This window comes from Bidens hawaiensis, unplaced genomic scaffold (assembly GCF_021521415.1).
Source record: "Bidens hawaiensis isolate Kalapana, Puna unplaced genomic scaffold, B.hawaiensis_p1.1 tig00000458_1, whole genome shotgun sequence".
NCBI classification, from domain to species: Eukaryota; Viridiplantae; Streptophyta; class Magnoliopsida; order Asterales; family Asteraceae; genus Bidens; species Bidens hawaiensis.
The window spans coordinates 4,186,822-4,309,997 of NW_027491030.1; the positions used below are offsets into that span (position 1 = coordinate 4,186,822).

Consider the following 123,176-nt stretch of genomic DNA (forward strand, 5'->3'; position numbering starts at 1 on the left):
AAAGGGGATAGCGGCGCAGCTTGTTGCTCGCTTACCCATTATCCAGATGTAGTTCGATTTGTGTTATATATAAAAGGATTAATAAGATGGTTTTGTCAAAATATATATATATATACACACACATATTGACAATTCTATACCAAATGCAATCTTCAAAGATACTAATAACAACTCTCACCAAACCTATTCAATATGCATACATTAACAATAAAAGTTAAGAAGCAACCCACATGCATTACTTAATATTTTAACAATGAAAATGAAATGACACAATACAACCCATGTCACTAGGACATATCCATTAATGTTACTAAAAATACGCTATTAGTGTTTATCTCAACCAAGACGACATCATTTTCAATGTTATGTCATACCAACTAACCCACGAGTTCTAATTTAATGTATGTTCATACGAGTGACGTGTCACTACTACTTATGCATAAAAGACTTCATGACCGCTAATAAGTAATAGCATCCTCATTGACTTTCGAACTACATTCTATCATTGAGACCTAATCTTTAGTATCCAAATCATGATTTAATGTCACATTTTGACAAGATTTTCAGCAAACGTCAAACACTGTTTTTTAAAAACAGATTATCTGATTATTTAATTAAAACGCTTATGAGCCTTAACTTTTAGGTGAACTACTTAAAATTGATTTTATTTATTTTTCATTTTAACAACAATTTCAAGATTTTTCTATGATAAATACACGAAAGTTTGTATTATACAGGATTTAAACCCTCGACTTTTTGACTAAATGACTGCATCACTTGACTAACGTGATATTCCTTTAAACACCCTTAAAATTAATTATCTAGATGCCCAAAACACCATCTCATACACTCAAGGTGTGTTTGGGATTCCTTATTTATCTTCACCTAATGACTTATGAAGGACTGTTTATCTATAAGGCTAAAAAATGTGTTTTGAATAAGTTGGGATATGATAACTTATCTCCTTATATGTTTAGACTTTAGAATACTCATTCCACCCTTCCACACCACCCAAACACTTTTTAAAAACAACTTATTCACTTATATAATATGTCATTTTTGGCCATTATAGAACAATAAGTTTAACCAAACACTTTTTAAAAAATAACTTATCAACTTATGTTAATCCAAACACCTTTTTTGAAACTCCTTATTAGAAATTCATAAGTCCTTTTCTACTTATCACAAAAAGTTATTTTCAACTTAAAATGAAATCCAAACACACTCTCAATCTAGCATGATTGTGATCAATTATCCAAAACATAAATACAAACTACATCTTCATTATAAAAATATAATAATAACAATAATAATAATAATAAGTAAAACCCTAACAATATAATAATTTAATAATACCCACCTCACCACATAATCAAATTACCCAATGAAAACCCCCCTAAAAACCAATCGAAAAATCACAAGATTTTAAGGGTTTAAAGATGACAGCCAAAGCAATTACAAGTCTTTGGAGTAAAAGAACAAAAGCCAAAGGGCCTATTAGGGATATTGCAATTGATTGCATAGCAACAAGGTGAAGGTACACAATATCCTTTACCGGAGCAACAAGTACACAGTGAACATATCTTGAAACTGCCCAGTTTCCGCCGAGTATCATTTAACACCAAACCCATCATCATACCCACTTTCTCCGGCACCATTGTCTCCGGCACCGCCGTGCCGCCGCCGGTGAAGTTTTCCGGCGAAACCCCCAATTCAATCACCTTCAAATTAAAACATAATAATAATAATAATAATAATAATAATAGTAATAATAATGGGATGTGATTGGTACCGTACTGGAAACGAGTAAAAAGTAAAAACATTTAGTGTACCCGTTATTTTAGGGTATTGATTGGTATTGGTACCGGTATGACTATAAAATCCGGAAACCGAAAATATAAATAAAAAATAAAAAATATGAATACCGGTACCTTACTGAAAAATACTAATATAAAAAACGAGTGAAACGAATACCTTATCGATTTTTTTGGTTCGGGGGCGATTGGTATCGGTTGAAAATACCGAAACCGAATGGTACTGATACCGAACACTTGAAAAAAAATGAATATCGGTACCGATACTGTACCGAAAAATATGGATACAAGAAATGAGCCATTTTTTGGTTCGGATGTGATTGGTACCGTACCGAAAACGAGTAAAAAGTAAAAGCATTTACTGTACCAGTTTTTTAGGGTATTGATTGGTACTGGTACTGTGTAGATACGACTAAAAAATACGGAAACCGAAAACATGTGAAATAAATTAAAAAGATGAATACCGGTACCTTACTGAAAAACACTGATACCAAAAACGAGTAAAACGAATACCCTATCGATTTTATGGTTCGGTGGCGGTTTAAAATACCGAAATCAAATAGTACCGATACTGAACACTTGAAAAAATGAATATCGGTAACGGTACTGTACCGAAAAATACCGATACTGAAAACTAGTAAAGCCATTTACCGTATCGATTTTTTTTCAATTCGTACCGGTACCATTGAAAAACCCTAAACTGAATGGTACCGATACTGAAAAGTTGAAAAAACATCATACCCGGTACCGTACCGAAAAATACCAATAGTGAAAACGAGTAAAACCATTACCAAACACCGTATCAATTTTTTCGGTTTGGTACAAGTACTATTGAAAATACCAAAACCGATACCGAAAACATAGAAAAACGAGTATTGGTACCAATATCAATTGTGTTCAGTCAACACAATTCGGTACGGTACTGATATGATACATGCATTTGGTCAAAAATGTTCATTCCTATATCCCTATTAATCGAATAGTAGGTACTTACATCGGATGACTGGACTCCAGCGAGGAGAATGCAGATTGTGTAAAGAACTCCTCCATAAACAAGCATTTTTTTGATGGTTTGGATTGGTGTGAATTGTTGAGGGTGGGTGAATTATTAATATTATTATTATGGTTTGTGGGTTTGAATGCATCTAAGACATTTGTGAAATTTGTAGGAGTTGATGAAGATGAATGAATGTAGATGGATAGGTGTACTTTCCGTGGCATAAATGGTAGTGTGGGTGAATGCAATAATTTCAACACACCTTATTTTCTTATTATTAATGCCTTACTTACATTTTATAATAATTTATTAAATAATAATTCATATATACTACTATAGTCTAAAGTACCACACTAGTAACAAAATGTAATATAGTTTACTACTATAATAATTTATATACTACTATAATCTATATTTATAGAATTAATATACTATAATTTATATTGACACATTGTGTATGTTAAATTTGTACTTAAAAAAATTCTTGTAATTCCCTTTGAAATGGCAAAAACAAACTAACCAAGTGATGTTATTTGTACATATAATTTTCATTATAAGATGAGTAGCATGATTTGTTTTTAGATTGTCGTGTTCGTGTAATGCAACTAAAGTTAAAAGGCTTAGATTTTGTAAATCTAGTCAATGGTCATTTAGATAATTTGTTTGCATAAAGAGGGCAATTAAGTGCTTTTAGGTTTTTATTTATTAGTGTATTACGTTCCAACAAGTAATATAAGAAAAAAAAAGTTATATGATAATATGAGCATTACACTAGAATTTTATTAGTGTAATTATATTCCAATAGAAAGTATAAGAAAAAAAGTTATATGAACACTAGAATATCGATGCTCGGTTCATATAATCTCAATTTGTTTGATTGTAGGCTTATTTCGTTTCATATAATCTTGATTTGTTTGATTGTAGGCTCATTTCAAGTATTTGTAGTCATAACTCATTTCAAGTATTTGTAGTCATAAACTCCTTGGAATGGTGGAGGCTTCTTTTTCATATCCTCTTTCTTTGGCCCAAGGTGAAGAAAATAAGCTTTCACTTTGTCGTTACCTTTGCTCTTGTTGTCCGGTGATGCTTGTTCATGCTTCACAGCGTTTGCCTTATCCGCAACTAGCAAGAGGGTGCCCTTTTGGGCTATCCTATTATCCTCTTCAGAACGAAGACGGACCACAAGCTCATCCATAGTCATTTCCTTTCGCTTATACTTGAGGTAGTTCTTAAAATCAGCCCAACTAGGAGGCAACTTTTCAATCATGGCAGCCACTTGAAATGTCTCACAAAGGGTCATCCCCTCCGTGTGGATATCTTGCAATATAACTTGTAATTCTTGGACCTGGTTGGTCAAAGGCTTAGAATCGACTATTTTGTAGTCCAAGAAACGGGCCACAACAACTTTCTTTGTTCCGGCATGCTCTATATTGTATCTATGGTCTAAAGACTTCCATAATTCTTTAGCCGTCTTAATCGAGCAAAACGCGTCATACAACTCGTCCACTAGGCCATTCAACACGAAGTTGCGACACAAGAATTCTGAATGCTTCCACACATCTACCGCACTCAAAGCTTGAGTATCGGCCTCACCTTCCGCAAGTTGGGGAGGGGATTCAGTCAAAAACCTTGCGAGGTTCAGGGTAGTGAGGTAGAATAACATCTTTTGTTGCCACATTTTAAAGTGTGACCCTGAGAACTTCTTGGGTTTCTCTGCGTGATATGAAACGGCATTCGCTACCACCTGACTCACCATCAAGTTAGTTCCACTAGATGTTGCCATTTTTCTGAAAAGTTTATTAAAGTTAAATTCAGAAAATAATTATTTTTAGTCCCAACAGAATATCCATATCCTTTTTATTACAAAGTAATGGTAATCAAAGCTATTTTCAACCAAAGTACTTTAAAAAAGAAACTATACTAGGTGTACCCACGCTTCACAGCTTGGGCATGAAGTTGCGGGCATAGAATTCAACTGCATTAAGCCGGCTCTAACCTGACCCGATAATCTACAAATATGTACCTACGGATTGCAAGAACCCGAGAAAACCAATCCAAAACTGAAATAACCAAATTATCCAAAACTGAAAAAACCAAACCAAAACAAAACCGACAACTTGGTTTTATGATTTTGTCAAAACCAAACCGTTGGTTTTGCATGTAATAAAAACCAAACCAAACCAAATTTCTAGATTTTTAGTTTTTTATTTTAATTAATTTATTTGAATTTAATAAATATATAACTCAAAAACTTTAGCCAAATATATAACAGTCTATCAGTTAACAATTCACAAAATTATTAAACCTAAATTAATTATTTCCGTCTAACACTCTTTCTTTTCACCCTAAAATTTTCAAGCTCAATTGGTAAAACCGAAAAACCCACACCTACAAACATCAAATCGTAGCAATAGCACAACAAAGAACGACATAATGCACGAACCGCAACACTTTGAATCTAATTAAGCAAACAAACGCAAAGAACAGAACACTGAACACCCAATGCATGAATGCAGCAAGAAACAGTTACCTAACTTAGGCAATTAACCATAGAAGGAAATTGACGAACACGAACATGTATGATGATGTACATAAAAACATTAATTGACATGCAATCGAAGCTTAAAAGACACGCTATGAGGTGGCCTTCCACAACACAGACAGATGGCAGACGAACGCCACGCGTCACAACAGCTGGCAGGTTGAGAAATGTAAGTAACCATTAATTTGATAATAATAATAATAATAATAATAAGATATTTTTATTAACCAACAGATAAATCTTTTTTTTCCAATTTGTTATATTATTATATAATACAATTAAAAAGTTGGGGGTCGCAAAGTCATGATTAGGCAATTTTGCGATTCCTTGTTGGTATTTTTTTGGTTTGTTTTAGTTTTTTCGTAATAAACGTAACGAAAACCGATCGAATATCAATTTTGTTTTTTGTTTTGTTTTAGTTACGGTATCGTAACAAATGTAATGAAAACCAATCGAATGTCGATTTTGTTTGTTTTTCTTTTGTTTCAGTTCCGGTATCGTAACGAATGTATCATAAACCAACCGAATTTGCTTAGACTGTAGACTCACTGCTTTAACGCCTGGGATCAACAACAGTCGGGTTTTACCAACGTACAAGTTTTACCGGGTGATGACGTTATCCCATTGATCCACCTCAAATTTTATTATTTTTTTGTTATAGTTCCGGTACAATAACACATGCAACAGGAACCGATCGAATTCGCATCGACTCACCGTCTCAAAAACTTGCGACCAACAACGCTTGGGTTTTACTACTGCCCCAGCACTAGTTATTAAATAATACAGTGGTGGAGAATGAGGAGAATAACCCATATCAGAGGTTGAAGAATGAGGTTGAATGACGAGGGATAAGTTGACGTGACACAGACGTGTCGAATGAGGGGAAATGACTCAAATGAGCCACCCCTTAAGGCTATGCGATATGGTTAATTTATCATCATTTTTCACCATTTACCACATTAGTACCACATTAACTGTTTCTACATCAGTGAACTCCATCATTCAACCCATGTTATACATCATTATCCATTATTCTTCACCATTCCATTTTGGTTATATTATTTAAACCAAAAGTAACAAAAAAAAAAAGAAAGAGAGAAAAAGGGGGATTGGGCAATGACCGGTGCGTGAGAGTGGTCATTCCACTCACGTCACTAGTGATGAAGAGCGGGAAGGGGTGGCGTTTAGTGGCCTCATTTCCATCATATTTTGACCAAAACAGTTAAAAGTGTACTTAAAAAAAGTTGTCTTAACAAAATTGCTCATTTAGAGGGTTATTAAAACACAAATTGTTTGTATCTACAATTGGTGTTTTAGAATTTTTTTTCAAGGGAACTGTTCGTAAATAATAAATTACAATACAATTACGTTTGAAATAAATAAAATGGAAGATATGTAGAAGATAATAATGAATAAGAAATTGGTTGAAATTTGAGTCTCTCAAGAGAACTCGTTTATTTCCCATAGTATAATAATCGCAACAATTTGTGTTGTCGGGATGGATATAAAAAACATGAATTGTTACCTCAAGAAAACTAGATCAACAATTGCTAGAAGTTGAGATAAAGATGAGAGAGCTCAAGTTGGTGATTTTATTTGGTGTATCTTGGTATTAAGGTACCCTTAGTACACTTTTGAAACGTCTTTCAAGAATTTAACACAAAGATTAAACAAATTAAACAAAGAAATAAATAGTTTTAAACAAAATTTATTCTTGTTTAAATACTTGAGTTGAAGCTCAAAAGTTGTAACTCATTCAATATCATGCGCGGGTGGTCCCACGGATGGCGCCAATGAAGAAACACTAAGTGACCCCGGGCAGATTATGGGTAATCTGGGGGCTAAGTAATGTTTCCCTCGAAGGTTAGGTCCAGCAGAGTAAGTTGTACTTCAGGGAACCTGCAAAACAGACACCGTGAGCTCGTCACTGAGAAGGGGGGGGGGGTTCCTCCTTGTGACCACCCTCCGGCGTGAGAATCAGTCTATATTGCTCTTTAAATATAAAAGTATATGGATACTATTAGAGCAATTATCAAGTTATACGAGATAGTAGATGATGAAATGATAATACCATTTGCTGTCTTTTATAGCCGAAGGTGGGTTTCCAAGGGGTTTAGCCGGCCCAACACGCTACCAACTGTAACCTATGCACGTGCCCTACCTGTGAGTGGTGGATAGGTAGCGGCTGACACAGAGCAGGCGTGCCGTGCACTCTTCGTCTTCTACCAACTGCAGGCTAGGCACGTGGTCTGGCAGGAGTTGGTGGGCAGGCGGCGGCTATTGGTCACAGTGCTGTGGCGTGCTGTCTGCCACGCTGCTGTCAGTGAGCTGTCGCATTCTTGGTCAGATCTTTTGTCTTTACCTCGTCAGGTATCACGCAAAAGATCCTCCATCATACGGACTGGCCCATTTTGGCGGGAGTTTTCCCCCTCCCGCCTTTGCTCATTCTTTCAGGTGACACTGAATATTTGTAAGTGTTAAGCCTTATGCGTGTAGCTATGCTGTGCGGGTAGCCTTCCCTGATGGCTTGTATCCGCAACTGCGGGAACAGGCGGGTTACTTTACCATTGGGAGGCTTTTCCCTGCGTATGCAGCTTGCATACTGCGCGTAGGCTTCTCTGAGCATGGTGGGTCCTGCGGGAGTAGATGGTCTTTGCGCAGACATCCCTGTTCAAGGTGAGTCATGCGGGACCAACTGAGCCCTGCTGGGACCTACCTCTTCAACATGTAATACAATTAATTATTATTGCGTTACCCGAAGTAGCTGCACTTTATTCATTTTAAAAAATATACAAATAACAATTAAAATTCCTTCCTACATTACCAAATCATTTTAATGGTACAAGATTTTTATGCGTGCTGGTATGCTATTCTTTTTTTTTTCTTTTCCTACCAAACTGTGAATAATCAAATTATGGAAATAACAAATTTGCTAGAAAAAAAATAAGCAGACAAAGATATAAATTAGCAGTTAAAAAAATGATATAAATATAAGTTGGTTGTGGCTTAATGGTAGAGCACTCACTTTATAAGTGAGAGGTAGGGGGATCAAACCTCACTACCACCAACTTATATGGGAGATATGAGGGATGACTCTGGCTTGCCAGGGTTCGAGTCCTGATCTCACCCGGTTTTACCGGTTCCTCGATGTCGTGCCGTTTGGCGGGCGTGGGGGTCGGATTTTATCCGGTGAATCCCTCAACAGGTGGACCGCTAGGGGCTCCATCCGTCCGGACTAGTGGCCGGCTCGGGCTACCTTTAGCCAATGGGGGCCGCGTACAGGGTACCCGGCGTTACTTAGTTGGCCGTTCAAAAAAAAAGGATATAGATTAAATAGCTGATTTAATTTGATGTTGGTAGCATGGGTAAATGCAATAATGTCAAGTCATAAATAAGGATGACTAGCCTTTAGGCCTTTCCTTTAAATGAGCACCAAAAAATATACGTTAAGTTAATAAGTGTGTTCGTACTATTTTAGGGTTTATTATGTATTGAGTATCTTTCATGAAGTCAATCGGGTTACACTAAGTCGAGTCAGAATGGAACAAAACCAAAAACCAAATGAACCTAAACAAAAACAAACGTATCAAATATAATCTCACCTATAATAGAGCTTTTTGCAAAAGAGCAGACAGATGAACCATAACCAATATGTATCAAACAGTGAACATAAATCTCAGGTTCCTGTTTTGAAGTTCGTATCCAAAACATCGTTTTAAAGTAAAAGGCGAATCGACCGGTTCCAGATGATGCCACATAACTTGTTCCAACAATAGACTTTCAAGACAGTTTTATATTTACCCAAACAAGCAAATGATGACATAGAGGAGCACACAGAAACTAGTTAACTGACCCGACCCAAGAAACCGAACAACAACTAAACCGGTTTGGAACCAATTATATAAAAACCGATTAGGAATCGATAGAAACCGTAGGCTTATGACCGGTTTATCATTCTCATCTTGGGCATCGGTGCCAAACCAAACCGACCAAAAACATGCCTAAACCCATCCAAAAACCGATCATAACCCAATCAAGAAACCAATTTCAAACCGAACTAGTTTGTACGGAATCCAATTTTGACTTTTTGTTGACCAGCCCGAACCAGTTTTACTCTGGAACCGGTTTGTGCACCTCTACGATGGCATAACAAGCCAAAAAGAGGAATTCGAAGAATTTAAAGTCATTTATAGACCTTTAGTATAAGTTGAACCAAAACACTATTCATGTGATTGACATTGCCTGTATTTCTTAATTCTAAAGTGCACATTATTACTAAAACTTCGGTTAAATTCAATGACCCAACCCGGTAAAAATCAATCGAAAACTGAAACAAATTAAAAAAATCTTTGGATTCACTAAACTTTGCTTTGATGGGTCAAAACTATCCATTAAGATAATGTTTTACACATATTAATACAAAAAGAATACAATAATAAACTTAAAAAGAAGATAATATATATCAAACATTAATAAAGAACCTAACCGTTGTTAATTTGTTATAGAGGAGGGTAGAAATATGAAGATAACGAAAACCCAAGAAATAACAGTCCACCAACTGTTGCAACTGTCCCTTGTGATATTTTTGATGCCAACATACTTCCACCGACTACGGCTACTGACGTGCAGATCGTGTGACCTATTGTCGCCCCCACAGCAACCCCGACTGCGTTTTTATGTGTAGCTAACTGCAAATTAAAGGGTAAATTCGTCAAAATAATGGTGGTAATGTCGACCCGTTTAGTTAATGTTCGGTCGTTTTGGGTTGTGATATGTTATTGTAATAATAATATAGTCAGATAAATAAATATAGAAGAATATATATATATAAATATCTTACAGCAATTGTTGCAATCTGGCTTCGATCTCCCCACTCGGCTAAAAATGTCAAGATAAACGACTGCAAGCAATATACAATAAGAAAATAAATTAATCCAGTTATTAAATGTTAAGTTTAAAAATCTTGGCTTCGTTAACTTATGTGCACCTTAAATAAATTCATGTAACAATAAGAAGTAACTAAACAATAACAATAATGAACTTATGAACCATTGTATTAAGCGTACCTCCAAGAAAATGGGCGTACAGAACCTAGAAAAAAACCGACGCACAGCAGTTTTTCCTTGTCCGGATTCTAGTTTTTCTTCTACCTGTATACAGTTTGTTGTTAAGTTAATCAATATAAAGCAAAAATACATTTAGGTGATAAACTTAACATAGATATTTGACATTTTATGGGACTATATGTACATGAAACTTTGGCTTTGTTATATTATAATTATCTATTACAAACCTTATTCAACTAGAATAAACCTTGACAATGGCTTTCATAACACATAAGACCACTAAAATCCATTTAGAGACAAAAAAAATTGTATTTATGTACAATGTGATTTTATTTTAAGCATACACATGCAATGCGTGTGCACATCATATGATGTATTAAATCCCTAGGCTTGTAAACTTAATGAAATTGTTCTTTTATTTAAGTTTAGGGGTGTAATCATGAAAAAAGAGATTTAAGTTATAGAAGTTAAAATTTATATCATACAGAAATAAAGACAAGGGTTTAACGTGTTATATGAACAAAATCCATAAGGGGTATTTTCGCCAATTGTAATTGTAACATCCACTAACGGTATAATCTAATGTTTAGAGTGCAAAATAAATAAAGACTTACCTCTTCCATCTCCTTTTTCTGAGACGCTTTTGAATCTGATCTCCAAGCAATATAGAGCAAACGCAGCCCAAAAAATGCATAAAGAACTGCATTGACAAGCAAAAACTTAAATGTCTACCAATCTTTATATTTTATATGCAGTCTAAATACGAGAACCACAAGCAAAAAGTATGTACAGTTAAAAAGTATTTATGCATAATAATCAACACTTAAGCAAAAAAAGTCAACTACATGCCTGTAGCAGCACTGTTTGTGTGCTTCCTGGATATCAAATTTGGAACAATCCTACCGAGCCCTGTAGAAAGTATCTGCATACCAAGTTAATCATAACACATCTTTAATTATTTGAAAACAGACCAACTTTTGCAAAAACAAATGCTATTAAAACATGGTATATCTGTTTTTGTGTGTACCGTCATCACAAACAGTGCACTGAGGGCACCAGATAAAACAATTGACTTTGGATGACGCATTGCCATAAGAGCAGCTATAATGAAAGTCTCATCTCCAATCTACAAAAAAATCAATAAATGGAAAATTAGTTAGTTATTTTAGAAGACAAAGGCTCATAGAAGCAGAGCAATTAATCACCAAAAATAGATTCAACCAGAAGTCATGCATCCGGTCAGTTGTGTTGTCCCAAAACACTTCTAGTGCAAAAAAGTTGATTTTTCTATAAATCGCTGATCTGTCAAATATGATTTTATATTATTTCAATAACTACATATTTGTTTACTGAAGTGAGGTAGGAAGTTATATGTCATTATAAGCAAGCTTTGGGCTGCTTTTAACCCATTTGACTTGTTTTCTAATTAGCTAACTTTTAATTATACCCTTTGACCAGTTAGAACTTAGACGAGAGATAAAATATAACCCATATCTTGGCATTTGTAAGTAATGGGTCACAAAAATGCATGTCTTCGTTGTGCAGCAATAACTTATACAAGAAGTTGAGAATATGAGAAAACAGCACACACCTCGCTGACAAGGATCATTGAAAAACTAGCAAAGAATGCATCAAAGATTCCCAGACCAGGATCCAAATTTAGTACAACTTTTGGATCAATCTTGTCACCTATAACATTGTTTTTAAGTGTCTCCACGACAACCTGCACAATAGTAATATATACATTCAGATGAATTATACAAAATTAACAATAGCATGTTGTTCAATACTTCAAAAAACAACATAGATCGTTAATATATAAAAATCAAACACTATTAAAAATAGGGATCTGAAAGGTTAGAATTCTTAATCAAGCTACAAAAATCAGAAAACTTTCAACATAAGCGAATGGTCAGCCAAAGAAGTGAGTCTGTCAACTCATGCTTTCAGTTTTACCAAAAGGCTAACTGTGGGCCTATGGGCTACAAGGATCACAGAGTTTATGTTGCTAGAGTTACATGGCCACCCCACAAGCCTTGTCAATATTTTTAATATGAAACAGACCATGTTGTGTAATTTCAACACTGGGATGAAGAACTTTTTAGTGCATAGTGCACACTCTATCTAATGCATTTCTCATGGCTGCATTTTAAATCTAAAAATCCAGACCAAATAACAAGCCTATAAGCAGATGCCATCACAAAACAACACCTCCTACAACTTCAACTCAAGCTAAACGTCACTTCTAGATACCCAAATCCAAACGAAAAGAGTTCCAATTAGAGGTGCAAATGAGCCAAGCAGCTCGTGAGCTACTCGAGATTGGATCAACAGAGCCTAGCTTTCTCAAGCTGAGCCTTGTGTGTGAACTGTGAAGCTAATTTTGGACATCTATGCATTAATTTCAGATTTCACAGCCAAGCTCAAGCCGAGCTTAGGCTCGTTTAAAGTTTTTCTCACATTATATAAAAATAATTAAATTCATATAAATCAATTAATAAATAATCGACGAGCCAGGCTCAAACTTTCTAAGTTAACACTAGCCGAGCTTGAGCCTAGTCAAGCTCAGCCTCGGCCCGTTTACACCCCTAGTTCCAATGTATCAAAACTCTATCCGCAATCAATCAACATAACTATGACTAGATGCTGAATGTGTTGAGTAACTTGAGTTTACATTAACTAACTAAAAACTATCATCTCTATATAAGTTTAGCTTATTATCTCCTAGTAGTAGTCTAAATCAATCTCAATAATCATTCATTACATTAAAATTAAATACATAAATCAAATTAAACCAAAATATAAACCTAACTTAACTAAATATGCATTAATCAAATGAAATTTATGACTATGCTGTATATAGTTTACATTAACTGATTACTAAACTATCATCTCTATCCTAATAGCCTAAATCAATCTCAATAATCATTCATTACAATTAAATATAAAAATCAAATCAAATCATATCATATCAAATCAAATTAAAATAAAAAAAGCTAGGGTTTAGTAAACTGACTTTGCCACGTCGGCCTAGATCTATAACAGATCCGGTTGTTGAGTCTTCACCGTCATTCTTCTCACCTTCAACATCCTAAACAAAATAATCAATTGCTTCAAAATCCAACTCAAATCGCATATCAATTAACACACAATCGAGTGTACTGTGTGCATGTATGTACCTGTGCGTAAACGCGAGATGCAGTGAGGATAACGAAGAAGAGTAATATAATGAGAGAACGATTAGGACTCATGAGATCTGAGAGATTGAGATCTGCTGCAGATAGTATTGTAGCGAGAATTTGAAGATCTGATTGTATATATTAATTCAATTCACAGGCAGCCTCCGTGGAACGGAGAGTTGACCCTGTTGGATCTTATTGGGATTTTACTCACCTCATTTCATTCACTATTAATACATTTTAAACTGGGCATTACAAAAGGTGTACGGTTCTGGGCTAAAACTAGTGTCTAAGAACTCGTTGGTTGCTAGTCGGATGGTGTGATGAGAACTGGTGATTAATTCGATTGGAATTTCTATGTAAATTTTCAAATATAATATTTTGACCAATTTGAACAAACTGGAATGAATTAAGGATTAATTGGGATTTTTACAACACTAGCTAAAACTAGTGTGAGCAGTGTTATAAAAATCCTGACTATGCAACGATTACTCCCCGGTTAATCACCAGATTTCACCCCACTAATTAATTTTGAGCTAGTTAGCCAATTAGTCAGTCAATGGTCTAATTCGGTCAAATTCAGTATTAATCAGACTTAGTCGGCCTTTTCTGACGATATTCTTGCCAAAATCAGCAGTTTCCATAGAGATTCCAACTAATTTTTGGCAAAAATGTGTTTGTGTGTGTATAAAACTGACTGAAACTTATATATAAAAATGTGTGTGTGTGTAAAATTATACATTAAAGCTAGATCCGAGTAATCACTAATCTCCATCCCCACCACATGACTAGCGATTTCTCCAACACTGAGTGTGAGTAGAATTCACTAAACGCTACTCCGTTGGGGAGGTATGGACTAACGACTAATGAGGATTAATCGAATTGTAATTTATGCCTAATTTTTCAAGCATATCAAATAGCGTAATCTCATGGTACACCGACCCATATGGAGTAAACTCACAAGCCTTATCGATTTTCAAGGATTCATTATTCTATATCGGAACACCAACAATATATTTGTTTAGCAATTTATCTACTTAAATATTTTGATGGAAGTGGTTATATCCACTTTTATAATGTTTGTTTGAATTAGTAACATATTTGATGAAAGAGTGACACTTTATACATGCGGCAATCAAACATCTATTAAGAATGCGGTGATCCTCACAACTTGTTGGTATAATGGAATGCTAGGAACGCAACAATACTCAGTCATAAAAGGCATATTCCTAACCGCATTGTTAAAGGCGTCAAAGAGTACAAGGTTTTTTTTAATGGGTGAACATTGTGTGATTATGGTCTTTAGACTAGGACTCGTGTAAATTCCAATTTTCAGTTTCGTTCTTACTTTGGTGTTCTCGGGGCAAATGGGTGTAAATGAGCTGAACCCGAGCTCGATTAGGATTGAGCTTGGCTTGTTTCGACTTACGAGGACTCAAACTCGACTCGTCCTGAGCTATTTTTCTAAAGCTTGAGCTCGGCTTGTGGCTTGACTTTTTAAGTTCAAGCTCGGCCCATTTATTATACACGTTTTTAAAATATTTATATATATCTTTAGTAAAACCTTAAATGAGTGAGTAGTGTGAGATTAACACATAGATTAATACATAGAAGTCCAAAAGATGTAAAACCTAAAAATACACAAGGCTCGAGTTAGGGATCGATGACTAAATGAACTTTATACAAGGCTCGAGCTTTAAAAAACGTCGGCTTATTTCGAGTTTTTTTTTGTTAATCTAAAGTACAACCAATTTAATGAAATTTTCCTTATATTTCTTTTAAAGAAAAAAAGCAAGAGACTAGATGGAGAGTAGAGTGTGATTTAAAAAGAGTCACATGAACCTTTGTATAATCAACATAAAGTCAAAAGAGACCTTCCAAAATAAGTTGAAATGCAATATTTGTTCACTTTTAAAATTCAAAAAAGTTAATTTATATATAAAATCTACACATATGTTAATCATTTGTAGGTTGTATTATCTAAAATAACCTACACATTTCTATTTAATAAGCACATAATTTTAAAAATGTGAATTATTGCTCAAAAAACTAAAAGACTTAGGTTATTCTTTTTGTGCTTGCAATAATTCAGTGTTATGTAAGCCATTCATTTATCACTAAGTATTAAATGGAAAAGGTGTTTGTAAAAGATTAAATGATTTCTCTATCTAGTTAATTAGTTTATCTTGGATAAATGCACAAATAATGAATTTTTAGAGTTGTTGCTGTTGCATTTTTATATTTCTTGAGTTTATCACAATAATCTTTTCTGTAGATGTTTATTTGGAGGTTACTAGTAGTGAAAGCGGGTCAAACTCAGATAATACTAGTAGCGAAAGCGTGACAAACTCGAAGGTTACTAACTAGGGGGGGCTCAAATTTTCGGTATAAAACGGGTAAAGTTACACTACATATACAAATTTTCGGACGGAAAAAGGGTCGATTTACACTACTGGGCAAAAAAACAGGGGGGCCGGGGCCACCCCCAGCCCTAAGGAAGCTTCGCCCCTGTAGTCAGGTACTCAGGTACATGTTGGTTTATGGTCTGGCTTGAGACCGATCTATTTATGTTGGTTCGGTTTTAAGTACGCGTAACTTTTTTTTATTGTTTCTGTTTTTTCCTATGCTACCACTGTTAACTTTTGACTACTGTTTTATTGTTCTTTATTGGTAATCTACTAAAGTTTTGTACTCTTTGTTGACTAGTTTTTTACTGTTATTTTTAATGTTAACTGTGATCAGAAGTAGATTGGGCTAGACTATTACCCCGAACGGGTCTAGGTTAATAAACGGGCTGAAAACACTGTTAACCACATTGTACATAGATGAGAGATCTTGAGAAACAAAAGGGCCATTTATTGGTCGGTCTCAGTTTTGGCTTGTTTCAAACTGGACCGAACTGGAAACAAAAAAACTACTTATATAACCGAAGAATGGATCGAATTATACAGTTTGCTCCGGTTCCAGTTCGGGCCGGTTTGGATTGGTTTTTGCACATCCCTACATTTTTTTTGGATTTAACAAAAAGAGTTTTTGTTAGTAGATGTAACTAGAGGTGTAAAAAAACCAGAACCGGACCTGCTAACCCGGTTTATAACCCGACCCAGTTCAACAAAAAAAGTGATTTGTCACAACCCGGTTTGAACCCTACGGTTCGTAACCAGCTCGTTGTTTCGTTCCTAGAAACCGGTTTGGACCTGACCCAAAACGGAAAAAACATGTCAAAAAAACCGTTTTTATTTTTATTTTTTTATTATAAATCCCAAACTAGTTCCAACCCGATCCAAACCGGTTCGATAGGGCTGAACATTCGTGTCTCCAAACCGGTTTCCAACCCGATTCAGTTCGGGCCACATTGACCAACCCGGTTTGGGTTATAACTCGAACTGGTTTGGGTTTCTAAACCGTTTTGTACATGTCTAGACTCTAGATGTAACCGTATAAACGTGCCAAAACAGTTTGGGTTAATGGGTAGATGTGACAATATTGATTATGTAGCTTTAACCTAGAGTTGTATTGGATAAGTTTCTGGTCCATTTTGACCTATAATGAAATGATGAAATCTTATATAGCAGTTAAGGCCATCACTAAATGATATAAGTAAGCAATTAACACCCCTGAAAATATATTTGAATTAGAGTATTAGACATGATCAAGTGAATGTGTATAGTTCAGTTAAAATTAAGAGTAAACTGTAGTTTTCGTCCATATGATTTGTCCAAATCTGCGGTTTTAGTCCAATAGTTTCAAATTTGCAATCTTTGTCCATGTGGTTTCATTTCACTTGTAATTATACCTGAATTCATTAACCTTGTTAAGTCTGGTCGTTAAATTCATCAGCATGCTCCTCACGTGAGGGACATTTTTGTCCTCTTTCTCTCCAAATAAACCCCAGTCTTAATTCGCAAGCCCCCTCACGTGAGGGGCTAGGGTGTATTTGGAGAAAAAAGAACAAAACTGCCGGGTTTCACGACCAGACTTAACGGGGTTAATGAATTCATGTTTAATTGCGAGTGAAATGAAACAATAGGGACGAAAATCACAAATTTGAAACTATTAGACTAAAACCGCAGATTTGAACAAACCACATGGACGAAAACCGCAGTTTACTCTAAAAGTAATCTTAATGTAGTTTAGTTGGTTGTTAAGGGTGCTTAAAAGAGTCACTTTAATTGCAATTGAAGAATGTAAACAAGTACATAATATAATCCCCTTTAAAGTAAAGTACACCTAAAAATATTGTTGATTAAAGGATGAAAGCGATTAGTTACTTAATGCTAGGTTTCTTATGCAATTAACCAATTTAGTAATATGTGGCAGCTAAGAAATTACTTAATTGCAAGGACCTTCACCTTGAAGTCAAATAACTTCACTTGATGGAAAACAAAAGTCAACGAACTTTAGTATCATATTCAATTTCATTTATTTATTCTATAAAAAGGATTTTTGTATTAGTCTCAAGAGTCTTTGATAGCTCAAGCCAACAAGTTTAAATTATAGTTGATATTTAATATTTTAAGAAAACGAATAATGTTAAAATTATATTACTTATACTAGGTAATGTTAAGCGGGTAAATGTAAATAGATTATATTGTGCGGCGCGGTAATCAGCCCTAGAAACAGCTAAGAACCTGTCATCAGTGAGGGTTTGAATTTTTTTCACTTTTTTTTTTAATATATATTACATTTAAAGATGACGGATGGGTCCATTTTGTATGGATATACTGCTAGTGTACTTCCAATCTAGTTGTTGAGGTGAGCCATTAGAAGATTTCGTTTAAATAAAAGGGGATGTCTTGAGTTCAAGTCTCACTTGTGATAAAATAGTGGTTCTGGGTTGGGCCCGGGGTTTTCTCACCTATCACGGGTTTTCCTCTAAGAGTGGTTTTTGTTAGGACCGATGGGCGGACTGACGTATGAGCTTCCCTATGGGAATGAGCCAACCTAGCATCCACGGTTCCGTACTCGGAGAATGGAATTATTGGGTGGGTCGTTGCACCGCCAGTGATTAAAACTGTCGTTCCTGAAAACGTGCATGGGTTATTTTTTATAACCATAAAGCACATTCTTCAAAATAAATCATTTATAGGTCTTATGGTTAATCGGACATGTAACAAATTAGGGTAAGTAATAGGCTTACAATAGACAACGGTCGTTCTTTGAAACATTTTTGTATATATAAGACCCAATATTTAGTACTCGTATGGGGTACTTAAATACTAGGCGACGACTATGATATTACATGGATTTATGGTGTTAAAGCATTCGAAGCCCATTCCACATTCTCATCAATATAATTACACTATAAAATACTACATTTTTCTCTCATATTCAATTAATAAATATTTTTATATCTTTATCATTCAAAATACTACATTTTTCTCTCATATTCAATTAATTAGTATTTTTATACCTTTATCATTACAGTTTTTTCTCTCCTACACTCACAACCAATTCAACAAATATTAATAAATAATTATGGACAAACAAAGCTTCCCAAAATTTACAAAGTCACTACATTTTTTCCCTCCACTCTATAATTTACACTCACAACCACTAAAAACTCCATCATATAATTTACAAACTCTCATCACATAAATTTAGGGCATGCTCTTAGAGCATTCTCATCCAACCCCTTATTTTATGTGAGTAGTTTTCTTATAATTTAGAGAGTGATTAAGGTGTTATGAGTGAAACATTTTTATATTTTAAAAAACACAGTTATTTTTTTGTATATTTGAAAAATTACTTTTCATATCCTATAATTTTTTAATATATTTTGAAAGTGATTGTATATGAAAGAAAGAGAAAAGATAATGATAAAAGTATAAAAATATTATTTAATTAAAAATAAAGAGTGAGAAAATGATGATTTTAGTTAAAAAAATTCTTTTCACTTGAACTTAATATATAATGATCTTCCAATCAAAGAAAAAAAATTCAATTATAATAGAGAGGTATATAAGCGGGCAACAAGCTGCGCCGCCACCCTATTTTAATGACAAACCCGATCCTACAGAAAACAAAGTTATAGTTTTTTGGTATCGATAAGATACTGTGCACAACTCGTTGAACAATTTTAAGAAACGTAATACCTTCGGGGGCAAGGGAACCAAATGTATCAAAAGCAAAAGGGATGAAGCCGTGTTGATTCTCGACACTTACTTTTTCACGCTTAGCAATTTTTCTGATTCCGCATTTAACAGAGCCTAACTAACAACAAACCAGATATCCCTAAACTTAACAAAGGGATACTCCTGTAAAGTCAAATGACTCTTTATTTATACATAAAACGATTTAAATAACTTATTTTAACAAATTAGAGAGTAAACTAAAGTAAGTCGGACATCAATTCATAGTTTCATCCCAAAAAAATAATTTCTTTTGAACATCCCAAAAATAACAATTTCTCATAATAATAAAATAAAATAAAGTGCAGGAGAAAACGTGTATGTTTTATCTTTGGAAAGCGACAAGCAAGTAACTCGCGCGAGTTTTAGTTGGTGGCGCGCGTGCCAAAAAAGCAAATAATCTTTTTCTCTCTCTTTCTTTCTTTCTTTCTTTCACACAATAATAATTATTAATTATAAAAATAATAATAACAATAACAACAACAATATCCTTGGATTTTACCGTGAATTAATAAATTTGATCCCCCATTTGTATCATTTTTGATTGGGTTATGTAAATAAATGATTTAAGTTTATGTAAGGTTGTTAGTTTAAAGCTCGAGTTTATTTAAGTTTTCGTTCCATCATACATTACATCAGAGAATTATGTTTCTGTGATGACACAACAACAGTCAAGTGTCATCCGATGGTATTCAAGCGGGGTGGTCCTGGCACGACATCCCGATAGGTCCGGATTTATTTATTTAATATATATATATATTTGAAAAAAAATATGTATTCTTAATGTTTAAACTTTAAACCCAATTGCTATAATTTAAGGCCCAAAATTTTTTCACGATTCTTGAAGACGGTCATGGCGGTTTGGTTTCCCGGGGAACGCCTAAGCCAAACTCTGAAGCCGGCGTGGACCCGGTTAAGATACCATAATTTGACCAGAGTAGGGCAACGAAGCTCTCCAATTAGTCGTAGAGATGCACAACCAGTTTAAAACTCAAAACCAGTTTGGGTTGAAGCCAATTCAGATTAGTCAACAAAGTCAAAACCAGTTTTTGATCTGTTTTGGCTCGGATTGAAACCGGTTTCTTAAATAGGTTACTATCGGTTTTGTTTCACGTTTTGATTGGTTTTGGCCAGTTTCAGTTCGACTAACTGGTTTGGAACTGGTTTTGATGAAGAAAATTACAAATCGATTCCGAACCTACGGTTTCAATCGGTTCCGAATCATTTTCTATATCATCATTATTTCTGTTTAATTTTTGGATCGATTCAGTTAACAAGTTTACATCTCCACCGCTTGAGAGCGCGATGACCAAACACACTATTTCAAAAGATAAATAAAATAACAACAATAATAATAATATTTATTTATACTTTTTGGTTGGCTATTTCTTCTTCTTTTTCTTCTTGCTCACTCGTGTGTGGCGAGAACAGAACCTACCAGTAACAAACAAACAACCAACTCTCTCTCTCTCTCTCTCTCTCTCTCTCTCTCTCACACATTTCATCTTCATATATATATATATATATACACGCCTTGTAGTCTATAACTCTATCATCTTCCAAATTATTATTATTATTATTAATTATGTGTATCGTATTGCCGGAGATTAAGTTCCGGTGGTGCTGATGGATGACGTCATCAGCGTTGTTCCGGTGGTGGAGATAATATGGAGTTTGATAGCGGAATTCAGATGTCACGATCGCTTGTGACTGCTGCTGACGTGGCATCGTCTCTGTCTCCTCCGCCGTTAGATGAAGGTTGAATTTTATTATTATTATTATTATTATTATTATTGTTGTTGTTGTTGTTGTTGTTGTTGTTGTTGTTGTTGTTGCATATATATCTGTTTTGTGTGTAATTTAGTGATTAGATATTTAGATGTGGTGAATGTTTGATTACAGGAGTTGATTTTGACTTTTGTTTGTGAAGTTAGGGATTGTTTTGACTTTGTTTCCCCAAATTATATGTTTTAGATGATTGTGTTTAGGTGTTTAGTGGTTGCTGGTGTTTAGTGGTTGCTAATTAGGCGTAAACGGACCGAATCGAACAGCGCCTTGTTAATGTTCGTTTGTTAAGCGTTTATCGGACAAGCGAACGGTTCATGAACGCCTACCGAACGAAAAGTCATGTTCGAGTTCGTTGTTCAAGGAAATGAACTTGTTACTTTGTTAGTGAATGGTTTGGCTAACTGAGAATGGTCGATGTCAATGGTTCGGTTCGGCTACCAAATTTGCGTTGGTGTGCTTTTTTAACATTCATATTCATATATTAATTAATTTGTATATTAGTTAAGCACATAATACTAGTATATAATTTTGTTTCATAGTTTATAATTCTGCTTAATTATATATGATAAGATTAGAAAAGTCATTTACAAATATAAGAGACCTTTACGCCTTGTTCTTGAGTTTTTTAACCAAGGAAAGAAAAAGAAATGAGAGGGAAGGATAAGAAAGGGAAGAGAAGGGAATGAATTTTTTTTTTTTAATTAGGTGTGTTCTTGAGTTGGAAGGAAATTAGAGGAAAGGAAATGATAACTATGTTAAAAAATAGTTATCCTTAGTAATCATCCCATTTTTGGGAGGATAACTTATTGGGAAAATACATTAATTTAATCCCTCCTAACTCCTCCTACTCATTTCCTTTCCATCCTAAAAAAAACTCAAGAACACCCATTTTTTAACTATTCTTAGTTTTCCTTTCCTTTCCTTTCCCTCCTTTAAAAAAACTCAAGAACAGGGCGTTAATGAACAAACATAAACCAACGTTAACAAACATTAATAGGCGTAAACGAACACCTTATCGAACGTTCACGAACATGATTGAACGAACATGGCCTTTGTTTATGTTTGTTCATTTAGTTAATCGAACGATATTCCTTGTTCATGTTCATTCATTTTTTTTAAACGAACGAACATAAACAAACCTCCCGCCGAACGTTCGGTAAATATAAGAGACAATCTATGCCATAACAGGAATATGTAGAGATTTTAAAAATGTTGCTGCACAAGTAAAATTTATTATGTATTGAAATAACAATTTCATGCTCAGGATGCGTGTTTAGTTTGTCAAAATCAGTCAACAAACCTAGTTTACACCTGTGATCTTATTGCAGATGCATTATGGCAACTGAACTTGAGAGCAAGTGAAACAATGGAGCCCGGATCTTACCCTGTGCGTGAAGGAGAGCCGGACTGTTCATATTACATCAGAACAGGCCTTTGTAGGTTTGGGGCAACGTGTCGTTTTAATCATCCTCCTAACAGAAGTCTGGTAAAAACCGTTTCTGCAACTTAAATCACAGTATCTTTTTTCATTAACAAGTTAGAAAATGGTAATATTGTTTATATATCTGTAGATGACACGTTTCACAGTTTTGTTCATATAAAAACCTTTAGTGATAATAGTTTTAGTAATAATAAGTTTTTATGACTATTAAACGTAATAATAGTTCATGTTATCATTGGTTTTAGGCTATTGCAACTGCAAAAATGAGAGGAGAATACCCAGAGAGACCAGGACAAGCTGAATGCCAGGTATGTCTATATTATTCACTGGCTTCGGTTTGTATAGCATTTTTGGTATTTATACATGTCACTTCAGTATTAGACTATTGAATTAGTTTCATATATGCCCAACCGAAACTAAAACTATCATATATGCCCAACTTAAATGATATTTTACTTAATGATCATTCTACCTTTTTCCGTTATATTTGTATAAACACTATTTTTATTTGGATTTTTGATCGACATTGACAATAAGCGAGCGAACTAAACCGCCGTGTCTCCTCTTTTGTTCTCTCCTTGATAGATAATTGAACAATCGAATCTGTATGTTCGAATCACATAATCGAACCAGGTTTATCTAATATTTTTAGAAATCTATTGTTTATGGATAAAGTATGGTATATAAAAAAATTTGAATTTAAAGATACATATATGAAATTTTGAAGTTTTAGAAAAATAAGGGTAAAATGATCATTTATTAAGTTAATTTTAATGAATTGGTATATTTGAGACTTTAACTACCTTGTAAGGGCATATATGATATTATTAGTTTTGCATGGGGCCATGGGCACATATGATATTTTCCGAGTTTGTAGACTATAAAATTTCTTCTTTTTTTATTTGTTATTTATTTTTCTGGGTTCATCTCCAGTACTACTTAAAGACGGGTTCCTGCAAATTTGGAGCAACATGCAAATTTCATCATCCTCGAGACATGGCTGGGCGGGTTTCACTGAATGTTTTGGGTTATCCACTTCGCCCGGTTTGCATCACTTATTATTAATACTCGTATTACAAACTAGTTTTTGAAATTTTGGTTTTCTGAAATTATATTTGTAATGCTCTAATGCAGAATGAGCCCGAATGTCCTTATTATTTAAGAACCGGACAATGCGAATTTGGAAACACTTGTAAATTCCACCACTCTCAACCATCTAATATGATGGTCACATATAGTGGTTCTTCAGTTTATCCTACAGTACAGTCACCAACAAGTCCAGGTCAGCATTCATACCCGGGTGGAGTTTCAAATTGGTCCATGTCTAGAGCTTCCTTTGTTCCTAGTCCTCGCTGGCAAACCCCGTCAAATTATCCACAGATGATTCTACCGCAGGGTGTGATTTCAGTTCCAGGATGGAATGCTGCCTACAGAGTAAGATGGGTTTTAATTAGGGGCATAAACGAGCCAGAGTCGAGCTCTATATCCAAAGATCAAGATTGGCTTTTGAGAAAATTTTCCAGCTCGGGCGAGGCTTGGTTATTTAATAATTTTATCTGTCTATATAAAGTTATATTTTTATATAAATAACAAAATATATATTATTTAGTTACTTTTATCTTAATCATATATATAATAGGTATGTTGGTTTTAAATAATCCCGACTATCACTTTTTGGTCACTACCGGTCCCAACTAACGAAATGACTGGTGAGGGTCCCACCTTTTATCATTTTTTCTGCCAACGAACCCTGACTAACAAAATCCAAATGTTAGTTTTTGATGACATGGCATGCTTACGTGCCAAAAACTTGCTTATGTGGCATATACGTTGCGTGCTTATGTGGCAAATTGCACCACCACCACCACCACCACCATCGCGACATCGCACGACCCCCTCCCACCACAATGACCAAAAGAGGCGATCTATACTCGCCGGAAACAACAGGATCTGCGCACTAAAAAATGATTTGTTGGTTCCGGCGATTATAGATCTGCCTATTTTGGTTGCTCTGGTGGCAGGTGGTGGTGCGATGCCGCGATGGTAGTGGCGGTCATGGTGGTGGTGGCCGTGGTGGTGGCAGTGACTGCCATGGTGTGGGTGATGCAATCTTCAACATAAGCACACCACGCATATGCCACATAAACAAGTTTTGACACGCAAGCATGCCATGTCATAAAAAACTAACGACGTTAGGATTTCGTTAGATATGATTCATTGGTAGAAAAAATGATAAAAGGTGGGACCGTCACCAGCCATTTTGTTTGTTGAGACCGGCAGCGACTAAAAGGTGATAGTTGAGATTATTTAAAACCAATATACCTATATAATACACATACATATATATATATATATATATTATGTAATAAACATTTTAAATAAAGTTATTATATTAACTATACCTAACAGGCTCGTTTGAGGCTCACGAGCCTAGTCGAACTCGATTGTTAAACGAGCTTCATTTAGGCTCGAGCTCATTTAAGCTCGCTTGGTCACTTCTTTTCAGGGTTCTATGGGCTCGATTTCATCTTTAGAGAATCAACAGCAAGCAGTTGCAAACAGTCAAATATATGGAACTTCACAACTGAATGAATCAGCTAATGAAACATTAAGGGGAACATATTCTTCATATTATGCATTACCAAGGGAAAATGTATTCCCTGAAAGGCCAGGTCAGCCTGACTGTCAATTTTACATGAAAACCGGTGACTGTAAATTCGGTGCGGTTTGCAGATTTCATCACCCTAGAGAACGAGTGATTCCCGCACCTGATTGTGCTTTGAGTCCAATCGGCCTTCCTTTACGCCCGGTTAGTCATATTTATATAATTAGGGGAGGGTTCCAGTTCCAACGAAAGCCACTTTTAACTTGAAACCTCGTGAAAACCACTTTTAAATGCTAGTTTTTTTTAATCTTTATTTATTGATTCCTTTTGTATGTCATTAATCTTTAACAAAACCACAAAGAAATTAAAAAATATATATATGTAGATCGTGAAAATACATACATGTATCTTGCGAAATTACATATATGTATCTCATACGAGGTAAATATATGTATATTAAGAGTTGCATATATGTACTTTCGCGATCTGCGTACATTTTTTTAATTTCGTTTTTGTTTTGGTAAAGATTAATAACATATAAAAAGAATGAAAATATAAAAATTTTAAAAAAATAGTGTTCAAAAGGTAGTTTTCACGAGTTTACAAGTGGTTTTCTATTTTATAGTACCTTCAAATCTTTTATTCAAATTTATTCTCATTTTCAACAGGGAGAGCCTTTGTGTATATTCTATTCTCGTTACGGGATATGTAAATTCGGACTGAGTTGCAAGTTTGACCACCCAATGGGAGTCTTCACTTACAATTTCTCAACAGCTTCACCTCATGCTCATCTGTTAGCATCATCTTCAGGTAGTGGCCCACTAAACATAACATCAGCGGGGCCCGTTATGGGACCGATTACCCTATCAGAAAGAAGACAAACATCCTCCAGTGATAATAATAATAATAATAATAATAATAATAATAATAATAATAATAATGTTGACTCAGATGAATAATTATTTTCTAAAACCATTATGTGGTATTTAAACGGTTTACTGTAAACTTCATTTATGTTGTTAATGTACAGAATAAAGGTAACATATTCTTCTGGAATTCGATTCCATTTAAAGGCTCAAATTATTGAAAACTCTGTTTTGTAAGTTTTTCGTTTTCGAGTCAATGTTTGGTCAAACACTGTGTGGAGATGTTTCTGCAGGATTTGTGAAAGAAAAGCTGTAAATACATCAGCGGGACGGTTTTATATGGAGAAATATTTCTCGGTGATTACAGAACAGGTATTATAGTTTATAAATATATTAGATTATAGTTTATACATTTTATTTTGATAAATCTTGCTGTTGCAGATACTACTGATCGGTGGCGGCTCTGAAGAAGCGGGGGAGGGCGACGGCTCCCGGCCCAATCGCCTAGGTAGGCCAGAATTTAAAAAAAAAATGTATTCTTAATGTTTAAACCCACTTACCCAATTCATTTAAGCCCATTTTTATAAACAATTTTTTTTTTTCACAACCCAAATCAAACCCAATAAGCTCATTTAAAAATTTAATTGTTTAAACCCAATAAAGAAACTCTTTTACTTAAGGTTCATATTTTTTCTCGCATTCTGCCCAATTTTTTTAAAGATTTTAAGGAACGGCCCTTGCAACTTATGTCATTAAGTTAGACATACGCGGTTTGTCATATAAAGATCAAATTCATGTATCTTTCAAATGAATGAGGTATGATAATATAAACTATTGTATGTGTTTAAAACTAGAGGTGGCAAGACGAGTGGTTAATGGTTAGAGGGTTGGGTTGAAAGGTCACTTTTAGTATGGCTTGAAATGGCTCGAGTCGGGTTGGGCTGGGTTGACCCAGTGAATTTACTAGCCCACTTTGTAAATTGCATCAGATATGGCTACAAAAATAATGTTATTTCGTTAATTTCATAAGAAAATAATTTGCTTTCTAATGTGTTCGTGTGTAGGAAACAAGCCCATTAAAAAAAGACTAAACTAACATATTTACTATAGGGATTGCAATGGGTAGGGGAAAATACATTAATTATTATTTAATGTAATTTAACTTCCATTTACTATTTGATTAAAAACGAAAGTTGCATAACTAGAGTTCAAAGTTTCTTCAAATAAAAATAACGGATAATTTAAAATAAATGTGTGTTTTCGGTACAGTTATATTATTAAAAAGGATAGATCTATCTAATAAGAGAGAGGGAGAGATGAGAAAAAAAATTGTAAGAAAAGATACGTCAGATTATCTATGTGCTTATATTAAAAAAAGGAAACACAAAGTCTAATTGTATTTAAAATTTGTTGTAACAATCCATTTAAAAAGCTTATCTACAACAGAACACATGAGCATAGCTTTTGTAATTTCATAGTGATTAAGATGGCTCCTACAGATTCAAATCTTTGTACCATCCTATTAATTCACAAATTAAAGCAAGAACACAGTGACTACTCTTATAGGTTACAATACCCACTACTCAAATACTAGATACACTAGTCACGAACTACCTTGTACTGCACTTCTTAAAAGAAACAACTACTACTGTTATCAAATGGAAATTAAATGTATATGTCATCCACATTTTAGCATTTCCTTGTTGATCCTAGGAGATCATGATTCAACCATACTAAGGGCAAAACAATAGAAATTGGTATTTTCAATTAGGGTTTTACCAACGAATATTTACATTTGACCGGCCTATATGCCAATGTGTTCTAACCGACATGATGTTCCAAAAACAACCCAACCCTACGCTCTATCTAATCAGTTTTCTAGTTTACAATATTGACGTATTGAATCACAAATACATTGACGTATTGAATCACAAGTACATACTTTGACTCTACACTAACTTTCTAGTGGTTACAATTCTAACCTAAATTTGATTTCTTCACGCATGTCAAACTTGATCACACAATTAAGGTCAATAGTCCAGGCTGACGGTGCATATCAAGGAAAAGAAGAACGTATCATAAAACAGCAGCCGATGGCATCCAATTCCCAGCCACAACGACCATAAAACCCGCCAAACAAGCCAGCCTCCCAAGATTTTGAGAAACAACTACGTGTCTCATAACCAAAAGGACCATATTCCCTTGTGTTAGTCATAAAGCGCTCCGATGAGACTAGCTCTAGACCATAATATTTTCCGGTTGTTACGGATATCCCAGTTATTTCTTCACCATCATCAAAGTTAATCTATGAAAGTCAATAACACCCATGTTAAAATCATTTTCAAAATAATAATAATAATAGAAATAACAACAATAACAATAATAATAAATATAAAATATAAATTGACATAGCCAACGTGGGGGCTAACCCACTTGGTAGAGGCATATGCCTCTTAGAAGGAGGTCCACGTTCAAACCTAGGCAAAAGCGTGTAATATTGGTGGTAATAATGATAATTATTATTACCATATCACATGTAGGAAAGTTGCTATGAAGTAATTAACTTTATGTGGTGTTAACTGTTAACTGTTACTCTATAGCCGAAGCCCTTTTGATATTCTATATTACCATACAAATAGATAGTTAACTCAGTCAATAAGAGTTATTTACCTCAGAAACTCTGCCCTAGTTTTTGTCTCGGCTCCCACCATGTATTTGAGAAGATTGCAATTTACCGTCGAGATCTTTCTTCGTGAAAGAGATAGAATGAACCCAAGTGTGACTATCTATTGTTATCTTACTTAGCTTTTGATTTTTTTTAAGCATAAACGACCATACATCTCCACCCGAGCTTTATCCCCATAACCTGGTTCGTTTACCCTAGATTATTCGATGAAAATATAACGTCTATTAGATACTTAAAGGAAATGCTATACTTACAATCAAAGTTATAGCAGTTTGATGTTCCAAAGCGGCTTCTAGTTCTTTCACAACTATTTCCATCGTTGGACGATGTCTTCGATCCTTGTTCACGCAATCATAAGCAATTTTCAAGAATGTGTCACAAGAACGCGGCTACATGTTTCCTTGTAAATTGGCAAAGAAGATTCCTTCCGTATTTTTATCTTCATAATGACGTTGTAGCAAAAGAGGTAGAAATGTGCGCTTGTCACCATACCTCGGGATCACAGCGGGCCTCCCACATAAGACTTCACACATTACTACGCCGAATGCATACACATCAGATTCTTTTGTAAGTACACCAGTCTCTATATATTGTGGATCCACATATCCTAAAGTGCCAGCAACATTCGACACAAGAAAAGAGAACCACTCATTTCTAAGTCCTATTTTACACAATCCAAAATCTGAAATTTTTGCTTTCCAGTCCTCATCCAGCAAAATGTTAGATAGAGCTCTTGATGTCCCGGTGTATCACCCTGTGGCCCACACCCACATCATCATGAAGATACTTAAGTCCACGAGCCGCATCAAGACATATTCGAAGACGATGCTCCCATGTTAGGTTCGTATCGGCTAAATGCCTATCAAGGCTTCCATTAACCTCATACTTGTAGACAAGTATTTTTTCGTCGTCTTCGTCACAAAACCCAAGGAGAGAAACGATGTTCTTGTGTTTGTAACGAGCAAGCGTTACAATCTCCTTCAAGAACTCGCTTTGTCCTTGGCCGTGTGTTTTATCTAACCGCTTTACAGCAATAACAACGTCGGAGTAGGGAAGGTGGCCTTTGTACACCTTCCCAAATCCACCGTGTGCAAGGAAATTTTGGTCAGAAAAGTTGTTGGTGGCTAGTTCTTCGATTTTAGACATGATGTTTTTGAAATGGAAATTAAGTCAAACATGGAAGCTTCCTTTTCTTTTTCAAAAAGAATGTTTTTTTTTTTATTATTTTTAGTTAGTGACTTGGAAGTTTCCGTTTCACACGGACACGGTTGTACTTATTGGTATTTAGAGCATCTCTAGTGAGTTAAAGCATTGTAGGTGGATCATAGATTATTATGTGTATTGAAAACACGGACCCATGTATCTTTTTTAAGACAGAGGCCAACAACAACGTTTATATGCATGCAATAATTTAATGGAATCTTTTTTCAATTTTTTTAACTTAAATCTCCTATAAACTAGTAATATAAAAAGGAAAATTTCCAAACTAGCCCTTTTTTAATGAGAGGAATTAAAAATAGCTTCATTTTTGTTTAAAATCCGGAAATAGCCCTTCAAATCTTGTCTGTTGTGACACATTGGGAATCGATCCGAATCTCGTCAGCCCCGTCCAAATTTTAAGTAATCTCGTCTTTCCGGACCAAATTATAAAAAATTCGTCTGCTTCGTCCATTTCTAAGGAATTTTTTTTCCCTTTTCCTTAACATTATTTCTCACTCTGCTCACCTCTCTCTTTCAAATTTCTCTCTGTTATCTTCATCATCTTCCTTCATCATTTCCATCATCTTCCTTAAATAAAAATTTTCCATCATCATTTCCAATTTCCAATTTCTCTCTGTTGTCCAAAGCGGAAGCACAAAATAATAGACATAGGTCGAGATGAGGGAGGTACGCGTCTTTGGAACGACTACTTTGCTCTTATACCGGTGTACCCCTAACACATATTTAAACATCGATTTCGGATGAGTCGTACACTTTTTGTTAGAATTGTCAATGATGCGTCTTCCAGTTACCAATACTTTAAAGTGTTGTTTTTTCCAGGACTTGTTTTTTTATTATTTAATGATTTAATATATGTGAAATATAAAATAATTAACTATAAATGTTATAAATTGATTTAGATTAAATAAAGGGAAAAATAGGTGATGAGGTGACAGTTTAAAATACAAACTAGGTAATAACCACTGGAGAAGAAATATATATTTTTTGTAGATTGGTTTAAAATCTGATGTGGCATGCGGAGTTGACTCTTTGAAACAAAAATTGATGTTCACTATGAAGGGGCTTCAAATCCTTCTCCATAACGCTCTGATGTGGACCGTTTTAGTAGGCTTTTGTATTAAATTAAAATAAATTTATATATAAAATATGTAATATTTTAACAATTATGGCTCATGGGAGGGTGGGCTATGTGCAGTTGTACACCTTATGCATGGACCGGGCCAGCCCTGAGAATATGGATAACAATGAGTCAGGTTTAGGTATTCTCAAATCCATACTCGATTATCAAAGCTCATCCCAAACCCGTGTCGGGTTTGGGTATATACCCATTAGTTTATTAACAATACATGATGGATATACCCAACCCAAACCCGTTGGATATTTACTTGTTCACATGTCTTGCTATGGTTAGAGCATTCCTAGCCCATCCTCTAAAAAATTGTGAGGGAGATTTGTAAATTATAAGATATGGTTGAGAGTGAAGAGATCAAATAATTTATGAAGGATATCACATGTGGTTCATTAAGGCTCAAGGTCAAATGACACCAAAACTAAAAGAGGGAGAGTTCGTAAATTGAACACATTTTTTTTCTTTTAAGCGCTATTTTGATTTTATTCGCAAAAAGATTGAAACTAGTCCTCTCTTTTAGAATCGAATTTGAAGAAACACTAGTTCAACCCTAGGAGAGTTAACCTAATATCTCAGTCGGGGGTTATGTAATATGATCTCCACAAGTTGACACCGATCAAACCTACAAAACATAACACTGTGAGCTCATTACGAGAAGAGGAATAGGGTGTGGTGGTGGGTTTTAGGGGGGGGGGATGTCTTCTCGTAACCACCCTCCGACATGTCAAATCAGTACGAGTATTGAAAGAATAACTGTAAGAGTGAGAGAATGTGGATCCTTTAACCGTTAGTCTAAACATAGTATTTGTAGTATTCAATGGAACTTTCTATTCTTGTGGTGGAACATGTTTAAGATTTCTAATTGAATGTGACAGCTAGTGGATAGTGACGGCTATCACTTGAAGGTACATCGTTGGCGGTTTCCTGATAGGCCAATCGCGCACTTGTGGCCATTTTTCTACTAGTTCACTTATAGGAATCTGTCACTGTGATTGGCCTGGGAACTAGCCTTACGTACTATTTCTCTTCCGCAGGTGATAAGTCTTGCGCCCGCGGGGGGGCACCCACGTGCTTATTGTGACATGTTTGGGGACTGTTCCGCGGATGACAGGGTAAGGTCCGCAGGTGCCTAGCGTTGTCTCACGGACCTTGCCCGTGACTATATGAAAAAAAAATCTTAAATCTTTCATAGCATACGAAGTAAAATTGACAAGTGGTTTTATAAATCCAAGTATCCAACACACTAATGAACATCTTTTGAAAGTTCTTCATATACTACATGATTCATACTTCATGTTCATCAAAAAACAAGAAAACTAGTATTTATTTCCAATATATTGCTTTATAAAACACCTTACAAAATGCCAGTCTGATTACATCATCTTCTAAGACAACCACCAATCTGGTCCTCCAGGTTTCTTCACCAGAATCTGATTATACTCCGGTCTCGATGTCTGCAATACATTCATCAATCGAAACATTTTATTACAGTTGATTATTGAATTATGATAACTAAGGCATAAGTCATAATTTATAAGTTACAAAGTTGTAACTTATGACTTATACACTCACAAAGTTTAACCTTCCCAAACACCTTATAACTTACAAGTTAAAGTCATAAGGAAATAAAACAAGCAATCCCAAACACCCCCTAAAGGGTGTTCGGGAGCGAACATTAAAATCGTTTATCTGTTTGTTGCCTCTTGAAATAAATATAATTGAATAAATAACTTAATCAAATAAACATATTGGATAATAAATCTACAACACCCTCAAAACACAGTAAGAATATAAGCAGTTCTGATAAGCAATCCCAAACACCCTTTCTAATTCCATATGAACTAAAGGGGTGTTTCGATGTTCGCTTAGGAGCTAAAAACCTGATTTTAGCGACGTGAAATCGCATGAATCAGTTTCTAAGGTGTGGATAAACACATTCGGCTTTGGACATTGAGTTCTATACCAGCTGCACTGATGATTTACAGGTAAAATATATTTACTTATTTACGCGTTCTTTTAACCTGATTCCTGACTAAAAAGGATCTTATTTCTGTTTTCAAAAACCATCTCATTACTTTCACATAAATGTCAACTTTTTATAAAATTATATGCCGAGTTCAAAAAACATAAATTTGGTAAACACCCAAACACCATAACATCTGTGGGTTTCACTATAATAGGCAGCTAATAAACCTTTAAGGCTTTAACCAAATGATAACAACTACAGCTACACATATAACTTGTGAAAATCTACCAATAACTTGTTAAAAGTGAGGGCTCGGGATAAATAAGGTGTATAGATGCTGTGAGGCGCTTTCCGTGCGCCTCACCTAAGAGTTTAGGCGCATGCCCGAAAGGTTTTTGACAACATAGCCTAGAATAATCAGTTTGACATACAAAATTCTAAACTGCTTATTCAAAACAACTTATTTAGGCATAAACACTATTTTTCATCCAAACACACAAAAGTTTTTATCGGCTTTTAAAAATAGCAATAAGCAGATAAGTTGTTTTGATAAGCAAGCCCAAACAATATAAACATTCCATCTTTTGTATCTAGAATCAAAGAAGAGAAAGGCATCATTCATTGAAATACTAATTCAGTATATTACTTAATAAACACATGTAAATCTTACTTCACATATTCAAACATGGTAATCATATATCAACCTATAAATTGACCACCTTCTACACAAATTAACACTTTAAATGGCAAATTTTTTAGACCTAACTTATTATAAAATACCAAATAATTAGTTTTAACTAGGGTGTAAACTAGCCGAGATTGAGTAGTCTCGTTTCAAGCTCTTTCTCTAAAGCTCGAGGCCGGCTTGTTCATAACTTATTAATTAATTTACAAACATCGTTAATTTATAAATATTTGAAGAAAAACCTTAACGAGCCTAATGTCACAGACCAACTGTTTGATGATCGTTTTGCTATGTATGTGCTTGAACGCTCGGGTTTCCTAGCTAATCCCCCACTTCATCGGGCACGGATGCACCGCATGCATCATTGGTTGCGAACTGTTGCTGCTCGCCTAATCATAACAAGGCGGATTGGCTGGCACCGGGGCCTCAAAAGATGACCCCGTGGCATTAAGCTCGGCTTGAGCTCGTGTTCCGTACCTTAAACGAGCCAACGCTCAAATCAAGCTCATGCTCGATAACTAAACGAGCTTTACTTTTGGTCAAGCTCGGCTCGTCGATCCGATCTCGAGTAGCTCGTGAGCGGTTAGGCTCGAGCTCAAACTCAATAGCTAAAAAGCTTTATTTCAGTCCCGGCTTGGCTGAAACTTTTAATCGATCCGATCTCGAGTAGCTTGTGAGCATCTCCGCTCGTTTGCACCCCTAGGGTTAGTCACTAGCATGTCACTGTCAATAGCTGTTCACGAGTCGAACCAGATTCGAGCCAAGCTCGAAATTAAATGAGGCAGTTCAGCTAGGCTTGAGCTCGATTTTAAAGTTAAACGAGCCTACAATCGAGCAGAGCTTGTGTCGAGTTTGGCTCTGTTAAAAAATAACCACAACTCAACTGAGTCTGTTTTAAATCAAGTTCTTCGAGCTTTAATATTATATATTGTAGCATTATTATTATTATTATTATTATTTATTATTTTCCTCAAAACTTTAGCAATTAAATTATTAAAAATAAATAAAAAACCTAAAAAGCTATTAATCATAAAAAATTGAGGTATAAAATTAGAACGAAATAAAAAGAAACTTACGAGATCTTTGAACATGATGAAAGCAATGAGGAAGAAGAGAACGAATAATATCTCAAACTCAGCAAATCGAACGAATCGAAAGACTGAGTCAACGGCCCGAGTTAGAACCGAGTCGTCGTCTCGTCTTCTAACGGATCCTGATCGTTTCGCCATATGTGAATGTGATCTCTGAAGAATTTAGTTAATTATTGGATCGATTAATTGATTGCTTGGGGTAATTGATATGATATTGTGGATTATTTATTAATTTGGACCAAATGTTTGTAGAATTGAGATCAGTTTTGGGGGAAAAGAAGGTTCACAGGAAATGGTCTAGACTTGGACCAAAATAGGAGGGGTAAATTGGTAAATTACTGTTTTAACTTTTTTTTTTCTTTACGTTGTGTTTTAGGCCACCGTACTTCCTGAATTGGAGAATTCTGTTGCCCACTTGTTTCACTTTGGCTAGACAATGTTATTTTAGCTGGGTCCACTCTAGGTTCAGAGCCTGGCTTTGGCGAACCCCCCAGGAAACCATATTAGTCAGGGCGAAGCTTGGACTGAGGCACCGGGGGGGGGGGGGGGGGGGGCTCGAAATGTATACAAAATTTTCACAAACGAGGGGGGTGCGGGCTCAAATTTCCGGCCAAAAAAAGGCTAAATTTACACTACGTATAAAATTTTTCGACCGAAAACGGATAAATTTACACTGTTGCGCACAAAAACAGGGGGTCGGGGCCACCCGGGCCTCAATGAAACTTCGTTAATGTCGTTAGTTGTCACTTGATAATCGTTTTATTGCCACGATGCGTAACACACGGTAGGACGAAAACCCGGATGAACTCGAGATTCGAACCAATAACCTTGCATATGGCATAAGTGCATAACTCAAATCCTTAACACACATTTTATTTTTTAATTTCTTTTTATTTTAAAAAATATTTTATTTTATTTTTTGTTAATTTTTTTTTGTAATGACTCCTGATCTACTCATATTTCCACTGGTATACCTAGTGTGATTTAAACACTCAAATCTAAATGATGGAGCACCATTTATACACCTAGATATTATTGATTAGGTGAGAAAGACTAGATTTTTATACACGAGATATCATATTAACTTATATGTAATTGTGGCACATCTAGTATGACATATGTATGCTTGATGGAGAACCTCTTTCGAAAGGCATATGGATGCAACCTAGGTATAGTATTAAACACACCCCTTCAGATTCTTTGAATGCACTTGAAGTCACGAATTTCATCTTTCATTTTAATACGAGATATGATATAGTTTTTAAAAAATAATAATAATTAAAAATAGGAAAATTGGTTTTAAATAATCCCAACACGTAGGCATGCCACGTAAGCAACAGACTAACGGAGTTAACATCCGTTAGTCGTGGGTCCGTTATAAACAAATACCCTTTTAGTTGGTATCGCTATCAGACAAGTTTGAAGTTGTGACTGTTATTTACCAATAGGGCATAGTTGGGATTATTTAAAACCGATTTTCCTTAAAAATATAATAATATCTCAAGTCGTTTGGTGACGGATTTTCGCTTTATTTTCTCCTTCTAACTCCTCTTTATCAGCACTACATTAGCCTCTCTCTTTCACATATGGATGTTTTATAATGTTCATTACATGCAATGTAAGTTTTAAATTTACATAAAGTCCATAAAAGACTATCAATAATGAAGTCATAATTGAGAGGCTAAGAAATAATTTTTACAATTTAGATACATACTATAATTAAAGAGATAAAAGGGACACGGAAAAAAACTACTTAATGTGATTAAGTCACCTATATGTAGTTAGTAGGGAGTGACATGCTAGCTAATGAGATTAGATAAATCATAGTTTACGTTTGGCATATGACTCGGATAAAAACTGATAATTGGATGGTTTAACAAGACAGATTCACACATTATTGCATTATCGTTTTTTGAAAAAAAAAATATGTCATTTTTAAAAGATATACACATAACAATATCAAATGATTATATTAAACGACTAAATTTCTCGATTTTATAATATTATTTTTCTTAAAATAATAAAGCATATAAAAGTTACTTGAGTTTAAAAAAATTGGAACACAATGGTGTTTAAAGGGGTAAAAAAACCTAAATGTTGAATTAATTTGATCAAGCATGCAAAATATATTTTAGACAAAACTCACTTTGTATTTGTTCCGTACTATATAATACAAGACAACGATATATGTCACATATAAAGTCATAAAGACTAAGACAACATATCTAAACACTAAACTTATTTCATGTGTAACTAAAATTAATAATAAATATAACTTAATTACCGTTGAGCAATTAATTTAAGTGCATGGACCATGAAAACACTTTCAAATCCACAATCATTCTCTATGGTTTTGCTGGTGAAACACTCTTTGAGTTGTGGTGATGGCAGTGGCGTCCAATTTAAGTGTTTTGGCTCCTTTTATCTTACTTATTTTCTTATAATAGGAATACAAAGTGCCTCAAAAGGAAAGATTCAACATACACATAATATCATAACTTTCATTCCAAGTTTCACTAAATTTTTATACCTATTTTTCGATATTATTTATCATTGTGTTTCTTTAAAATAAGATTGGTTGAGAACGGAAAGATAGACCGTGACCATGGCCGGTCCTGGGAGGGACGGGTGGGCGACGGTTTCTAGCCCGATCTCATAGGGAGGCAAGTAATTTTAGAATATATAATCTGTGTATTTAGAGAATTAACAATTCCATAACTTAGTTTTAAGCCCATTTTAAAAAAGAAAAATAGAATTATGCGCATTTAAGCTCATGTTATAAACCATTTACTCAATTTAAGTCCATTTAAAAGTTTATAACCAAATAAAAAAATGTTATACTTAGGAGCCTTCATTTTTACTCGTCACCAACCCAAAAGCTTTTTACGATTCTTGAGGACGGCCTTGACAGTGACATGTCGGTCTATCTTTTAATTTTGAAATGGGATTGTAACAAATTTTGAATTGTAATTTGTAATAATATATAATCTACCGTGCTAAGTTCTTTATTTTATTTATTTTTAATATATCTTCACTTGAAGTTTAGCTAGTAAACTGTATAGATCTTTATGTTCATATAATTTGTGATGCCATTGTTTAACTTTTTTCATTAATTTATATGTTTTATATCAAACAAATATAATCCTATTAAAACATGAAATGCCCATGCCCTAAAAATCTAAAGATGTGGGTGGAGTTGTTGAGTGTTTCATTAACTTAGAAAATCAACATTAAGTTTTGGCTGCATGCACTACTTTAGTTGGCAAGACCTTTTAATCTCTCTACCTAACTCAAATCTTTAAACTCAAAGTTGAACTCAAAAGGGTTTTTGACTTTGCATTACAAGTACAATATTCTAATTCTGAGTATCCTTAAATCACATTTGATGTCCAAAAAGATTATATGGTATATCTTAACTATAAAGCATACACAAATACTCCATTATATAACCTACCTCATAACTCCCTCATCAACTTCTCATCCATCTTTATAATGAAAGACCGAATGGAACGCCTTGTAATCTTCCCATTTACCGCTGGTTGTGTCAATTCTTCGAGTGTATCCGTTTGTATACAGCATGAAAGACGACCAAAGGAACATATCAGAGCCACTCACACGGGTAAGCATACATATTTTGTATATGCATGTATGAAGCAAAATGATTAGGTCAAAATTTTGGATAACACGTGAAAATCCAACTAGAAGCCCGATCTTTTTCAAAGAAAAAGAGAAATAATTAGATCAATATGAATCAGGGTGTTCATTATTCATTCAATTGGATTGAAAAATAATAAAATTAGGCTCAATAGTTAACTATGGTATCAAGAAATGACAAACCAAACCAGCCATGTTGGATTGGTTGGCATGGGTTTGGCCAATTTTATTTTTATAGTTTTCAAAATTGTTTATGCACCCAAATTTTTAAAATGATGAATATAATACATATACATAACTACATATTTCAAAAATAAAAATAAAAAAAATGATGCTTAAACAAACCATGAACCGAACTTATTACTCAAACTGGCCGAACCAACCGGCTTGCTTCAGTTTTAATTGTTTAATCGGTTTATGAACATCCCTTATACGAAGAATCACGAAGACATGATATTGACTACATTTTTCCTACAAGGGGTATAATTAAATTTTGATGTGTTTTATAGTTGGTAGGTCATTGGAAGTTGTTAAAGAAGCTAAAGGCACATCAAATGATGAAATGGTGAAGGGTATGTCCAAGTTTCCCATACTATCAAAACCTAATATATACATTGGGTTTCACAGGATCACTCAAACCATTAAAAGCTTGTCTCAATCACTTGGTAAGTCATGACTAATAATAATCTTCTCTTTTCTAAAGGCTTAATTATAATATATAGAAAAAATGTAGCTTTTTGTGACTTTAAACTTAGCCTACTCGAATATGTCCGGTGAAGAAAACACATGGTTGTAACTTGGAGTGGTTCTTTACGTTATGCTGTTTCTTCTTTTTTTAGTTTATTTCAATATTTCATTGGTATTTATATTTATATTAATATTTAAAGGGATATTGGATTTTAATAAACCTTTTCGTCAAAATTAATCTCAACTTAAGAAATTCCTATATGTTAATACCAACTTTCACCATATTGGCCTTCACTGAGCCTTTTGCTAACCGAGACTAACCTAGTAAGTTTTGAAGCAAAATATGTCATTTCTCTAAGTTGAGGGGGGTAAAACAAAACTTCCGTTATAAAACCATGTTTAACTTTCTTCTCCAAAACGAGCTAAGATCGACTAGGCGACTTGTTTAACTTACATAGAGCTTGAGCTCGAGCTTAGCTTATGAGTGGTTTTCAAGCTCGATCTCATCTTGTTTACTATTTATTAATCCATTTATATATATTTATAATTATTTTATATATGTTTTTTATTTGTAACTTTATATAATATTAGAATATGTATTATTATTCTTTTTTCATAACTTTATATATTATAATAACAATCGCATGAATTTTCAAACACTCCCTTCATAAACATGTAATCTGGGTGGTGGCGGTGGCAACGTCGATGGCGATGGTGGTGAGTTTTTAAGTTTAATTACCATTTTCATTTGTCCACATCAATTTGAAGAAATGACATATTCTGCTCTAAAACTAACCGGGTTAGTCCTCGTTACTCGTTAGAAAAAGACTCGGTAGAGGCCAATATGGTGAAAGTTGAGATTAACTTAAAAAATTTCTCTAGTTGGAAATTATGATCGGTCAATAACCAAAATTTGGATTATTAAAATTCAATATACCATATTTAAATTTATAACTTGCAAAATTAAATACATTTTCCTTTATTTAGTATTTTATTTTATGCAATCAGTATGATATAAGAGTTCTAACCTGTATTACCCATATAGAGTTATCAATAATGTCTATACGATATTGTTTTACTCATTTGAATTGCGATGTTAGTAAACAAGGAGGAGGTGAATGATCAAGGAATGGAGCTTGAGATTGGCCTTCCGACGGATGTAAAACATGTAACACACATTGGGTTCGATGGACCCTTGACCCAAGTTGCCAATGGTTGCAACCACTTGGCATTCACCGACATTCTCTCACTCTGTCCTGATTCCATGGCTCGGGTTGAGGAACGTGCTCCCGTTGTACCAACAAATGTAACTCAAGATACACAAAATACATCATGTAAGTCACCCGAAGTTACAGAAAAATGATACGATTGTATACGAGATGACATATATGAAACACACTAGTGTACATAGGATACTATATACTTCTATAAAGTTGTATGAAGACTAGTTGTTGTGTGAACCAATCTGGTTGTTGTGTGTGATAATGTTTCATTTCAGAAAATTTGACATGATTCAAGCTATTCATGTGTAGCTTTGAAAAAGTTATATATGTTTTTTACATATTTTGTATGTCCTTTGTTTCTCAACATATACATATAAAAAAGTTCATATAGTTATAAATATATTAACTAAGATAACGAATGAATGGTAAAGTAAAATAATTACTATGTAGGAAGATCTTTAAATTCTTATTATCTTCTACATCAAACTATCTTACAATAAACCATATATCATAACTCATAACTACAAATATTTGAGAAACAATTTTATAGTAAAAAATAGAGATACAAAATTAACATCTAATTACTTTTTTAAAAGATATTATTTATAATTGAGAAACAATTTTATAGTAAAAAATAGCGGATCATGGGTCTCACCAAATCTAGATAGCCCTTAAATAGTTTATAACATCTTATTTAATTGTGAACCGCTTTCATCATCAAATATTAGGTATATTATTAACTTTTTTTTACAATAAATATAATCCCAACATTTCAAAATAAAAGGATCCAATTACAATAAAGAGGCAGGTAAGCGGGCAACAAGCTGCGCCGTCACCCCCTTTTGAATGGCAAAACCGATCCTACTGAAAATAAAATTATCGTTCTTTGGCGTCGTTGAGTTACTGTGCACGACCCGCTGAACTCTTTTTAGAAACGTAGCAGCATCAGGAGCAAGAGACCCAAATGTATCAAAAGCAAAAGGAATGAAGGCGTGCTGATTCTCCACATACGCCTTCTCGTGCTTAACAATTTATCCTGCTTCTGCCTTTAACACGGCCTGCCTAGCAACAAACCCGGTGTAACTAAGCCCGACAAGAGGGGACACCCTAGTAAGGTCCACACAAGCATGCTTCCACCCGGCCCATCCAAACACAAGAATGTCCGCTGGTCGGAGAGTAGACCTTCCTTCACGCGGATCCGACAAGAAATTCACAAGAGCCTCTTTTCTTGTCGAGATTCCCGCTCGTTTTAACACATCAAAAATGACATCCCTGACCAAATCATGTCTATATTTAAATCCCGGGAGTTCTTTGCAATGAACCGCATGTTCACCAAAATTGTCTAAACACGCCTTACGACAAATCGGGCAGGGCTCATCAACTGGGAACAAGGGGATCATTAACCGATATTTAAGAATGGCTTGGTACTCCACTACTGACATGTGCTGGCCTAACCCTTCGATGGGGGTGACAGTCAAAAAGTCTTGAGCATGAGGAGCCTGAAAACATTCTAACACCGGTCTCTGACGAGAGGACATGCTAACCTTTTCTCCCAAATTTTGGACATGCTAATTTTATTTTATTTTACAATAAATAAAATTAAAATTCAAAAAAAATATAGAAATATTATAAACGAATAATGTAAAATAACCCCGTAATACAGGGAATACAAACTAGTTTCATATAAAGTTGTGATCCATTAGTATACATCAAATACGATTATCTTGATTTTAAATATAATCTTAGGTACAGTTGGATCCTTAGCTAATTATTCGAGATTTAAAGTTGGATCCTTGTCGTTCACCTATTTGGGTATCCCAGTGGAGGAAGATATGGCGCGCATTATTTGGTGGAATCCGATTATTAAAAAGTACAAAAAGAGGCTATTTTTGTGGAAAGCAAAACTTTTGTCCATTGGTGGTTGAGCCAGTTTAGTCACTTCAGTTTTGGGATCTATTGGAACATACTATTTTTCGCTATTCCGGGCTCCTGTTAAGGTTTCATCTATTGGTACATGAAACTTATAACTGTCTAATAGTCATGTCATATAAAATAGTTAAACGAGTCGTATTCATGTTTGATACTTTTGTCAAGCGCGTCGCTTCAAACCTGATAAACATGTTAAGACACGAATTACAAACATAAAACCTAACTATTGTTTTTTTCTTCCGGTATATTATTTTATGCACACCTTTGTCGTATACGAGCGCGTGCATACAATGCCGTAAAGTATTATTTGGGTACAAAGGTATCTTAGCATATATCTACTTATCCCTTTGTAATATGAAATTTAAAATTTGAAATTTTATATAAAGTTGTAATCAGTTTTTACACATTATTTTGATTTAAATATAATCTTAGGTTTAAACATTTAACTAAATCCTGTTAAACACGCCACTTATCAAGGGATTCCACATTTTAACAATCATCCAACACAAGTCAAAAACCCGTACAACACATGATGCAATAGGTACAACTCATCAAGCTAGAACAAATCCTAACAAATGAATCGTTCTCATGGATCCAAGAAAAACAACTTCCAAAAAAATAAAATGCAATTTTAAAGGAAAGAGAAAGCACAAATAATATTAATTGGGGGAGGAATAATAATACTGTTTTCTTTGATCTTCCCACCCCCAATAATCATAAAACTCAGCATCATGGATTGATTCATCATCTTTTTCCTCTTGATTCAACGAAATATTATAATATTATTAACGATGGTATTGATGGTCTCGAAATTAACCGGTGGCACGGAAGAACCACTCGTGCCACCGGTTAATTTTGCTAATGTTGAAGATCGGGTTTACCGATCTGGGTTTCCTCAACCTTCGAATTTCGCCTTTCTTAAGACCCTACAGCTTCGATCTATCATGTGAGTCGGTTGATTTTGTAACATTTTTTTTATGGATAGGGCCCGCCTAAAGGAGGGGTAAGTACTAAGGTGGGGACCGCCTAGGCCCCCTCAAGAGGGGTAAAGTACTATGGTGGAGGGCCGCCTAGTCCCTATACTCCGTTGCCCGAAATTATTATTATTATTTAATATAGTTTAAGTTTTTCTTATATATTTATATTAGGGGATAAGGTATCGTGGCGGACCGTCTAGGCAATGCGCTTCACGTTGCCCAAAATTATTATTATTTAATATAGTTTGAGTTTTTTTTATATATATTTATATTAGGGGGTAAGGTACTATGGTCAGGGACCGCGTAGGCCAGCGCTCCACCTTGCTCGAAATTATTATTATTTAATATAGTTTAAGAATTTTTTTTATGTATTATATTAAGGGTCTATTTTTTTTTTATGGTATTTGATGATGTAGATATTTGTGCCCGGAACCCTATCCGAAGGAGAATTTGGAGTTCCTAAAAGCGAATAATATTCGCTTATATCAATTTGCGATTGATGGCACGAAGGTTTGTTTCTTTGTTAATGTGACCAACAAGTTACAATGTGTGTTTGTTTCAGAACCAATAATATGTTAAGAATAAGAAGTACAATTGCATAGTGCGGTTCTTAATTATTGGTTCTAAAAAGAATTTCAAAAGAATAATGAATAATAACTTGAGAACTGTAGTGCATAAAAATAAACATAAGTTAGTGGAAGATAAACAAAGGATGTTACATGACCGTTTTGTGTGTTACATTTAAAGCGGTAGATACAGTTATATTATGTGTATATGGTGGTTTTTAACATATTATTGATTCTTAAACGAACGTCATTCTATATATATTTTCTTTACCAAACTATATGTTTTAACAATCTTCTTTATATTGATTTGGGTATGATATAAACACGCAGGAGCTTTCTCAAGACATTTTAAGGAACTTTATAACGGAGACCTTGAAACTTTTGATCGGTATATATACTGAAAGTTAAATACAAAGTTTCACTATAATCGTTATAGAAAAAAATTGTCGTATCAAGTACACGCATGTTTTCTTTTTCCAGATGTACGAATCCATCCCGTTTTAATACATTGCAAACAAGGAAAGGTATGTAACATGTCATGTTTTCACATAGTTGCAAAAATCAGTTAATAAGTGTCGGTTTTTAAAAATTCGAATAAATGTGTTATGATGGCAGCATCGAACGGGTTGTGTTGTGGGGTCGTTAAGGAAGTTACAAAACTGGTGTTTATCGTCGGTGTTGGATGAATACAAGTTTCATGCAGGCGTAAAATCACGAGACACAGACATAAAGTTCTTGGAAGCATATGATGTATCATACCTTCGACAAAGCCTTCAAACGTCGATCTATCAATATCATGGATACGGTTCCAAAAACGAAGAAGATTGCTATAGAGAGAAGATGCGTCACACAAATCTTAGATAACCTATGTTTAGATCCATCTTCTTTCATTTGGTTAAACTATGATGATTAATGATAAGTTTCATTTGAACATTATATCCAACCATTGGTTTAAGTTGTTATGAAGGTAATTGGATGGATTACTCTAACTTTGGGGAAAACAAAGAGTTTGTGAATTGTTGACATGAATAAGGGTACATACGAGATGAGCTACTTGAGCTCGGATCGATAAGAAGCTCAAAATGAGCCACGTTTTGAGCTCGAGCCTGAAATAAAGCTCATTTAGTTATCGAGCCCGAGCTTGAGCCTGGTGTATATTTAACCTTTACCTCTGTTGGATATCTATGTATTAATTTCATGCTGCATGGACGAGCTTTGGCTCGTTTAAGGTACTAGACTACTACATAAGCTCAAGCCGAGCTTTGGCTCGTTTAAGGTACTAGACTACTACATAAGCTCAAGCCGAGCTTAGGCTCGTTTAAGGTTTTTCTAAAAAATAATTAAAAACTTATATAATTTGGCTCGTTTAAGGTACTACACAAACTCGAGCCGAGCGGCTCGTTTAAGGTTTCTAAAAAAATATTTAACAAAAATCAAAAACTTATACAAGTTAATTTATAAATAGTAAAATAGCTGTGCCCGAGCTTGAAAAAACAACTCACATGCCGAGCTCGAGCTCTCATAAGTCAAAAGGAGCCTTTTGGCCTCTAGAACACGCGCACACAATGACATTCATATTCATGCGACGATCACAACATAATCGACCTTATCTTTGGTTAGTTCACATGTGAATACTAGAATCTTAAGATAATCAAATATGCGTTAACAAACACATGCTATCGATTTTTCATCTTTGTGTGGATAAATCACTTTTTAAGAGATTGTATGATACACGAATAATAAGATTCAAACTATCGAATGTAGTAAAACAAGTTATACGATATAATATCGAACGGGTCAATGTTATTTAAACTCAAAACGAACTAACGATCGCATAATCAGTCTTAATAAAGTATGAAGGGCTGCAAAATCCTTCACTACAGAATGAAACAACAAAACTAAAAAAAACAAATGAATCAAGACCAATGGGCCTCTTTAAGTCTTAACACCTAGAGTTAGAACTCAGTCCTACTCTAAAACAAATAATGAATAAATTCTAAAATCTCAAACTTAAGACTGAAAATTTGGAAGCGCGCGACAATACCTCAACGATGCATCAAAACCGTCGTAAAAACTGTGATCCTGCTCGAGTTTTGGTTTAAGGAAACCATCATGAGCATGTTTTCCGTTGTTATTAAAACCAAAACCGTTATGAACCATGGACGCAGAAGGCGGTAGGGACATTGGGAAATCGGGTAGAATAGGATTAAAAGATAACGGATCAAAACTACCAAGAAAGTTTGATGGAATATGACCGGTGTTAAACTTTTCGTTATAACGAAGATGAAGATCTTGGACTAGTGGTTCGGGTTTGGGGATGTTAGTGAGTTTGGATAGTGGTTGGTTAGGCGTGTTGGCAGCTGAGCCGTGGGTGCTGTTTCTGGCTGCAGGTAGTTCATGGTTGTGTTTTCCTTCGTATGTTGTAAGAACCGCTTTTAAATCATCAGAGGCTCGTTCCACATGTTTTCTCACCGGGCAGCCAGTAGTTGTGCATTTATAGTAGCTCCTGTTATGTTTTATCTTTAACGTGTCAAATGTGTTAAATTTATTAAAAAAAGAATCTTAAAATAAATTAATTATTACCTGGGATTTGGGTTTCCTTTAACAACCTTTTGCCCGTACTTCCTCCAACGATAACCATCATCAAGTATATCAATCTCACTATCGATTCGAATCACCACTCTCGGTTCACGCATAGCTCGTGATACCAAACTTGTATCCAGTATAAAGTTTCCTTTTTTCCTGAAATTAATACAACTTTTAATAAAAGAAAAACAAACATATTTTTTTTCCCGCATAAAAGTCCCTCAACAATTTTTTACCCGTTAAAGTCCCTCCGCATGCTAAAATTGAACATAACTGTATTTTTTTTACTTATTAATACTATGTGAAAAAATAGTTGAGACGAATTATGTTTTAAATTGGAAACATGGCAAGGCAAAGCCCGTTCAACGTATGTTTTTTCTTTTTCTATTTAATTCACTAAGTTAATAATAACAAATAGTCTTTCAAAAACAATATAATAAAAGTACATGAGCGCGGATGACGTAACTGAAAACTAAGTAAAAACATATAAAATGATTTGTATACGTTTAAAATTGTTAAAAGGTTAAAAACATATATTTTAATCACAAGAAAACTTGTCAAATAATGTTTTCATGGTTTCATCCAATCATAATTAAGAAAATTTTTTTTTCAAACTTAACATGTTAAGGGACATTTATGATAAGAAAAAAGAACCTAAATATGCTAAAACTATTGTTCGAGACTGTTATGAGAAAAAAACAGAAAATATGTTAGTTTTTTATGGTATTTGCCAAACAATATACACGCTAAAAATCATCCTTTAATAAAACAATATTTAGAAAGTGCATCTACATGGGATAAGAAAAACCACCTCCTTTTCAAATCTGATTTATCTTCATCAGCATCATCTCCTGTTCCAATGTGGATCCCATCTTCATTAACATCATAACTAGCATTCAAAGATGAAAACTCTGGAGCATGTGACATTAAATCAGAACTATCAGTAACCATTGATGTCGAATTCGACAAGTCCACGCCTTCTGGTGTTTGATAGTTTGCAGCATTACTGTCAGTTGGCCCGTTAACATTGCGTTGACTTTGATGATTATGAGCACCTTTGTATATGATCTCAGTCACATGACCGTCGTGCGAACGTTCCACTTTTTTCTTAACTTGACAACTCGGATGCGTGCATTTGTAGTAGCTTCGAGGATACTCGCTACCTTTGACTTGTTTTTGTCCGTATTTTCTCCAGTTGTATCCGTCTTCTGAATTCCGCATGTTTGTGTCTTTAGGTTGTATGATTGGTGACATTTGGTTATTAGTTTGAGATGGTTTAGCAGTTGTTTTCATAGGTTTAAGTCCTTCAGAAGCATGCATATTGGTAACAAAGTTTTTTGTGACAGTTTGTTCCGGAATTGCCCCTGGGAATGCAGATGGTATTGGTGGCTGCATGAGGTCCAAGTTCATGTTAACATTAACTTTAAGATGAAATTAAAGAGGATTATATAATGAAATAATAACTAGAGGAATTTGTGATATGCCGAAAACAATAGAAACGAATAAAGTCATGATATGCGAAAATGGTACCGACGTGTGTTTTACATCAACTGAAAACCATGACAACAAATATCGGTATCAGTCTGTCACATAATATATACGAGAAAAAAATTAAGCCGAAAACAATAGAAATGAATAAAGCGAGATATACGAAAATGGTACCGACACGCTTTTTACATCAACTAAAAACCATAAAGATAAATATCGGTATCAGTCTGTCACAAAATATATATGAGAAAAAAATTAAGCACACCTTCGTTTTAGCTTTTTTAAGAAATTAAAATAGAAAGGTAAAAAACTTTGTGGCTATCCACCAAAGTACAAAAATTTTATGGTTAATTTATAAAAAATTAAACTATAGTAATTTGAATTAATAAGATTAAAAAAAAGAACCTTTGTGACCAAATTTTAAAACACAAAACTTTTGTGGTCAATTTATTAACATAAAAAGTCTGCTATAAAAAGCCTTAATAGTGGCCATACTTGAAATTACACAACTTTGATGGTCTGTTTTTATAAAGGAAAAGTGCACTGCTCATGCAAAGTTTTCCATAAACCACTAATAATATATATATTTATAATTATAATAATATTTACCTGATTTTGTAGGTCTGGAATGCATGGCCAAAATAAAGAATTACTGTAACAGCTGCTGTCATCAAATGCTGAATCCATGCCTAAAATTTCCGGATTCATAGGTGGGAAAAGAAGAGTTCCATCAGTAGGAGAATTCTGTAAATAAGAAAAATTACACAATGGTAAAAATCAAGACTTTCAGTATATAAAATAAATGTAATTTTGAGTAAAAAGAGAAGAAAAAGAAACTTTGTGTGTGACTAGGCCTGTAAACGAACCGAGCGTTCAGTGAATTATCCGTGAACCGTTTGTCGGGAAGTTCGTTTACTTAATAAACGAACGAACATGAACAAAAAGTTTGTGTTCATTTAATTAAACGAACGAACATGAACAAAAAGTTTCACATGTTTCATTAATTCACTTATGTTAGTGAACGTTTGTATACGTTCGTTTATGTTTGTTCATATATGTGTATTTATGTCCGTTTATGTTTCTTTGTGTTCATTTATGTTTGTTTGTGTTCATTTAATTAGGTTCATATATGTTCAATTATGTTCATTTATGTTCGTGAACTGCTCATTTAGATTTTAAATAAACGAACATACATGAACACGAACATGTTCATTGTTTTAAACAAACGAACATGAACACCAAATATTTGTTCGATTAAGTGTTCGTGTTCGTTTAAAGTTAAATAAACGAACAGGAACATACCCTTGTTCGTGCTTGTTCGGTCCATGTACGTTCAGTTCGTTTACAGGCCTAGTGTGACCCATGTAAGTTTGATATGAGGGGTTGGATGCTACAATATGTTAATCCAAAAGTAAAAGAGGTAAAAGCAACCTTATCACTAATTAATATATATAGGTAATGCTTGTACTGCACAAATACTTGTCTAACACCCTTTACAAGTATTCTAAAAACTTGTTATACTTTACAACTTTACAGCATGTGTTATCACAAATGTGTCAAACATCATCTTTTTGGAATGCATTTAACAAACAAGCATGCAAATAGTGATTCAAATTTATGTAATGCTTACAATTTTTCTTGTCATGTTTAATAAGTAAAGTATCATGTCATTAATCATGAGTAAACAAGAAGTATATTTGATGGTCTTCTGATTGTAAGAACTCATAATGGAAAATGATTATGATTCAGTTGTTCTAAATATTTAGGGTAAAAAAATCATAATAATTATTGGTTATTTGATTATCTGATTCTAATTCTTTCATAGCGATCACTTTGAAAATCATACTAATTATTGGTAATCTTAAACTCAAGAATGGTGTAAACGAGCCCAACTAAACCAGACTAGGCTCGAGCTCAAAACATTTTGACTTATGAGAGCTCGAGCTCGGCTCGTGAAATGTTTTTCAGGCTCGGGCTAGGCTCGTTTATTAATTAATTTACATACGTTTTTAGTTATAGTTGTATATTTTGAGAAAAAAACCTTAATTGAGCCTAAGCGAAGCTCGAACTCGTAGTAGTACCTTAAACGAGCCAAAACTCAACTCGAGCTCGAGCTCATTTTGACTTATGAGAGCTCGAGCTCGAGCTCGGCTCGTGAAATGCTTTTCAGGCTCGGGCTAGGCTCGTTTAATATTTAATTTACATACGTTTTTAGTTATAGTTATATATTTGAGAAAAACCATAATTGAGCCTAACCGAAGCTCAAACTTGTGCCGTACCTTAAACAAGCCGAACCTCAACTCAAGCTCGACTGTGCTATGTCAAACTAATAAATAGAAGTCCAAAAGAGGTAAAACTTAAAAATATACAAGGCTCGCTGAGCTTAAACGAGCTTCCCATACAAGACTCGAGCTCGGCTTGTTTTGACTTACAAGAGCTTGAGCTCGGATCGATAAAAAGCTCGAAACAAGCCGAATTTTTCGAGCTCATGCTGATCCCGAGCCTCAAATAAAAGCATGTTTTGTTATTGAGCCCGAGGTGAAGCCTAGTATGGGAAGCTCGTTTAGGCTCATCAAGCCTTACAAGCCTATATATTTTTTAGTTTTACCTCTTTTAGATTTCTATATATTAATTTCACACTCCACAGCCAAGCTCGAGCCGAACCTCGAGCTCGTTTAAGATACTATCCTCAAATATACAAATATAATTAAAAATGTATGTAAATATATTAATTACTAATAAACCAGCCAATCCCGATATCGCAAATACAACTCACCAGCCGAGCTCGGCTCGCTTTGACTTACAAGAGCTCGAGCTCAGATCGATAAAAAGCTCGAAACAAGCCAACCTTTTTCGAGCTCAAGTTGATCCAGAGCCTCAAGTAAAAGCTCGTTTTGTTATCGAGCTTTTTAATTTAGTTTTACCTCTTTTAAGCTTCTATTTATTAATTTCACACTGCACAACCGAGCTCGATCCAAAGCTCGCCTATATAAATATAATTAAAAACGTATGTAAATATATTAATTGCTAATACATTTACACCCCTGCTCGCAAGCTGCTCGGCTCGTCAACAATTCTAATTCTACCTGCCGATTAGGGAGCATAGTGGGCGAACCAAGCAACGAGTCCATACTAATATCCTCGGGCGCCGTAACAAACTGGGACCACACCGAACTCGAACGTGAACCCACCCGAACTCTCTCATCACCCTTCAACACAAAAAACTCGTTCGGAATTAACCGATTCGGAGTGGTAATAAGATCTCCCCACTCATCTTCAACACACATCTCTTCTTCTTTTGCCAACATTATATGGAGTGAGTGTGTTGTTGTCAGATGATACGTGCAACATGCACAGACCACAGTATCAAATCTATCTAGGCTTTAAGCTGTTTGGATTAAACAGCAGCAGCCATTGATGGAGTGAGATGAAGTGATTTGTTTTATTATTATAATATATTGTGGTGGAAAGAAGAGAGAGGAGTGTGTTTCAATTGGTGAGGAAATAGGAGCGGTTATGGATGGCCGGGAAGAGTTGAGCGGAGGTTTGGTGGATTTCTGCATGAATCTCTAGACGTTATATAATAATAATAATAATAATAATAATAATAATAATAATAATAATAATAATAATAATAATATTTGTTTCTGATAAAATAATGTAGTAATTTATTTTGGTTTTAAAATGATTATTCATGTTATTTATTTACTTTTTATATGATCAAACTCACGAAACGATTAAGAAAATTAAAAAATGTAGTTGTATAAGCAAAATGGTATCGTAACATTTTCGTTTTCTCTGTCTTTATACGTCAAACCTATACTAATAGTATAAGTTGTGCGTTGCGACGAATACCAAACAAAAGATGAAAAATTGCTAAATAAAAGAACATGTTTGTTGAACAAATTAGGTTCTGTTACAAGACAGTGATTTTTTTATGTATCTTACAGTGTTTTAAATATCGGTTAAACCGGATTTCGCACAGCAGACCGGTATTTTGAGTCTGGTATTTTTCACCGGTTTGCTAGAACATCGTACCAGCGGTTTTTGTCTAAAATACCGGTTTTTACCGGCAACCCGGTTTTAAATCCGGAAAACTTTTGATTTTTGCCGCCTATATTTTTTCAAAATTACTTTTAACCCAACAATTAACATTCAAACGTGTAAACTTTAGGACTATTTTTTTTAAAGTTGAGTGCCTTTGCATTATTTTTTTAATATAGATTAACTTTTAAATTATTTTTGTTATGAAATCATTTAGTTTTGGGTTATTTTTGGATTAAAGTTATATTTATATGAAATTTATAAGGTAAACTATTCAACCGGTTGAACCTCCTGGTATAACCCGGTTCAACCAGTTATACCATTTTTTAGCCCAATCCGATACAAGTAAAATACCGGTTTTTAAAACATTGGTATCTAAGTTAAAACATATGTAACAATAGGCTATTATGACCACTTATTTAAATTTAACTACATCACGTAGGATTCTATCTACATTATTTACACATCTATAAATAATAAAATTATATGTGTGTTTTAAGGTAACTTTGGAATGGATAGAGTATACAATCTGTTGGACAAAAACAAAAGAAAAAGAATATTGGTGTTCTGAAACAAGCTTAATAGCCAAACATGTGAGAAAGAGATGTAGGGAGAAAGATGATGATTTCATTAATAGGTGTGTCATATAATATGATACAATGATATGCATATATAGGAGAAGATAACTTGGAGAAAAAGCCTAACTATATTTGGTATTGATAAGCACAATAATATATATTTATAACACTCCCCCTTGGTTATCAACTCAATACGCTTGGAGATGTTGCCTCATTAAAAACCTTGCTAGGAAAACCCAGTGGGACAAAACCATAGCTAAGGGAAAAAGAGTGCAACGCGTATTGTCTCCCCCTGATTTATATATCCTTTAAAATGGTATATATCGATCTTCTGTGAAAGTTACCCAAAACTTTTGTAGTCAATCATTGGCGTCTTCGTCACTTGACATTTGAATCTTTAAGTTGAATAATGTTGTATGATCTTCACGTGGAAACTTCTATTGCTTCATCTGGTAAACACTATGACCTTGATGTGTTTCTTTGCATAAACAAGACTAACTAAACTTGTTTTGATGGGTTAGTAAAATATAAACACATATATTTCATATCTGAAATATATGTTTTAACCCGTTGTGATGTCTCCTAGTAGAACACATACCAATAAATATAAATAAAGAAAATATAATCATATATAGCTAACAGTACAACATAATGCACAAATGCATTTAACTATGGTATTTCCGAGCCAATAATATTCATATTTAGATAGACAAGTCATTGTTAGACATCCTTTAACATGCTAACAGGATTCAATTTGTCCATGGTAAAAGGTCTCAACATTTTCTAGATGCACTTTGATGGATTTATAAACATATAATTACACATATACTCGAAGTAAAAGTCGAACAATAATCACATCGTGTCAAGGTCTTTCAAAATAATTTTCTCTTTAAAAGCTCATAAGTTTCTCTCGGTGATATGTACACCATTGTCAAATGTGATTATAATGACCTTTTAAGAGTGAAATTTTGATAAAAGTATGGCTAATTATATCCAACTTATCTCCCTCTTATCAAAATATCTCTTGAGTTATGTCAAGCTCAATCCAAATAATTTAGTCCATATGTGATAAGCATAAATCCATGCATTTACCAATCCATCATGGACTTCTTTCAACTTGAAAAATGACGCATATGCATTCACTTTTCCAGGATTTTTGTTGCATAAAATTGCTCATTAACACATTATTTTGTATCACATATCAAAAATCCATATTGTACGATTTATTTGTTTATTGAGATATTGTACTCACCACGTACATTATCTTCTATGTGTATGCTTGTTGATGCACGTAATCAACTAAATTTTAAAGTATTCAATTACCTTAGGAAACTCTTCACGAGTTCCATTTATGTTCAACATATTCAATAATTGTAAAGTATTGAAAATATGAATCTATACACAACAAACATTGTGTTCTCGAGAACTTCTCGAGAACTTACTTTACATGATTTGATAATTCAAATCATTCATAGGTTTTCTTGTAAACTCTCAGTATCAACTGAATAACAATATTTATTGGACGCATGTCAATTCTCTCTTTATATTACCAGACTGTTTAGTTATCGGAAAATCATTGCTTCCACCATTGGAGAATGTGTCTCCTCGTATTTAATCATGGGTCTTGGCAAAATCCTTGTGCCATCAGTTTTGCCTTATATCACTTGATGAATTTTCATAACTCATATACAAGACCGTTTGTATCTAACATATTTTACAACTTTAGTTGTACGGACTGCTGATCCAACAAATTTTCCGTTTTTTAGAGAATTCAACTCTACCCTGTTTGCGTCTTTCCACTTTGGCCAATCATTTTTCATAGGCAGATTTAGAATCTTGATCCTCAACATCATTTCAAGCGCTAATTTTATATATAAATGAAAGTATAACGACGTCGACTTTATTTCGATTCCATATATCTTTATAGACATGATACAATAATTTATTGAGAGCTCTTTGTTTTCAGGTACCTAAGGTTCTTTAAGAACCATCATGTCTAATCTCATTCAAGAGACCTTTTACTACACCCCGACTTGACCATCTTTATTACTTGCTCCAATTTTCGAGGAAATTTTACCTTTGGACCGATCAATCTACCACGCTACAAGCGTGCATTAGAATTATTATCAATATGTGTTTGTCCTTCTGGGACATTTATTAATTGGAGCATTAGCAGTTCGTATAAGTGTCTTAGCTAGACACTCTCTTTTGGTCAGTGAATCGTCTGGTAATTGATTCGCTAATCTCTATACATGAATTATCCTTTGAACTTTTAGTTCATATAATTTAGTTTGAGGATCAATGATAATTCATTCCAACTAAATTCGTTTTTCAACTGCTTTATGTCTCCCCCTAATGTTGGGAATGCTGATAAACTGAAGTGAAAACTAATGAGCTATAAACAGATATTACATTAACGGCTCATAGATATCGACATAAATTCCCAACTTCCTTTGTGGTCTCATCTTTGTGTATTGTGGTGGATTAATTTCAGTATATAACACACATTAGATGAGAAATACTTAGTTACTGACCAAAAACCAATTGCAATGGGGAGGAGTATCATAACGTGTTGGCTTGGTGTGAAATAGTTTTTAAGACATGTAAAATTATAATGTACTCGAATACAAACATGAACCTTTGCTCTCGTGATAATTGCCTTGGCAACTAATTATAGACGTTGAGTAATCGTCTTAATTTATGTAAAAACATAATCTGTGATATATGAAGTTTAACACTTATTCCAATGATCATTATTAACTTGGGAATCAAAATCATTATTATAACCGAATGTAAATATACCAATCTGAAATAAGATGCTTGCTATCTTATTAGCTAATCCATAGATCATGCAAACATCAAGTTGCGATCTTGATAACCATTTAGACGATGCATCGATTTTCAAAACACTAAATGGTACCATGTTAGGATATGTGTATCCATTTTTTTTAATTCCATAACATCTAGGGATTCACACCCTCCTTCAGTTGGTAAATAAATGATTTCCCTTGAGAGCAATATTACATGTATAATTATTAAGAAGAATCTTTTGGTTCCTCAATAAATTTCACATCATTGACTCGGTGTGGTATAACCGGTCACGCCATAAGATAATCATCCATAAACTTCAGGTTTATGATCGTATATGTATCATGCTTCTTTTGTACAAGATTGTAAATATGAGTGAATATTGTATTATCGTTTCAAACGATCATGTGATTTCACTTTTATATTTCCAGATTTGGTTCTCATATATGATCAATCTCTTTGCCACATGTGGTGGTCGATCTCATTATTAGCATGGGCATCATTATAATTTGATGATCGATCTCATTATTAATATAATCACCATTACAATTTTCTCAATTATGTCCATGATTGCAATGATAAATACGTTGTTAAAGGAATGGTATAAAACCAAACCGTTTCCATGGTTTATTCATAACTTTCTCGGTCATGAATACTAAATCACTTAACACATTTCATACACTTTAATGTATGCTACTTCGTGAAAATATTTGAGGTTTTAAAAATGAGAAATGGTCTGTCCAATTTTTCCTCATAACTAATATTTTCTTTATATAACAAATATTAAGAAGTAATACATGAATGAGTCATGTAAGATTTATCATGCTAATATTATATAACCTTCAATTATGAGATTTAAAAATATGACACATCAAACGTGCTTATAATCTTTTGTAACGGTGATACAAAACCGCATATTTGATCATATAGCATTCTTCAGTATTATCACCGATCTATTTAATATGTATATGATAGCACATTGAATACAACATATACCATTAATTTATATTTTACAATATACAGCGTCATAACATGTCTAGCGTCATAACATGTCTCTATATAAACCGTTTCATTAAAACTTTGTGAAACAAGATGTTTGTTTTTCACCCATTACAAACAAATATATAAGTCATGTATCTCCGTATCGTAACATAAGCATTCACACGTATATATGTTGCAATTAAATATATCACTATACTTTGAAACAAAAACAAATATCTCAATGAATTCCTTTAATGTTATAACAAATACTTTACTACGAGTTAAAAACCTTTATTTTCCTAATAATACATCATTCCTTTTCATTCTCATGAAAATCTCAATGTTACAAATGTATTTTTTATCATATATATACGTTTCAAATATATACGATGAAGCCAAAATTATAAAATGTATATATCCATATACAGTGGAAATAAAATAACGTTATTACTAATTTGTATATCCACGATATACATATATTAATAATTTTATGTAGTTATTTAAAAAAAAAGAATTTAGTTTAAAACAATGATTCGTTTAAAATTAGACAAAATTATTATGAACCTCACCATAAATATATATTATGGAAAGTTTTAATTAATTTGGCAACTTTGTACGTAAAAAATTGTTACCATTAAATTGTAAAGCAATATTTGATGCAAATGAATTAAATTATTAAATTGTTAAGAAAATATTGATGATAAGTTCCTTTCAAGCTTTCAACCATTAGGAAGTTCATCTAAAAGAACCTTCCATGTAAATCTCCATTGTTAAAGATTAACCTAGGCTGTAATTCATAGCCGTAAAAGTATATTTTACTAATTATAAGAAACTATTTTGTCAAGAGATCAAGCTTATTAGTGTAAATTAACACTTATTTCCAAACATGATGATACCATACATCTTAACAACCATAATAATATTATAGATATCTTGACAGTAAAATATTTTAAAGATTATTAAAAGATATTATACAGTTTTACAAATTATATAGCATGAACTGAAAGTATTTTCTTTTAAGTAAGCATATACATATAATGACTATTGGAATCTCTATTTTCAATTTGAAAGTTAACCATCTGTTTATTTTTTGAACCTAATATAAAATTCATAAACTTACCTGGTAGAAATTTAAAAAAACTTTACAAAAGAATAATTAAATTTTGATACAGTTAAACCATTCTTGTATGCATATTAATTAACAACATGTTACTAGATCCATGAATAATTTTTTCATAAACCAATTATATATGTGAAAAAAATTCATAAACCAATGATATTTGATTTATCAAAAATCAGATTACTACCCTATATCGACCGACTCCCCTTATCCTAGTCTGTGTAAAAAATAATATCGAAAAAGAATGAGGTACTTTAGCTTTCTGACTTTTTTCAACCATTAATTATTGTTATATGAAAAAATATTAATTGTTTTTATTTCTAGTTAGTTTAATAGAAACAGAATTTCATCCACTTATAACTCAGCACGTGCCTCTTATAAATCAAAGACGTGCGTATATTAGTGCAAACATAATATACAAGGGCTAGTCTTTGTTACCTGAATTATGAATGAAGAACTCGTTTGGCTGAGACGACAGCTTCATCCCTAGCTTTTTGGCAAGCTAATAATTGACTTCCATCTTCTCCTTTTCGTGGTATCTCAATGGGGGTTTTGACCAAAGGTAGGGAGTAAAAAAACGAGTTGAGCAACTCGTGGTGATAACGTGTTGTGAAACAAGCCTAATAGCCAAACATGTGAGAAAGAGATGTAGGGAGAAAGATGATGATTTCGTTAATAGGTGTGTCATACAATATGATACAATGATATGCATATATAGGAGAAGATAACTTGGAGAAAAAGCCTAACTATATTTGGTATTGATAACCACAATCTTACTACTATAATAAAAGGCTACTATATTTTGCCACTTGTCATCCTCTTATCACTCCTCACTTTTTTAACCCATATTTAATAATTTAACCCATATTCACTAAAATAGTATTAATTCAGATCAACCCGCCCAACTAATATTATCCTGATCCGTATATTTTTCAATCAATTTGTTTCCCTAAAAAAAACCCTACGCTGCTGACCCTCAATCAGGCATCGTGACCCCTTTATTGACAATCCGCCATTACTTCGCTGCCTTCTCCCTTATCTGTAAAAACCTACGGGACTGTTCATCTCTAACGCTGCTATCGTTCATCTCCACCGTTACTTCAGATCGTTCCATTGTTTCTTACTGTTAGGTAAATTTACACAACCCGACTTTATAACTGTTGGTGCCTACCGTGAATCATGGGGTGGGATTTAAAGAAGAGAAAGAGGACCTTTGAATTTGATTTGGTGGTGTTATCTAAATGTTTGATTGATGTTGATTGTTATCGAATATGTTTTTAATTAATATATTATCTTCACATATCTTTTTAGTTAATATGTATATAGTGTATCATGTTTGTTAATAATAAAGTTATTTAAATTATAACTATAATAAGGACTTAGGATGTCGGTGAGTGGACTATCCATCTGTGGATTCACAGCAATGGCAGTTCACTATCTGATGCCGATCAGCTTCGTGGAGTATCCTGGGTAACCTAACCACAACATTTTCTTATTTTTTAAGAGCTAGATTTACTTTTTTTCCCTATGGTTTAACTACTTTAGTACCCAGCCTAATAAATAACCACTTGAATAACTCTGTTAGATCTTTCAGTTAAGCAGAAGGGCATTTTTGTTATTTTTATTATTTAAAGGAATGTTTGGGTTAAATATACTTAACTTTTATTATTATTATTATACTCAAGTAGTTAAACCTCAGATTTATGATTTCTGTTATCAAACGTGCAATTGCTTTGACTTCCCGATTGGGTCAACTGTCAAGTCATGTTTGGATCGAAAAACTCGTGTTTGACGATAATTTATTTATGAAACTATATTCATCATTCACTCACAGACCAACCCGGCACAAGCTACCCATTTTTACCAGTTTATTAGTTCTTGATGTGTTGAGTTTCATATTTTTATTTCAATAATAACTAACTTCTTTTGGTAAATTTTTAATTTCCACTTTGCATTATGCATCTACGTAAACATGATGATATTCATTTTATTTTTTATATTGTTTAGGAGATTTAGTACTTAGTAGCACAAGGTACATCAATTTATAGATGTTTATAATTTTTGCAACTACACAATTTCCATGGAGATTACTTCAATGCAAATCCCAACAACACTCTGCGCATACATGATCTTCAAATGGTAGATACATGAACTTATGGTTTCTAACCAATAAAAAAACTTATTTCTTACAAGCATTTAAAACTTCATACCAATGCATCAAAATATAATGATTTGTTTACTATGACTTTCATGTATAGTTATATAACAACAATACTTAGTGCATATATGATCTTCAAATGGTAGATAAGGTACGTGAACGATCTATTGATAATGGATCAATATTAATGATGACATGTATCCAAAAAGATGTTGTTTTAATAGTATAGGTAGATTTGTGTAATCTAAGTTATGTAATTTCTGTAATTTTAATGTAAATTGTAACTGTATAAAATATATGATCATTTTGTTAACTATATTTCACTTAATGGTTAAAGTACAAAATTTTCATAAATTACCTGTGTAATACACGGGCCTCAAACTAGTTACATATATTTATAACAAGTGGTTACTAATAATAATAATAAAATTGATAGTCACCTGACTCAACTCATCAATTTACAATTCGTTAAACACGTTTATAGCAAGTCAAGTCCTTTATGACTCGTTTACAACTTTGTCACAATTCATTTATAATTTGTTAAAAGGACTCGAAACATATTTTTAACCAGAATAAAAAGGTGTTGGGTTGTATAATAATATTATTCTATAAGACGAATGTTATGACAGGGGTCTTGACATGCCCTCGCCCTCCACATGGGCCAAATTGATTGGGTTGCAAGCAATATGAGGTTTTGCCGGTTGTGGTAGGGCTTTTAAGTGTTTGGCGAGAGAGAGAGAGAGACAGACGATGGCACCATGGGTGTTTTGGTTGAAGGTTGAGTGAGGTGGCAACGTGTGGCGCCTCCTAAGTCCTACCCCAACCGTAACACTTACGGGGTGTTTGGGATTTTTTATTTTTGCCTCCTTATAACTTATTAACATTTATAAGTTAAATAGATGGTTGGGTAATTTAACTTTTTTTATTTTTAAATAAAGAAAAATAAGTTTTTGATAAGTTAAGAGGGAGTAACTTATCAAAAGCATCTTAGATAAGTCAAAAGGAGGTGCAAATCAAGAATCCCAAACATGAAATTAGTCTAGAGAGAAATCCCCAAAATATACATTAACCACTTAAAGTCAATAGATTATCCATTTGACCGTAAAGTTTTCAAAATGTCCAATCATAAAACTATCAAACGTGACAATTTAAATTTGACAAGTGATGGTTTTATAAACAGATTTTTTATTTCTGTTCTCACTAAGTTCCGCCACACCTCACTAAAAAACCGCCAATTCTCACAATCTATATTGTCCGGTCTCACAGACTATCATCGAATCTCACAGATTGTCATATTTCATATATAATACTATCGGACATCACAAATATATAATATTGTCATATTTCAAAGATAATACCGTCAGATGTCACGAATAATTACAATAAATACCGTCATACCTCACAAGATAACAATGTCATCTCACAACAAATACCATCCTTGTCATATAGACATACAGTTTATGTGACGCGTGACATAATAAACTTTTTTTTCTTTTCAAAAAGACAATACAAACATGGCACAAATACGACATATTTAAAATGAACATTTTTGGTAAAATGAATAATCTCATAAGTTGTTGTGTGATAAAATAGACAAAAGCCCCAAATCAATCGAATACCAATTCCCGCATAAATCTTGAATGGGTTTTTGATATGTACACTGGTAAATTTGCAAGTGTAAGTGTAGATGTCTGTCCCGTTGTTTGTCTTCGTAAACGGCGTCGTATCTCCTACTACCCCAGTAACAACCTTGCTTCAATCACACCCTGGTTTGTTCAACTGTTCCATAACTTCTTCATTCTTCCAATTTGCTAAGTTTAATCTATGGAAAATTGGTTTTTATTGGTCCAAACTATTGCATTTTTGTCGGCCCTGGTCTCGACTTTCATTTTGACCGGCAACTATCCCAACTTTAACATTCGTTACTTCCACATGTCCATGACTAACGGAGTCCTCGTTATGTAGTTGGTCACGTGTCCATCCTACTTGTCAAAAGCATATGACATGGCTACTACGTAGATATTAGCTTATATTTAACATGTTTACATTCACAATCGATCCCCAATTCTCCACCCGGCACATGGAATTAGGGTTCTTGAGAGAATTTGGGGATTTTGATTGGGGCGTGCCGGGTGAAGAATTGGGGATCGATTGTAAATGTAAACATGTTAAATATAAGCTAATATCCACGTAGGCAGCCATGTCATATGTTTTTGACAAGTATGATGGACACGTCACCAATTACATAACGGAATTAGTACTCCGTTAGTCATGGACAGACGGAAGTAATGAATGTCAAAGTTGCGACCGTTGTTAGCCAAAATGAAAGTTAGGACTAGCGGTGATAAAAATGCAATAGTTGAGACCAATTATTCTTAATTGATTGATGCTACATTTCAGATCCGAATATAAATAAACTCACATCCAAACATCCCCCAAAGTGGATCCCATATTAGGGGTGTACATAGAGTTTGGTTTGGGTAACCGAAACTTTAGTTTTCTAATCTTCGAAAACCGTTCGGTTTCAGATTTTTATTTTTTTCCGGTTTAAGTTAGGTTCGGTTTTGCCATTTGAGTGGTGAAAAAAAAGTTCGGTCCAAAATAATGAATTTGAGCCTAAATCATTTTGTTAATTATTAACTAATTGACTATTATTTATATACATTTAGGCTAAAATATTTAAGTTACATATCTATTAGATTCCTTTAAATTACTTCAAATGAAAAGTAAAAATTTATAAATTCAGTTTTTTCGATTTTTATTACATTCAGAATAAAAAACGAACCATAAGTTTTGTTTCGGCTTGGTTTTTTGGGTTTTCATGCACACCCCTATCTGTAATCGACAAATTGATTAATACACGAGTTAAAACCTCTATAACTAATAATTGAATTGTACACATTTCAGGTGCATACACAACCTTTAGAACTCAAAACAACGGTTTAGAATTAGTGTTCTACGAAAGACATTTGCGCAGGCTAGCTACTTCTGCAAGAATTCTTTTTGAATCATGCCCCAAACTTTTATTCAAGCCCGTAACCAGTTCAACATTATCATCATCATTACTGCAACAAATGAAGTTTTTAGAATGGGAATCAACGATCCCGTCTTTTGTTAACAACTCAATGACCAAAGCAATGCCCTATGCGCTAAAAGAGAGAAAAGGTGAAACAGAGTTGGCGTTCACGGCTCTCGTGACAGGGGACGAAGAAGATATCTATAGGGATTTTGGTATGTATTTACATGTTAGTTTATATGATCCGGTTGTATTTGGGGTCAAGAAAAATGGTGCTCATCTGGCTGTTGTGGGCCGTGGGCGGGATGTTGCAAATGCAAAGTATTCCGATTGGGTTAGGTAAGTGTAAGTTAGCTGGTAAGCACATGTGGGTTGGGTGGGTTGTGTAACGGGCCAAGATGGGTTCGGGTCAAATATGTAGTTTTTGGTTTGATCTGAGACACTTTTTGCCCAAAATCTTGATAGTGTTTTTATTTTAGTAAAAATGTAAAATGGTTTTGAATTTTTGATGGTTTATGCTAAAGATAATACACTTATTGAGGTTTTTGACCTCTATAGTTATTTTTTTTGTTTAATTTATCCGCTTGACCCGTTAAGAGAAAAAGCACACATGACATGAATCGACCCATTCATAAGTAAATGGGTTCAAGTCAAATGCTAACATTTTCGATGAACGGGTCGGGTGACATAAAACACTTTCTGTACAAATCTTAAATTTCTATATAAATAAATAACTGTCAGATAAAACTACTAACATTATATATTTTTAATATTTATCTACTTTTTGTAATACAATAATTTAGGAGACTTTATGCATAAAAAATACATTTTCGAGCCATTTGACCTGTTTCTTCTAAGCTATTTTTTTCGTTAATCTGTTAAGTAACCAAGCATAACCGAAAATGACCCATTTATAAGTAAACGGGTCGAAATTGCTACCTTTAGCAGTAAGATTCGTTCACAGCTTATGTGTTACTTTCTCATACATGAAAGATATGAAAATATGATTATTATGCAGGATTAGGAAACCTTTGGAAAAATTAAGGCCTCCATCAGCTACCGAGCTCTTGCTATCAAATGATGGAGATCAGATTCTTGAAGGTTGTTTGACAAATTTTTTTGTTCTTTCTCGTAAGGTATAATGTTAAAACTGGTAATTTCAGTCATTCTAAGTAAATGAGGAGAATCGGGTTATGTTTTTCGGTCTTTCTAGGGCATACATGCAAAAGAAAATTAGAAATTAAAAAAAAAGCCAAAAAGCAAATGGGTTGAACCTCCTAAATCATTTTATCAAAAAGTTAGATTATTATATATGCTTGTGCTGTTTTTTAATTGCTTTAGAGATCGCAATATCATGTTAAATGTAAGCTGCATCTTTGACTTCAGTCATTTGGTATCTTGTTTAATTATTTTCTATCTGATATTTTTTTGTAATGCAGGAAAATATAGAAGAATCTGCAGAAAATAAACTGCTAAAAAACAAATATGGTTATTCCCTTGAATTACAAACAGCTCCCGTAAGTGATGGTGTTCTTCCAGGAGTAGTGCGCGAAGTGGTCATCGAGTAAGTTATTTTCTGATTTAGTCAACTTAACATTTTGTATTTCCAACTTAACTTCAAGCCGGATAAGTTTTTTTCTTGTTATGATGACGTTACGGGCCGTGTGATATGTTAGTTATGTTTTGCAGGGTATGTATGAAAATTGGAATCCCAATACGAGAAGTTGCTCCGTCGTGGTCCAAACGCCATTTGTGGCAAGAAGCGTTTATTACAAGTACGCCCTTTACTCCATAGGTTCTAATTGTCAAGTGGGAAAATATAGCATTTTTGTTATGCATTATTCATTGACAAAAATATGATGTAGAACACGATATATGTGATAATATTGTTTTGTGGAAAGATAAATTTAAAAAAAGGGGATGGGAAATTTCTAAAACACAATTTTTATTCATAATATTCCCCAACAAATCATACGTGAAGCTCTCGCCTCGCGAAGGTTTGAACACAAATATATATTATTTTAGTAATAATTTTACTTTTCAAATAAAATTACTTAGGAGGTTTTATGCATTAAAACTACCTTTGACTTGTTTTCTTTTTAGCAATTTTTTTATTATACGCATTAGAAATGAAATATAAAACATAACCTGAGTCTACTCATCTAACCGTAAACGGGTTGGAGTTTTCAGCTAAAACTATCATACAATATCTACCTTTTGTGTTTATTATTATTATTACACATAGTAAAGAATTATACTTTTTTTACAGACAGCCTAAGGCTTTTGCAGCATGTGGAAACAATACGAGTTCCGAGTTCATGGGGGTCACTGAGTTCTAAAACCTGGAAGGAGGTAACATGGGAGGAGAAACAATTTGAGGTTTGTAATTTTTTTTATCTTATTTATGATGCATGTAGGCTTTCTTGCTCATGAAAACTTTATTTATTATTATATTTATAGGGCCCTGGAAGCATAACTGCTATAATTCAGGTAAAGTATATTATTTATTGTTTTTGGCATGCATAATTTGTTGGTTTTTGAAAACTATAAATTTGTAAATAAAAAAGACGACATGATAGGTCGATGGCTGGTAAGCATTTAGTACACTTAAGGCTAGGGGTGAGCAATAACTGAATCGTTAACCAAATCGAACCAAAAACCGACGAAACCGAACCAAATTAACCGAAAATCGGTTACCGTTAATTTTTTGTAACCTTGGTTAACCGAAATTAATTGAACCGAACCATTAATATTTTATACATTTCTAGCTTTTATACCTCAATTTCATGTTTTATACCACCATTTCATACACACACACACACCCCTCCATTTCGTGTATTTATACGTTCATTTCATGCATTTATGCATCAGTTTCATATATTTCTAACTAAAATTGTTAGCCCATATTTGATTTTGGTTATTAACCAAACCAAAAAGTTAACCGAAAGTCAGTTGGTTAATTTGGTTAGGGCTTATAACCGAACTGTGCACACCCCTGCATAAGGCTACTTTCGACCTGTTAAACTTATTTGATCCGTTATAAATATAACGCAAACCAAACCGACCCGTTTTGTAACTGTAACTGTAATTGGTAGGAGGAAGTCTTGAAGATGGCAAAGCTTGAAGGCCACTCTGTTAAATCATTTTTGTAAAGTAATGTATAGAGCAATACTATTTTTTTAATTTTGATTTCAAAGTTCTTGTAAGGAGTAGAGTTGAACAATATGAGAATTCTATTTATGAGACTATTATAGTTGTGACATACTCACTTTTTTTTAGTTGAAATATTTTGTCTGAAATGATACAGGAAATTAGAAATACCCTTGTGTTGGGCAAACCAGGTTTTGGCCAACCCGAACTGGTTTGGAAGCGGTTGGGGTCAAGTCAAACAAAGTTAAAACAGGTTTTGACCCAAACTGGATTGTTTTAGAAACTGTTTATAAAGAATATCAGACTGGATTGGATTTGATCGGTTTTGAGCCGGATTGAAAACTGGTTTCATCCCCAAACCCGTTTTAATACGGATTCCAAGTGTATAAACGGTTCTGTCAGTTTCACATCTCATTCTCCATATCTATCCCTAGATATGTCTCCGAGAATCACTTGTAATTTCGAGGCTCGGGGGTGAGTTTAAAAAAGAAGGGCCTTTAAAATCACATTTTTAATTATGTGATAAATAATTTGACAATTTTAACAATTTGGTTGCATTTCACCCTGATCATGGCAAAAAAAATAATATAATAATAAACAAGTTACTAAAATGGCTCGTGTAAAATACAAATGAAAGTTTTTTATATAGGTGTATTGGTTTTTATTAATAGCAATTATCATCTTTTGATTGTTGTCAGTCCCACCTAACGAATTGGCTGCTGATGGTTCCAACTTTCAACATATTTGTACCAAACGGTCCACGACTAACATAATCCAAACGTCGTTAGTTTCAGGTAGCCGGAAAAACGTTTTTGGCCAGAAACATTTTCGCTCCAAACATCGCTGTAACCTTGGATCGGACCTTTAAGAACCTTTTTCCTAGTAAAAACCTCAATTATTGAGATCGCCAGAGCCCTAGAACCATCGTCGGAATCGGTTGGTGTGCTCAAATGGTGGTGGTTGGTTGGTGGTAAGTTAATTAGTGGTGGTAGCGGTGTTTATGTGGTGTTTTCCGGAAAAAGATGTAACTATTTTCAGCCAAACACGTTTTCCCAGCGACCTGCAAATATCGATGTTAGAATTTTGTTAGTCGCGGACCGTAGGGAACAAATGTGTTGAAAGATGAGACCGTCAGCAGCCAATTCGTTAGTTGGAACTAGGAGCGACCAAAAGAAAATAATAGAGAATGATAAAAATCAATAAACTAAGAGCATCCACGATAAGGAGTTTTTTAGGGTTATTTTTAGGTGTTTTAAAATTCATCCGTTTTTACCTATTGTAGGCATCATTTTTGTTACTCGTTTTTAGAAGTTCTTGGGTAAAAACTAGAAAAATGAGATGGAGGTGAGGCCTTTTGCAGATGGCGGGACCCGGTGGAGATTTTGGGTGTAAAAGGTGGAGATATGACAATGTTTTTAGGTGTTTCTAAGAGCATTTAGAGCCTTTCTTTTATCCTCATTCTTATACATACATTAAAAATCATTATATTTTTTTTATTTTTAATTAAATATTTTTTAATATATATTTATCATTATCATCATCATCATCATCATCATCATCATCATCATCGTACTCAGTATATCCTACCAATAGCAAAGCTATAGTAGGGTCTGAGGAGGGTAAGATGTAGACAGCCTTACCTCTACCCCATAGGGATAGAGAGGCTGCTTCCGGTGAGACCCTCGGCTCGATAGTAGTTTTGCATCAAGCCTTGGACATAAGACACATAACACTCAACCATCGGGACACCGACCGATTGGTGCATGTACCCTTGTCTTTCGGCTATCAACGCCACCACATAATGCCTGATTAACCTTCCGCCACTTTTAACGTTATTTTCACGATATTGGTAAAATAACGTCAAAATTAGTGCAATTTCGCTTTTGCCCACCTGAGGGTTCACACATATATACATTATATGCGTGCACCGCAAGCAGGGCGTTATATATTTATCATTACATTTTCTCTATTCTCAACTTACAACCACTTTAAAAAAATAATATAGTTGAATAGTCTCTTTTCAAATTTAAAGATAAAGAATAACATTTTCTAGATCCTTTACTTACAAAGCACAAGTCACAACCACACCCTAAATCATAAAAACCTCATTTAGAACATATAAGGGCAGTGTTTAGAGCATTCTGAGCCCGTTCCTTATATTTATATGAGCGAGTTTGTAAATTATATGACTAATCATGAGTTGTTGCGATAATAGGAAAGATAAAATGTTATATGAGAAGGTTAAATACAGGTTTTTAGTGTTCACAACGTATAACTTTTTAATATTTTTGAAAAGTGGTTGTGTAAGGCCCCGAACCCGGTAGCCTTACTTTAGCGTCGGATTTACTCATAAACACATTTCTTACAAATCAGTGTTCATTAAAACTTTCGCGGAATATAAAAACTTTCATAAAACATTTCATAACAAAACACGTCTTGTCTTAAAACATCATTTTGTCTTTCAAAATAAACGAAACATTAAACTTAAACGTCTTGAGTCTTCCGATGCCAGCCTCTTATTCAGTGCCACGTGTCTCCTCAAGCGAGCTGCCTCATCCTACTCACCTGCGTGCATACTAAAAGTCAGCTACGCTGAGTGAGTTCTAGTTAATCAGACGCCATACAATACATATACATACATACATATCCGAAGATACATATCCATACTTAACTAGTTACCCTTCTGTTCTACATACATACTTACTACCATACACACATTCATATCTACAATCACTAACCTCAGTCTACCGAGAGTACGTTCATAGTCCGCCGTCTATACCTGTACTCAAGGTCGTGAACACGTAAAAGGTCCGCAGTCCTTACCTATGTTCACCATTCATGGTACGTGCAAGGTCCGCAGTCCTTCCCTATACCATCCTACATCCACAACACGTACAAGGTCCACAGTCCTTCCCTATGTTGCAACCTAAACCATAGCACGTACGAGGTCCGCAGTCCTCCCCTATGCTACCACAATACAAATACATAGCACGTACGAGGTCCGCAGTCCTCCCCTATGCCACCACAGTACAAATACATAGCACGTACGAGGTCCGCAGTCCTCCCCTATGCTAACACAATACAAATACAGCACGTATAAGGTCCACAGTCCTTTCCTATGCTGCAACCTAATTCATAGCACGTACGAGGTCCACAGTCCTCCCCTATGCTACCACAATACAAATACATAGCACGTACGAGGTCCGCAGTCCTCCCCTATGCTACCACAATACAAATACATAGCACGTACGAGGTCCGCAGTCCTCCCCTATGCTACCACAATACAAATACATAGCACGTACGAGGTCCGCAGTCCTTTCCTATGCTGATGCCTATCTATAATACGTATAAGGTCCGCAGTCCTTAACTACGTTGGCGTCTATTATCTGTAACACGTATAAGGCCCACCGTCCCTATCTACGTTTACGTCTATCATCTACATTACGTATAAGGCCCGCAGTCCTTAACTACGCCATCACCAGCCGAGTCTATGTCCGACAGAAGCTAGAGGGATTTGCCATCCTAACTTACTATGTCGAACGTAGAACTCACATACCATTCGTGTACCTGTATACACATACTTCACATATACAATAATTACATTATAGCATAAGAACACTCTAGGCGTTCTTTACATCATTCATTTAACAACCATACCTCTTGTCGATACGTGCAATATCCGAAGATCGTTCACGCCCCGACAAGTATTCATTTGTAATGTTCATACATCTTCGATATATAATATTCGTACCTTTATTTGCAACCTGACAGTACGCGCAATATCCGAAGATCGTTCGCGTACCGACAAGCAATCATTCATATCCATCACATATATCACATATGGCATACACTTATCACTTAGAATAAATGTATTAACAACACATCGAGTATGCACACAGCCCCGAAAACATAACAAGGAATGGGGCTAGAAACTCACCTGAACTCTGCTTCTTCCTCCGATAGTTGTAAATCCCTTCTTTAACTGAGCTCGGCTGACTGTATAAGTTACACGTATCAATACTCGCCTGATTTAATCTGGTGGCCTACTATTAGATTACTTTTACTTATCGTTTTAATTTATTTTCTAATCGAACTTGACTCTAGGCGAAGTTGTCATCAGGCGAACTTAGCTTTTAGGCGAAGTTGTTATCAGGCGAACTTAGCTTTTAGGCGAAGTTGTCATCAGGCGAACTTAGCGTTTAGGCGAAGTTGTCATCAGGCGAACTTAGCTTGCAGGCGAAGTTGTCATCAGGCGAACTTAGCTTGTAGGCGAAGTTCATCAGGCGAACTTAGCTTGCAGGCGAAGTTGTCGGCTGCAGCTACCGTTCGTCCTTAATCGTCTTCGTTTCTTAACCAAATAACTCGATTTAGGTATCCACGGAATCGTCTGACCAGCGCCTACAAACCCCAACCATCAAATCGGCCTAACATCGATGTTTAAGGGGTGCGATTAAGGCATATAGGTTACGGGTTCTTTTATCAATCGATTAACCCATCAAATCTTAACCATTTTCAGTAAGTTTAGCTTTGTTGGATTCGTTTTTACCATACAAACACAGATCTATCATTTCTATACTAATCCAAACCTAAACGAACAAGTTCTCGATATAAACGTACCGTAAATGAGTCGAACTACGAACACGAGCTGGTCTTGTTGCTTTGGTTCGTCACGACGATCTAGCACCAACAAGCTCGGGTCCTCGCCTTTGGATCTTGGTTCGGGTTGTGTGTTTTGGAGTGTGTATAGATTATGATGGAAATGAAATGAGGGTTTAGGGTTAGGTTGGTTTAGGGGATATTTATATCCCTTAAAGCCCATGGACCTAAAGCCCATTCTCATTTAACCCATCTCCATTAATCTAAATCCATGATCCGTTCTTTACTCGATATTAATTAATTAATAACGCGAACTCACTAAACGTAACTTTCTTTATTCAACATTATAAATTTTAGGATGTTACAGGTTGCTAATGGACAAAAGAAAAAAGATAATGATAAATGTATAAAATATTTTAATTAAAAATAAAAGTATTAAATATAATGATTTTTAATGTAATTATATGGATAATGTTATCGGATATAATTACATTAACATGATCGAGTTATTATACAAATGGGGATAAACATGAGAAGAATGAGAGGGATTTCTAGCCACAAAAAACCCATTTAAAATTGATGGAAAATTAATTAAAAAGTCATAAATCAAAATTAATAAAAAATGCAAAAACATTTCGACCGTCTTCCTCGTCCTCAACAAAATTTTTTTGAAAAAGACACAATGTTGAGGAAAAAACATCAATGTGTCTTTTTTGTTTATCGTGTTTTGTGTTTATTTCCGTCATTTTGTGTTTTTTTCTTGATAGTGCGTTATATTACTCAACACTGTGCTATACTTTGTTCCGCATTGTGTTAATTTTTGCGACTTATTGTGTCTTTTTTATTTATCATTGTGTTGTTTGTTCATTTTCGGTATTGTGTCTTTTTTTCTCGACATTGTGTCTTTTCGTCGGGTTTTTTTTGAACGGGAATTGTGGGAGAAATATTTTGGTTTTTTATTTATATTTTAAGTTATGATTTTTTTAAAAATTTTTATTGAGTGATTTTTTGTGTGACCATAAATTATTCTCACACTTCTCATTTTTGTCTCATTTTTTTATTTTAACTTTATCTTACATTAACAATTACTACATTTTTTTCTATTTATTAATTACATTAATAGAAGGTTAAATACAGGTTTTATCCATATAATTACATTAATAGAAGGTTAAATACAGGTTTTTAGTGTTCACAACGTATAACTTTTTAATATTTTTGAAAAGTGGTTGCTAATGGACAAAAGAAAAAAGATAATGATAAATGTATAAAATATTTTAATTAAAAATAAAAGTATTAAATATAATGATTTTTAATGTAATTATATGGATAATGTTATCGGATATAATTACATTAACATGATCGAGTTATTATACAAATGGGGATAAACATGAGAAGAATGAGAGGGATTTCTAGCCACAAAAAACCCATTTAAAATTGATGGAAAATTAATTAAAAAGTCATAAATCAAAATTAATAAAAAATGCAAAAACATTTCGACCGTCTTCCTCGTCCTCAACAAAATTTTTTTGAAAAAGACACAATGTTGAGGAAAAAACATCAATGTGTCTTTTTTGTTTATCGTGTTTTGTGTTTATTTCCGTCATTTTGTGTTTTTTTCTTGATAGTGCGTTATATTACTCAACACTGTGCTATACTTTGTTCCGCATTGTGTTAATTTTTGCGACTTATTGTGTCTTTTTTATTTATCATTGTGTTGTTTGTTCATTTTCGGTATTGTGTCTTTTTTTCTCGACATTGTGTCTTTTCGTCGGGTTTTTTTTGAACGGGAATTGTGGGAGAAATATTTTGGTTTTTTATTTATATTTTAAGTTATGATTTTTTTAAAAATTTTTATTGAGTGATTTTTTGTGTGACCATAAATTATTCTCACACTTCTCATTTTTGTCTCATTTTTTTATTTTAACTTTATCTTACATTAACAATTACTACATTTTTTTCTATTTATTAATTACATTAATAGAAGGTTAAATACAGGTTTTATCCATATAATTACATTAATAGAAGGTTAAATACAGGTTTTTAGTGTTCACAACGTATAACTTTTTAATATTTTTGAAAAGTGGTTGCTAATGGACAAAAGAAAAAAGATAATGATAAATGTATAAAATATTTTAATTAAAAATAAAAGTATTAAATATAATGATTTTTAATGTAATTATATGGATAATGTTATCGGATATAATTCCATTAACATGATCGAGTTATTATACAAATGGGGATAAACATGAGAAGAATGAGAGGGATTTCTAGCCACAAAAAACCCATTTAAAATTGATGGAAAATTAAATAAAAAGTCATAAATCAAAATTAATAAAAAATGCAAAAACATTTCGACCGTCTTCCTCGTCCTCAACAAATTTTTTTTGAAAAAGACACAATGTTGAGGAAAAAACATCAATGTGTCTTTTTTGTTTATCGTGTTTTGTGTTTATTTCCGTCATTTTGTGTTTTTTTCTTGATAGTGCGTTATATTACTCAACACTGTGCTATACTTTGTTCCGCATTGTGTTAATTTTTGCGACTTATTGTGTCTTTTTTATTTATCATTGTGTTGTTTGTTCATTTTCGGTATTGTGTCTTTTTTTCTCGACATTGTGTCTTTTCGTCGGGTTTTTTTTGAACGGGAATTGTGGGAGAAATATTTTGGTTTTTTATTTATATTTTAAGTTATGATTTTTTTAAAAATTTTTATTGAGTGATTTTTTGTGTGACCATAAATTATTCTCACACTTCTCTTTTTTGTCTCATTTTTTTATTTTAACTTTATCTTACATTAACAATTACTACATTTTTTTCTATTTATTAATTACATTAATAGAAGGTTAAATACAGGTTTTATCCATATAATTACATTAATAGAAGGTTAAATACAGGTTTTTAGTGTTCACAACGTATAACTTTTTAATATTTTTGAAAAGTGGTTGCTAATGGACAAAAGAAAAAAGATAATGATAAATGTATAAAATATTTTAATTAAAAATAAAAGTATTAAATATAATGATTTTTAATGTAATTATATGGATAATGTTATCGGATATAATTACATTAACATGATCGAGTTATTATACAAATGGGGATAAACATGAGAAGAATGAGAGGGATTTCTAGCCACAAAAAACCCATTTAAAATTGATGGAAAATTAATTAAAAAGTCATAAATCAAAATTAATAAAAAATGCAAAAACATTTCGACCGTCTTCCTCGTCCTCAACAAATTTTTTTTGAAAAAGACACAATGTTGAGGAAAAAACATCAATGTGTCTTTTTTGTTTATCGTGTTTTGTGTTTATTTCCGTCATTTTGTGTTTTTTTCTTGATAGTGCGTTATATTACTCAACACTGTGCTATACTTTGTTCCGCATTGTGTTAATTTTTGCGACTTATTGTGTCTTTTTTATTTATCATTGTGTTGTTTGTTCATTTTCGGTATTGTGTCTTTTTTTCTCGACATTGTGTCTTTTCGTCGGGTTTTTTTTGAACGGGAATTGTGGGAGAAATATTTTGGTTTTTTATTTATATTTTAAGTTATGATTTTTTTAAAAATTTTTATTGAGTGATTTTTTGTGTGACCATAAATTGTTCTCACACTTCTCTTTTTTGTCTCATTTTTTTATTTTAACTTTATCTTACATTAACAATTACTACATTTTTTTCTATTTATTAATTACATTAATAGAAGGTTAAATACAGGTTTTATCCATATAATTACATTAATAGAAGGTTAAATACAGGTTTTTAGTGTTCACAACGTATAACTTTTTAATATTTTTGAAAAGTGGTTGCTAATGGACAAAAGAAAAAAGATAATGATAAATGTATAAAATATTTTAATTAAAAATAAAAGTATTAAATATAATGATTTTTAATGTAATTATATGGATAATGTTATCGGATATAATTCCATTAACATGATCGAGTTATTATACAAATGGGGATAAACATGAGAAGAATGAGAGGGATTTCTAGCCACAAAAAACCCATTTAAAATTGATGGAAAATTAATTAAAAAGTCATAAATCAAAATTAATAAAAAATGCAAAAACATTTCGACCGTCTTCCTCGTCCTCAACAAATTTTTTTTGAAAAAGACACAATGTTGAGGAAAAAACATCAATGTGTCTTTTTTGTTTATCGTGTTTTGTGTTTATTTCCGTCATTTTGTGTTTTTTTCTTGATAGTGCGTTATATTACTCAACACTGTGCTATACTTTGTTCCGCATTGTGTTAATTTTTGCGACTTATTGTGTCTTTTTTATTTATCATTGTGTTGTTTGTTCATTTTCGGTATTGTGTCTTTTTTTCTCGACATTGTGTCTTTTCGTCGGGTTTTTTTTGAACGGGAATTGTGGGAGAAATATTTTGGTTTTTTATTTATATTTTAAGTTATGATTTTTTTAAAAATTTTTATTGAGTGATTTTTTGTGTGACCATAAATTGTTCTCACACTTCTCTTTTTTGTCTCATTTTTTTATTTTAACTTTATCTTACATTAACAATTACTACATTTTTTTCTATTTATTAATTACATTAATAGAAGGTTAAATACAGGTTTTATCCATATAATTACATTAATAGAAGGTTAAATACAGGTTTTTAGTGTTCACAACGTATAACTTTTTAATATTTTTGAAAAGTGGTTGCTAATGGACAAAAGAAAAAAGATAATGATAAATGTATAAAATATTTTAATTAAAAATAAAAGTATTAAATATAATGATTTTTAATGTAATTATATGGATAATGTTATCGGATATAATTCCATTAACATGATCGAGTTATTATACAAATGGGGATAAACATGAGAAGAATGAGAGGGATTTCTAGCCACAAAAAACCCATTTAAAATTGATGGAAAATTAATTAAAAAGTCATAAATCAAAATTAATAAAAAATGCAAAAACATTTCGACCGTCTTCCTCGTCCTCAACAAATTTTTTTTGAAAAAGACACAATGTTGAGGAAAAAACATCAATGTGTCTTTTTTGTTTATCGTGTTTTGTGTTTATTTCCGTCATTTTGTGTTTTTTTCTTGATAGTGCGTTATATTACTCAACACTGTGCTATACTTTGTTCCGCATTGTGTTAATTTTTGCGACTTATTGTGTCTTTTTTATTTATCATTGTGTTGTTTGTTCATTTTCGGTATTGTGTCTTTTTTTCTCGACATTGTGTCTTTTCGTCGGGTTTTTTTTGAACGGGAATTGTGGGAGAAATATTTTGGTTTTTTATTTATATTTTAAGTTATGATTTTTTTAAAAATTTTTATTGAGTGATTTTTTGTGTGACCATAAATTATTCTCACACTTCTCTTTTTTGTCTCATTTTTTTATTTTAACTTTATCTTACATTAACAATTACTACATTTTTTTCTATTTATTAATTACATTAATAGAAGGTTAAATACAGGTTTTATCCATATAATTACATTAATAGAAGGTTAAATACAGGTTTTTAGTGTTCACAACGTATAACTTTTTAATATTTTTGAAAAGTGGTTGCTAATGGACAAAAGAAAAAAGATAATGATAAATGTATAAAATATTTTAATTAAAAATAAAAGTATTAAATATAATGATTTTTAATGTAATTATATGGATAATGTTATCGGATATAATTCCATTAACATGATCGAGTTATTATACAAATGGGGATAAACATGAGAAGAATGAGAGGGATTTCTAGCCACAAAAAACCCATTTAAAATTGATGGAAAATTAATTAAAAAGTCATAAATCAAAATTAATAAAAAATGCAAAAACATTTCGACCGTCTTCCTCGTCCTCAACAAATTTTTTTTGAAAAAGACACAATGTTGAGGAAAAAACATCAATGTGTCTTTTTTGTTTATCGTGTTTTGTGTTTATTTCCGTCATTTTGTGTTTTTTTCTTGATAGTGCGTTATATTACTCAACACTGTGCTATACTTTGTTCCGCATTGTGTTAATTTTTGCGACTTATTGTGTCTTTTTTATTTATCATTGTGTTGTTTGTTCATTTTCGGTATTGTGTCTTTTTTTCTCGACATTGTGTCTTTTCGTCGGGTTTTTTTTGAACGGGAATTGTGGGAGAAATATTTTGGTTTTTTATTTATATTTTAAGTTATGATTTTTTTAAAAATTTTTATTGAGTGATTTTTTGTGTGACCATAAATTGTTCTCACACTTCTCTTTTTTGTCTCATTTTTTTATTTTAACTTTATCTTACATTAACAATTACTACATTTTTTTCTATTTATTAATTACATTAATAGAAGGTTAAATACAGGTTTTATCCATATAATTACATTAATAGAAGGTTAAATACAGGTTTTTAGTGTTCACAACGTATAACTTTTTAATATTTTTGAAAAGTGGTTGCTAATGGACAAAAGAAAAAAGATAATGATAAATGTATAAAATATTTTAATTAAAAATAAAAGTATTAAATATAATGATTTTTAATGTAATTATATGGATAATGTTATCGGATATAATTCCATTAACATGATCGAGTTATTATACAAATGGGGATAAACATGAGAAGAATGAGAGGGATTTCTAGCCACAAAAAACCCATTTAAAATTGATGGAAAATTAATTAAAAAGTCATAAATCAAAATTAATAAAAAATGCAAAAACATTTCGACCGTCTTCCTCGTCCTCAACAAATTTTTTTTGAAAAAGACACAATGTTGAGGAAAAAACATCAATGTGTCTTTTTTGTTTATCGTGTTTTGTGTTTATTTCCGTCATTTTGTGTTTTTTTCTTGATAGTGCGTTATATTACTCAACACTGTGCTATACTTTGTTCCGCATTGTGTTAATTTTTGCGACTTATTGTGTCTTTTTTATTTATCATTGTGTTGTTTGTTCATTTTCGGTATTGTGTCTTTTTTTCTCGACATTGTGTCTTTTCGTCGGGTTTTTTTTGAACGGGAATTGTGGGAGAAATATTTTGGTTTTTTATTTATATTTTAAGTTATGATTTTTTTAAAAATTTTTATTGAGTGATTTTTTGTGTGACCATAAATTATTCTCACACTTCTCATTTTTGTCTCATTTTTTTATTTTAACTTTATCTTACATTAACAATTACTACATTTTTTTCTATTTATTAATTACATTAATAGAAGGTTAAATACAGGTTTTATCCATATAATTACATTAATAGAAGGTTAAATACAGGTTTTTAGTGTTCACAACGTATAACTTTTTAATATTTTTGAAAAGTGGTTGCTAATGGACAAAAGAAAAAAGATAATGATAAATGTATAAAATATTTTAATTAAAAATAAAAGTATTAAATATAATGATTTTTAATGTAATTATATGGATAATGTTATCGGATATAATTCCATTAACATGATCGAGTTATTATACAAATGGGGATAAACATGAGAAGAATGAGAGGGATTTCTAGCCACAAAAAACCCATTTAAAATTGATGGAAAATTAATTAAAAAGTCATAAATCAAAATTAATAAAAAATGCAAAAACATTTCGACCGTCTTCCTCGTCCTCAACAAATTTTTTTTGAAAAAGACACAATGTTGAGGAAAAAACATCAATGTGTCTTTTTTGTTTATCGTGTTTTGTGTTTATTTCCGTCATTTTGTGTTTTTTTCTTGATAGTGCGTTATATTACTCAACACTGTGCTATACTTTGTTCCGCATTGTGTTAATTTTTGCGACTTATTGTGTCTTTTTTATTTATCATTGTGTTGTTTGTTCATTTTCGGTATTGTGTCTTTTTTTCTCGACATTGTGTCTTTTCGTCGGGTTTTTTTTGAACGGGAATTGTGGGAGAAATATTTTGGTTTTTTATTTATATTTTAAGTTATGATTTTTTTAAAAATTTTTATTGAGTGATTTTTTGTGTGACCATAAATTATTCTCACACTTCTCTTTTTTGTCTCATTTTTTTATTTTAACTTTATCTTACATTAACAATTACTACATTTTTTTCTATTTATTAATTACATTAATAGAAGGTTAAATACAGGTTTTATCCATATAATTACATTAATAGAAGGTTAAATACAGGTTTTTAGTGTTCACAACGTATAACTTTTTAATATTTTTGAAAAGTGGTTGCTAATGGACAAAAGAAAAAAGATAATGATAAATGTATAAAATATTTTAATTAAAAATAAAAGTATTAAATATAATGATTTTTAATGTAATTATATGGATAATGTTATCGGATATAATTCCATTAACATGATCGAGTTATTATACAAATGGGGATAAACATGAGAAGAATGAGAGGGATTTCTAGCCACAAAAAACCCATTTAAAATTGATGGAAAATTAATTAAAAAGTCATAAATCAAAATTAATAAAAAATGCAAAAACATTTCGACCGTCTTCCTCGTCCTTAACAATTTTTTTTTGAAAAAGACACAATGTTGAGGAAAAAACATCAATGTGTCTTTTTTGTTTATCGTGTTTTGTGTTTATTTCCGTCATTTTGTGTTTTTTTCTTGATAGTGCGTTATATTACTCAACACTGTGCTATACTTTGTTCCGCATTGTGTTAATTTTTGCGACTTATTGTGTCTTTTTTATTTATCATTGTGTTGTTTGTTCATTTTCGGTATTGTGTCTTTTTTTCTCGACATTGTGTCTTTTCGTCGGGTTTTTTTTGAACGGGAATTGTGGGAGAAATATTTTGGTTTTTTATTTATATTTTAAGTTATGATTTTTTTAAAAATTTTTATTGAGTGATTTTTTGTGTGACCATAAATTATTCTCACACTTCTCTTTTTTGTCTCATTTTTTTATTTTAACTTTATCTTACATTAACAATTACTACATTTTTTTCTATTTATTAATTACATTAATAGAAGGTTAAATACAGGTTTTATCCATATAATTACATTAATAGAAGGTTAAATACAGGTTTTTAGTGTTCACAACGTATAACTTTTTAATATTTTTGAAAAGTGGTTGCTAATGGACAAAAGAAAAAAGATAATGATAAATGTATAAAATATTTTAATTAAAAATAAAAGTATTAAATATAATGATTTTTAATGTAATTATATGGATAATGTTATCGGATATAATTCCATTAACATGATCGAGTTATTATACAAATGGGGATAAACATGAGAAGAATGAGAGGGATTTCTAGCCACAAAAAACCCATTTAAAATTGATGGAAAATTAATTAAAAAGTCATAAATCAAAATTAATAAAAAATGCAAAAACATTTCGACCGTCTTCCTCGTCCTCAACAAATTTTTTTTGAAAAAGACACAATGTTGAGGAAAAAACATCAATGTGTCTTTTTTGTTTATCGTGTTTTGTGTTTATTTCCGTCATTTTGTGTTTTTTTCTTGATAGTGCGTTATATTACTCAACACTGTGCTATACTTTGTTCCGCATTGTGTTAATTTTTGCGACTTATTGTGTCTTTTTTATTTATCATTGTGTTGTTTGTTCATTTTCGGTATTGTGTCTTTTTTTCTCGACATTGTGTCTTTTCGTCGGGTTTTTTTTGAACGGGAATTGTGGGAGAAATATTTTGGTTTTTTATTTATATTTTAAGTTATGATTTTTTTAAAAATTTTTATTGAGTGATTTTTTGTGTGACCATAAATTATTCTCACACTTCTTTTTTTGTCTCATTTTTTTATTTTAACTTTATCTTACATTAACAATTACTACATTTTTTTCTATTTATTAATTAAATAATATTTTTATACCTATATCATTATCTTTTATCACACGCCATTGAGGTTGTGGTCCAATTGTAGAGGCAAAACTTCTAATACACTAAGGTTTGAGGAGGTTGTGGGTTCAAAACTAACTTTTAACAAGGGATTAAAAAATTCACTTTAAAGCAAAAATAGCTTTTCTCACACCAAGGAGGTAGTGGTCCATTGGCAGAGACAATACCCTTTAAACACTTGGAGTTTTAAAAGAAGAGGTCTTGGGTTTATAGATAGCAAAGATTAAAAAGTTCACTATTAAGAAAAAAAAAGGCTTTTCCACGGCAACTTTAAAATATTATTAAAAAATGAAAATGGTAAATCAAGAGGCGCTATTTCTTCGCTGCTCTATGTCAACACACAAACCCTATCAACACGCAAATTTCGAATCCAACAATTCTGTCTTCACCATTCGTTTAATTTCTCCACAAAATCCAAGCGGATCACTGACTCTGTCCACAAAATCCAGGTGCAGATTCACCCATACATGTTCCAGTCGATCTAACTCTTTATATATTCATATGCTAAGTATACAGCTTCTATCAGATTTGTGCTTTCTGTAATGACCGTTTGTTTTGCTGATTTTTGTTAGGGTTTTGATATATTTAACAGTGGCAGCTCCGGCACCGCATGAACCTCTCTTGGCTCAAGTTGTATGTATCGTTTCGTGGATTATGTGATTGTTCCAAAACAATTAATCAATAATCATGTTCTTTGCTCCCGGCGTTGGCAAGGACTTTGAACTCTCCAACTCCTTCGAGTCGAAAGCATGCCGTCACTTCGAGTTTCCTGAAATCCTGATTGCAACGGAAAATTTTGACGAATCATTAGTGATCGGGAAGGGAGGTTTTGGAAAAGTTTACAAAGGTAACGTAATCTATGGAGCAAGTCTTGTTGTTGCCGCGATTAAACGTTTGGATCCAGAATCAAGTCAAGGGGTAGAAGAGTTTTGGTCGGAAGTTAAAATACTTTCCACGTTGCGCCACTATAATATTGTGTCCTTGATCGGTTATTGTAATTATGAGCAGGAGAAGATACTTGTTTACGAGTATATGCCCTATGGAACACTTAATGATCATCTCCATAAACTATGTACCACTCTTTCTTGGGTTATGCGACTCAAGATCTGCATAGATGCGAGTTGTGGGTTACGCTTCCTGTACAATGAAACCGGAATTGACTATGGTATTATACATCGAGATGTTAAGAGTTCAAATATTTTATTACATGAACAATGGGCAGCAAAAATTTCAGATTTTGGGTTGTCAAAAACATGCCCAACGAATCAACCATCTACTTATGTCAAAACACGTGTGAAAGGCAGTTTTGGGTATTTTGATCCCAGTTATTACCATACTGGAATGTTGACAAGAAAGTCTGACGTTTATGCTTTTGGGGTGGTGTTGTTGGAAGTGTTGTGCAGGAAGCGTGCAGTGGATAAAACTCTTGCTGAGGACCAATGGAGCTTAGTGGGATGGGTTCAAGATTCAATCAAAGAAGGGAAATTAAAGCATATAATTGATTCAGATATAAGGGGTGAAATATCCCCTAAATGTTTGAAGGATTTTGTTAAACTTGCTAATAGATGTTTGCAAGACAATCCAAAACAACGACCTACCATGGTTGAGGTTGTCGCCAGTCTTGAGAATGCACTGAACTTACAAGAGAGATTTATTATGCAACCCGCAGACAGTAGAACATTTTTTGGTAAAATGATTGATATGCTTCCATTCTCTTCCAGTGGAGAAAACTATGGTATTTCTTGAATAGCTTCGACATATTCTTTGTATTTAAGGGTATCCCTCTTTGCAAATATTAGTTGTATACCGGTGAAAATATTTTTGATGTTTATGTTTCTTGGGATGTGATAGTTTGTAGATTTACCTAGATACATGACAGAATAGCGTTCACGCAGTGGCGGATACATGTTTAGCCCCGGGGGTACAGTCCCCCACTCAACTTTAGTCCAATAGTATAATATTTTTTAAAAACTATGTCCAATTAAAATAGACCCCTTCAATTTTTGTACCCGCAATCCTGCTGCCACTCAATTGTTTTTCGTTTGCAATTGTTTTTTACTTTACTATTTCCTAACTGGTATCGGACTGAGTTTATATTGGCATTTAAATCACAGGTTGTTGAACCATATATTCTTTTGTGCTTGTTATTGTATTTTATTAGCCAATATTCACTCAGTTTAGCTTTGTTAGATTGTTCTATCACTTTTAAGTAGTGTCATAATTGTGGGAATTTCATGTGCTACAATTTATTATAATTTTTTTCTTACTGGACTTATTATGACCTACACGTTCTAACATGATCCATTCTTTTTACCCCCACTTGTTAGGAACAAAAGGCACACACGAACAAGAAATCAAAGCGATAAAGAACACGAGAATTTTACGTGGTTCGGTTGCGGTGTACAACCTACGTCCACGGGGTAATTAGGTTTGTATTATTTTGGTGATATGTAATAACAAGTACAAGAGACTATTTATAGACCGCATATTAGGGCTACTCCCTTGCTAAACAAGCTAGAACCCAATTGGGCCCAATAGGGTTAGGGCCGGCTAAAAAAAATAACCTCCCTAACTCCTTTAATATGCAGTTGTCTAAATGTGGGTCCGGAGATACCACATCGCCCAACAATCTCCCACTTGGTGTCTTCGGACCTAGAAATGCACCATCTCTTCTGTACTTCTGTAAATGAAAATCCCTCCTGATCTTCAAACCATCCTAATTACCCTTGTCTCCTCAACATTATTCCTGGAGACCAGCTGAAGCTATGCAAAGCTTCAGCTTATCCAGCACCACACACTTGGTAAACATATCAGCTGGATTTTTAGCACCTGGGATGTTCTTCAGACTGATTGTTCCTTCACTGATCAACCCCCTCACGAAGTGATATCTCATCCCTATATGCTTTGTCTTTCCGTGATACACTGGATTCTTTGCAAGTTTAACTGCACTCTCATTGTCACAGTACAATGAGTAGTCGGGTTGTTGTTTTCCTAATTCTTCAAGAAAAGTCTTCAACCAAACTAGTTCTTTGCTGGCCTCTGCAACAGCCATGTATTCTGCTTCTGTAGTTGACAGAGCCACACTTTTCTGAAGTCTAGACATCCAGCTAACTGCTGTCCCTCCCACTGTGAAAACATACCCGGTAGTGCTCTTGAACGTCCCTTTACAACCACCCAGATCAGCATCTGTGTAACCTCTGAGTATGGCATCCTTTTTTCTGAAACATAACCCCATCTTCTGAGTACCCTTCAAGTATCTAAGTATCCATTTGACAGCCTCCCAATGTTTTTCTCCTGGATCTGACATAAACCGACTAACAACCCCAACGGCATGAGCAACATCTGGTCGAGTGCAAACCATTGCATACATTAGACTCCCGACTGCTGATGCATATGGGACTTTGGTCATCTTCGATCTTTCTTCTTCAGTTTTAGGAGACTGATCTTTGGTGAGCTTCAAATGACTTCCCAATGGAGTATTCCTAGGCTTGGTTCTTTCATCATTCATCTTGAACCTTTCTAACACTTTCCCTATGTATTTTTCCTGGGATAGTGTTAGAGTACCTGCCTTCTTGTTTCTAGTGATGTTCATTCCCAGTATCTGTTTTGCTGCACCCAAGTCTTTCATTTCAAACTCTTGGGACATCTGTTTCTTCAACTTGCTTATTTCCTTCATATCAGATCCTGCAATCAACATATCATCAACATACAACAGTAATATGATATAAGAGTTGTTGAATTTCTTCAGATAACAACAATGATCCATCTGGCATCTTTTAAACCCCGACCTCTCCATGAAATTATCAAACTTCATGTACCACTGTCTAGGCGCCTGTTTCAGACCATACAAGCTCTTCTTTAGTTTGCAGACCCAATTTTCTTTCCCCACAACCCGAAACCCTTCAGGTTGCATCATATAAATGTCTTCTTCAAGATCACCGTGTAGAAATGCCGTTTTCACATCTAGTTGCTCTAGATGTAAATCTTCTGCTGCTACAAGACTTAAAACAAGTCTGATGGTAGTCATTTTCACCACGGGAGAGAAGATTTCATCATAATCAACTCCTCTCTTTTGTTGAAAACCCTTGACCACTAAACGGGCTTTATATCGTTTAGACCCATCATGTTCTTCTTTGACCCTGAAGACCCATTTATTTTGCAACGCTCTCTTATCCTGCGGAAGCTTGACTAAGTCCCATGTCTTGTTCTTTTCTAGAGAGCTCATTTCATCCTTCATAGCATTCTCCCACTGGCGAGAATCCTTCATCTTGACTGCTTCAGAGTAGCTTTCGGGTTCACCGTTTTCTGTCAAAAGAATATAGTTAACTGAAGGATTGGAATGACCGGGACTATACCTTTCTGGCTGTTTAGTAACTCGGGTGGATCTCCTGACCCAATTTTCAGTCTGGTCAGGCTGTTGTGGGATCTCCTCGTCTTCAGACTCTGAACTCCCACTGTCAGAAGTTTCTTCTGACTCATTATTTCCACCAGCTTCAAACTCAGGAACTGTGTCGACTTCAGTTTCTGTAGCGGGTTCCTGAACCGGTTCGGGGATCGGTTCAGATCTCTGGTTTTCAATTTTGAATTCAACCTGTTGCTTCTGAACCCTAGAGTTTGGATTTATCACATCTTTGTACAACTCAGCCTCATTAAATGTAGCATGTTTGCTGCGGACTACTTTTCTGCTTTTCGAGTCCCAAAGCTTGTAGCCCATCTTGTCTGACCCGTAACCAATGAAAACATACTTCTTGGCTTTTGAATCTATCTTGTCAGCATTCGGATCTAGGTCATATGCACTGCACCCAAAAACCTTTAAGTGCTCATAATTAACCGCTTTCCCCTTCCATTCTTCTTGAGGTGTTTTGTAACCCAACGGAACTGATAGACCTCGGTTGATAAGATAGGCAGCAGTTTTAACAGCGTCTGCCCAGAACATTTTAGGGAGCCCTGCATTTATCCTCATACTTCTGGCTCTTTCATTTAACGTTCTATTCATCCTTTCTGCGACTCCATTTTGCTGAGGAGTACCTGGAACTGTATTTATCATCCGAATGCCATGCTCAGCACAAAAGCTAGTGAACTCTGAGCTAATGTACTCCCCTCCATTGTCTGACTTCAAGCACTTTACCTTCAGATCAGATTCAAGTTCAACAGCAGTTTTCCATTTCTTAAAAACATCAAATACTTCAAATTTATTTTTAAGAAAGTAAACCCATACCTTGCGTGTGGCGTCGTCTATGAAAGTCACATAGAATCTCGAGCCTCCCAAGGATTCAACACGTGTTGGTCCGAAAACATCTGAATGGATAAGCTCTAATTTCTGAGCTTTAGGTGCTTTCCCTGTCTTCACAAAAGATACCCTCTTCTTTTTTCCAAAAACATATGGTTCACAGAATTCAGATTCAACCCTTTTAAGATCTGGAAGCTTTCCTCTGGCGACAAGCATCTTCATGCCCTTCTCACTCATGTGGCCGAGTCGTTGATGCCACAACTTTGATAGACTCGGTCCACTCGTTACTGCATTAGCACTACCTGCAGAAACCTCAACCATATACAAAGTACCCCGTTTCTTTCCCTTGGCAATTACCATGCTACCCTTGACGACCTTCCATTGTCCTCCCCCGAATGTTACATCATAACCCTGGTCGTCTAATTGCCCAATGGAAATTAACATTTTTTTCAATTTTGGAATTACCCTGACATCTTTCAATGTCCAAATTGTTCCAAAACTTGTTTTCAAGTCAATATCTCCCAACCCAGTAATTTCCAAGATTTGGTTATTAGCAAGACTTACAGTACCAAAATTGCCCCGTCTGAAATTCTTCATCTTTCTCGAGCTTGAGATAGCATGAAACGACGCACCTGAGTCCATAATCCAGGACTCGACTATATCCTCAATACAGCAGATCAATGCATCATCAGAATCTGATGCTGTTGAGGAGGCAACATTCACTTCTTTCTTGTCTCTGGGTGGTTCTGTACATTGACTTCTGAAATGACCATTCTCATTACAGTTCCAACACTTTATGTCGTTTCTTGTTTTTGAACTCCCCTTTCTGTCTCTTGATTTTGATCTTCCCCTGTTACTTACCCTCTTATTTTTCTTTCTACCTCTTCCCTCAGTACTTAGCAAAGTACTGGATGATTCACCTGCATTCTTTCTCCTGATATCCTCTCCTAGGATCAAGTCACGAATACCCTCGAACGTGAGTTTGGTGGTTCCGGCTGAACCACTAACGGCAGTGACTGTTCCTGACCAACTTTCAGGTAACGAGGACAATAATAGCAAAGCTTGCACTTCATCATCAAATTTAATATCAACAGATAATAACCGGGATATGATAGAATTGAACTCATTTATATGAGAGGTAACAGACGCACCTTCCCGCATACGCGTATTCACCAATTGTCTAATTAAGAATACCTTATTAGACGCGGAAGGTTTCTCGTACATGTTTGACAACGCGGTCATCAAACCCTTAGCAGTGGTCTCATTCACTATATTGAAAGCAACGTTCTTAGCCAACGTGCATCTGATGACTGCTAGGGCTTTCCTGTCTAGATCGGCCCATTCTTCATCCTTCATATTCTCGGGTTTTTGACCTCTCAAACATGGAAGCAAATCTTTCTGGCATAACAAGTCCTCGACTTGCTTCTACCACCATCCAAAATCCTGCCCATCAAACTTCTCGATTCTGATCTTACCGTCCTCAGTCATTATCTTTACCGAGTTTCTAACGGAAGCAACCTGCAATACTGATCAGAACTGTTTGACCTCTTCTGGTCAAAAGACAGATTGTACTGTAGCGCGCACTGTTCACACGCCGGAAACACTGTAGCGGCGGCGGTACTGTAGCGGCGGCTAGGGTTTCTGATTAGGGTTTGGTGGCGACTGGCGGCTGGGGTTTATAGTGTGATCCTTGCTCTGATACCAGTTGTTAGGAACAAAAGGCACACACGAACAAGAAATCAAAGCGATAAAGAACACGAGAATTTTACGTGGTTCGGTTGCGGTGTACAACCTACGTCCACGGGGTAATTAGGTTTGTATTATTTTGGTGATATGTAATAACAAGTACAAGAGACTATTTATAGACCGCATATTAGGGCTACTCCCTTGCTAAACAAGCTAGAACCCAATTGGGCCCAATAGGGTTAGGGCCGGCTAAAAAAAATAACCTCCCTAACTCCTTTAATATGCAGTTGTCTAAATGTGGGTCCGGGGATACCACATCGCCCAACACCACTGACAAAAGTTTCTGGATCCGCCACTGCGTTCACGGGTCGCTAGTTAGCGTTATATCGAATTCATCTGTAGTGAGATGCTTGTTTAAGATGTTCTAGAGGCCATACTTCCTTTTGGTGTTCTAAACTGTGCATAATTCTCTTACAAAAACTAGTGGGCGCGGTAACGGAATTTTAGTGATGTATTCTATTTGGCTTGTCTAGAGTCTAGGAGGAATGGAATATGTATGCTTGTATAGAGACTCCTTATTACCTACGAAACTTATATAACTTTAAATTGCATATTGCCATATAATAATCTTCACAATATTTGCCTATATATAGCATATTGCTCGTGGTGTTTTTATTACATAATCGATGAAAGTGTTAATCCTTATTGTTCACATATGAAGCGTGTTGGTAAGAATGTGAAGAAACACTAAGTTAATCCTTGGTAGGCTTAACCTAATATCTCGATCGATGATGGATTAACACTAATCTAACCCCTGGTGGGCTTAGCCTAGTATCTCTGTTGAGTCGATACTAACCATTGTTATAAGTTTTGGCAGCCGTTACTTGCAAAACCGAACACCGTGAGCTCGTTACCAGAAGGGGAATGGGGGGGGGGGGTCTTCTTGTAACCATCCTCACGCGTTAGAATAAGTATGGTAATTTGTGAGTAATTCTTAGAGAGCATGAGAGAATGTGGATCCTTTTACCGTTGGTATTCTTCTCCTATTTATAGCCAAATGGAGGGAGAATGATGGGCCAACTGTCCCACTCAATGGAACCTTCCATTCTCATGGTTATGACAATAGTGGTTCCTGATTGGACGGAGGAGTTCTCTGTTGTGGGCGTGTACAACCATGGCCTTCTGTGATTGGTCCATTGTGAAATCGTGGGCATTATAGGGATCTCGGCCTATGATTGGTCTTTCCTTTCCCTATCCTGCGTTGTCTTCCCTTTTGTCACAACTTGTTTTCCGCTTAGCTCCTTGAGTTGTTAAGTGTTCTTCCGCGGGGAGTGTATATCTTCCTGCACGGAAGGCATTGGGGTGGTTGATATTATTTTTTCCGCAGAAGGACTTCCGTGTGCGGATGATTTATCCGATAAGTTGAAGGTGAATGGATTGAGCCAAAGAAAAAAGAGAGATAATTCTTAGTGAATTGTTAGAGATAATAGGGATAGCTTGAGGCATTTTAGGAGTTAGTATTTGAGTTAAGTAAAGATTACCTGTTTAGCAAGGTTAGGAATAGTATAATAGGGTTTGTAAATAGTATCTTTTGTTTTTTGTGTGGTTTTCGGTTAATAATAATAAAAGAGTCGACCTAGAGTTGGGACAAGAACCGGTTGACAATGGCTGTTTGTTCTTTTTTGCTCGAAGTTTCCAACAATCATGCATGTTTGAACAAGCATTAGTTTTTGTGGTGGTCGAAAACTTACATGTGCATGTATATAATCTTTTTTGTGTTTATGTAAGGCTCTATTTTGTACATTACTCTTTTGTATTACTTAGAATCATTCACGATGTAAGGGACCTACAATTTATCTGTTTCAGCCCATGGTGTTTCGAAGTTATCAAGTAACAGCAACGACGACATAACTGCTAGTAATACTGTTCTTACGGACGATAGTATATTTCCAACGATGAAACAAGTTCGTGCTCATATCCAAAGTCCGGACCCAAGTCTGAAAAAATTCAGATTTGATGATTTAGAAGAAGCTACAAAAAAGTTTAGTCCAGATTTGTTATTGGGCGAGGGAGGTTTTGGGAAGGTGTGGTCGAGCAGAACACGTTATCCCCTTCAAAACAAGGTGTAGGAATTGCTATTGCGGTTAAAGGCTCAATCAAGAAGGCCTTCGAGGGCATGATGAATGGCTGGTAAGTATCACCAAATACTCATCAATTTACATTCTACTTTGGAGGCCATAAATTTGGTTTTGATCTTTGATGGAAAAACATAATATTCAAATACTCTACTTCTAGTGGGTACCTTAAGCACCATCTTGTAACCAATTTACTTGCGGGCTTCACTAACATGTATACTGTTCGAGTAAACGTACCTTAATACCGAACATCCTATTTGACGGAAATCGAAGTTGTTTTCAGCCACATAAATGCTCGAACTACAAACTAATATGTTTATGTTATTTTGGTTTAAGCCCAATGTAATTCAGTGTTAATGTTTTTATCACCTTGTTGGCTAATTTTCGAGTTATAGCTAAAATCTACTGTCATGCAAGTATTCATGAAACTTCATGGAAAAACTAAAAAGAAATATTCTAAATAGTAATACTGTATGATTATCTCGTTGCTGGATTTTATTTTGTGAACGCATCTTAGGAGCCTCTTTCGTAGATAGAACGATTTTAATCCTTTTGCTAATGTAGCTTTAAATTATGCGAGTTCAGGCAGAGGTGAACTTCCTAGGAAATCTGGCCCATCCTAATATAATTAGACTCTTGGAATACTGCAAAAAAGATGAACGTGAGCGCTTGCTTGTTTACGAGAACATGCCCAACAAAAGTTTTAATCACTTTTTATTCACAGGTAAACTATATTAGGATCTTTCTAAACCATTATTCATTATATTATTTCTAATTGTTACATTATTCTAATTGATTAGTTAGTTAAGATTACTAGTTATGCACATGCACCAGATATTCTTTCATGGGGAACACGACTTTTGATAATGATAGGAATTGCCCGTGGACTGAAATATTTGCACTCGGCAAATATCATACATCGTGCATTAAGCTCCTTTAATATACTTCTGGATAACGTATGTACTCTTAAGACATTTAAGATTGATTGTGATGACCAGATCACTACAATATTTTGCTTTTCATGCCATCTATCAAAGTTAACCACTTATTTTGCTCTCTTATTCCAGAATTTTGAAGCAAAACTAGGGGGTTTTGGGTTGGTGAAATATGGCCCCGACACCGGGGAAACACATGTTACTACAAGAGTCATGGGAACTCATGGTTATGCAGCTCCAGAGTATATCACGACTGGTGTGTTAGTAATTTGTATTTTAAGTCATTGAAGCAAACATTTTTTTTGAGGGAACTGCGGTTTTCGTCCCTGTGGTATGTCCAAATCTGCGGTTTTAGTCCTATAGTTTCGAATTTGTGATTTTCGTCCATGTGGTTTCATTTCACTAGCAATTGAACCCGAATTCACTAATCTCGTTAAGTCTGGTCGTTAAACCCATCAGCCCTTCATGCGAGGGACAATTTTGTCTTTTTTTCTCAAATACACCCCAGTCCTTCATGTGAGGAGGCCTGTGAATTAGGACTGACATTTATTTGGGGAGAAAAGGGACAAAACTGACCCTCACGTGAGGGGCACGCTAATAGGTTTAACGATCAAACTTAACGAGGTTAGTGAATTCGGGTTTAATTGCAAGTGAAATGAAACCACATGGACGAAAATGGCAAATTTGAAACTATTGGACTAAAAACGCAGATTTAGACAAACCATATGGACGAAAACCGCAGTTTACTCTTTTTATTTTAATGCTTATCACGTGTCTAAAATTTGAAACCTATGTTTATGAACTTTGAACATCATAATCTTGTGATTCTAAACACCCTTCAATTTACAGGGCATTTGACTACCAAGGCTGACATCTATGGGTTTGGAGTGGTGTTGTTGGAAAGTATAACAGGCCAAAAGGCAATGGATGGAAATCGGCCAATAAAAATGAAGAATTTATTGGAATGGGCAATTCCGATCCTATCAAAGAACAAAAATCTAAAGAAAGTAATGGATCCACGTCTAGAATACAACTACTCCCGACAAGGTGCTTTAAAATGCACTGCATTGGTATTAAGATACGTCGCAATAAATCCCAAGGATAGGCCTTCAAGTGAAGAAGTTTTGAAGAATTTGGAACAAATATATGCTCTTCATAGCTAGAAACATTAAGACATTGGGGAGTGATTAGTGTTGTAAAATATTTCTACATACAAGTACGTTTTTTAATTTAAAAAAAACTAGTTTATTTAGAACTTGTCAATAAAAATAATAATTTCATTATTTCAACCATTTTGCAAATTGAATTTTAATAATTCAACTGACTCGTGGTTAATAATAAAATATAGACATCATTGATTCTGCTAACTTTCACTTGTCGCTATTCATGATCCAATTCTTAAGGGAAAAGTCATCATCCCCCTTAGAGTTTAAAACACATTGCCACGATTAACTGTAGCCATGTTCTCTGCGTGGGTGATGTGTTTGGTGGATCCTCTGGTTCAATTCGCCGGAGAAGGGGAAGGTAGGTCTATGTGAAGGTTCATATTCGGTGAGGACCAAAATGGTGTGAGAGAGAGAGAGAGAGAGAGAGAGAGAGAGAGAGAGAAAAGTTGTGTAAGATTTTGCAGAAGTAAAATCAGAGAGAGGAAGAAACAAATACACATGCAACTTTATTACTCGACTACATCAAAACCGTCGGCTCACATACAAAAACCATCGTCCCAACGAGTTTGAGGGACCAAAATGGGAAGTCTTTGATTGATGGGGTTACTTTAGAAACTTCTCTCTTCTTTTGTGTCAATTTAAGAATTTTAAACTAAAATTGTATGACACGTGACAGTGATGTTTTAACCAAACAAATGATCAAACAAACACATAAACTTTTTGGGGAATAAGAAATTAAATGACCAAATCATTAAAAGGCATCACTTCGTAAAAGTCAAATATTATATAGAATAAAAGGTGGAAGGTATCTACGTTGTTGACTCCGTCCTGTCTACTTTTGCTTCGTTGCTCTCCTTCAATTCTGCGCTGGCAACACCAGCCGTCCGGTTCCACAGCCGCCGTTCAACCACCGACACAAACACTAGTTACCACCAGTGTAGAGCTCCATAACCGCCAATCCCGATCCGATTTAACCAAGTTGACCATAAATCTATAATCCTATCCTCATAATTGTTGGTCAACCATTTCAATTTCAACTTATATTCATCAATAATCATGTCCTTTGCTCCCAGCGTTGGCAAGGACTTTGAACCGTCCACCTCCTCCGAGTCTAAACCTTGTCGTCTCTTTGAATTTCCCAAAATTCTGATTGCAACAGACAACTTTGACGAATCATTAGTAATTGGGAAATGAGGTTTTGGAAAATTTTACAAAGGTTACATCTATGGAGCAAGTCTTGTCGTTGTTGCGATTAAACGTTTGGATCCAGAATCAAGTCAAGGGGTAGAAGAATTTTGGTCGGAAGTTGAAATACTTTCCACATTGCGCCACAATAATATTGTGTCCTTGATTGGTTATTGTAATCATGAGAATGAGAAGATCCTAGTTTACGAGTATATGCCCAATGGAACACTTGATGATCATCTCCATAAACTTCGTACACCTCTTTCTTGGGATCGGCGACTCAAGATCTGCATACATGCGGGTTGTGGGTTACGCTTCCTGCACAACGAAACCGGAATTGACTCTGGTATTATACATCGAGATGTTAAGAGTTCAAATATTTTATTACATGAAAACTGGGCGGCAAAAATTTCAGATTTTGGGTTGTCAAAAACATGCCCAACGAATCAACCATCTACTTACGTCAAAACACGTGTGAAAGGCAGTTTTGGGTATTTTGACCCCAGGTATTACCATACTGGAATGTTGACAAGAAAGTCTGACGTTTATGCTTTTGGGGTGGTGTTGTTGGAAGTGTTGTGCAGGAAGCGTGCAGTGGATAAAACTCTTGATGAGGACCAATGGAGTTTAGTGGGATGGGTTCAAGATTCAATCAAAGAAGGGAAATTAAAGCATATAACTGATTCAAAGATAAGGGGTGAAATATCCTCTAAATCTTTGAAGGAATTTGTTAAACTTGTTGATAGATGTTTGCAAGAAAATCCAAAACAACGACCTACCATGGTTGAGGTTGTCGCCGGTCTTGAGAATGCACTGAACTTACAAAAGAGATTTATAATGCAACATGCAGGCAGTAGGACAATTTTTGGTAAAATGGTTGGTATGCTTCCATTTGTTTCCAACGGAGAATACTATGGTATTTCTTAAATATCTTTGACATTAACTTATACTTAGGTGTGTCGTTTGCAAATATCAGTTGTCTATCAGTGAAAAGACTTTTGATGTTTATGTTTATTAGGATGTGACGGTTTGCATATTTACCCAAATATAGGATACTCATTTACATTCATTACAACACTTACCTAAATTAATATGGCAATCATCTGCAGTGAGATGCTTGCTTATGACATTCCAGAGGCATGCTTTCTTCTAGTTTTCTAATCTATGTATTATTCTTTTACAAAAACTAGTGGGTGTGGTAACGGAATTTTAGTGATGCATTCTGTTTGGTTTGCCTAAAGTGTAGGAGGATGTATGTTAGTATAGAGACTCCGCATTACCAACAAAAAATATATAACTTTCAATTGCATAGTGCAGTATAATGATCTTCACAAATCACAATATTTACCTATAGCATATTGCTCGTTGTGTTTTCTTTACATATCAAGGAAGGTGTTAATTCTTATTGTTCACATATGATGCGTGTTAGTAATAATGGAACCGAGAGGTGGAGGTGAATGGGTTGAACTAAAGGAAAAAAAAAGATAATTATTAGTGAATTATAGAGATAATAGAGATAGGTTGTGGTAATTTAGTGTTAAGTATTTGAGTTAAATAAATGCTCGTTTTGCAAGGTTAGGAATAGTATAAAAAGGGTTTTTAAATAGTAGCAATATGCTTTTTGTGTGGTTCTCGGTCAATAATAATAAAAGAGTCGGCCTAGAGTTGGGTCAAGAACCAGTTGTCAGTTAGTTTTCAACAATTATGCATATTTGAGAAAACATTACCTTTTGTGGCGGTCGAAAACTTAAACTTGCAAGTATATAATCTCTTTGTGCTCATGTGTTTCAGCCCTTGGTATTTCGAAGGTATCAAGTAACAACAGTAGAATTGCTAGTAATACTGTTCGTGCGGACAATAGTATGTTTCCAAAGATGAAAGAAGTTCGTGCTAAATTCCAAAGTCCAAGCTCAAGTCTGAAAGAATATACATTTGATGATTTAGAAAACGCTACAAAAAAGTTTAGTCCAGATTTGTTATTGGGCGAGGGAGATTTTGGGAAGGTGTTCTTAGGTTGGGTCGAGCAAAACACGTTAGCCCCTTCAAAACAAGGTGTTGAAATTGCTATTGCAGTTAAAAGGTTCCATCTAGAAGACTTTCAAGATCATGCTAAATGGCTAGTGAGTATCATCAAATGTTCATCAATTTGCATTCTAGTATGAAGGCCATAAATTTGATCCTTGACAGAAAAACATAATATTTTAATTACTCTAGTTCTAGTGAGTACCTAAAGCACCATCTTGTAACCAATCTACTTGCGGGTTCCACTAGTGTGTATATGGTTCAAGTAAAAGTACCTTAATACCGAACATCCTAGTTGAGTGACTTATACTAGGAAATCGAAGTGTGTTTTCAGCCACAAATATGCCCGAACTACAAACTAATATGTTTCTGTTATTTTGGTTTAAGCCCGATGTAATTTAGTGTCGGAGTAATGCATTTCCCCTTAAAATCAAAAATTTACAAGTTTAATCAACTTGTTGGCTAATTATCCATTTATAGCTAAAATCTACTATCATGCAAGTATTAATGTAATACAAAATGGAAAAACTAAAAAGAAATATCCTACATAGTAATACTGTATGATTATTTCGTTTTTGGATTTTTATTTTGTGAATGCATCTTAGGAGTCTTTTTCGTAGATAGAGCGATTTTTAATCCTTTTGTTAATGTAGCTTAAAATTATGTGCGTTCAGGCAGAGGTGAACTTCCTAGGACATCTGGCTCATCCTAATATTATGACTCTTGGGATACTGCGAAAAAGATGAACGTGAGCGCTTGCTTGTTTACGAGTACATGCCCAACAAAAGTTTGAATCACTTTTTATTTACAGGTAAACTATATTAGGATCTTTCTAAACCATTATTCATTAACTAATTTCTTAATTGTTAAATCATTCTAATTGATTAGTTAGGCAAGATTAAAAGTTTTGCGCATGCAACAGATATGGCTGAACGACTTTCATGGGGAATACGACTTTCAATAATGATAGGAATTGCCCGTGGACTGACATATTTGCACTCGGCAAATCTCATACTTCGTGCATTAAGCTCCTCTAATATACTTCTGGATGATGTATGTACTCTTAAGCCATTTAAGATTGATGTTGGTGATCATATCACTATCATATTTTGCTTTTTATACGATATATCAAAGTTAACTGGTTATTTTACTCTTTCTTATTCCAGAATTTTAAAGCAAAGCTAGGGGGTTTTTGTTTGGCGAGATATGGCCCTGACGCCAGGGAAACACATGTTACTACATGGGTTGCGGGAATTATAGGTTATATAGCCCCAGAGTGTTTTTCAACCGGTGCGTTAGTAATTTGTATTTTTAGATATAAAAGCAAACATGTTTATTCTAATGCTTATCACGTTTTGCCTTCAACTATTGGTTGAAGACAAAATGTTTGTAAACTTTGAACATCATAATCATGTGATTCTAAATACCCTTCAATGTTATAGGACGTGTGACTACCAAGGCTGACATCTATGGGTTCGGAGTGGTGTTGTTGGAAAGTATAACAGGCCAAAGGGCATATGATATCGGAAGGTTAGATGAGGAGGTGTTTCTGTTGGATTGGGCACTTCCGAGCCTATCAGATAGTAAAAAACTAAAGGAAATAATGGATCCACGTCTAGAAGACAACTACCCCATACAAGGTGCTTTAGAAGGCACCGCATTGGTATTAAGATGTGTTGCAGAGAATCCCAAGGATAGGCCTTCAAGTGAAGAAGTCTTGCAGAATTTGGAACAAATATATGCTCTTTAGTAGCTGGTAACCTTAGACAAATTATTAAGTGGGGAGTGATAATTGTTGTAAAATATTTCTGTACACAATCTCTTAGTAAAATATCACATGACGTGACAGGGTATGCATGTACTTTTTAATTAAAAGCTACTTCTGTTGGATTGGGCACTTCCGAGGTGATACTCCTTGCTTCCACTCAAATCAATTGTTCATTCTGAATGAGATTGTCTTAATAATGAAAAATAATGTTAGAATTGTTATCGGTCAAACGCACAGTTTAGGTTGACCTACAACCGAACCATTAACCTAAACTAAACCGAAAACAAACTAACCCATAACGATTATATTTTTTGTACCCTCTAAAACCGAAATTAACTGAAAGAAAAAAATTTCAGGATCGTAGCAGCGATGGGTTTTTTTTTTTGAGGGGGAGGGGCAATTTCCATTGATCTCTCGCCTATCTAACGGTTTTTTACAAGTATGATAAGTATCTCTCTTATTTAAAGATAATGTACTAGAATCATAAACAAATGTAAACTCATAAAATACAATCGTTCTATGAGAACCAAACCAAAAATTGTCAAATTAATCGAAAACCAATTAATTAATAAAATCGATAAACTCAATTAACCAATGATAATTCCTAAAATAACCTATTTGAAGAAATAGGTTCCTAAAATTACCAACCCTTTTGAAAAATTTCAAGGAAACCCCCTCTCAATCTCATCTTCACGATGAGATTCCGTGAGTGAGGGACTGCCATGTGGCTTCAAATCTTATCGTCACAATGAGATTGAGCTCAAATCTCATCGTCACGATGTGATTGGTGAACCACGTGCAGTGTCTAATTGGGTCATTTGAATCTCATCGTTGACTTCCAAATTTATGTGTGAAGATGAAGTTGGGATGGATTATTTGAGAATTTTTCAAAATAGAGGGTCATTTTAGGAAACCCGGCCTCTCTTCAAAAAAATCTCCCCTTGGTTTCGGCTAATAACCAAATAGAACTGAACCGTACATTACGAGGGCCTTTGGGATTCCTTTTTGGAGTCGCCTTTTATTTCTGGCAAAAGTTGAAAAATTCACAATGTTACGACTTTCGAAACTTTTGCAATTTTCACTACTAAAATTCTTGTTTTCCCACTTAACTTTTTACTACTAAACTCCTTATAACTTTTTCCAAAAGTAAAAAGTGCTGCTCCAAAATGAATCCCAAACCGCCCTTATAACAAGTGTGGCAAAAATCCCGACTAACCGTCAATTAATCCCCGATTAATCGATAATCCTTACTTCACTGATTAATTTGGGGCTAGTCGACCAATTAATTGATCAATGGTCAAGCCAGCCAAAATCGGCGGTTTCCAGCAAGATTCCGACCAAAATCAACGGTTTTCTGCGAGATTCCATAAAAAACCAACAATTTCCAATCAATTTCCAGCCAAAATGTGTTTATGTATGTATAAAACTGAAAATTACACATAAAAATGTGTGCATGTATATATAAAATTGAAAATTATACATTAAAGTCTGATCCGATTAATCTCAAAAAATCACTAGTCTCCACCCTACCATCCGAAAAACGATTAATGATTTTTACAACATCGCCAACAACAATATTGAAGTAAATAAGAAGTTCAACAATAATAGTGGCATCAGCAGCATCACACACTAGCCACCTCAACTCAAACCCAAAACAAACCCACAATCAGTATGTGGAAAGACAAAAGCCCCGGAGTAAAGATCCTTTGGGTGTGGACCATCGGCACCGCCGCCGGTAACTAATACTAATACTATTCTCTCCAGTATAATTATTATTATTATTCTCTAATCTCACACCTTTGTGTGTGTGTTTTTGATTGATTCAGTGCTTGTGGCAAATGTGGCCACAAGTAGAGTACGTGACATGAACAAGGTCATCAATGCATCTGAAGAATCATCTTTTTCAGCTGTTGATAATATTAATCCACCAACGGATAATATTATTACTGATAACTTTATAAATGATGGAAGCTTAGACCAAGAAAATTGAGAGATTTTGCGTTTTGGAAACCGATTGTTGGCTTATTTGTTGTTTTGGGATTTATTATAATTATGGTGTGTGATGATGGTTTTGAATGGTTATGGATATGTAATGCACGTTAGGTGTTTGATGAAATGTCTAAGAGACTTTCTATACTGAAATTCATTTCGGGGGTGTTTGGCCTAGCTTTTACAATTTTGCTTATGCTTATATTTTAAATTAGCTTATAGCTTATTTTTTATTATTTGATAAGCTATTTATAAGTGTTTGGATTAGCTTATATTCTACAAGTTAATTATGTGTCATAAGTTGTTAATCCACTATTCTTTAATTTGTTAGTAATAAGTTGCTTCAATAATTACTAATCCATCACCATTTGTGGGCAAATGAGTAACTTACACCCTTAAACAAATAGGTTTCTTCAACTAAGCTAAAAAACCATCGTCACATAAGCTTATTCAAATTAGCTTATATAAGCTCATAAGCATAAGCTTAAAAAGCTAAACCAAACAACAAGTTAAGCTTATTTTGTAAAAAATAGCTAAAAAAGCTATAAGCTTGGTTAAAAAAGTTAGGCCAAACACCCCCTTCATCATAAAAAAAAAGGCTTTTGTTTCTATTGACTGCTTGTAGTGTATGCATGTTAGGTGTTTGATGAAATGTTAGACCAAATGTAGTGGTCGTTGTCTAAGGGGCATTTTCCTTCTAAACGCCCGGGAACATCGCCTCCGGGGCCGTTTTGGCCTTCAAAATATCTCCCAGCGTATTGTATAAGACGGTTGATGGAGAGAGAGATGGGGACGTTTTGGTTGGTTTTCTCACTACATATCGTCTTAGAAAGAATAGATGCATGTAAGGTTGTAAATGAACACGAACAAGCCCTGATCATGTTCATTTGTTAAGAAAATAGCGTGTTCACTTGCACTTATCGAATGAGCTTACATGTTCGTGTTCATTTATTGAGGAAATGAATGTGTTTATTTAAAAATAAACAGAAACAAATAAAATCAACGGAGCCTAGATATTGAAATCAATGTATTCAACAATGTGAATAATAAGAAAGGAAATGAGAATTGAAAACAATATGAGAATATGATTTCTTTTTTTATGTTAGGGTAATAAGTTAAAGAAAATAAAATGTTTCTATAAGATAAAATAAATCTAAAAACTTTCATGAACAACATATACAAACCAACATGAACATTCATGAAAACATACCGAACGTTCAAGAACACAATTGAACAAAGGGGGGGCTTCGTTCATGTTCGTTTGTTTAACTAATCGAACGAAATTTCTTGTTCATGATTGTTCGTTTATTAAACAAACCTCCCGCCGAACGGTTCATGAACTATTTGTCAAACTTTTGGTTCGTTTATAGCCCTAGATGCACAGCAGCAATAAAATGATGATGGTCCCATATGAAGTGAAAGCAAGCCATAGAAAATTGACAATTTGGTCAGATTCAGTGGTTATTGAATATGCCTAGTTATCGCAATTAACCATCATCTTTCGATTACCAGCTCAGGACTGCCTTTAAATAATCGGATCATAATGATTAAAACTCGTACGAATCCAACTTACGCACTACGGGCATGTGGCCAATGCGAAAACAACTTGGGCATGTGGCCAATGCGAAAACAACTTTTAAACGTCTTTTAAGGTACAAACAGTACAATATCAGTCAATGAACTTTGAGACAGTGTATATAAATACCAAATTTTGGTTGTGTTTATATCCAAAAATTGGATCACAAATGATGTTTATATGTTTCTTTCAATTAGTTTTCTTTGCCATTTTTCCCATCTTCACCTTTCAAGAACTTCAAGAACCAATATGCAGACGATTTTGGATGACGAGTGAGACCGTTCTTGTAATCGACATAAATCAAACCAAACCGCTTTGTATAACCTTCAGCCCACTCAAAATTATCCACTAATGACCACGCAAAGTATCCCTTCACATTAGCTCCATCCCTTTAACAATAAAATTTTGTGAGTGTAAGAATGAGGTAATATATTGTGTATGCATGAATTGTATATGTGGCAATTTCGACCCGTTTACTACAAATGGGTCAACTTAGATTGCTTTATATATAACGAAACGAGTTAAGCTATAAGAGTATGTAGCATCCTCAACCCCTTTATTTATATAAGTGAATTCAAACTCTCTAATTGTATTATCACATTATTAATTATTAATATCATGTTCAAATAAACAAATTGTTGGGTTCGTAGGCCTTGTTGGCCCGGTTTATTATATGAAGTCAAAAGAGGAGACGGGTGTGGGCGGTCGGGCCCAAGCCCGGCCCGGTTTAGATTTCTTGCATAATAATTTACTAACCCTAGTTTAGTCTCTATATAAACAACATTATGTACTTGTAATATTTGTCACTCAATAAAGATATACCTAGTTGCCACCCGTGGACGTAGGTCAGTTTAGACCGAACCACGTTAAATCCTCGTGTTCGTTTACTGCTTTCGTGTGTGTGTTCGGTTTCGTGTGTGAGTTTAATCCTAACAAGTGGTATCAGAGCTTAGGTTCAGATCACGGGAAGAACACGTTGAACCAGCCGAGTCGCCGCCAAACCATCCAGCCGCCGCCACCCTACTGCGCTAGGGTTCCGCCGCCGCCTACGGTTTTCCGATCGCCGTTAGGGTTTCCGCCGTCGTTTCGCCGCTACTAAACCCAGCCCGCGCGATCTTCGTTTTTTTGTTGGTTCCGTTTGAAAGCTGTAAGCATCGTATTGTTCGATTCCAGGTTGTCTCTTTTGTTTCCGCTAGTGGCGTTTGAACAGAGAAGAAAAGAAGGGTTTGTATTATTATTTTTCTCTTGAGATTCATGCCAGACTAGGAAAAGACAAGGAAAAACAATATTATTTTGTTGACAAGGGAGTTCAATGGCCACCAACTTTATCCAGATTGTTTAATTTTTTGAGAGGGTCTAGCTTGTTTATTTTGTTGGGCCCGAGATCCATTTAAGCAAAGGTCGAGTCAAGAACGAGCGAATCAAGATCCTATTTTTGAAGAACAGTTGTTAAGTCAGAAGAAGCGTTAAAGAAACTTAGAACCAGTGCCAACCGCGTTTGTCAGGTTTATCGTTTCAGTTTAAAGTTTCGGTTTCTGATTTACAGTTCGTTATTCCGCTGCACGTATAAATAGGTTGATTTTTTTAACAGAGTTTAGTAGAACAGTTGTTAAGTTCAGGCTCGTGCCATTGCTGTATCTGTCTCTGTTTTTTATCCAGTTTTTCGTTTTAGTCATTGTTATGGCAGAAGACGGAAAGTTTTCGATACAGAAGTTTGACGGACAGAAGTTCGGTTGGTGGAAGATGCAGATTGAGGCACTACTTTGTCAGAAAGACTTGGATGTAGTGTTTGAGGATGAAAAACCAGAAAAGATGTCAGAAGCAGATTGGAAGAAGTTAGACAAGAAAGCTAGGGCTTGTATTACATTGTCGTTGTCGGAAGATGTGGCGTTTAACGTCATGAAAGAAACCACAGCCCGTGGTATGATGGACGCACTATCCAACATGTATGAGAAGCCTTCGGCAGCGAATAAGGTCTATCTTATCAGAGAGCTAGTGACAACTCGAATGAAAGAGGGTGGGTCAGTTACAACTCATATCAATAATCTTAATTCGATCTTGTCCCGCTTAGTGTCAGTTGACATTAAGTTTGATGATGAAGTTAGGCCTCTTGTTATTATCCTCTTTGCCCGACAGTTGGTCGCAAACAGTGACTGCAGTTTGTAGTTCGTCTACAAATATTACTTTCGATGGGATTCGAGATCTGATTCTGGGAGAAGATTCAAGACGCAGAAGTTCAGGTGAATCATCAGGCAATATGCTAGTCACAGAAGGTAGAGGCAGGAGAAAACAGCGAGGCAGTGGGAGCAGGAAGAGGAGTCAGTCTAAGACTCGTAAGGATATTGAATGTTGGGGTTGTAAAGAGAAAGGACACTTCAGGAATCAGTGTCCGAATGGTAAGAAAGAGGTGAACGTTACAGAAGACGACACAGATGACGGGGTCAGTAGTGATGAGGCTTTGGTTTGTAGTGTTGAGAGTAGCGTTGATGCTTGGGTGATGGATTCTGGTGCATCGTTTCATGCCACTCACTGTAGTGAAACGATGAAGAATCTTAAATTTGGGGATTTTGGAAAGGTTCGACTAGCGAATGATGATATTTTAGAGGTTACGGGTATGGGAGACGTTGATTTGATAACTTCAGCCGGTACTTCTTGGACTTTGAAAGACGTGAGGGTTATTCCAAGTTTGAAGAAACGTTTGATTTCAGTTGGGCAGTTGGATGACCAGGGGCACGATGTTAAGTTCGGGAATGGGCAGTGGAAAGTAGTCAAAGGGAATCTCGTTGTTGCTCGTGGCAAGAAAATGGGTTCGTTGTATATGGTCGATATGTCATCGAAAGGAGTGGATCCAGTTTTGGTGAAAGACAAAATCCGGTTCACAGAATCTCGTGGGCAGAAGAAGGTTCGTTTTGCAAGTAACAAACCCAGAGCCAAAGTGAAGATTCAGGATGAACGAGCTAGGAAGGTTAAATCAGTTGGGGGACATCGTGACAGTGGGAGCACAGATCGTGTTTCAGTTACAGTTCCAGGTCGACAATGGATTAAGAAAACCAGTATTCCAGCTGTAAAAGTCTCTCCAATGAATTACTTGCTGAATATGGAGAGTGTTTGTTCTCAGGTTATCTCAGGATCCGGTAGTTCGTTACAGTGGGAGCCGGTAGGGACAGAGAACGGGTCAGGGGCAGTTTCAACCATGACTGACGTGTTGGAGCTCCGGGGAGCTTCAACGGGCCTTCAGGTTAATTGATGAGAAGGCGGTGGCAACTAGAAGAAGTTTAATGTTCAGATTACAGAAGTACAATCAGGAGTGCAGACAAGAGTACTCAAGGCCTCCGAGTGGGAGATTGTTGGGTTCGTAGGCCTTGTTGGCCCGGTTTATTATATGAAGTCAAAAGAGGAGACGGGTGTGGGCGGTCGGGCCCAAGCCCGGCCCGGTTTAGATTTCTTGCATAATAATTTACTAACCCTAGTTTAGTCTCTATATAAACAACATTATGTACTTGTAATATTTGTCACTCAATAAAGATATACCTAGTTGCCACCCGTGGACGTAGGTCAGTTTAGACCGAACCACGTTAAATCCTCGTGTTCGTTTACTGCTTTCGTGTGTGTGTTCGGTTTCGTGTGTGAGTTTAATCCTAACACAAACCAACAAAATTACCCAACACAACCCATTTTGACGAGTACTGTCGAATATGTTTTTAATAACTAATACAAACATAATAGTCAAAAGATTTTAAGAAAGTAATTATAACCCCATAATAGTTCGATTAAGACTTTTTAAAACCAATATCTTTTAACCATTCAACCCGTTTAGGGGTGAGTATAAACCGGGTAAGACCCGAAGACCCGCGAGACGCAAACCGACTAGACCCGGTTATATTACAATAGGGTCGGTTCCCACGTCCTGAGAATACCATTAAGCCGGTCCAGGTCGGGTATTGTGGGTACGAGTGTATGACCCGTTTGCTCACCCCTAAACCCGTATCCCTTATAGTTACATCTTTAAAACTAACTCTACTAGACGGACCGTGAAAAAGTTATCATAATCCCAATCAACTTATTGTCATGTATATAGTCTAAAGTGCCCTCTAACGAAATTTCATCATTAATAGAGCATAAAAACAGCGGAACTCACTTGATAGCCTGAGAAACAGATGCAAGATATCCCTTAAAGTAAGTAACTCTCAGTTTGTCATCCAACATTTTCATGTAAGGGAGATTCCTCGTTGTCTTCATCGTCCATACCTATAGATGGGTGAAAATATTCAACACATATATGTTTGTATGTATGTGTGTGTCCAAACATTTGTTCGATTTGAAGCCTCGGAAGTGGACTAGAATGCATATGTAGACAAGAAACTTGTACATTAATTTAGAATTAGTAAAGACATACCGTTTTCAGTAATGTATATTGGCGGATTGTTGTATTTCTTAGTTACGTAATTAAGAACTTTCCGGAGACCCCATGGAACAACATACAGCCATGAAGATGCCGCCTGCCATGAGATATAAAGTCAGAACAAAGTAGCAACCATTGTATGCTCTAGATTAGTGGGTTGATTAACAGGTCAAAACAGTTTTATAAATATGAAAGACGTTAATTCAAGATGTGAAAACAAGATTGCTATAATAAGAATCAAAGTAAATGAATAAAAATATTTGGGAGTTTTATGTATTAAACATATACTCTGGGTGACTTCCAACCGATTGACTAACTTCCCACTTAGCTAACTTTTTAGTTTCGCCTGTGTGAGATAAAGCACAGCCTAAAACGACCCATTCACAAGTATATGGGTCAAATTTCAAACTTTTAGCATGCACACACAAATATACGTATTATATATGATTGGAGATATAGTAAATTACCTTTTTACCAATCACTCCATTTTCCCATTCAGCTGAGAAACAAAAATCAAGAAACATGGTAAGACTTCAATGTTTATATAGTTACATATACATACATATATACATCTAATATATATATATATATATAATCTTCACAGGGAAGGTTTTCACATACTTTCATATTGAATTTTTTTAAGAACCAACTATTACATCAACCTGTATTTATTATTTGTTAAACTTGTGAAAAACCTCCGGAATGCAAAAGCGGATAAAAAGAAAAAGAGAGAGAAGGTGAAAAACAAATTGTGAAGACTTGTTTTCACTAATTGGGATTAATCCAGCCCAAATATATACTTATACCACACACATATACGTATACCCCCCCCCCCTCCTTTTTTTCCAACACACACACACAGATTATTTGCCAATGGAAGTAGTATACCTATTCTTGTTGCCTCTTGTACTCTATAATAATCAATATCTTCATTGTTTGTCAAATGTGACACAAATCTTGATGTATAATGATTCAAGCAAACAAAATCCAACGAATTTCTTAGTAATTCTTTATCTTTCTGTGAAAATACTGGAAGCTTGTCTCCAAGTCTCTCCCGCATAGATTTAGGATAGTCTCCAAAAAATATTGGATCCAAGTACCTAAATAATGAACTCAGATTATAAAAAGCGTAACACAAATAAGTATTCAGAAGTCAATTATAAGTCAACCTACCATCCGAGCTGAAAGTCAATACGCCTTGCTGCAGCAACTATATCTTCTTCTTTATCTGTTAAGGCCTCAGACCATTCACAATCAACAACCAATCCTATTTCTCCACCTTGCAGATCCTATGTTGAATTTAACATGTATTTGTATTACTAACTGCTTTTATAACTAGGAGATATTAAGAACACTTAACATTCACCTTAAATTTTGTTCTGTATATTGAAACTGCTTCTGCATGGGCCAAAAGCTGGTGGTGGGCAGCCAAATATGGTTCAGCTGACTGACGGTCACATCTTCCAGGTGCAAATACACCAGTAAAATATCCATTTACTGCTGTTTGAAGAGGCTCATTAATTGTAATCCACTTCTTCACTCTGTCACCAAAACTTGCAAAGCAAGTTTCTGCATAGATCGCGAAATACTTTCTGCATGTTTGGCACAGGCATTAAGTTAAATTATAATCATAATAAGAATAATAATAACAAATTATATAATAATAAGATTCCTGTAAAAGTACTAAATAACTAATGTACTAAACATGATCACAAAAACTATATTACTTAAGTCCATTTTTTTGTAATTTGTAACTACCTAATGTATTAGATGTGTTTACAAAACCAATTTTAATCAAGTAATAAAAATATAAAATAACTGCTTTTAAATAAAACAATTTGGGACATTGTCAGCATTTGAGTACACTTTAGGCAACTTTTGACCCGTTTAACCCGTCCTATCCATTATCATTAAAACATAAACTGAGATGACATGTTTCATAATCAAGGAAAGAACAGAAGAGGGAAACTTACACTACTGAGTCACTTAACCACCCTCCAAATGACTCATCAAGATGCAATGGAATATCCCAATGGTATAATGTTACACACGGCTCAATTCCTGCATATCATTGCAATTTACTTGTAACAAATTAACCCTCATATAAGAAAAATAGCAACAAACTTTATTAGTTCATACCCTTTTCAAGAAGGTAGTTTATAAGATTATTGTAATACATGATCCCTTCCTTGTTGACTTCGGTTCCCAGTCCATCTGTAAAGAAAGATATAGTATTTAGTGGATCCACTTTCATCAGTTGTAATTAAAAGTGAAATGTGCCTCTTTTATTTAAATACTGGGAGTTAAAGCAAGCATTACCTGGATAAATACGTGACCAGGATATAGAAAATCGGTAAGCACTAAAGCCCAATTTGGCAAGAAGATCAACATCTTCCTGTATTTCAAAACATTAATGTGGATAAGCTGACAGGCACAAAAGAAAAGAAATCATATTTAATCATATCTTGCCACATGGTGTACCAAATTTTCCTCAAATTAAAATAAATATGCATTTGGATTTTAGGCATGAAAATTCTCGGTCAATTGGTTAAGCATGGTAACTAAATGAATGCAAATCCATAAATGCCAATGTTGTACAAAGACAAAACCTTATAACGGTGGTACTGATCCACTGCTATATCTCCACTTTTCCCATCTTTTGTCTTGCCTGGTAGACCAAGTTAGAATAAAAAAAAAGCAAAATAAACATCCTTAGAAGTTGATGGCATGATCTATCAAAGAATATAAATCTAACAAGTTAAACAATAAACCTTCTGTATGTGTGAAAGCATCCCATATACAAGGACCCCTGCCACCCTCACTGGCAGCTCCTTCAACCTGCAATATAGCAACAAACAAAAGAACACACTAAGAAACTGTATGTGTGTGTTGTGTGTAGGGCATAACAGCATCATATCCAAACTTTTAAACGATGAAAGGTACATAAAAGCTGAAAACTATTAATATTACAACAGTGTATATGCTAAGTAATAACATAATAGTTCATAAGACATAAATCGTTGATGTAAAGTTTCTCGTGAATGATAATTAGCAAAGCTAATAAGTTAAAAACAAGCCATACCTCATCTAACTAAGTGATAGAGAATGTGATATCAAAACCATGTATCACAATAACAGAGGCAACCTCCTGCAAATGGTTGCTGTGATCTGGATCTTTAACAATTAAGTATCTAGCAGCTTTAACTAACAAAGCGTTTCAATATTTTGACTTAACATTAGGTCAAAATCAAATGGATCTGGCTTTAAAAAGCATTTATCAGTTCATCTGGTGGTGCAAACGAGCCGGGCCGCTCACGAGCTACTCGAGACCGGATCGATGAAAAGCTCGAAACGAGCCGAGCTTTATCAAGCCTGAGACTCAAGTAAACTCGTTTAGTTATCGAACCCAAGCTCAAGCCTTATATGGGATTATCGTTTAGGCTCGCCGAGCCTTGACGAGCCTAGTGTATTTTTAAGTTTCAACTCTTTTGGACTTCTATGTATTAACTTCACATTGCAGTGCTAACAAGTTGAGCTCTGGCTCATTTAAAGTACCGCACAAGAGCTAGAGCTTAGGCTAGGTTTTTTCTCAAAATATCAAAAATAATTAAAAAAAATTATATAAATTATTTAATAAATAATAAACAAGCCGAGCTCGAGCTTGAAAAAAGACTCACGAACCGAGCTCGAGTTTGAAAATCGACTCATGAGCTGAACTCGAGCTTGAAAATCGACTCACAGACCGAGCTCGAGCTTGAAAATCAACTCATGAGCTGAACTCGAGCTTGAAAATCGACTCACTAACCGAGCTTGAGCTTGAAAATCAACTCATGAGCTGAACTCGAGCTTGAAAAATGATTCGCGGGCCGAGCTTGAGCTTGAAATGAAAAACGACTAACGAGCCAAGCTCAAGCTTGAAAGACGACTCACGAGCCGAGCTCGAGCTTGAAAAACGACTAAAGGGCCGAGCTCGAGCTTTCGTAAGTCAAAACGAGCTGAGCTTCAACTCGGCATCAACCACTTATTAGGTTATGATTTGAACTAAACATCAGCGCAACAGTTCAAACCAGAGTCTATCAATAAACAATTTCAAATCAAACGGTACAGCATTACGGCATTCGTAAATTGACGAAAACCTAAATCCGAAGCGGCGATTCAAATGTCAACCGTTTGATTACATAAATCGAAGAACTATACGAACTTATCAAATAAACAAAACCTAAATTCAGATCTTATCCATCTCCGATTTCAAAACTAACAGTACCGCATTTCAGTATTCATCGATTTAGGCATAAATTCGAAATCTGAAATCGAGATCATTCAGCGATCAATCAATCGATCGTTCAATATAACAAATCGAATATTCAAATGAAGTATGAAATGAACGTGTACATGAATGAATCGAGATATAACAATAATAATAATAACAACCTGATAAGCAGAAGTAGCAACGCCGAAGAGGAAATCTGGCGGGAAATCAGCACGAGAGACGAGTTGTTGATTATTATTAGTTGATGAAATGATGGAGTTCCATTCTTCTTCCATTAACCGTTTTCTCTCGTCCTCCATTGTATTGTTATTATGAGTTGTTATTGCTTCCACTGTGAGACCAAAAGCAAGTGAGTTTATTTATGAGGTTTGACTTGTATAGTACTAGCAAGCAACGCACTAGCAAAGAATATATTCTTTCTATTTTTTATTATTAGAAAGGGACTTTGTGTTATAGGCGTTTAGCAATTAGCATACACACAGATCTACGTTTCTTTTAAAGTTTGTGGTTTGGCTTGCATATTCATTGTGCCGTTATTAGAGAAGAACTCTCTAACGTAACAAACAATGGGACTAAAACTTTGGTGAATTCGGGATTTGAATTGACAACATCGTAAGGTATAGCTCAAATCCTTCATGAGGATCGAACTTGGGTCTCCACTCGTCACTGGAGAACCCAAATCTCCTACCACTAGGCCGCAGTTGAGGATTATTATTATTATTATAAGAATATAAAGTTGTAAAAATAATATATTCGTAAATAATCCTTTATCATTTTCAAAAGTTTAATACGAACTAGGTAACGAAACCGGCACGTTGTAGTGGCAGAGTGACGCAGATTTGGTTGCAACTGGTTACATTTGTTACGCTATCTTGCGGCGGTAAAGCAACGCGAATTGGATTGGTGTTAGTTAACTTTGTTACGGAACCGACACTAAATTCTAAAAATAAACTAGTATGACAAAACTCGAGTGTTGCAGGACGAAGCAACGCGAACTTGGTCGGTTTGTTTAAGTTTGTTACGGTACCGTCACTAAACCCTAAAAATAAATTAGTATAACCAAGCCCGTGGATTGCAGCAAGAAGCTAACTCAATTGGTATTTAGCAATTTCATTACAACGTCTTGCACTCTTACGGCGACGAAGCGATGCAAATTCGGTCAGTATCGGTTAAGTTTGTTTCAAAGTCTATAATAAATCGTAAATTAAATCTAAACATAAAATAATTTTTTTGGTGTGACATAACGAGAGATAGTCACGTGGCCCAATAGAATTATTAAGGTTTTAATAATATGTATAATTTATACCTTAACAAATTTTAAAAGATTATCCTAAACCATCAAGGTTCGTTGTTGACACTTACTCCTCACCAAACCATATATATACAAGTGTGGTTAGCCATTCAAAAAAAATATACAAGTGTGTGGTAAACTATAATATTGCTTATTTATTAAAAAAAACTTTAAATCATACAATATGATCATTAATCCACATAAATCCGACTAAAATACATTATTGTTTTGTGCAAAAGTCTATAAAATTTGACTGGAAAGTTAAAATGTGTTTAATAACAAATCAATGTAGCTACGTCAAACTCGCCATCTTAATTAAGAAAATTATAGAGTTTAAATATGTAGTGAATTGGGTTATTTTTTTATAATACATAAAAACGAGTATAGAATACTAGATAATGTTGGGAATTACCGAGTCAACTTATGGCTATGCGTGGAGCGACTTGGGATACAAGAAACCGGTTAACTTGGCGTGCAAGTAATCGGGTTATCTATGGATAGTTATTTTATGGAATAATCTATTTTAGGTTTAGATGGAAATAATTATTGTGTTGATTTTATTCTGTCCTAAATATATTCTAACGCGTTTAGGTTAGTCTATATATACCGTGTTTAGGGTATGGGATAGTGTATCAAGTTTTTGAGTCAGATTTCTTGATCATTAATTATATTGGGTGTTAGTCATATTGTTTGTTTTCTTCGTTCTTGTTCATTACGCATCTTTGATTATCATAGATAACACTAGAAAAATTCTCCAAAAGCATTTAACCCAAGTATACAACACTTAGGTCCGCCATTTGTCAGCTCTTAATTTGTCTTGTAGATACAAACACGATTTTGTTATTAACTAAAATGATGTCATTTAATTAAATAAATAAAAAACTCAAATTACTATACGAAACAAGCTCATAGTTTAAGTTGCGTAGCTAGTGTGATCCAATCACGTCATAAATTTTTTGTATAAGTGTCACTCTTTGAATGAGTGATGAATCATACCAGTCTTCGTATATTCCACATAAAAGACAAGTATCATAGACTAGATAACACTATAAAATCATATATATTATCACATGTACAAACAAAGTACGAAGTAATAAATAACAAAAAAAAGTTCCAACTCTCATATCCGCCTCGTCAGCCACTTACCAGCTCACAATTTGCGTGCCACTACAAATGTGAACTCTTATTTAATAAGGTATATAAACAACATATTTTGTCGTTTCGCTACAACGTAGTACAAAGTTTAGTCGATAAACATTGAGACATCATACATAAATGCGATATTTGGTTGTGTATATATACAAAAACTTCACAAATGATGTTTATATGTTTTAGTTAGTCTTCTTTGCCATCATTCCCATCTTCGCCTTTAAAGAACTTCAAGAACCAATATGCAGACGATTTTGGATGGCGCGTAAGACCGTTCTTGTAATCCACGTAAATCAAACCAAACCGCTTTGTATAACCTTGTGGCCACTCGAAATTATCCAACAATGACCACACAAAGTATCCCCTCACATCCACTCCGTCTCTTCAACAACACGCATATTTTTGTATAATGTAAGAACTAAGTTTAACACATTATGCATATTTGAAATGTATATGTTGCAATTTTGTCCCATTTATCTACAAATGGATCAACGTAGGGTATATTATATCCAAGTAAAACACTTTTTTTATAAGTTTCTAATCATATTTATCATATAAACCACTTATATCATGTTCAAAATAATAAAACCGAACCCCAGTGGCAGATCTAAAAGAAAAGTTGAGGGATTGGGCGGGGTAAAAAAATTGTTAAATGGTAGTTGATGCATAAGAAAAAAATTGCAATATATTGTACTTCGCCAATAAAGTGTGGGCCACCACTCATCCTATGCTAGATCTGACCTTGCCGGAAACTTTAGTATATAACTCACTTGATAGCCAGAGAAACAGATGCAAGATATCCTTTATAGTAAGCAACTCTTAGTTTGTCATCCAGCATTTCATGTAGGGGAGATGCATCATTGTCTTCATCATCCATACCTATAGATAGGACAAATATATTCAACAAACATACACACAAATAAACAAATAAATATTATAACTTTTTCTAGCGTGAGGTTCAGTACAAAACACTAAATTATTCCGAAAACAATAAGTAAAAAACCTTAATCTTTTAATATTTTGATCAACGGTTCCCATTTCTTAAATTTTGTAGTTATTAAATATAAATGTGTATATTATATACATAAAAAACCATCAAACTAATTTGTTCATATGATATTTTAAATTATAACCGTTTACAGACATGCGCATACGTTATGTGTAGGTAACATAACTGACCTTTACACATGTGTATGTTCTATACTTCTATATATTAAACGAAAATTTTTCATCTTATTTGAATTGTAGAAACAATGAGTAAACATTACATTTCTTCTATATTTTTTATAAGATTGAAAAAAATGAATGACTCATTTTTATTTATAAATTAATTCAGAATTATTAGACATACCGTTTTCAGTAATGTATATTGGCAGATTATTGTATTTCTGAGCGATGTAATTAAGAATCTTTCGAAGACCCCATGGGACGACATACAGCCATGGTGATGCTGCCTGTCATGAGATATATAAAGTTAGAACAAACTAGCAACGGTGTCCCGTTGTATGCTCTAGAGGTGGTAGACGGGTGGGTAACGAATCAAAACACATTTGGGTTAAATACATTAATTAAGATTATGAAACAATACTTACTACAATAATAGTCAAAAAATTTGAATAAAATTTTTTGGGAGTTTTCTGCCTTAGAAACAGACTTTGATGACGTTCGAGTTTCGACCAATTTTACTCGCTTCCCTCTTAGCTAATATTTTTAGTTTGACCGATATAAGTCAATCTGCATTGACCCGTTCATAACTAATGGCTCGAAACTCCCACCTCTAGTATACACACAAATATACATATCATTTATGATTAGAGATATAACAGATTACCTTTTCGCCAATCACTCTGTTTTCCCATTCAGCTGAAAAACAAAAATGAAGGGCCACAGTAAACATTTAGGGCGTGTTCGTTTCACGGAATGGAATGGAATTGAAATTGGAATTTGCATAGAATTTGGAATTTGAAGGAACTGGATTTGGAATCTGAACATTCCAATAGGAATTGGAATTGGGGGGATATAAATCCAAATACATTCTTAATTTGTTCGTTTGACAAATGAATAAGGAATCAAGTAGTTTTTTTTAACAATGATAATGGCGAAAGCATTTTAGATTTTTTTTTTTACTTTTTGTATTTATTTATATTTTGCGTTATGATTTTTTTATTATTTTTGTTGAATTTTTTTATGGGTTTTCTATTAAGATAAAAAACCCCTCAAAAAATATTTAAAAATAATAATAAAAAAATCATAACTCAAAATATAAATTAAAAACAAAAATAGTAAAAAAACTAAAATGTTTTATTCGTTGCCCTCGTTAGAAAAAAAAAAAAAAAAAAAAACTTGAGATAAGATTCCAATGAATTTCCTTGAATTCCTCCACATTTTGAAAGGATTTGAAATCCCTCTATTTAAAGGAATTTGAAGGAATTGAATTCCAATTCCAATTCCAATTCCAATTCTTGAACTGAATACACTAAAATGGAATTAAGATTTCAATTCCAACGAAACGAACAAGCCATGTCATGGGATTTTAATTCCAATTCACGAATTCTGTGAAACGAACACATTAATGTTTATGCAGTTAGATATGTAACATATATACATACACACAAATGAACCGTCACAGTGTCACGAATAAATATTTTGCAATGGAATGGCATACCGATTCGTGTTGCTTCTTGTACTGTAAAATAATCATTCTCTTTTTCGTTTGTGCGGTGTGACACGAATCTTGTTGTATAGTGATTCAAGCCAACAAAATCCAATGAGTTTCTTAGTAATTCTTTATCTTTTTGGGAAAATATCGGTAACTTGTCTCCAAGCCTCTCCTGCATAGACTTGGGATATTCTCCAAAAAATATTGGATCCAAGTACCTAAATAATAAACTCACATTATTAAAAACTTAACACATATAAATATTTACTTATTTAGATATAATGTACTGTTTTTTTTAATTGAATATTGTTGTTTTATTTTATAATAAAATATAATGTTTACATCAAGACAGAAGGTAAACAGGCAACAAGTTGCGCCTTGCTGCTTGTTGAAATATAATGGACAGGTCAACCTACCATCCAAGCTGAAAGTCAACACGCCTGGCTGCAGCAGTTATATCTTCTTCTTTATCTGTTAACGCCTCAGCCCATTGGCAGTCAAGAACCAATCCTATTTCTCCACCTTGCAGATCCTATGTAGAATTTAATAAATATCTGTATTACTAACTAAGTTTATAACCAACAAATGTTAAAAAAAAATTTAAAATTAAAAATAATGTTTACCTTAAATTTTGTTCTATATATTTAAACTGCTTCTGCATGGGCCAAGAGTTGGTGATGGGCAGCCAAATATGGTTCAGCTGACTGACGGTCACATCTTCCAGGTGCATTGCCACCAGTAAAATATCCGTTTACTGCTGTCTGAAGCGGCTCATTGATCGTAAACCACTTCTTCACGCGATCACCAAAACTTGCAAAACATGTTTCTGCATAGATTGCGAAATACTTTCTGCATGTTTGTACATACATAAAATTAAAAAAACAAATAATAATAATAATAATGAAAATAAGACTTGTAAGTTGTAAAAGGACTCAAAAATTGTAAAGTAATATTTCAATTATAAGTCCAGATTAATAATGTTACTTAACTTTTTAAAATGTTTAACAAGGGCAATTTTGGCATAAGACTATGATGAAAACTTACACTATTGAGTCACTCAACCACCCTCCAAATGACTCATCAAGATGCAATGGAAGATCCCAATGGTATAGTGTTACACATGGTTCAATTCCTGCAATGATATAAATGTATAATTGCAGTTTACTTGGTAACAACTTAATCCTTAAAAAAATAAAAATAAAAGTTATATATGGTTTTAGTCACGTTTGACACGAATAATCCTTTTAGTCCATTAGTTTAAATTTAACATTTTTAATCGAAACGTTTCATTTTTATTACAACTAAAGTCCATCCCATTAACCTCATCCAAATTTTCTGTAAACTTTGGATAAAAGACCAAACTACCCTCAATAACTAAAAAACAAAATAAAAATAAAAAATAATAAGTTTTATACACTCCTTTTAGAGTTTCTTGGGTTCGCACGAGTTTGATGGGTTGGACTAAAATTGATACGTAAATGAAACTAATGGCTTAAAAAGGTCAAATTTAAACTTTTGGACTAAAATGGTTATTAGAGTCATATCACATAGACTAAAACCAGTGGCGTAGCCTGGAATTTTTTCCAATGGGTTCGGAAAGCTTCGTGGGACGAACGACCGATGTTGAAATTTCTACGGATGCGATCTCAAAATACAAGAATATATATCACTAAAAAAAATTGTACGGGTTTCCCCAAAAGCTGCCTACATCCGTGACTAAAACCGTATTTAACTCGAGAATAAAAGCAACAAGTTTTAGTAGTTCATACCCTTTTCAAGAAGGTAGTTTATAAGATTATTGTAATACATGATCCCTTCATTGTTGACTTGGGTTCCCAACCCATCTGTAAACAAAGATATAGTAAGATTATGTTAATCCTTAACCTTTTCGAGAAAGATTATTATGGTAACATCTGGTTAATATTACCTGGATAGATACGCGACCAGGATATAGAAAACCGGTAAGCGCTAAATTCCATTTTGGCAATAAGGTCAACATCTTCGTATTTCAAAAAGGTCATGCGTTTTGACCAAGAAAGTCAATCAGCCGTTAACAAAACAGTCAGACGGACGTTTTGACCAAAAAAGTCAAACGTTGAAAAGTATTGCTCAGACTGTCTGAACAATATCCAGACGGCCGTTATGACCATAGGGGGTCAAACTTTGAAAACTTTTGGTCAAAATGGCCGTTTGAAACAGCGTGGGATTAGATGTCAAAGGGTGTCACATCTTATTGAAGTAACTACATTGTTGAACAAAAACGAAACCTTGTAACGATGGTACTGATCTATCGCTATATCGCCATTTTTCCCGTCTTTTATCTTGCCTGGCAGACCAAGATCAAAAAAATAAATAAATAAATAAACTTACTTAGAATTTTATATCATGATCTGTCAAAGAATATAAAACTAACAAGTATAACAACAAACCTTCTATGCGTGTGAAAGCATCCCATATAGAAGGACCCCTTCCACCCTCATTGGCAGCTCCTTCAACCTGCAATATAGTACCAAACAAGAGAGCATACTAAAAAACCATATGCGTGCAGCTCCGAGATTCCGAGTGCCCAAGACGAGTATAAAAAAAGAGCCTTATATATATAAACCATATAGGTTTATTGGATTTTAATAATCCCTATTGCATGGTGTTGGCCGATAATAATCCATATTCATTTTATCGCCACTGGCGGTCCCAAATTTAATAAAGTTGGCTCCCAATGGTCCCCCGTTAAAAATGACTTAACGGCGTTATACTTTTTTCCGATTTTCAAACTAATGTTTTAGGGCTTTTGATCGGAAAGAGAATACGAACCAGTTGATGTAAACTTAGTTCGAAATGGTGCTCCAAAACGACGAAATAATGCTTCAATTTGAGTGTTCGAACTTTGAATTAATAAAAATCAAGCCGTTTGGATCACCGTTTCGAGCTAAATTTTACATCAATCGATTCGTATCCCCCTTCCGATCAACAGCCCCAAAAAATTAGTTTGACATTCAGAAAAACGTATAACATCGTTAAGTCCTTTTTAACGGGGGGCACTGTGTGCCAACTTTTTTAAATTTGGGACCGCCAGTGGCGATAAAATGAATAGGGATTATTATCGGCCTATACTGTTCAATGGGGATTATTAAAATCCAATAAACCAATATATATATAAACGAAAATATAAAAATCCTATGTGTCGCGATGTGGTCGCTCCCCCTTTTTTTGGAATCACCGGATTTGCTTGATTTTTAAATGGAGGCTTCTCATGCATTTGACCCGAATTCATGGTATGGGTCTTACCAAACCCAGACAGTCCTTAAACGGGTTATAACATCTCATTAAATTAAAAAAACTAATCTCACCAAATATTTGATATGAAAATCCTATAAAATAGGGATATACTAAAAATTAATATTTAAATTTTTTAAAAAGATATGATTTATAAAGTTAAACGAGCCTAGTGTACTTTTAACTTTTAACTCTTTCAAACTTCTATGCATCAATTTCACACTACATAGCCGAGCTTTAGCTCTTTTACTGCACACGACCTCAAGCCAAGCTTAGGCTCGTTTAAGGTTTTTTACAAAATATATAAAATGATTAAAAATATATATATAAATTAATAAATAAATAATAAACGAGCCAATGTCTGAAATCAAAGAATCATATGAAGAAGCAATGGCGAAGGTTGGTTAGGGCCCGTGCCCCCCCCCCCCCCCCTCTTTTACGCAGTAGTGTAATTTCCCCATTTTTGTATGAAATTTTTACGCAGTAGTGTAAATTTACCCGTTTTCGGCCGAAATTTTTGATACGTAGTGTAAATTTAGCCGTTTTCGGCCGAAATTTTATATAGGTAGTGTAAAATTTAGCCGTTTTCGGCCGAAAATTTTTTTATGTAGTCTAAAATCTAGCCGTTTTCGGCCGAATTTTTTATATTCGTAGTGTAAATTTAGCCGTGCTTGGCCGAAAATTTGAGCTCGGCCTCCTTCATTTGTGAAATTTTGTATACATTTTGAGTCCGGCCCCCCGGTGTCTTAGTCCAAGCTTCGCCACTGATATGAAGTACGAAAAAAACGTATACATGAATCCACACGAGTTTAGATAGAAAAACAACCTGATAAGCAGAAGTAGCAACGCCGAAGAGGAAATTTGGCGGGAAATCAGCACGAGACGGTTGATGATTAACTGAAACCATGGAGTTCCATTCTTCCTCCACCAATCTTTTTCTTTCATTCTCCATGATTTAGTTCAGATTAAAGTGTAAAGGTTTGTTGTTGACCAAAGGTATTCAATATTCATAAACAACATTTGTTGTTAAGACAGTTACTTCCCACCAAACCATATAAATTCAAATGGTATGTGTGATATGGTTTAAAATATACATGTTATTATATAAATATTTCCCATAGTTTCAAGTATTTTGAGCCAGTTTTTTATTAATATATTTCTATTTGACTCATAATTGAATTTTAAAGGTTAAAATTTTAAAACGAGCTAAATTATAATATTTTCACTAAATTTGAGACAACAAACAACAAATAATAATAACAAGAATAAAAGAAAAAAAAAAGACATTAATTCATGTGAGTGAGATTTGAATATGGGCCGACAATATTGAATTTATTTGTTACTATTTTTATTTTATTTTACCTAACAATTTTTATTTCAGTATATATTAGGTTGGGGTCGGCCCACTTATGAGGTAAATTGAGAGAGTTATACGAGACTATTTGGTTTTAAGTTGGACTCTAAGACATGATGGGCTAAGAGAATAATAATCCAAGCATCATTATAAAGGAGGTAGGTCAAGATGTGTTGGCGAATTTTTTCTTAACGAAAGAGAGAATATAACTAGGGTCGGCTACTGTTTTGGTTTGTGGAGTACGTGATATCAAAGGAATACTATAATTATTGGTGTGGCTACGTTGGGAAGAACAAATCACGAAAGAAATAATAAAGATTTGTGGACATAACTTCTTTTGTGTGTCTCATCACTGGAGACAACATAAGATAAGGAGTCAACATCGGATATATTATTTGAGTTGTGCATTATTTTTGTTTCACACTTTATTATGAGTAGCTAAATACTTTATACTACCTAGGTTTTGGATGAGTACTAGTTTATATTAATGGTTTGACGAACTAATATTTGACGTTGGTTGATTTAGTATTATGGTAAAGATTTTTTATTGGTTTGGTCATGATATTGTTGCGTAACAGAATTTAGTTTATTGCTTTAATATTTATTCCACTTGTGTTTAATAGTTTTTTTGGAGATTGTTAGGCGCTTGATTAGGTTGACTACTTTGTGTTTTCAATTTGTTTGCGGTTTATGGTCGAAAAAATTATAGGAATAAGTATTGAAAGTGGTTTAGATTTTATTGTTCTTTCACTAGAGAGGCCGGGAGGCAATTTAGTGTTGTGTCATCTTTGTCTTTTGCGGGTTTGGGTAATAATTGCACGGGAGTGAGTTATCCTAGGTCCCTTAAATTATTGTGATACAAGCTGTGTTCAAGTTAATTAAAAATACCCCCTTTATATTAATATATATTGTATCCGAAGAGGCCGGGAGGTGATTTGGGTTTTGGGGTACCATAGTATTATTAGGTAAGGTGAGACCGGGAGGTGATCCAACCCTTTAACAATTGAGCTTCACATGTCATTAGAGTTCTAGGGTGTCGTTGGTGAGGCCGGGAGGCGATCTAGCGCATTTTTAGTGGTTTTTAATGTCATATTTTTAAGATATTGTTTTTCAATCTAGTCAAGTTCGTTAGCTATTAAGTTTAACTAGTAGGATTCCATTACCTAGGTAGTCGTTTCTCATATTTGTTTAAAACCCATTTTTTTATAAAGTTTTATTTTTAGTTAAATTTTAATTAGTTGAGTTTTATTAGTTTAATTAATATAAAAAATTCTAAATAATAAAAAGAAAGTCTAGGTTAGTAATCTTTTAGGTTTAATAATTAGAGTTTACCCATAGTGTCCTAGGTTCGATATCCGTTCTTACTTACTAACTACATTGCGAAAGGTACACTTGCCGATTGTGTGTTTTTTTAGATGAATTCGGTAGAACTTGGTTTTTAATATTATATATGTTTTTCACACATCAATGTGGCTAACAAATATTATTGTTTATTTATGATACAGATTATAAAACTTAAACATCATACAATTGATTATTGATTTGCATGTTTTACGTAAGCTAATCACCTCCAAGTTTTTTTCTTTTTTTTTAAATGTCACTCTCCGAGTATGAGTGATGAATCATATCGGTATATCAATCTTCGTATATTACTAATGCAGCGCACTAATAGTAAACGAAGGCTAATCACGTTGATTCTTTGAATGCCTGTGATAATCCTTCCCCAAACCCCCAAATTTGACCCCAAAAGGCAGGAATTTGAAAAGTCATTTCGTTTTTATTAAAATCTTATCAATGATCAGTCACAAGGTAACTCAACATATTAATAAAGTATCCAAAATTGGTTTAGGCCAACAAAAATAACCACAGGTCAAACAACAGGCCAAAAGAAAACCCAAAAACAAGACAAAAAAAACATAAAAGTGGCCCAAAAGTCTATTTAGAAGGCTTATTTCGGAAAAATAAACGGGATAACCCACCTATGGCTAGTTACCATGGCGTGGCCCACGCTCTAACGGTCGTTTTGATTGGTAGCATGCTTAAAACGGAGGACTGTAGCCCAAGTTATTTCCATTTTCGTGCAACACCTTTAGAAGCGCGATCTTGGGCCTCCAGAAACATCATGTCCCGATCTTCTACACTTGGGCCCGCATCAATTACACATAAATAACGAGTATTAGATACTAGACAATGCTATAAATTCGTATATTACATATGAAAAACAAGTATCAATGAGTAATACAAAATATTATACAACTTAAATCCGCCCTTCATTAGCAACTTATCAACTCTCAATTCGTTTGCCAGTACGAACGTGATTTTTTATCCTTCCAACTGAAATGACGTCGTTTAAGTAAAACTAGCATCGAGTTACTATCTCGAAATATCCCAAAGTTGAAGCTCATATCTAGAGGTGAAAATACCGGTTAACTGGTTTTTGAAATATTGGTTATTTACTAACTGTCAACCATAACCAGTTACTGGTCAAACGGTCAAAATAAGTCATAGTTCTTAACCAGGTTTATACTTTATAGTGAAAAATCCCTAACCTATGTAACTGATTATGTCCGGTTATCAACGAATAATAACCGTAGTACCATATGTCACACCCTCAAATTTCGACTAACAGAGTTTAACCGTGAGGCGTGTGACATACCAGGATCTAGCTCATTTGTTATACCAAACATCCAATATTCAAAATATTATTTAGGTCTCATTCAAACATGAGAAAACAAAAACGAAACCATACAATTTAAAGTTTTGCGGGAGGGTAAAGTAAATGGTTTAAAATAAACCACGTGCTCAAACATGCACAACCCATCAAATGTAAACAATGTGAAATAAAAGTCCATGCAACAAGTATGACTCCAAACATAAGCAATGCAAACCCGCTCCTTAGCACATCTAGAACCTGGGCAAGTATAAATACTCAAGGGTCAACACGAGATTGGTGAGTTCAAAAGTTTTAGTAAAAAGTAGTATATGTAGTATACGTAGCATAAGTAGTATATGTGTAAGTAGATTTAGCTCTTTTCAAATATACCAGGGAAGCTAACCCATTTACAAGCTACTAGACGTTTGAACCGAAGATGACTGTATGTATGCCTTCTTACCAAGTTTATCACCAACACTGGCGTATAAAAGTTAGGTAAATATAACACCCGTTTTACGACATCACAGCCGTGCTAGCGCGACTAGCCCGGGTGGGGTTTGTCAAACCCAGTAGTACTACTCCATATAACCCCGCGATCCCATCCTATCGGTTCAAGGTAACGTAAGGACTTTAAGTGATATAAGGGCATCTAGTATAAACTTGTGATATATAAGAAATTACATAAATCCAAAATAAGTTGTTGCGTTTTCCTCCAGAAAACCAGTATGTAAGTGGGTCCGTGTTTTCAATCCAGAAAACATGTATAGGCAAATGTTTTGTGTTTTCAATCCAGAAAACAAGTATACGAAAAAGTTTAGTGTTTTCAATCCAGAAAACATGTATACGAAAAATAGTTTAGTGTTTTCAATCCTAGAAAACAAGTAAGGAAAATGCTTGGTGTTTTCTTTTTAGAAAACAAGTATACGAAAATAGTTTTGTGTTTTCTCTCCAGAAAACAATTAGGAAAAAGCATGAACTCACCTGGTGTCGCGTGTAATAGACTTTTCTCAAAGCCAAAAAGATGCACTTGACTCGCTAACCGTTACCTAGTACAAGTGTTTAAGTTATGAGAACGTGTTCAACAACACATGACTCTTAAACCCAAGTATGGGCTCACACACAAACAAAAACTTGACACGATGACTCTTTGGTGATAATAAGTAATGTCAACTGTACCAAAAAGTCTTAACATGTATTCACACATCATATCATGGCAAATAAACTAAATATTCATCATACAACTCAACTTATGATCATTCAGTTCACGAGACAGATTATGGCATGTATAAACAGATTTTATTCAATAAGTAAAACTTAAGGATAAATTGTACAAATTTACCACAGTAGCATATAAGAAGTAGGTTTCTCAAGCAATTTTTTTAGTATATTTTATCATGCATACAAAACTCACAATAATTCAATCATTGCAGATAGGTACAAACAGTTCAGCAGATTGCGAAACAAAAAGTTGTTTCATGGTTCTCTCAACTCATTTATCCAAATTGTGTAAGGCCAATCGGGTTGTCTTTTAGACTCATAATTCTAAGTTCTAGAAGTGGAACCAACTCATTTGGCTTTGTTAATCTCAAGTAATGATGTCGGGAAAACAGACCAGAATTTAAATCCCCGCATTAGCTTTGACACATGTTTTTGTAAAATCATAAAAACTATTCAAAACTTGTCCAAATATTACAAAATTTACCTTTCTGGAAACTAGATTAAAAACATGGTTTTCTTATTTATTTGTTATAGGAATTTTTACATATTTCCCCTTGCTAAATACCCTTAATTACATATATCCCCAACCCCAAAAATCAATTGCATATTTCCCCATTTTATGTGTTAGGAAGGAGAAATATGTAATTATTTTTTTAGTATTGGAGAAATATGTAATTAAGGATGTTAGGAAGGGAAAATATGTAAATGCCCC

At 34.3% G+C, this 123,176-nt stretch overlaps 10 protein-coding genes, 2 long non-coding RNA genes and 3 pseudogenes across 17 annotated transcripts; 8 read left to right on the plus strand and 7 right to left on the minus strand.

Annotated features, from left to right (window-relative positions):
- Positions 1-1,357: 1,357 nt before the first annotated feature.
- Positions 1,358-3,024, minus strand: LOC143627151 (uncharacterized). The gene is made up of 2 exons (XM_077097045.1): positions 2,809-3,024; positions 1,358-1,721 (listed from the first exon to the last, which is right to left on the minus strand). Exons 1-2 carry the CDS (start codon positions 2,872-2,874, stop codon positions 1,434-1,436), a joined length of 354 nt encoding a protein of 117 aa, XP_076953160.1. The 5' UTR covers positions 2,875-3,024; the 3' UTR covers positions 1,358-1,433.
- Positions 3,025-3,763: 739 nt separating this feature from the next.
- Positions 3,764-4,594, minus strand: LOC143625858 (uncharacterized). The gene has a single exon (XM_077096087.1). It carries the CDS (start codon positions 4,592-4,594, stop codon positions 3,764-3,766), a length of 831 nt encoding a protein of 276 aa, XP_076952202.1.
- A 5,012-nt stretch (positions 4,595-9,606) lies between these two features.
- Positions 9,607-13,738, minus strand: LOC143627161 (GDT1-like protein 3). The gene is made up of 9 exons (XM_077097050.1): positions 13,599-13,738; positions 13,436-13,510; positions 12,011-12,142; positions 11,447-11,545; positions 11,269-11,341; positions 11,034-11,119; positions 10,420-10,503; positions 10,194-10,253; positions 9,607-10,041 (listed from the first exon to the last, which is right to left on the minus strand). The coding sequence occupies exons 1-9, from the start codon at positions 13,668-13,670 to the stop codon at positions 9,853-9,855; spliced, it is 870 nt and encodes a 289-aa protein (XP_076953165.1). The 5' UTR covers positions 13,671-13,738; the 3' UTR covers positions 9,607-9,852.
- A 7,560-nt stretch (positions 13,739-21,298) lies between these two features.
- On the plus strand, positions 21,299-27,017 carry LOC143628700 (zinc finger CCCH domain-containing protein ZFN-like). Of its 2 annotated transcripts, XR_013152808.1 has the most exons (8): positions 21,299-21,487; positions 22,846-23,003; positions 23,204-23,266; positions 23,892-24,002; positions 24,093-24,392; positions 25,465-25,767; positions 26,232-26,801; positions 26,871-27,017. XR_013152808.1 is itself a non-coding variant. In XM_077098211.1 (7 exons), exons 1-7 carry the CDS (start codon positions 21,397-21,399, stop codon positions 26,520-26,522), a joined length of 1,317 nt encoding a protein of 438 aa, XP_076954326.1. In that variant the 5' UTR covers positions 21,299-21,396; the 3' UTR covers positions 26,523-27,017. The 2 variants fall into 2 exon arrangements, 1 of the variants encoding a protein (XP_076954326.1); XM_077098211.1 differs by having other exon boundaries at positions 26,232-27,017.
- A 1,217-nt stretch (positions 27,018-28,234) lies between these two features.
- On the minus strand, positions 28,235-30,239 carry LOC143627168 (uncharacterized). Its single transcript, XR_013152548.1, has 3 exons — positions 29,370-30,239; positions 29,100-29,309; positions 28,235-28,734 (listed from the first exon to the last, which is right to left on the minus strand). It is a non-coding gene; the product is annotated as an uncharacterized LOC143627168 (long non-coding RNA).
- An 8,135-nt stretch (positions 30,240-38,374) lies between these two features.
- LOC143627173 (CRIB domain-containing protein RIC4-like) lies at positions 38,375-41,009 on the plus strand. Its single transcript, XM_077097059.1, has 3 exons — positions 38,375-38,826; positions 39,371-39,526; positions 40,649-41,009. Exons 1-3 carry the CDS (start codon positions 38,610-38,612, stop codon positions 40,909-40,911), a joined length of 636 nt encoding a protein of 211 aa, XP_076953174.1. The 5' UTR covers positions 38,375-38,609; the 3' UTR covers positions 40,912-41,009.
- Positions 41,010-43,491: 2,482 nt separating this feature from the next.
- On the plus strand, positions 43,492-45,147 carry LOC143625869 (inositol diphosphatase DSP3-like). Its single transcript, XM_077096095.1, has 5 exons — positions 43,492-43,646; positions 44,094-44,187; positions 44,574-44,631; positions 44,724-44,767; positions 44,859-45,147. The coding sequence occupies exons 1-5, from the start codon at positions 43,492-43,494 to the stop codon at positions 45,105-45,107; spliced, it is 600 nt and encodes a 199-aa protein (XP_076952210.1). The 3' UTR covers positions 45,108-45,147.
- An 846-nt stretch (positions 45,148-45,993) lies between these two features.
- Positions 45,994-51,625, minus strand: LOC143625876 (WRKY transcription factor SUSIBA2-like). Its single transcript, XM_077096101.1, has 5 exons — positions 51,404-51,625; positions 48,927-49,061; positions 47,641-48,218; positions 46,827-46,985; positions 45,994-46,749 (listed from the first exon to the last, which is right to left on the minus strand). Exons 1-5 carry the CDS (start codon positions 51,623-51,625, stop codon positions 46,254-46,256), a joined length of 1,590 nt encoding a protein of 529 aa, XP_076952216.1. The 3' UTR covers positions 45,994-46,253.
- Positions 51,626-62,885: 11,260 nt separating this feature from the next.
- Positions 62,886-66,281, plus strand: LOC143627183 (uncharacterized). Its single transcript, XM_077097067.1, has 7 exons — positions 62,886-63,361; positions 64,041-64,158; positions 64,462-64,586; positions 64,712-64,797; positions 65,292-65,401; positions 65,483-65,512; positions 66,118-66,281. Exons 1-7 carry the CDS (start codon positions 63,081-63,083, stop codon positions 66,172-66,174), a joined length of 807 nt encoding a protein of 268 aa, XP_076953182.1. The 5' UTR covers positions 62,886-63,080; the 3' UTR covers positions 66,175-66,281.
- A 23,093-nt stretch (positions 66,282-89,374) lies between these two features.
- On the plus strand, positions 89,375-91,652 carry LOC143625888 (EPD1-interacting receptor-like cytoplasmic serine/threonine-protein kinase). The gene is made up of 4 exons (XM_077096109.1): positions 89,375-89,503; positions 90,355-90,510; positions 90,622-90,745; positions 91,339-91,652. The coding sequence occupies exons 1-4, from the start codon at positions 89,375-89,377 to the stop codon at positions 91,650-91,652; spliced, it is 723 nt and encodes a 240-aa protein (XP_076952224.1).
- A 727-nt stretch (positions 91,653-92,379) lies between these two features.
- On the plus strand, positions 92,380-96,153 carry LOC143628714 (putative receptor-like protein kinase At5g39000). 4 transcript variants are annotated; one of them, XR_013152812.1, is made up of 5 exons: positions 92,380-93,756; positions 94,632-94,960; positions 95,537-95,673; positions 95,785-95,915; positions 96,029-96,153. XR_013152812.1 is itself a non-coding variant. In XM_077098221.1 (3 exons), exons 1-3 carry the CDS (start codon positions 93,054-93,056, stop codon positions 95,606-95,608), a joined length of 1,104 nt encoding a protein of 367 aa, XP_076954336.1. In that variant the 5' UTR covers positions 92,380-93,053; the 3' UTR covers positions 95,609-96,131. The 4 variants fall into 4 exon arrangements, 1 of the variants encoding a protein (XP_076954336.1); XR_013152809.1 differs by having other exon boundaries at positions 95,537-95,915; XR_013152810.1 differs by having other exon boundaries at positions 95,785-96,131.
- Positions 95,787-96,612, plus strand: LOC143625898 (putative serine/threonine-protein kinase PIX13 pseudogene; annotated as a pseudogene).
- A 1,624-nt stretch (positions 96,613-98,236) lies between these two features.
- LOC143627191 (uncharacterized) lies at positions 98,237-98,777 on the plus strand. The gene is made up of 2 exons (XR_013152551.1): positions 98,237-98,365; positions 98,457-98,777. It is a non-coding gene; the product is annotated as an uncharacterized LOC143627191 (long non-coding RNA).
- Positions 98,778-100,285: 1,508 nt separating this feature from the next.
- LOC143628735 (beta-glucosidase 4-like) lies at positions 100,286-109,197 on the minus strand (annotated as a pseudogene). The gene is made up of 13 exons (XR_013152813.1): positions 109,029-109,197; positions 107,369-107,435; positions 107,207-107,265; positions 106,917-106,992; positions 106,737-106,811; positions 106,571-106,658; positions 105,964-106,189; positions 105,771-105,886; positions 105,486-105,697; positions 105,065-105,096; positions 104,592-104,694; positions 104,334-104,443; positions 100,286-100,584 (listed from the first exon to the last, which is right to left on the minus strand). The product of XR_013152813.1 is annotated as a beta-glucosidase 4-like (transcript).
- Positions 109,198-111,493: 2,296 nt separating this feature from the next.
- Positions 111,494-118,200, minus strand: LOC143628746 (beta-glucosidase 42-like; annotated as a pseudogene).
- Positions 118,201-123,176: the final 4,976 nt, after the last annotated feature.

Bases quoted from the DNA above. Each gene is read 5' to 3' on its own strand.
- LOC143627151 (XM_077097045.1), bottom strand. From the start codon at position 2,874: ATGCTTGTTTATGGAGGAGTTCTTTACACAATCTGCATTCTCCTCGCT. The intron at 1,722-2,808 runs GTAAGTACCTAC...TTTAATTTGAAG, and splicing joins CTGGAGTCCAGTCATCCGAT to GTGATTGAATTGGGGGTTTC.
- LOC143628714 (XM_077098221.1), top strand. From the start codon at position 93,054: ATGCCCAATGGAACACTTGATGATCATCTCCATAAACTTCGTACACCT. The intron at 93,757-94,631 runs GTATTTCTTAAA...CATGTGTTTCAG, and splicing joins TTCCAACGGAGAATACTATG to CCCTTGGTATTTCGAAGGTA. The intron at 94,961-95,536 runs GTGAGTATCATC...ATGTGCGTTCAG, and splicing joins AAGATCATGCTAAATGGCTA to GCAGAGGTGAACTTCCTAGG.
- LOC143628700 (XM_077098211.1), top strand. From the start codon at position 21,397: ATGGAGTTTGATAGCGGAATTCAGATGTCACGATCGCTTGTGACTGCT. The intron at 21,488-22,845 runs GTTGAATTTTAT...ATCTTATTGCAG, and splicing joins TCCTCCGCCGTTAGATGAAG to ATGCATTATGGCAACTGAAC. The intron at 23,267-23,891 runs GTATGTCTATAT...GTTCATCTCCAG, and splicing joins CAGGACAAGCTGAATGCCAG to TACTACTTAAAGACGGGTTC.
- LOC143625869 (XM_077096095.1), top strand. From the start codon at position 43,492: ATGGTATTGATGGTCTCGAAATTAACCGGTGGCACGGAAGAACCACTC. The intron at 44,188-44,573 runs GTTTGTTTCTTT...ATAAACACGCAG, and splicing joins TTGCGATTGATGGCACGAAG to GAGCTTTCTCAAGACATTTT. The intron at 44,632-44,723 runs GTATATATACTG...TTCTTTTTCCAG, and splicing joins GACCTTGAAACTTTTGATCG to ATGTACGAATCCATCCCGTT.
- LOC143627183 (XM_077097067.1), top strand. From the start codon at position 63,081: ATGAAGTTTTTAGAATGGGAATCAACGATCCCGTCTTTTGTTAACAAC. The intron at 64,587-64,711 runs GTAAGTTATTTT...TATGTTTTGCAG, and splicing joins GTGCGCGAAGTGGTCATCGA to GGTATGTATGAAAATTGGAA. The intron at 65,402-65,482 runs GTTTGTAATTTT...TTATATTTATAG, and splicing joins GGGAGGAGAAACAATTTGAG to GGCCCTGGAAGCATAACTGC.
- LOC143627161 (XM_077097050.1), bottom strand. From the start codon at position 13,670: ATGAGTCCTAATCGTTCTCTCATTATATTACTCTTCTTCGTTATCCTC. The intron at 11,342-11,446 runs GTACACACAAAA...CTTGGTATGCAG, and splicing joins GTGCACTGTTTGTGATGACG to ATACTTTCTACAGGGCTCGG. The intron at 10,254-10,419 runs GTACGCTTAATA...TATTGCTTGCAG, and splicing joins GTACGCCCATTTTCTTGGAG to TCGTTTATCTTGACATTTTT.
- LOC143625876 (XM_077096101.1), bottom strand. From the start codon at position 51,625: ATGTTGGCAAAAGAAGAAGAGATGTGTGTTGAAGATGAGTGGGGAGAT. The intron at 48,219-48,926 runs GTAAATATTATT...GACCTCATGCAG, and splicing joins TTCCAGACCTACAAAATCAG to CCACCAATACCATCTGCATT. The intron at 46,986-47,640 runs GTGGTTTTTCTT...TATTAATTTCAG, and splicing joins AAATCAGATTTGAAAAGGAG to GAAAAAAGGAAACTTTATAC.
- LOC143625858 (XM_077096087.1), bottom strand. From the start codon at position 4,594: ATGGCAACATCTAGTGGAACTAACTTGATGGTGAGTCAGGTGGTAGCG.
- LOC143625888 (XM_077096109.1), top strand. From the start codon at position 89,375: ATGAAACAAGTTCGTGCTCATATCCAAAGTCCGGACCCAAGTCTGAAA. The intron at 89,504-90,354 runs GTGTGGTCGAGC...CTAATTGATTAG, and splicing joins GCGAGGGAGGTTTTGGGAAG to TTAGTTAAGATTACTAGTTA. The intron at 90,511-90,621 runs GTATGTACTCTT...CTCTTATTCCAG, and splicing joins TTAATATACTTCTGGATAAC to AATTTTGAAGCAAAACTAGG.
- LOC143627173 (XM_077097059.1), top strand. From the start codon at position 38,610: ATGGTATATCTTAACTATAAAGCATACACAAATACTCCATTATATAAC. The intron at 38,827-39,370 runs GTAAGCATACAT...TGTGTTTTATAG, and splicing joins TATCAGAGCCACTCACACGG to TTGGTAGGTCATTGGAAGTT. The intron at 39,527-40,648 runs GTAAGTCATGAC...TTGCGATGTTAG, and splicing joins AAGCTTGTCTCAATCACTTG to TAAACAAGGAGGAGGTGAAT.